The following is a 143211-nucleotide window of genomic DNA, read 5'->3' as shown; positions in this document are numbered from 1 at the left end:
AATTTTTCATAGACAACGGTCCGATGGGATATGCAAGAATGTGTTTCTACCGTTAAAATGATTTTGACGATGTATTATTTGTATAAGCTAATGATTGTAGGTTGATTAATTGCCATGATTATTATGGTTGGCCTATCATAAAGCCGCGGACGATATTTGTTATCGATATCCAATACGCAATGAAAGATATTGCTATGTCGTGCTTGGGCGCCTCTGACTTTGGAAGAGGTGTTTGCTGTCAAATATTGAATATTTGAATATTAGGCCAGTAATTCCCAGAGGGGCCATACAAATCCCGTGAGAGAGGTTTGCTCAAATCTTGAGTCAACATCAGTTCCACCTTTCCACAAGAAAATTATCTTGGGAGATTGTCAGTAACTCCCAAGAGAAATGCCCCTTTGCACATCTTTCTCGTTACCCCCTTTCGTTACATGGCCATCCTATACAAACATGAACTGAACATATGACCTAGCTTTTCAGCTAAAAAAGGGTTAAAGCACTTGATCATAATTGTAGGTGATTTTGACACTGGACATGAATCTGCACTTTTAAAATGTTTTTTTTTTCTTCTCGTAAAAAGGACATCTTTTGAGCAATTCATATTTTGTTACCTGAATCAATTTTTATTCATCCAGTAATATCATATCAAACAGATCTGACGCAGTAAAGTTTGGAAACACAATTCGGGACTACAATCATTCGATTACAAGTGTTTCAGTTTTTATAAAGTGTACAAACAGTGATGTAGCAAATTTCAAATAGTATAATAAGGTCTGTGGATAGAACAACATATGTCAGAGGCTCGGGGCGTATTACCCTTATTTCTCTCTTGGCACCGGGCTTTTTTTTCTTACAAATATTCAGATTATAATTGGATAAAGGTGGACTCTAATCAATTATGCGACATCCTTGGGCAAATCTTGAAAGTGTGTTTCCAATCACATATTGGCACAATTTGAAAGGGACTTTATCGCCGTTTTCTCTTCTCTTCTTTCTCAAGCACTTTCCTTAATTCTCTTTCTCCCTCTTCGCTCTTGCCTCATTCATTTGATTTTACAGTTCCCATCCCTATTTTATATCATTAATCTAGAGTCTTCTTATCTAGACCACCTCCTGTCATAATTTTGAACTACTCACTTTTCTTTCCTCCCAGTTCTCATTATCTCCCTTCATTCCTTCACCTTGGGCCTTCCTCTTGACCACGTATATATTTTACAGTCTTATCTAACGGTTTAACCCAGCCATTTCAGCAAAGGCATTTACACCCCTTACCCCGTCCCCCCTCCCGAGCAAAGAAATAAAAATTGTTATAAAATATTAAATTTATACCATGTTAATAAAATCCTCCTATGAATACTATCTCGGACAGGTGCATAAAGAAACCTTGCCCTCATTAAGCCCTTATTAATCCTTAATTTCATAATCAAAATAATTTCTGCTGAATCATAAATGAACGGCCCAGTCATTTATATTTCAAGAGGGAAATTGATCGCGGCTCGCGCGGCCATTCAATGACGTAATCACGTCACGTGATCAACAGGCCAACTTCGACTTTTTCGGAGATAGTTGCTTATCTTGCCATCAAAATTCAATGTGATTGAAAGCTACATAAACTGATGATTCCCAACTAAAATGTCTCTGAAAACCAAAATATAAACTCATTTCTCCTGGAAGCTTATAATAGTTAGTGTTTTCAGTACAAGTTAGATTGAAAAGGTGCCCATGTAAGGCACATCGGTTCCTGCATATGGACACACTATTGGCTTTAAAATTGGGGCAAACAAATTTTATGATCTTTCCAAAGTTTCTTGACCTACCTTCCATAATCTATAACTGAACTGCTGGATTAAAACATCCTTTCATACTGGAGCAGGATATTCGACGGGATGATATACGATAATCCGATTCATATTACCGCTATATCTTCAATCCGTCTCGTAAGTGAGTTAATACCTTTTGACATGAACCCTACCGTGAACTAGTTCCTGACCCGAGGAGATAGTGAGGTGGAACAGTCCATCTTAAACCAAACTGGAGTTAAAACCGTTGGAAGATGGTTGAAACAGGGTGTGAACATAATTGAAAATAAATTCATATTTAAGATGACCAGCCACTTGGTAATTCCATTTCGAATATTTATCATTTGGTCTAATCTAATCTTAGCCCAATTAACTTTTCATTTACTCTACGTGTATTTCAAGTGCATGGACTTTGCCCATTCCGTTGATTACCAACTTGGTGTAACAAACGTTGCATGTCTGATAAAACAAGAAGACGAAATTGGCAAGCTAAGAAAACAATGGTGGCAAAAACAGTTGGATCATTTAGTAAGAAGTTATAATCAACCCAAATGATTGGACCAAATTGGAATTTGACCACCCAATAATAGACCAAACGGGTAAACCAAACTTTCAACAACAACGGCGGCGACAAATGCACAAAGAAAAAACGAAGGCTTCTGTGTAACAAAATGTAGGGATGCAAGGAAGGGAAAGGGATGTTCTGAAGGGAATTTTTATGGCAGCATGATGGTCATCGTATTTGTGGGAATAAGGAATATCTTTTTAAGAAATTTGAAAGTCTTTGGACTCTGCAGTGATCAAAACCATATTATGGTAATGGAACTATCCTTATCTTAGCTTAGGTAAAGTCCCCCGTTCCATCTTGAATCGGTTATATCAGGGAGTCGTTACACAAACTTTAAGTTTAAACGCGGCTTCGGAGTATTAAAGTGCGACTTGATTATTTGGCCAAATAAGTTTGATTGTAAAGAGTTGCGATCAAATGCGAGTTTGGTGCATCTGGCCTATAGTCCAAGCCCCTTTCGGAAAGCACAAGAGGGTTTCTGATAGGCAAGACAACTTTAAGAAATGAGCTCCAGGTTTAATCTGATATCTCTCTCCTGGGCCATCTCGAATATACCCAGTCGATGACAAACATGTTATTAAGAAGATAACTCCAGACGCGAAGCGGCTCGCATCACTGAGGAGGAAGTGGCGAGAGAGAGAGAGAGTCAGAGAGAGATACAGAGAAAGACGGACTGAGGGAGACGGTGGGGGGGGGGGGGCTGAAATAAAGACAAAAGTTGATGATGTAAGTTTGTCCACTGAATCAGTTGGACAAGTTCATGGTTCACATATCTTGTATTTTTGGTTCTCATGCGACCCATTATTGAAAAGTCAATCCATAGGAGTTGTCATGTGAATGCCCCCCAAACGCTGATGCTGTATTTCATTACACATCGTTTCAATGCCCCTCCCTCCAAGAGAAAAGTTGATTTGCATTAAGTGAAAAAAAGGAATTCGTGTTTTCCTCACCTGTTAACAACATATTTTTTTGTATTAATCATTACACAGTGCTATCTACGGTAGATGTAGAAATGTCTTGGAAAAAAAAAACAATATAGGCCTACTTTCATGATTATGAGTGAGGGAATTGTATCTGATATTCCTTTGCAGCTCAAAACAGTGTAGGAAAAAAATCAGACCAGATCCATTACATACGGCTGTTGGACCAGCCCTGGTCTTGAGTCTAAACTCCAACACAGACAAATACATCAGACGACATAAGCAGCTAATTTCATAAATCGTGACGTCACTGAGAACTCTCTCATCCCCAGGAATTCCATTGCGAGGACTCAGGATCCCGGCTATGCATGTACGGCAATTAGATCTATATTTATATCCATGGATAAACATCGTGGCATAACTTAATGTACATTGACGACGTGTGAGAGACGGAAAGAACGATTGAGGCCTTTGGGATCTTTCACTTTGAGAAATCATAATCGTTGTGATAATACGAGTCTCTGGATGTTTTAATACAGCTCCTAAAACCAAACTGGTCATGAAGAAAGAAAAATTATACTAACCTTTGTACACGAATTTATTAATATAGGCAATAATCTACCAAAAGATGTAAAAAGCAATTTATATCATTCGCTGCATTGGTTTATATGACTGATGTCACTTGACATAGCGTCAATGATATTCACAAGTAGGCCTAAATGCAAAATAAGCTCTTGAATTATGTTATGTTTGGTTGAAACCCAGATGAGTGATTCATATTGTTTTAAAAAAGGAAATCATTATCAGTCAACCCTCCCTGAATGCGACGGACAATAAAAGGGGAAAAATCAGAAAGTCACTGCCCCTACTCGCAATCCTGACCCCTACTCATCAAACTTGGAGAGAAATGACAAGTCACTTCATATGAGCTAGTCTTTTAATCCAGAAATCCGCGTGCAAGGACGACATAAAGATAATATTACACCAAACATTATCAAGATGAGACCGCGATGCGACGCGAGATAAGCTTCCGTTTGAAATTTGGAAAGAAATCATTGTCTAGGTCTTAATCCACCATCTCGTATTTCGAGACACAAAAGTACATTATTTTTCTTAATATTTACTTCAACATGTTCTGTTCAAAATGGGATTTAATTCACAGAAGTAGGGGTATTACATAACTAATTTAACAGACAAAACAATGAATTAGAAATTATAAATCTGTATTGTAAAAAAGATTATCAATGTAAGTCTGGGCCCCGTGTTACAAAGAGTTACGATTGATCCAATAAATCACAACTATGGGAAGCCAGCAACGTCAACATCTAAAATACACGTTTCTTCAAAATATTTTCTAGTTATGAGATATGTTTTCTTGACAATTCAGTATGCTTTTCTTTGTTTTTCAAAGGACATTGTGCAAATTTCCCAAAGAAAAAATTATGACACTGATGGATTTCCATACAGTTACGATTGATTGGATCAATCGTAACTCTTTGTAAGACGGGGCCCTGTTGTTTTCTTCGTCATTTTGCCTTTTTTTTTCATCGCATGATACATAGTATACCATGTATACGATGGGGTATTTAAAATTTAAATGCCCGAGGTCTTTGAAACACGGGTCGTGTGGTCCAGGGATTAGAGCATTGGACTCATAATCGCAAGGTTATGAGTTCGAATCCCAATTCTGTCATTGTCTCAACTTTGATAAAAAGGCCCGAGAGTAATATCTGTCGTCTATAAGGCCAGTCACTTGACCAATTAACCTAGACGTAAAATGTTTCCTAGGCATAAACCAGCTTGGCTTTTACCAGTAAATTGCTGTCCTGCCGCTTTCCTACGGGAGTTACCATAAAGTGAAACTGAAAGTGAAAATATGGAGAGAAAAATGACCTCTTGAAACTTAAGAAAAAAGAGTTCTTCAATCCTCGATTGTTTTATTACATCAAAATAGATATAAATTTCAAATATAAATATATAAACAGTGCCATGGTTTTTAACTCTGACGAATAAATTAAGGAACCGAATACAATAATCAAATATAAATATTAACTACACTACAAAGTCATATATGGGAAATAATTATAATCAAGATCTTACATAAACCAAATATTTGACAACAAAATGAGTCAGCGAGTTTGTATCTTACATCAATCAAAATTTAATTTACTTGTTTTCACAAATAGACACATTTCTCTAAAAGGATTTCACACTCACAAATTAGAAGGCGCATCAAGCCTGAATTCAATTTTATCGCATTTACTCCCGAATTCAGATTCCTGTATATGTTGGATATTAATCAGCTTTTACGGAGGCTACAGTAAATATAATCCGGATAAATATATAGATGGTGTTCCTAAAATCTTGATGCCCCGCGGGGGTTCTCTCTCTACCACATTTGTTAATCGTAATATCTCTTAAAAATTTGAACATATGGCACTCTGCGATAACTTGTAAAATAGAGGCTTTCGCCGAATCTGTTTATTTCACTGTGAGTCATTCATACACAGTTTGGTGCGTCCGCTTTATTTGGCGGGTTAATTTTTCGCTCAAAAATTGGAACACATTTCTCGCTAACACTTCTCACCAGACGTGATACACTAGTGTCATAATTTCTTTCCTGAACGACAATATGAAGGGAAAATTCGATTCAAGTATCATTTTCTAAAAGGATATACGATAAATGAGTAGTTGGTGTTTTTTTTTAAACATGACGTGACGAATTTCACATAAAGAAATCATCCATATCCCCAAGTCGAGACAAATTAGGCTAATGTTCGGAAATTAATCGTGAAATGTGTTTGAAATGGTGTCAAACTCCAGAATGTACCACTGACTCAATTCAAGAACACATTACTCAACATCAAGAAAGAAGGATGTAGAAATTAACCATTATTTTCTCACTTCTTATCCAGGGATTATTTGAGTGAGCTCTATGAACTCTATGATGTATTATGTTCCATTTTGAAGCAGGTGCATTAATCATGTTGAAAATGTTAAAAGTAGAGATTCCCTGGATGTATCTCTTGTAAACCAGGGAGTCACTAACTGACAAAACGAGATATTTAAGCTTTGTCGCCACTAACTACAAAATTGGTCTAAAATCGACATTAATCTATATATATAATATTATATATGTAAACGAGTTTCTAGTTTTGTGTATGGAACTGCCATAACCATCACCTGTGACAGCAAGTAAAGAAATAGTCCACATGGAATGGAGAAAGTTTACTGCTAAGTTAGGTTTTATAATTTAGTATTTGATGATTGGGATTAACAAGTGTTCTAAGAGCATTGAACATGTCTGGGTATCAAGACCAAATCCTAATTGCAAACAAAATAAATGTGATAAATGAGATCAGGACGCGTCGAGTCTCACTCGTAGCAGCTTAAAGAGCTTTCACACCTTTACATTTACTCGGCGTATATCGACCTAAGTATGTCTGGCAAGCCGTTTTATCATCTAATTATATTCCTTATTATCAAGTATGTAATTCTTGAAAGAATTGCCATTAGTTAACAGAATAAAATGGTTTATATATGTATCTATCAAGAAATTAACTTTTTATCAAGAATTTGATTTCTTGATGTCAAGAAATGGGGTTGAAATGGAAAAACGGCTCGCCCGATGATTCCAAAAGGAAAAGAAAATCGGCAAAAAATAGTAATTTACTCTATAACAGCACACATGACCACTAACGACATACATGGCTAAACCTGAGTAGAAATGCTCTCTATAGACATAATAGATAATGAAACTTGATAGTGACTCCTCTCGATGGCTCTGGTCTAGTAGCCAGCCTTCAAGGGATTAACTAGCTATGCTCCCGCCCTATTGTCTTAAGCCTTTAATTGGGAGAGCGTACCTCATCCATCATCAGTTACCGTGACAACCACGACACCGTGACAATCTGGGATGCGATCACTGAATCGAGATGGACAACGGAGCAAGAAGAGCGGTATCTTCCTTGCAAGCTAGGGATGGCCTTCGGAATCTTCACATCCTGGGCCATTGTAAAACAGAGCTGAGCTCCCGATGGTGGGATAGATTACGGAACGATTGGTTGTATTGACAATAATGTGCAATCAATCTTAATGTAAATCGTAGATATCATTCGTAAGATAAATCGATGAACGTGGCATGCAGGCCACCAGGGCACTGTAAGATAGACCCCATTCCTAAACACTTCAACTCTTATTTGATTATATAACAGACATGGAGTATGTTTTTTAAGACGCCACGAAGGAGACGGGGGGGGGGGGGGTCAAGGGGTCCCCCAAATTTTTTTCATGAATCCAGCATACATGGCATATTTACCTTGTTACTTTATTCACATGGTCAAAGGTGGTGATGAGGTGACGGCAATTGCTAGGGTATTTGGTTACTCAGGTCCACACGGCCAGCCGCGCTTCTCTTGATTTATGCATCAATATTCTCGATGACAACTGGGCGACCAACCCCCCTAAACAAAGAAGATCATCTTCCTCAAGATAGAGACGATCCTCTTGAATGGGATAGGGGTGTCATCCCGATGTCTGTCTGGGACGATGGAGGATGAACAGATGTTGTTTGTATACACTAATTCCGGCGCGCTATCTCCCTCTTCAACGATGTGATGATTAGGTGACGGAATGGGAGTCGGTATGGTAAATGGGCTAGCTATTGCTGAACGAAGATCCAGACTGTCTAGTCCGACCAGGAAGACATGGTCAGATAACCTCCATAATTATTGACCAACTCGTTCAGTGTACCAGCCATGATAAATTAATGTACGGTCAATAATCAATATTTCATTAATGTGAAGTTAGTTTGTTTAACAAACCCAAACCAGACACAGGCAGAAAGTGTTTCTTGCAAGAGTAATCATGGTAATGTAGGTTTCCTGGTGTCATCATGGTCATAGAAATGGAAACGGTTAGGGTTAAACTAAACGATATTTGTGTTAGTTTCGATTGTATATAACCCATCTTTTTCAATTTGTCAATTAAAAACAAAAGTACAGAATGTTTTGTATTTTTTTCTCCGCCCATCTCCGGAGCATCTTCTGTATCTATAAAATTCATAATTAGTATAGCGTATAACTGATTGTACTCCTTCATCAAAATAAAAGAAATTGGTAAAACTGACTATTCAATCATTTCATTTTGGTAATTGTAAAGTAATCAATCTTCAAATTGTATTAAAACCTGTCACAGACAATTATTCACATGTTTGCAGCGGTATTTAGAAAGAAATTTCAAACTCTTAAGTATTTTTGAAACGGGTCAATTATTTCAAACAGAGCGTTCCCCTAAACTAATATCATCTAATAGCGATTAGATAAGTAAGAAAAAACTGAATCAAAGCGTTTGTTATTCGTTGCAATGGTGATATTGAAGCACGGCATGACGCGTGACTTTGGAAAATAAACGGCGGTACCCATTTTCAGTCGGAATTGTTTTTTGGTGGAGTAAGGAGAGAAACAGAAGTGACCCCGTTGCATTGTTGAGATCATATTATTTTGCTAAACCAATCAAATCCTTTACGAGTTTGATCGATGCATGTATGTGATACCCGTGTGAGATGACATCTGATACAGAATGCGAAATGTTCGGGAAACAAACAGAGTATTCGGATTTGGGTGGATGATGCAGGTATGAACATTTTTGTGCCTTTTATGAGGGGTTGAATGGGGGTAAGGAGGGGGGGGGGGCTTAGATAAACTTCAATCCTTTAAACAAAACTCATGTCTTTCTGTTTGGTCTTTTTCTATTCTTCTCATTGCATTTGTCAATAATTATTGTTTCTGAATAATATTTATTGTGGAAAATTTTAGATCTAGACCTACTGCATGGTGAAAACATGGTCCAGTGTTGCCATACAAAAGATAAATACTGATGACTTTTTTTTTTACTCGAAACAACCAGCTTTCATTTTATTCTAAATAGCAGATAAGCAGAGGAGAACAGACAACCTGTATACAACTAGAAAGGAGGCAGCCGAATCAACAACATTAATTCTGACCATGGACGGCGCCCTCTACGCCGCATCCCGTGGGAATCCAGTCATCTTCGCCGAGACCTAAAAATACAAGCGGTATGATAAGAATGTCGGTATATGACAAGGGCTAGGCGATAATAGAGATGACTTGTCACTGTTTATAAGTAAACCCAACGGCTAGTTGAAGTTTCGTTCACTCATTTGTCAGCTGTCATCGGGTGAATGATGTCGTTAGCAGGCGTGTCCAGAGAAGTATCGAACATGACGTTGATAATCAAAAGGATCGTCGGCCCGCCAACTGCGTTTAAGTGCATCAATATGATCTTATATGAGATGCGAAAATTTGGATATTTAGATCATTGGTCAGTCAGGGTTTGCATTAAAGGTATACCATAAGAGGTTTTAAAATACCCCAAACGAATAATGTAGGTATATACATGTATATGGCTTAGAATAAAAGCTTATTGCACATGTTGACTATAAGTGGCTACTAATGACGAAAGAAACCAAACAATCGGTCTGGCAAATTTGTGAACATTTTCCGGTTTGACTTTGCTTTTTCTAGTATAGCCATTCTTGTATGCTATACTGAAAAACTATTTCACTCTTAAATTCGATAGGAACTATTTAGAGGCATTTGTAAAACAAATGATTTTAAGTATATTCCCTGGAGGAACACAAAAGGATGTCCTTTTCATTCTCCAAAGAAGACGACAGAAAAATACGAACACACACATCTCAAACAATGTGTCATGTACATTGCTGCCAAAACAAGATTAACACCCACCATTGCAAATAATTCGATTTCATTTCCGTTTGTATAACGAGATTTACACCCTATGAATACAGCAAAAGCATTACAATTCCTCTGTACAATTCTCATTCCTATTTCTTCAATCTTGTTGAAACAGTGACGCGCGTGGGCTCGACTATTTACCCGTTGGTCACTCGTACAATTATTATTATGTTGATGGACTCTTGTCAGTCTCCTTTTTCACCATTTAAGCAAACTTTATATCAGGGATTCTGTGATGGCACGTCACGATTTGCAAGCTCTAAAGACAAATAAGGTTCCTAATAAAATCATAAAACATTTTATTTATTTTTGTCCCCATGAGGCCAGTCAAAATCGTATTTATTACGTTAATTTATGCCGAGATATCTAAATATAGCATGATCAACCTGTCAATCTATTTCGTCATGTAAAATAAATTTCGTCTTGTAATTTGCTCCCGGGTTTTCTTCAGAACTAAAAAAATACCATGAATACCATAGGCGAAATTATCACGAAACAATCGAAATATTGAGTAGCTGATGTGTTTTCTAAATTTCGTCAGACGTATCTAATAGGAGTTGTACTCGTATCTTAATTGTTACAACTGAGACTATAGTCTTTTGGATGTCTTACGTTAGCGGCATCAATATTAATCAGTTGAAGTACTCTAAACCAAGATGATTAAGGTCATAAGGTCAAGTGACTACATCCTGATCTGAAAGGCGTATCGATATCTTGTTAATGAAAGAATGGCTAATAAGGTATCAGTTTCTATCATATAATCGTTTTTAGACAACAGGCGACACGAACATTATGACGAGTTTCCATCCTTTATTCAGAGCGTGCTTGTCAAATCTGAAATAATTTTTCATTACTCAAATTAAACCACGTGACTTCATTTCACGATTGTTGCTTGACTGTTTGAATCGACGATTATCATGATCATCCCAAATAATTGTGTCAATTTGTTATGAAATAATGGCGTTGTGAAACTCAACTTCATGACCAAATGTTAATATTTTCGTGAATTGAAACTAATAACTACGCACATTCGTTCAGAAATCTAACACAAAATGTCTAACAGATTTCTCCTCATATAATAAACGACGAAGCAATTGAAAGTAACAGCTTCGCCATAACATGAATTATGCAACGCCTAAAACAGAATCTTTCGAGCATCTCATTAAGTCAAATCTGATTATCATCTCAGTAAAGATCATCATCCCATTTATCCAATGCTTCTGTCATGCCTTTCGTTTCTGTCAAATAATCATACCTAGTGCACAGGACTTGAAGGCATAAACAATTTAAGAACGTATTATCGATTTACTCCGTATTTTGAAGTAAGTACAGCAAAGAGATATTTTTCTGCTGTCTTTAATACAGCACATTGGTGACAGAGGAAAAGGGTGTCTGGACAATATAATTTCAGGACCACCCTACCCTGCTTAATATTACCAACATCGCGATTAAAAGCAAATATAGTGCTACTAGTAGAAGCATGACTCAATTCCCTAGATGTTATACACTTCTTCCTCTTTTGAGAGATAGAAATCAAAGACTGCATTAAATTTTCCTGCAAAAGACAGCCATCTTTCGTAATGGAAATATTTACGATCAAAAGAAATCATATCGACCTGTCTCGAATTCTTTTCATTTTTCACCATAATGAATCTTCTGAGAGCCAAAAAATGCACGAAAAAGTGGGAGATTCCGTCTTGAATTTAAACCCCTCAACCCCCCCCTCCCCCAACAACACATCTGCAACCCCAACCATCTCACAGAAAATATGCCGAAAATCTTTATCCCTCACGACACAGACTGCTGAAAATACAGGAGTCGAATGCGGGGCTTATGAAGGCTTTCATGCACGGTTAAAATGCGCTCTCAACATGCTCAACGGATTATTTTCATGTACCCAGGCATGAGAAAAGCTGCATGAAAAGTGAGCATGAAAAATGTGTGAAAGTCAACATTACAAGGGGTGGCAGTTGTTGGGAGTTGGATGTTTAGTTTGGCGGGAGGGCAAGGGGTGCATTTCAGAGGGGAGGCAACTGTGATGACATGATCCTCTGATCTCAGAATACATTAAACAATCATTTTGTCAATTAGGCTGTCCGTATAAGGACGGTTACTACTGGAGGTTTTTCTTGAAAGCGAAGGCATGTGTGGAGTTACCCCGCCCAAATCATTCTAAATCGCAATTAGAAATATGGGGTTCTCCGATTTTGTAGCTTTGTTCCTCCCCCCCCCCCCCCCGACCCTCTCGAGTTAAAGCTTGGTCCATAAAACATCACCTAAGCCTAACACGTACATGACGTACGTCTAGTGCCTAACATCCATATAAACTTCACGGTAAACGGTCCGCTGTGGTGCCCGGCAGCTCGAAACATTTCAAACTGACGGGATCCGAAAGATTTAGGGAGTTAGAACATTCTGATCTTCCAAACACAACATTCCTTTCCCCCAATACACCATTGAAAAATCGGTGCATATAAGGATGACGAGACAGTTCTACTTATATTTGGCACGCGAGTTGCTCGAAGAAAACATGGCAAAGACCATCCCGCTAAAGCCAATAATTTCCTGTTTATACCCTTGGGTATAGACAAGTTGAAAACATCTTCCCTGCTGACTCTACCCTATTTCTATCCGTCAAAAATACTTGATTTTTTTTCAAATTGTTATTGCCGTTTGAATTAACAGATCCATGAGAATTATGGGGGTAGATTTAAGACGACAAAGATAACAAAATGATTGTTGTTTAAAATCAATCACTGAGGAAATGGTACAATAATATCGCTCTGTCTTTCATATCACAATTGGAAAACGTTATGAAATACGGGGAGAGAAAGAAAACAAACTTCACGCGAGTATGAGTGTGTGCGTTGTGCGAGAGTATGAGTGCGTGTGCGCGAAGGAGTGAACATTTGTGTAATGTGTAAGTGCGCGCGTGCACGTTGTAGAGAAGGGAGAGGGCGAGTGACATCGGGTATGACGGAAGTATATTTCTTCACTATTTCTTCTTACTTTCTTTTAGGTATTTATTCACCCTTTATTTATTTCCCCTAAGTCTTCAGTAATATCTTTAATATTATGATTACCAAGCCCAACTTAGGGATGAACTACTGAACTTCCTCCTTTAATATCTTATGCGCGAGATAACTCGGGCTAGTGTCTATGGAAATAGACTGAAATCAAATCGTGATCACCGAGTTGATTGTCCTATTGGAAAGCACATGAAAAGGACATTAAACTCTCATGGGTTTTGAGAAATAAAACGAAAGCCTAAATTTTTTTTTTGCCCGTCTACTTGGCTACTTTCACTCATCACTAAGTTCGTCACATCCTCACGATGGTTATATTAAAGAGTGTAGCCCCAATCATCAACTTTCCTCGCTAATACAGTGTTTGTCCTCACACAATCGACCCAGGAATCTTTTTTTGTTTTTCCTTTATCTCTCTAGGAAGATGGCAGCTCCCCAAGAGACCTGAATCGGTACTGTGAAGCCCAGATCTCATTGGCTATGAGTCATGTAGAATACCCCCAACAGAACGGCCCTGTCACGGCATGGGTGCAAACGGAACACCAATCAGGCCAAGGAAAGGCCTCTGAAACAACGTTATGTCGCGTTGTATCATGGCTTCACGCCTCACGCAGCGCGCGCACCCGTCCCGTAATTACGGCCCGCCGCGCACGAACGCACATCTGTAATTTGGACCCAAATTACACCTAAATCAAGCGGCAATGATGTGAATTTCGATGGTAAATCATTCTAATGAGTGGGAATTGGGGGAAGGACTGTAGTCAAACAAAGGCCATCACCAAAACCATCGGACTCCCGCTGAATTTAGTCGATTATCGAATGGTCCCTCGTGCATGCTATTATCACATCCTTTCCGTCTATTCTCAAAATCTATTACACACGTTATTAAGGTTAACCGAGGTCGTCATAAATGAAACTCAATGCATTTAAGTATAACATGGTCGTTCGTAGAAGCAGATTTGTGCATGGATCTATCCACGTGATTTTACAGAGGTTTTCATACGACCTCCTGAATCTAAAGGGCATGTAGGCCTACTAATTGATCAATCCCCTTACCACAAACGTGATCTCCCGTCCCCATTCCCAAAATGGTATTAGAGAACCATATTTTGGCCATACAGCCTCGATAGAACCCTTTAACATGTTTTTCCAATTACTATGTCTACATCTACTACTGATAGCGATTAATCTTAAACGAGCTATTATCAAAGGGAATATTAACAAACTTCGATCAGAGTTTTTTTTTCAGATATACTGTAAAAATGTCACGAATGTGAATGAATTATACGAACAATCCACTGTACTTGAACACTGATAGACATATAACACAAAACAAAGTTTAATGCAAATTCGCCACAAACAATGTATGCACAATATATAAAGACGATTGCTCGCTTTGAAGTCACAGTTTAACTTCATCCTGTCTGCTGAGACCGAACCTTGAAAATGCCATGAAAACATAGACACATCACTCCATCAAACGGCGCCGTGGTCGACTGAAAGTGACGCTTAAAGGAAATTATCCTTCCACGAGGGAACGTAATGAAGAGTAAGGGATGTGGTAATAACATATTAATCTCAAAAGAACATTAAACCAAAAAGGTTGTATCAGAATCAAAATCAATAGTAGATTCATTCTTTATTTAATCCAGCAGAATTAGAAATGAAGCACAGATGTAAAATGTTGTTATACTTCCATGGATTTTTTTTTTCTAAACTGCAATGAACCGTTTTGTTTAGCATGTTTGTAGTGAACAGAAGTAAGGTTGAAATCGATCACTTTGAAAAAAAGAACAGAACCTCGCCCTAATTTCTTTTAAAGTATTTATTGACAATCAACTACAGTCCATGAGTTCAGCATACATTTAGAATTCAGCCCTGATCTAGCAGCTGGGTAATAAAGAGACAATTTTGGAAAAGAAAGCAAAAAAAAATAATAAATTCAATTTTGTTATATAACCCAACAATTAAGCACATCCAATAGAAGTTCTTTGGTAACCATGGTAACCAAGACCTACACTTACATGCGGTGATGCGAACCTAGTTAGTAATGAAAATATTATAGCTTGACATTTAAAGGAAGACATCAAAGCTTTTGAAAGAAGAAATGATAGTCTCACCCCATTCCCCTTCTATGTCCCTCCAGAACGTGAAATCTGAACGAGACAACTCCATTCGAGCACTAATAAACGGTTCTTCCACAATGTCAAGAGAGAAATATTGAAGCATTCATGTCTTCAGTTGCGATGCATTTAACTCTTATTAGCATCATTATAATCAAGACAGGACTCAAGTTCCGAACCGAGATGATAATGAAGGGGGCGACTCGGTTTAAAAGGGTAAAACGAAAACACGAATCCGTCGACGGCATGGTACCTCTCAAGAACATCAAAATCGTGTCTTTAATACTATCACCACCAGACTCTTAATTGTTACATCATTGCTATGTCCTGAGACATTTACAATGAAGAGAGTGGGGGTGCAAAACCGTTTATTGAAACATTTTATCAATATAATGTTAATAAAGTTAACAAATTGATAATTCAAACCATAACAAGATTAAAATAATGATAATTAAAATTCCTTCTTGATGTTGGGGAATACAACAGATATGAATATGAATTGTGTATAATTCGTCTTTGCAAGCATTCTGACAATGCTGACGCCTTAAGAGCTATTATACTTTCAATATAAAAGTTGGCAGGCATATCATATTTGAAAGGTATACTACTACTTGATATTTCATTTCTTCTAAATTTCATCTTTCCTCCGGCCATCTTGTCTGGGAGGGAATTGACAACAGATTGTATTTTAACCCTTCAACGCCTTTATCCTAGTCTCCATGGGCCAATGTGATATTGGTTGGGTTTCTCGCTAACACCCTTCTACCATCATTCACACTGCCAATTACTTGTAGGTGATACGTTAAGACAAAAATCGACCCTTGGTATCAAAACCACTAGAAATGTGTCCAAGGAAGGGGCTGTGCACACCAAAACATGTCGTTGAATGACTTTGTTGATCAAGTGGGAACGCACGACTGCACGACCAAATCAATAGTAGGTTACTGTGTTCATCGATGAGTGCGTTCTCATAGACAAATAACTGTTCCCTCAAGTGTCGCTTGTAAACCAAAGTTCCAGTGTCCAAAACAGGGAAAAATTACGTATAATGGCGCTGCACATTGCACTGAATAAAAATATTTATTGTAAACATGGTCAATGTGAATGGCCCTACGTTTCACCAATGCAAACCCGAGTGTGAAGCAAAACACCCAAACGTCTGATGAGTACTGTCCCCGGAAAGGCCACTATAACAGTGTTTCGCGTTAAACACTAACTAAGCTATGAATCCAATTATACCAATCCACATTATGCACGGAGATGCATGGATACATGCCTCCGAGCAAGAACGGTAACTCATGAGAAATCTGGCCGCATTACCATGCATGATATATCCGCTTATATCCCCAGGCGCTTAGGGAAAAGCACAGATGGATAATGTTTCCTTCATTCCCACTGGTCTCTATTAATATCTACTGTAGATCTGGATCTGCATACCTGATCCCTCAAACGCTTTCAAAGGATTATTCATCACAACATAATGTAAATAATACCCATATTGATTACATAATGGTTTTCATGTATCGGTGTGTTGGCTGAGTTGGCATAGAGCGTCCATCTCACAACCGGGGGGTCGGGAGTTCAAACCCCGGGCGCGTCAGACCAAAAGACGTTAAGAGATGGGAGTTGGTGCTACCCTGTTTGGGGTTCAACGATTACAGGGACAGAACCTCTTCGATCTGGTGCTGCCGGGCCAACGATCAATTGGGCAAAGCAAATTTTCGGAGTATTTCATGTCTATTTCGAACAATGGAAATATGGGTTGGATGTTTAGAAATTAATATAAAAGCATGTATAGTATAACTAGTCAGGATATTCAAGACTCATTTGTCTTAAGTTATGTTGCCGCCTTTGTAGAAAGTACCTCTGAGAAATGCTGGTTGTGCTTCCTAAAGATTGAACGAACAGGACTATGCCACCAATGCAGGTTGTTGTTTCCAATCTTATCTGATTTTCCCCCGTATAGATCATCATCGTTCACTATTATTACTTTGCTTCTCGCCAGCTAACAGGGAAGCATAAATCTCCTTGAAGTGCACGAGATTCCAATTTCGCGATATTACATTCTGAGCAACATTAACCTGTAATAAACACCAAGCGAAATGTCAATTGGTGCATTAATGTCACGACAAAATAAAGACAGATTCAATTCAAAGGCAATATGTCGGTTGCTCCTCTCGATCAGGGTCTTGTTTCATGGAACATGTTAAAATGTCAAACTTATATCTTGGTCACATTTGTTCTACGGCGGCCGTACGGCGAGTCGAAAACAGCCGTTTTATTCATATTTGTTCAAACCACCTATATGTAGCTGGTACAAAAAAAATGTTAAAACGGCTGTTTTTGACTCGCCGTACGGCCGCCGTAGAACAAATGTGACCAAGGTATTAATGATAATTATTGAAAGCTACTAAAATAGCTGCTTCTGATTGGCTGATAGAGAAGTTGCAAAAGAAATTTGGAATTTGGAATACCACGTTTTCATTAAACATAGCCCATGATTGAGAGAAGAGCAAACAAGCTCGGTGGACATTTACTCAAATTTGTTGTGACCATGGTGTTTGTTGTAAATAACAAGTAAAAGTGGTTGTTACGCAATGCTATGAAAATTCTGGGCACTAAGAAGCCATAAGATAACCCGGTAAAAATTAATTTCCTACTTCCTTTAGCGGCTATTCTTACCTTATGTAACATCAAGAACATTCATAAGTTCCATGTATTATGTAAAATATACAGCATATACCATGTATACTCTTCTTTCTGGGCATACATAAGTTGACAAGTGAAGAGTCATGATTGTATCGGAGTGCCTCTATGCCACTTCTCATATTCTATATCCGGACAACCACCCATCTCGTGGATTTACATAACGAGTTGCTCCCCGGAGGCTAGATGGCACTCGATGAAGATTAATAAATGAAAGGCAAAAGTACGCCACGAGTCATCCAGCTCTTGAGCCCCATCCGGTCTCACGGCAATGTTCTTTTATCATGTTTTATACGGTACGATGGAGAGGAAGGAATGGGGGGGGGGTGAGATCCTCACTATTCGTAAAGTTCTCTTGACCGTGGAGAAATCAAGGTAATATTCATTCCCCATGTAACAGAATAAAGATCATGGTTAAGTCGGATTTTGTCAGTCATCATTGTTTGGACCTTCAGATAGCAGTGTTTAATCCATCCTTTCTTTGAAGAGGAAAAGAACAATTAAATGTCTCCAGAATCACCCTGACATTCAAATTAAATGTATTAGGTGAAACATCGACTTCATGGACAACGAAACCTGACCAAAATAGACATGTCTGGTAGACATCAATGTGCCCAGAATAGAATATATCAAACTGACTTTTAATAGCCTATATAGACGACGTCGACATTGGGTTACTTTTCCGTCTGCGATATGTCATTTGCGTCCATCCTGAAACTGTCTGCTTGCGGAAAAGCAGACAGACATTAAATCACATTCTTTTGCGATTGGCTTTACCGCCTTTCGGCTCCATAAACAATCATGAAAATTTACTTTTCTTTTTTACACAACTCAACGTGAGTGCAAATATTATTTTGCAGACGGAAGGGTCTGTTCATAATTCATTATTTTTAAAGTGAGCAACCATGAATGAAACCATTGAAGGTTGCAAGTTGACAATGTCCTTTGGCGCTGATAATTCATGTTCGTCGTGCCCGTTGCTTTTTAACCGAAGTTGTTTTCGGGGAGAGCAGTGGCAATGAGCTGCAAATAGGACATGGTCGATAACTCTAAATGGGCTGTGGAGGAGAGTCATGGTAAATAAGGTATGTTATCGTCTCCGAGTCGCACACTATGTTGTCGTCTTACCTGTACATTGCAAACATACCAGGTTATTAATTAGGGGCTCAGAGATTGACCTCGGTTGGTCTTTGGTAGACAAAGGGGGTTCGAAAACCTCATTAAGGTTAGGCATAGGTGTCCAATTAGTCGCTAGAGACAGGTGTGGTCGATAAGGTGGATATGATCATAATGGAGACGTACATTGATAAGAGGTGGAGCAAGAGGTGTAGAGAAGTAGAGAGATATTAATGAAAGAACGACATAAAGAGACCAATTTGGCAACACAAGCAAATAGTGTGCGTGTATAAGGAGGGGAATTGCCTTTTGTTAAAGAAACTAAAATGATGTAGAGATAGGATAAAAGGAAGACTGAGATGTCAAAATACACACGCAAAGAAATGATTTTTTAAGGATTTGGATAGATACCAATCACCTTAGTACAGATCATGCAGTGGGAAAGTGTCATATATCTGTTTTAACATCATTGTTTTATGGTTATATATAACGATCAAAGTCTGGAGGGTACACTTGTTTTGTAGTTACTGCTTTAAGATGTTGAACGGTCAAGAGCAACCATACCATTGAACGTAACTTAAGACTACCTATTATGTAGCCATGTCTACCCAAAAACATGTAAATGCCATTCATTAATATGATTGGTATCAGTTTCATATTGCTTTGAGAATGTCAACGATGACATCTGGTAATTATGAATGGCTAAATTTAGAGTCAACCAGTAATGGTCTCAACTGAAACCGTGTAATAAAATTTATAATGACGTGCGATATTTAGTCCCATATTATTCTCATCTGCTCATTTGGGTACAGTTCAATGGTGGATAAACAGATAAAGGGAATAATATCTGAATATGCAAACTGGTGTGAATTTCTCTCATTTGGTGGCATCAGCTCGTAGAAAAGAAGCCAGCGTATCTTACTCCATGAACTTTCGACTTCATCATCATCTCCTCTGCCGTTTCCCCTAAAAATAAACCGTAACTAAATGCATCTGTGCTGGAGGGAACAAAACATCTCATATTTGTCAAATCTCTGCAACTCAAAAGAAATCTATCAATATGGTGAGACAAGCGTTTGGGTCGTAAGTCTTGCCCTTTGGCTAAGAGCATCATCGGGTGGGGTCGGGAGTTGGGGGTTAGGTACACTTTACGTTCAGCCAGGTTCAAGGGTGGATACTGTGGAATGGTATTGAGTTGAGAGTAGGCCGTCCGGGTATTGTGCTTTATGGCTCGTAATCCGAAGCACGCGATCGCTCGGAGCTCTTTAAGACGAGAATTAAAGGGGTAGGACCAATTCTGAATTGAGTAAAAAAATAATTGGCCTAGGCATTTAACCTTTCCTATATTTTTGAACCTACGATATTGACGCAGATCACTGGCTAAAATGATTTCTCCTAACATATTACAGCGGGTATGGATGGAAATAGGCATGATACAATACTTTGCAATAGGAGTTATCGATTGTACGTGTGTGTGTGTGTGTGTGAGGGTGTGTATGTGTGTGAAAGAGAGAGGGTGGAATGAAGAATAGGCGTAGATGGAGAGGGGCCGGGTGGAAAGGAAGGAGAGGAGAGGAGAGAGAGAGGGGGATTGAGAAGAGATATGATTTGAGATCAAAGTTGGGATTCATCTATATAAAATCACGAACAAAGGCCTATGTACCAATGCACCTGCTAACCTTCACTCAAATAGGATTATTACGCCATCTTGTAAATGGTCTACCATTTCTCACATTTCATTTTCATATAAGGAATCTCGTCATATCCTTCGACTTTTCGAACACAATCAATTATTCACCAATAACTTTTGAGCCAATGGATAAGAGAAATAAACCTAAGATGTCGTCAGGTTTTCTAAAAATATACATTTTCGTAGAAGGATCATTGGTTTCAATGATGATAAGGCATTAATGTATAAAGTGCAACGATGTCGTCATAGTTCATTCACGAAACATTCTCCCCCCCCCTCTCTCTCTCCCCTGTTACTCCACACTATAAAACAAAGGAATATGCGTATGTTTGAAATATGGCATACTCGACCTCAGCCATCATTGTCAAGAGCTTCACAGAGTTCTAGATTCGGATATGACTAGTTTATGACACCCTGGTGCTGAAACGATGACATGAATAAGACTATTTAAATGTCATGGCCCTTTGGATATTATAAACAAAAACATTGCCCCGATTCCACGATTGAATCATCGGTAAAGATTGTCAGGGTGTACGTTGGGATTGGAGAACACGGAAACGACTGTATATAGAAGCAGAGGGAATCAAAATCAGTTCTTGTTTATAATTCATTCATTTAAGATTAATGACTGAAAACCATATCAAATTGCCCAGTAATAATTTAGCATCCTTTTTACATGAAATATTCATTCATTCATTCATTTCAGATACAATCGCAGACTAGACAATCTGGTAATATTCTACCCTTTTTACACAGGATTTTCTTAGCCCCGGACTATCGCTAACCCCGTACTATCCTTAACCCCGTACTATTTTTTTTTCCTTTTCACACATGCCAAATTGTTATTGCTAACCCCGGATAAGGAATGCTTGCTTTTCACACACGAAACTCGCTAACCCCGGACTAGTGGTAGCTCATTCACTCGTACCTTTTTACGCACGCTAAAATTTCCTTAACCCCGTACTATAGGTGGGGCTAAATTGCCATTTAGCCCCACCTATATTACGGGGTTAAGCTTAGCCCACTTTCGTTTTACACTAGCGATCTTAACCCCGTACTATCGCTCTTAGCACCGCAATTGCTGGGATAACCCTGCTTTTTTGCAGGGCCAAATAATCCCGTACTAAAGGTGGGGTTAGCCCACTTTGCAAAAATGCTGTGTAAAAGAAAGTGGGCTAAGCTTAACCCCGTACTATAGGTGGGGCTAAATGGCAATTTAGCCCCACCTATAGTACGGGGTTAAGGAAATTTCAGCGTGTGTAAAAAGGGTATATTTTGTTCTCGCAAGATCCAGCGAAAGGAGGGAGATGGTACAGGGAAGTAAAATAATAGCTTTGGAAAATGGGGGTTCTTGGATCGTAGGCTTGCGTTTTTATTATCATGATCATAATATTTTTAAAGAAAAACAACATAAAGGAAGAATACAATCGTTTATAAAAAAAAAAAACAAATTTTAATTTGCACTTTATAATAAATTGAATTGTATTTTACTCATTATCAATCCTCACAGGGATGCAGAAAAGTAGATTATAAATCATCTACGAAACTTTCTCATCTCTCTCTTTTCCTCTCTCTCTCATTCTCTATCACTAGCCCAACCGATATTGTATGAGGGGCAACTTTGAAATGATAATTTAAGAAATTATTATCAATAAGATAAGTCACTTAATCCATAAATATAAATGGATTATAATATTTAGGTCGAATTTGTATTGTTCCTGATTAATATTGACCTAATTTGAAAATGGAATCGGACTATATGGACATATGGATATGGGTCTGAAAGATGGCAAAACAGTAGATGAATGTAATTTGTGTTAACAAAACATCTCAGGAAATCTTGATCAAATGTCACATTGAAACAAATCGCCAATTTCCGTCTTCGTCGAATCCTCAAAGACAAAAGTACAACTCTAATAACCACAATAGGATGACGTCCACTTTGAGTTTTCACTTTTACGCTACCGTACATCGCTTAATGACCAAGACAAAGCTAGCACCGTTAATGAATCTTCGTCCCATTTCAGGATGCATGTCAACAAGATCAAAACATGTGTTTTAGTACACAGCCAAGGGGCGATGAAGAACGATGCTACTAAGTAAATGAAGACATGTTACTATCTCATCCCAGGGACTAATGGATTTAAAGACCCTCTGACTCACCATCAGAGGGTTCATTTCTTGTCATGTTGGTCTATAATTATCAGAAAGGGTTTCCCCTTCTGTTATTCTATTTACCGACGGGACGGGGTAAAATTTATTCTGGTTAGCAGAAGCGAAGAAGACACATGGTCCGGGCATTAATTGGGAGAGCGGGCCACTGTTTCCATCGGTTGTCTCTGAGATTATGATGACAAGCGGGCAATATAACCCATGAAATTGACATCTTGGAAAAAATGCATGCAAATGATGTCATTTGTCATAAATAGCGGGTAATATTGGGACGATATTTCCCCGCCAATTTTGGATGTTCCTTCCGGAGTTGGTGAGACAAAGGAGGTTTATCCAGAGACAAATGATTTTGATGACTGATCAACATTTTAAAGCTGAAATCAAGTTTAGTTGCAGTACGCAAATAATATCCACATCCGCTGACTGAAAAAAACATAGAGAATGCTGTACCACGTTGAAAATACAGTGAGATGAATATTTGCTAATATATATATATATATATATATATACATATATTGGATAAAGGCCCGCCTAAATTCAGGCTTATTTTGCACTATATTTTGCCAAATGTTGACCAATTTTTCTGTCAAAACCATTAGATTGGCCAGCATTTTAAAAATATTCCTCTATATACATCTGGATGACCATGTGATTTGTCTCCCTCATGTTATTTGTGATCATTAAGAAAAAACAAGAAACTACCTTTTAATGGACTGCTTCGATCAGTACAGATATGTTACAGGCAACTAATACGTTTTGGATTTGGGTTAACTATAGGCTGCTGAAAAATGAATGAAGATAAAACATTTAGAGGACCTACACTCTCCAAGGGATTTGATAAATATTAACACATTTTAGGCCTACATAAACTTGGTTTCGGACCTTGTTGCCTATCCTCTGGCAAATTGGCAACACCTTGTAGTCCCTTTAAGTCTATTTTATGTATGGTGTCAAACAATAGTCCCTTTCAAGCTTACATCACCTGGCTATGCAATTGAACCCCGTGTTAATGACACAAGCAGGCCAAGACCCTCACCCTGGCGCCTTATTAGGAGTGTGAATGGAGAAACCAGTCTGTGGGGGTGAAAAGCACCAAGATCATTACCGTTTGACCAGCCCTAAGCTCGACCGCATGTCCTGCATGTGAGCATTGTATGGATATCAATACCCATTACTGTAACATTATGTTTGTGCCAAGATGTGGATATATATTGCCAGCTGCACCATTATTGTCTTAATATTTCAATAACTTAATCAAACATCATCGATTCTCTAGAATTTTCTCATGAATAAATTGTGTCCCATTAACAAACCGACTCACTATCCATTACCTGATCACCAAATTAACACAGTATCAATCCGCGGCATGCATAACCCACTATAGTCCTATTCTTCAATATGAACGAATTAAATTTTTAAGCACATCAGTAGTTTAGACGACTCCAAAATATTGATGTAAGCAATACATCTATCTATATGATTATAGCTTCATTATCTATACATACTTTGAACCCTGCATGTAGGCATATCTTCGGTGCTTTTTAACACTACACGTGATTAGGGTAGGTAATATTTCATCATCGTCAATATACAGACAAGACGTACTATGAATGATACATGCAGGTACCATTAGCGTTCATTCAGAAAGCGTTACGGTCTCATAAACGATAATCTTTCATAATATGCTGGTATGTTCCAGATCGTCTAGTGACTAAGTATACTCATTGTATTCTGGTGTATATGACAAGAAGATGAAATATATATTTCCTAATAATAGACCGACATACGATATTTGAACCAGTAAAAAAAAATGCATAAATAGCTCACGTGATATTTAATAGTGCCATCCATAATATCACTGTAAGCATGGCAGGTGTCCCATCCCCCCACCCTTTGAGGTGAGGGATCAAAAGAAAGAGTGATATTATATTATTTTATTTTTGCTTGTTAACGATAGAACAATCATCTGTAACCCCCCCCCCCCCCGTTATGAGAAACTGGGTGAACCCCTGCTTATATACCCCTTCCTCTCACCATGAACCCCAAATGACCATAAGGGGTACTCCTGTAACTGAATTACCCGAACATGACTCTTGCTTTTTATCCCACAACTTCAACCATACACTCCCGTTCATTGCCGCTCATTAAGGCTTCTAATGTAATTTAAAGTTGTAATCAGCGCATTGAGCTTTGCGCAGACTGCACACAGAAACCGGTGATTTTGTCCTCATAAGGTTACACGATCGATAAATAAGGTGCACCACTTGAAATACGATATCTTCAGCAGCATGAATTGAGTCATCGTGGTTAAACATGACCAAGAAAATAGGCCTAGACTCAATGCACCGATATGACAGACAAATATGGCTACTGCCCATTTCCGCCGATTATACAACAAAGAGAAACACGAAATTTAATGTCAGTCATCAAAATATACAGAAATGACGCAGTTCCGAGAAAATGGACGCTTATAAAGTGAAACTGTATTTAAAAAAATGTACGGATGCAGAGCTGCAGACTCCATATTATCTAATAATATTGATCAAAAATACCATTACGGTATGGAGGTGATTGCGTTTTTGAATAGGTTAATGTATATAACAACAAAATCAAACCTTATAAAAAAATCTCGGAGATAGTTCTTCGAAAACTGAAGATATCACCTCCCAGCATGCAGAGGCCATCCTACCATGACTAAAGGAGGGGGACTGCCCGCTCCTTATGACTTTTCAAAACAGTGAGGGAAAGAAAGAAAGAAAAAAAACCTCTCAGAGTATGGAGAAGAGATGGCTCAGTCAAAATAAGCATTCAATATCCATATCTTTTCCCCTTTTTTTACATACCGTATTATGCCCGCTAACCCAAATCTAAGAAATCGTCCCTGTAAAAAAAGTAATATGCCAATATACAATGCACACATAAAAAGCCAATATCCCACTGACATTTTATTTTGCATTTATATTGGCTTAATACTACTGTTTCACCGATTCCAACATGTAGATGAACATGAACGAGACTCTAAACAGAAATTGAAAAGCTTTTCCATTCTCCCGTTGCCATAGTGACCCAATTTACCTATCTATTCACCATGGAATGCAGAAACAGAATGGTTCGATGAGCAGAGTAGACAGAAATAGAAATGGGATTGGGAGAAGCTTTTAAGGATTGAACGTGAGCATTAAGTTATGAAGATGACTTCTGCATTCTACCTGTTATATGTTCAGAATAAAAGAGAATACAAAACTGTTGTCCATGCGAATGTGTATCGAAGATGGAGAGAGAGAAAGAAAGAAAGAAAGAAAGATAAAACAGAAATCTGAATATATATTCAAAAGAATACAAGATGGTAAAAGGGAAAGAAATAACAGGGTAATACAATCAAGAATTCGAATGTGCTGTTAGAGAGAGCGAGAGTGTGGGATGGAGGTAAGGGGTGGGGGTAAAGAAGGGAATCAGAGAAAGCGCTCGAACTGATATGAGCGTGTATTATGGGGGGGGGGGGTATGCGACGGCAATATGGAAGGAGGTTGAAGGTTACCGTTTGTGCCTCTAGGAATATAACGTGATGAGTGATAGTCTGGCCCATCCAAAGTTAGACGAACATGAGGAACCTGGCGAGTAATGGCTGGAGAATTCCTCCACATTCTCCTCCAGTGAACAACATCCCATCTTTCCTCCAGGCCAACCCATCTCACACGCGTCTGCATCGCATCAAACCACGCTTAACATAATCAGTCTGACATTTATGTTCCTTTTGGTATTCCTTTCTAGCCACTTGGGTTTCATGCATCGCCTGTATGATCTTAGGGGTACACCTTTACCTGGGCGGATTTACCTGTGTGTCAGTATAAAGGCTTACACGAAGATGCATGTATTGATATCGCAATGGTGAAGGTATAAGAAGGACACGCCCACCCCTTGTGATGAAGTGTCATGTAACTTAAAAACATAATAGTGAAGAGAGAGAGGGGGTGGGAGAGATATTGAAGAGAGGGTAAGAGAGGAATACAGAAAAATGCAAGTATAGATACGTAAAAACCTGAGAGATATATGAAGGTTTACTCACGTTTAGATAATACAAGAATAATGCATTACATGTTACGTAATAACAAATGAGACCCGCGTAAAGTTTACCAAATGTTATGCGAAATACTAACCGTGAAACATGATTTTATAAATATTCAACCCACCCAGTAAACGAGCATGGTCCCTTTTAAAATTATAGGAGTAAGGGAAATAATGTCACATCAACGGAAAATTATAAGTTACTCTACATTAACAGCAACGTAACTGTATATTTCTGAGATGCATTCGTCTTTTAGAAATAAATCCGTGACTTGATTTTACCAAGCAGCAAGGACCCATAATAAGCACATGATGCATTAAAAGTACATTTTATATTTATACTATTACACACTTCATGTTCATGTTGAAAAGATGAATCCAGTCAAATAACATCTGACTGTCATCTTAGGAAGATGTAAACATGTTATTAGAGAGTGAACAGAGTCCTGTTATTCCTTGACCCTTAATGACTCGTATCATGCGGTATGTTATAAACTAGTTTCGAGAAGGACGTTAATGAGCCCCATTATACGCGACCCCATGTCGAGAAAAATAGTCATTAAGTTTGATGATAGGTCTCGATTCCTGGTAGTTTGTATGCACAGTGAGCCTGTTTCATGAAACTCGTTTATTAATGGAAATAATAAGCTCCCGATTCTGCTATAAACTACTGAATGGAACGACGGGATTGGTCAAGAGCAAGCTATCGTAGAATTTCAGCAAGTTTATAATATTTAGGAGAGTCCTCGTCGGGAGACTATTTGCCCTTTCATTCATTTCTTCAATTCATTTAGATATAGTTAAATCGATGAATAGATTGATAGAAAGGCGGAAAGATAGGTAGGTGGGTCGTAAATAAATATATATAGAGATAGATAGATAGATAGATAGATAGATAGATAGATAGATAGATAGATAGATAAAAATTTAGTCATATGTATTATTAGCAAATACAACAGTTTGCCCCGTTGTACCCCAACGAACTCGTTCACACCTTCGCTGTAAATCGATAATCATTGCATTCTTCACATGCTGAATTTATACTTGTCAGTTCAAATCGATTGCATCCACCTTTAATGTAAGAACACACTCCAATCACCACGCACGAACTCTACATCTACCTACGACGTAGTTACGTATTGTGACGTCACTTTGAACGAACTGGCCGGGTTTTTATGCATGTTTAACTCTATGAAACACCAAGTCTGGCTGAGCTGGCCTCCCACGTCATGTCGTGACATTTCCATAGCCGCAGCTCACGGCAGGTGAGTCATACCAAAGACCCAAGGGGTGCTCCTCCATCTGTAATTTCATTCCTATCAATAATAATATTGCAAGGGCAAGTTCGAAAACTAAAATCCCCAATAAGGCATTTTCTACTGAATTTTAGTGACAAATCATACTATAGGGGGTATCATCAACTTATATTAGGCATAATCTAATTACAAACTGATTATGATTAGGATAAAAATTCAATATAACGTTAAAGCAGTGCTTTCGTTGGGGTTCATGTGTGAACGATAAGAAAAAAGTTTCGCTATTGATGTATTTTTCTACTGCCCCTTAAATATGGAATAAGGCCTGTAAATATAATAACGTAATACAAAGTAGGCATATTTGGGTTTCATTTAGTTCTGATGACATGAACCGGTGGCATGAACAGCTATTTCCATTTTGGTCAAAATAACAAGTAAGACCCTTAACTAAATGACACTGGTACTATTCCAATCATATAAGACATTAACAAATAAAATGTAACGCACGTATGTACTTTGCGATATATATTCACTATTATGACCATATTTAAGTGTAATGGCATGTCAAAGGAGCTATACGCTTTGATTTAAGCGATCAATAACCCGCCACAAATGCAGGTGTAAAATAAAATTGATCGATCGTCTGGCTTGTTTCAAGGTAAAAGCTATCGGATAGCACGCACGTTCATCCATTACAGCATATTACATGATGAAGTATATACTTTTCTACTAATAGAACTGATGTCCATATACCTCTTGTGCAAATGGTCTGCTGAAAATTACACTAACAAAATGAGCTGCCATATTGAAACGGCTATAGACTTAAAGAGCGAGTTATACGTAAACAATGCATATCAGGGGAAACACGCAAATGGAAAATTTAAAAGCTGATCGTATGCAACATGCAGCAATAATGTTGAGATATTGTCTCTTTTTTTTTTGGGAGGGGGGTGGGTGTTCATAATTATTAACCATGCAGTGGGGAAAACAGTATTGTTGTTTGTGATGTTGATGGTATGCGCTAAATGCTGCAGAGATAAAATTATGTCTAGCTGTAATGGGCTTAAGTCCTTACAAACGTAAAAAGGAACTTCCATGTTTCGGAACTGTAACTTTTATTTAAGTCTAAGGCAGTATTTCCAGGAATCATACACCCCTGAAAAATGTTCTCAATATGACTCGTAAAGTCTAATAAAAGCTTGCAAAATACTGCTGCAGGAGACTATCTGCAAGGATGCAATATAATCATTTTTTCTCCTCGAAAATATTGATTAACACAAAGCAAAGTAAAAAGAAAAACATGTCTCCTCACACATTCAGAAAAAGTTTAGCAAAAACAGCAACGGTGAGTGACGAGTTTGGGGTGACGAGGATTTTATATATAACCGTTACGTCATGATAGTATTTTGGCTCCCACTCCTACCTGAAATAGCAAGCAAGTCAACGCGAGCATGGCTTGATCAGTGCTTGGATGACGAGTACAAGTTGAGGTCAAGTTGGCAATAGAATAGATGGCAAATTGATGACTCCCGTGGCTATTACAGAAAGTACCCAACAAAAAATGCTTTCACACGAGACATTAATGCTTGTATGGTGATGTCTAGATGTGATATTTTGCATTTCTGTCGTTCATTCACAATATTAATTCACTTTTTAAAAGCCGCCCCTTGTCACTGTAAAAACTAAGTTCCATGATAAAACGATCGTTACAACGTAACGTACTTCGTAACTCGAGATAATTTTCGATAAAGATTAGCAAAACAATATAGGAAGGGAATTTCCCATTGGTCAATAAACACTTATCCCCAGCACATTATTAAGTGCAGCTCATTTTATTCTACGCTCTTATTTCGAATTGGTGGTTTTGTCTTCGGTGTTTACTTTGACATTAAGAAAGGTCATCAAGATGAATCACACTGAACAATAGTTCAGGTTCAGTGTTATTCGCATGCGTACAGACTATTCTAGAATTATATTTACATATATAGAAAGAAATCACTGATAACGAGATGATCGCATGAAAAAATACCGAGTGTTGAGTAAAAAAAAAACGGTCTGACACTAAATCCAGGGGTTACGCTATAAATAGTCATAAAGTTATACGACACACCATTATCATAGCAATACTTTACGCGCATGTGAACCTGATATGATTTATAGCATGATACTTTGTGATTAATGGCACATTATATTTGGATGTTACAAATAACTGAAAGCAGTGGGCGTTTCGACTATAAACGGAGGTGACAATGGGATAAGCTTTTATGATACCATGTGAAAAAAGGAAATTATAAACTAATTGGGAAGATAATGGGTAGGGGGCTTTACAGTTTAACCTGATTATAGTTATAGTATTAAAGTTTGACTAAATTGTAGAGATTTGGCAAAACAGTTCCTCTCGTGGAATACGACATCGTGGTATACCCAGAGAATTATCAGGGAGTACAAAATCCATGAATTACAAACCCCTACCGATGATCTGCAACCAATTATGCCCCTGATTAGCTCTAAACATGAACTTTGTGAATATTTATCTACACGTGGGGGGGGGGTTAAAAGGATTGATAACTAGCATGCAAATACCGAGGATCAATAAACAGGAGCTAGTCTAATACGTACCGACCCAATTTCGATAACTATTGCAATTTCATTTGGTCTTGATCCGAGCCTTTATCTCTCCTATAAGGTATTGAAAGAAAATGATGTTCACTTCCAAATAAGCGTTATGTCCAAAAATCAAGCTCAAGTCCTGTGATAAGATGCAAATTTTTAATTGATTCGCGTTCAACTTTTCTTGCAAACCAATGTTTGATCTGCAATAATTGAACATAGGTTTCTTATTACAGCCCACTTGCGTTAATGTTGCGTCAGATCATGGCCCATGGTCAGATCATGGACCTACCACAAGCATGACAAGACAGAGAGAAATTATTAAGATATACTGTGAGGTTTATCAGTCTTACAAAGGACACATAAAGTTAAACCAATGAGGTCTTGAAGCTACAACTATATTGTACAGGTGATCTAGCTGAGCCGAACAAACATCATGAATGTCATGAATACAGTCCAAATACCTATAATGTTCCTGATTAGAAGCAGATTGGTAACTACTTACACGCAATGTATCAGCCAATAAAGCTCCTTGACATTGCAAACAAAGTTCATGATTGAAGAGGAATTTAGACAAGGTAATATCGACGAAAGAATGTCAAGGACTTAATGGCCCAGGCACTGAAGAATATACCAAATAACCCGAAAAGAGGCTATTGAAATATAGAGAGTCATCTTGGCCATCGCGATTGCGAGGCTGTCATATCAAACATGGACACTGAGGTTTACCATAATTATGGCGTATCAAAATATAACTCCATTATGTTGCCATGAAAAAGACAAGACATTTCATGAACTTATGGGTTTAAACTTCATGGTCGTAATGAAAAGGAGCATGAATACTGTAGTATTCGAGACTTGAAAAATGAATATAAGTTAAAAGTCAATGACAAGTCGACCCTTGATATACTTGTAAATAATAATGGCTGCTAAAATACGCGCAGAATGATGTGCGTGGAATACAACATAGATTGGCATAAGTTTCTGCGTTTCCTCTCATATTTCAGAGAAAATTATAAGTTATCACTATGAATTCGGGGGTGGAAAACCTAATAACATTATGTTAACCACCCCCATTAATAAGACAATACCGCGCAAATTCCTTCACCGAACACGAAACCTTTCAACGTGTTATTGTCGAGTTTCCTTCATTGCCCATGCATATCCCCACACTACCGTTGCTATGGGTAACGAGTATGTTTTCGTTAAATTCTTCTTACTTTCAAGGTAGGTTTGCTCAAACGTATTTTCTTTTGTCACCGTTATGTACACATTAAATTTTTGCGGTATATGTTATGTTATATACGGTCACACGGATGAAACCGACTCCAGACCGATCAGATCTATTATGTTATTACCAATGACATACCATCGATCGGTTTGGAGTCGGTTTCGTTGGTGTGACTGTAACAACGAACATGGTTGAATAAAGACAAAGTTGCATCGTACGTTTGAAAAATAATGTGACGAAAAAGTCTTTTAAAAGTTCATTGGTATATCTTGATCCATGAAAAAACCACAGGAATAAAAACACATTTTCATTAAGGATCTCTATGAGGGCGTAACATTTTTAGCACTGCAATGCAATTTTTACTTTTTAATTCAGGAATAGAATTTGAGGTTTATTTCTGAAATCGGGCAAAGCACGCAGTACTGAAAGCACGTCTATATCGGAGTATTGGGGGGATCATGTCATGTACACGCAATTTCGTCAAAAATATTTAAATATGTATTAGCAGGAGTATAAAGCTGCCAAATCATTCTTCCCTTTCCTCCACAAATGAGTGACTCTGCACTGAGAACATCTGGGGTCCGTTGCAGAAAGAGTTGCGTTTAAACGCAAGCCAAAAAATCAATTGCAAGTCCCAAATGCGCGCTGTTGATTGGTTGAAAATCAAGTTGCGTATGATAGTTAGAGTTGCGATTGATTGCAACTCTTTCTGCAACGGGCCCCTGATTCATAATGCCCAAGCATGTGCATCAAATTACAAATAATATGCTCAAATTGATTTGACCGTGCTGCGAAAGTTCTGACAAAAGGATAATAAGTTAAATACGCATGGGTTGGATGGACACATAAGAAAAGTAAGCTGTAATCTGTATCACCCATCGCAACATCAACAAAGTTGCTTGAAAACATCTTGAATGTTGACTCCCTTTATCCTTCTGACTGGGCGTATACCACTTTCCTGGGAATACACAAGGCGTTTTCGGAACTGACGCGGCAATGTCTTGATCAGAGTCAAGGTAGAGGACATCTCGAATGACCGTAGCATCACAAGAGAAAGAGGGGAAGTGGAAAGTGAAAAGACAAAATAAGGAAGCAATTAGAAGAGGGTGAAAAGGAATTAGGGAAAGGATTACAAAGGAATAGCCATAATATCAACTGCTCTTTCGGTCTCACAAACAATAGTCTCTTCTGCGTCTACACGATGATCTTACAGTATATAGACGTTGCTCCTAGCGGATGAGGAAGCGCCAAATAAAATTCACTTGAGGAGACTTTGCTTTGTTTCAATAGTTATGTCTGACACATCTTCCCGTATGCAACTTTCACCTTGAGTCTATATCCGTGGTGTATGCCAACGATCCAAAGAAAAGATATTTTACTCTCTTAAAAGATTGAGTAATAACTCCCTCATGTCGAGGAACGAGGAATAGAGAGTATGGATGCTTGCTTGGAAGAATACTGTGACATGTGAGATATATACATGATGTATATATAAAAACAAATGTTAATGTCTTACGGAATATTATAGTTTTTCTTCACAAAATATGTGTATGATGATGATTGTTCTTCATATCAAAGGGGATGTTTTATCAACTGAAACCAATATCAAAATGTGTTTTAAAAGATTTATGACCCCCCCCCATCGGTTTTAAATTCATGAAAGTCGAATGAAATGTACACGTGCGTATCTTCAGACTTACACTCATCGCACATTAATGATCAGTTATGGTATGTTTGTAGAATTTTGTTTTGGACAGGTTGCATTATGATCAGCCACGATAAGTTCCAGAAAGATCGTGAACTCATTTCACTGCATAGTGATCGAATGACATTCAGAGAATAAACCAGTGATTTAGAGGAATAGCGGACAACGGAATTACATATTAGGAAAACAAGGAAGATGAAAAGGATATGGTTTAATGTGACAGTGACTCAAAGTCAATGGCATTTACTTATAGTTGTTTTATCAGCTTGTATATTCATTATTTAATCATGAGTTGTTTTGTTTTGCTGCTGAAATATCACTTAATTGGAACGAGAATGGAAGAATGCAAGATACCACGACAAGAAAATCATTCATCATTTTGAATATACTGAGATGGTATAACGTTTAACCTTGCCCAAGAGTGGATACAGGTGACAAAATATTTTTGAACAATACTTATCATTTTCCTTTTTCTGTAACTTTATATTATGAACCCCCTCAATCCCAAATTGCAAAGGTTTTCTTTCCACAATCTATTCTATGGCAAAGCAAATGACAGACGAAAGATGTAAGAGACAACGAAAAAGTAGACTCTTGAACATATTCCATCTCTTATGTCGTATTATGCAAGATATCGAGGGGGTAAAATGGAGGTGCCTATATTGTTATTTATCTGTGGCGCCTCAGGGAGCGATCGGAGCAAAAGGCACCCAAGCGAATTCTTCTTCTTCACTACCCATCACCTTACTCTTATTTCTTCTCTTAACCATCTACCATGTCGGCGTGAAAAATTCACGACATGCATGAAAGTTTCAACCCGCCGATGGATGCATAATTAACACTACATATTCCCCCCCATTCAGCAATATCAAGCATGGAGATAGCAAGAGAGTGCATTAGCTCAAAATAGCAAAACTGAACATCAGTTCCAAGCTCTCGTTCGCACATCTCCGTGCATAATCTATGAACGGAAGGGGCCACAGGCGGGGGGTCCCGGATTAGCAAATGGCGTTTTTCTCGCATTGTACGCCGGTTATTGGATTTCCGAGTCCTGATTTGAGGTTTTCCGCCCGTTCGCTGTAACGATTGGCAGGTTTAATGAATTATATCGTTTTCATGTAATAGTACACAACGCTCAACTTAACTACGACCATCCTGTTTGTTTAGAGGCCATATAAATTTAAAGATCGCTTCATTCATACTGTTTATGTCGAGAAATTCTTTATTCCAAAGTAACGTTGAACAAACAAAAAGAAACCCAGATATATTCAACGATAAAAGATAATTTTGATCGCCATTAATTTTGTATTTTAGAAAAAAATGCATAATTACAGATCAATAACCTAACATTCATCTGCTTACCAATTTAAAGGTCACGTGGCTTGTCAAATCAGTACTCTATGGCCAATTTCGGTTATATTTACATTAACACTAATACGGTCTTACAATGAAAACATTTTCCGACTTTTTTACAGAAGGATTATAAAGGAAAAAGTCATACAACTCTCAGTAACTATAGAATGCTCTCTCACCTAAATTCCCAGGCAATTAGCGTAATGCATCGAATTCCAATGTCATTAACACTTATCAACAATCTCACATTTCATCACAGGCTGATAATTCAATTACGACGAGTTTCCCACTCTCTAAAAGTGAGCAATACACAATATACCATGTATACTGAAATATACACCAGAGGGAAGTAACGGAAATATCAATTATAATCATACGCTATTATTGTCTATGCATAGCCTATATGACGGGAATGATTGAAATGAACGTTATAGGATGTTCGTTCTCATAATGTTGTAGGCAATTATGCTAATGCATCAATTCAATAACAGGTGTATATAGTCATGACACTGACAGTGAAAGAGAGGCTATTCAACGTATATACTTTTACTTGGCTGCTTGATGTAGCCTTTCCATAATCATAATTTGTAACCGAGATATTGTGCATAACTTTTGACCAGTAATACTCCGAATTTCAATAATATTTTACAAGCTTAAATCGTAAGTAAACTGAAGTTTCGTGTTCAATACTGGACAGACAGTAGCCATTGAATTGTTGAAGCTGTTTGTGAGCAGAAAACGAAACTGCACATTGTTTATAAGCCAGATACTTTCGATTGCGTTGCTATGGTCACCTCATTTGTTATGTGCCAAGTGGAACTTCGAAAGAATTTGTTTGAAGCTATCCATAATTATGTTTATTACTATGTACACACGGCCATTTTTTATTATCCCCCCCCCCACCGGAGTATCAGTAGCGTTGGGGCTGTCCCCTGCCCGCACCCCCCTCCCCCCAAAAAAAAAATATATAGAAAAATATGATTCTTTCTAACATAAATTTCAATTTGAATGATTTTTCATCAAATATCGAGGATTTTTTATTTTTTACATTTTTACATGGAAGAACTCTCTCTTTGCTCTCTCGCAGCAATAATACCTTGGTCACATTATTTTGATCTACGGCGGCCGTACGGCGAGTCGAAAACAGCCGTTTCATTAATTTTAATTCAAACCACCTATATGTAGTTGGTACACAAAATGTTAAAACGGCTGTTTTCGACTCGCCGTACGGCCGCCGTAGAACAAATGTGACCAAGGTATAAGTAGTGAATCGTATCCAAAACTTAGCCGTTTCAATGTTTGGCCTCATTGCACCATTGTATATTATAGGCCTACTTAATTTTCACATGAAAAAAAAAAAATATGGAATTCCCAGGGCTGTCACTGGAACAAAAGATTAAATACACTTGTAATGTGAGCTCATAAAAACTTCTTGTTGCTAAGCAAAACTTTGAACAAGGAAATGATAAATAAAAATGCATTCTTTCATTCAAGTTTCTCTTGATCTTTTCCCGTGTGTACAAAGGTCAACGATGTAAGAAAACGTATATGGTGTATAGGCCTATACAATCGTAGCCATGTTTGCTCCTATCATATTCCTTGCACGTACTTCGACTCCAAAACCGAAACTTTGATGCATATAATTTTATCGCATCCCCCTTTTATGATAACGGAGTCATTTGTGTCTTGCTTTTACAATCAAGGTAATTTATTATCAAATTATAATAGATCTCGACCTAGGATTGTGAATATTGTGAAAAGGAAACCGGAGTAGACTTAAATCATCGACACAGATAAACACTGGTGGGAACGCTAACGAGGGGGGGGGGGAGGTCGTATTCCTATTCCATGCAATTCTGAGGGGGTAAAACATAAAACATTGCGTATGAGATGAAATTCTCAAACAGTCGTGGAAATATTCAGAAAATCTGCTCATATTTTACAATATCCCTTTCATAAAAAAAAATAAGTGCCCCCAAAGCGCCCCATCATACGCCAATGGTCATTCTGTTGTGTTGTGATCATTATTATACACAAATTCTACACTCAGCGGATCTCGACCGTGAGGGATTAACCTATAAGAACTATCATTTAAACCTGACCGATTTCTAACTTTCAAAATAACAATCGTCGATTCATATATCATCCCTATATCCTTCCGGACGGGATAATAAACATGCCCTTGTCGTGACCCGACGTGACCTTTGACCCCCAACTTGACCTACCTCGCATATCCCTATATTCTGTGTTTCTGAGGCGTGGGAATAACTATAGCGATCCAATGTGGTTATCCGAGGATACATCATCATTCATAAACTCAATGTATCTAGCAGCCTTCGAACAACCCATTGAACAAAAGAGAGGATATGAAATAGGAAACATTTATCGGGCACTGTGAGCCTCGATCTGACACGACAGTGATTAAACACAATGAGTTTTTATGATAAATTTGGAATAATGGATTGATAATGCATGGGGATCAAGTACACCGCCGGCAAGAATAAAGAAATGAGATAGGAAATTGTCTTTGAGGCCTATGTGTTACTTTCGGACTTTTGATAACCTCAAATAGCCATGGTGGCCTTTAATTAGTTCAAATAGATATAGTTAAAATGAACGAGGATCTATTCTCGTATTGTGTGAGATATTTGGAAGATGTTCTAGTTCATATCCTATTTTGTAATGGAAAATAGCTAATGCATGGGTGTAGGACTGTTTCGTACATGTACTACAAGCTATATGCAACTAATAAATCCTCTTTTAAAGACATATTTGAGTAACCCTGTTATGCAGAAAATTAGCTTTGTTCTTTTTTTTTTTGTCTCTCTCTTGGCGGAAGACAATGGCTGTGAGTGTGAAGCATCTTGAAGCAATAGAAACATACGAACAGAGGGAAGTAACCACTCAACACTGACATCCGGGAATTTCTTATCTAAACATGCGATCTCTTTAACCACGATGCTAACACTGTGTGGATGAGCACCAAGTAATTAAAGCATTGCGTCCGACGCTCACCCATCCCGTTAACTTTTATTTCATGCAAAAGAAAAAACAGTGACACCGGATGTCACCATTCCTATTTGATAAATCAGCACCAGAAAGATCATCAGTAAGTATTGCCAAAGTGAAGCGTTTACGTAAATTGAATATCAGAATCAATACATGAAAAATCATGTTTTGTTCTCATAAAATAAGGCAAAGATCGATGACGTCACTCCCAGGTTCCTAACATCCCCGGTGTTGATACGGTACACAGAGGTGTATTTAACATCCAGATTGCTTTCAAGCACTTCAGAGGCCGGTTCCCCGCCCACTAAACCAACCTCGCGCAGGACAGTGAAAAGACCTCTAGACGACACATGAGTGTGAAAAGACAACAGAGGTTTTCCCTTTTTCTTATTTTCTCTCATTTGTCAGGGAGAATCGTCTGCAAATAAGTACATAACCGGTGGCACTGATGTACTTTAATAGGTTAATAGGAGGTTCAAGTCAACTCATAATTCGTAAAGATCTTCTTTTTCTGAAAGTTCATTAATAATACTCAATGACCTTTACAGAAATGACATATCCTGACCTTATTTTTTGTTTTTTATGTCCCTCATGACACCGTATTGGGCCCGTTATAGCACTGTGAAATGAGTGTCAGTATGAATGCACGCAGGTGGTCAGAGCAAGGGTGCGTGTGTGGGGGTGTGCGTGGAAGAGAAAGGTGCAAGAGAGTGGGTGACGAAGCCTGTGTCATTAAAGCCCTTCTTGCTCTCAATTTTCATTCTCATTGCATCTTGTTCACTCTAAGAGATCTATGTATCAAAATCATTAAAATGGAGCAGGTTAATGGGTCATTTCTGATTTTATTGGCATGGTTCGGAAACCAATAATTTATAGAAAAACGTTTAACAAAAAGTTTGTCCTTTACTTAATCGATAGAACATGAAGGTTTCCAGCTTTGAGTTGATCACGCTAACGGGTACCAACCTGTTTGTCTCGATTTCGATCGGTGTGTCGACGATGTCGAGTAAATAGCTGTCAAGAAAATGGGGGGAGGGGGTGTGGTGTACAGCACCAGCACATCAAAACAATAAAATATTTTAAATGTATTTTTTAAGAAATACCATGAATTCGACTCGATCAACCATATCCCTTCTCGCAATCAAGCGATTCGACTAATTCTCTCCACTTGAACGCTCAATAATGGAAGAAATGTGAAAACTTTGCACCATGAGAACAAAACAAAAAATCTGATATGCACAAAGGCATTCATCTTCCTCAACCAACCTGTCAATGCGAAGGTCAGGCCCGGATACTCGAAGATTTGCAATCATTATTAAACAACGATTGTAATTGGCAATTCTTAGGTTTTCCGGATCAATCATGATCAATTAACTATACTTGGCCCTGAACATCTTCCGACCATTAGATGGTAAAGTATCCAGTCTCCGTTTCTTAAAAATTGTTATCAGTGACAAAATGCCATTTACATTACAAATTCTCTCTTAACCAATCAAACTGCGCCATTTTAGTAGCTTTTTACAACTTCTATATCAAACAAGCTGGCCTTAGTTTTTTTTCGGAAGTTGAATCATGATCAGACCTTGGCAGGAAGACTTCCAGCAAGGACCATGAATCAAATCCCATCCTTCACTGAGGATTTCTGACATAGCATCCGACAAGTCAATGAAATTCAGGTGAAGACATCATACGATGTCCTTTCGGGTAATGAAAGTTGAAAATTTTCAGCAGATGGGCTTATTGTATGACGGGGTTGAAGATTAGAGGATTAATTCAGATTGACTTTGGATGACCACTTCATGAGGCCATCGACATGCAAAAGCTGTTCGTAACGGAATGAATTTACGTAAGATTTTAAATGTAGCAAGCGAAATGTGACACCCAATTATCATCTTTATCGTCAATAAACAATTAAACCCGTGGTTTTTTTTTTAGCGATTAGTTTTTATACAACTCATGTTTATGAAGAACAATTTTTAATGCATTCATTGAATTGAATTATTTTTTTTTTTCGACTTACTGTCATACCTTCAGCACTTCCATAGTCGTTCATAAAGTAGTTGGTAACTTCTACGCAGTAACGAATAAAAGTAAAATATGCTCATAAATGGTCTCGATCGCACGACTGAAACAGTTATAATTGATAATTGATCCAAAGTTAACGTGCGTTGTTACATGTATATATTGACTGAAAATGAAAGTGTTCCAATGCTTGTGAAGTTTGCAAACATCAAGTTATTTTATAGATCCGTTCATACAAATATATATAGGCTACATTATATAGGCTCTCGAATTTTGCAACTATTTGGAAATTACAAATTATTCTGGATAAAATATTGAGAACTTTTGTGTCCATATCTTATCTCATGAAACAAACGTGACTCAAAATGTGACTTATAATACAATAAAATCCGTTAAGCAGGTTTTGTGTATATAATTCACATTAACCGTTACTGCTAGTTTTTTTGTGCGGGAACATGTTGAATATGCAATATCAGTACGAGTTTTAACATGGCAATACCGGCACAGATATTCTGCAGTCTTAATATCCTGTTAGTTTAACCAAAACCTCTAACAACATAATTACTGGTCATGGTTAAGAATTAAATATATGAAAACTAAAAACGTGCATGCGGTCAAACTTCAGAGCGCCGACAGTGATTATAGTGCGATCATGGTGATATAAGGCAGGGAAATCTAATGAATATATTACTTTGGGAACTTGAAACTAAAACGGAATACAAACTAAAAAATCAAACGAATCTGGAAATACTCAAACGTTCTGCTTGATAAGCGTGTAACGAAAATCAAAACATTAGGCCAAGTAAAAAAAGAAAGTAGTTGATCGTCCTCGCGCGCGTCTATTTTGGCCGCCGCATGAAAATTTTTACTATTTACTATTTTCAAAAATTGGCTTTAAAAAAAAAAAAAAAAAAAAAAAAAAAAAAAAAAATATGATGTTTCTCCTCCGTGCCTGCTTTCCTTTTTGACTGCAGCATCAATTTTCTTGATATCTACTATTTTTATGGCTGCTGGATAGCGAAAAAATTTCACAAGATTGGCGAGTGATTTGCTCTCATGTGCTCTGGGATCTCTCTCGCAACTTAAAAAAACAATTGCTAAGTCCGATATCGCCGTAACTGCAAGAAGGAAAAAAATTCTGATTTGGTTTTTTATTGGAATTTTGAAGATACCATCATAAATTAGCGAGAAAATGAAGTTTGCAAACTCGGAAAAGATCACGGATTTCTTCATTTTTAGTGCGTGCTTTGGAAATATGGCGCAGATAAATCAATTTTAATGATGTAATTTGTATTTTAGCGGGGTATTTTGGTGAGTGATAGCGCCAGTACTTCGATGTGTGTTACTGTGAATGAGCTGTGCTTGTGACTCTGTTGGGTGAATGCATGTGTGCTGGGATGATGTGATTGACTGTGCTGGCGCGACATGTGAATTTGTGAAATGAATTGAATTTTCTGGCAAGTTTTCTTACGTCAGCAGGCAATGCATTGAATATTCAAAAAATAATTTCAAGTGGGTTATTCATTATCAATATTGAAAATCATTAATGGGATTCCAGTAAGTGCCAATTCTGTTCAAATTTGATAAACTTCATTCTTCCTCGAGGTATTCAATTTGATGGACAATTGTAAAAAAATTAGTAAATAGATCTAACACTAACAGTTACAAATATTGAAATAATAAACATTATGTGAACAATTAACAATTAATTCAATAATCATTTAACATTTGATATCAATTAAAAAAAATGAATAAAAATTAAACAGTATTAAACATTATGTAAACGAATATACAAGCAGCTGGAAACTGTGATGCGAAACCATGCCCAGAGCTAAAAAAGAGATTGGCTCTGGAAAACTGAACATGGCTCCATGGTAATAAAAATGACCCCCCCCCCCCCCGCCAATGCATGTTTTACCCTTACATACATGTATATATTAATATAGAATAATGTTTAAATCATTCACTTGACATGAACATTTTGTTTTACAACAAGTACCGGTATACATCAGTAATACTTCAATAGATTTTTATCGCATAATACATTTTCCATATAGATTTCCAATCAATTGTATACATGTATATATATTACGCATATATATATATATATATATATTTCTACTCATTTATTATTAATATTGAGCATGCATCGATCACATAATTCGAGCTTGACATGGCCTGACAATCATTTGAATAAAAAATAGCAAAAAAAATAGTAAATAGTAAGGACCTCCCTCATCACTGATGTAAAAAAACGGGCCGAGAAAATGCCTCCTTGTTTTTAAAAAAAATAGCAAGATAGCAAATAGTAAGGACCTCCCTCATCACTGCTCTCAGAAAACCCGGATGATCAACTACTATCTTTTTTTACTTGGCCTTATCGATAATCAAAATAAAATCAAAATAAATGATTATCGAAATTCCACCATCCTAAAGTATGAACAGAAACTTTGCTTATTTAGACTCGATAACTATTGATTGGCCATTACTTTTATTTAAAATATTTCTCATATGGGCAAGGGCAGACTGCCCTCTCATTCGAGTGCCAAACCACTACTCAGAGCTACCCCTCCCTTGCCCTGCCAATTGCCAGGTCAATTGCCAGGTACCCCAATGATATCCTATATACACAGCTACAAACTCCTTCAGATCAAGGAATATCTAGAACAAGAACTTCTAAGGTTGGTTTTTACAAATTCGATCTGTTTCACAGGAGCTCTCCTCCGTCTCAATCAGCTGGTAACCAGATTGTCTGTACTCTTGTCAGTCACTATTGGAAATGAACTTCTGACCTGACTTAAACAGACTGACATTGTTTTCTCTCGAGAAATGACTTTTCCATTCGTAATTTCTGCCTTTGCTGTATACCTCCGCCCTCTCTTTCCGGATGTATATACATTATGGACAATTATTATATTCAGCGATTGTTAGGAGAAAAACATGTTGGTATACTTTTTCTGCACTGTTTTTCATAAGACCGCAAGCGTATCTATATATTTATAACAGAGATAAACAATGATAATAGTCCTGGAGCTTATACAAAATCGATCAAGTTTTTTTATTAGCCACGCAAAAAAGAATCCTCACAGAAATAGGCATTTCGAATGAAACACGTTGAATAAGCAAGTTAAAAACCCAATCAACATACACGCTCTATATACATCACACCATGCACTTCATAGGAAAATGAACTACTGCACTTTTCCAATGCCATCGTCTATTCAGTGGCCAACCAAAAGTATCATCAATACTGTTTCTATTGTAAGACCACAGAAACCAAACATAATATTCTTAGAAACAGTTTCACACTTTACGAACTGGTAGAAAGATGTTATCAAGAATTCAAGTGTCCTCAATCCATAAACTGCATGTAGGTCTTTGGAAGCCAGAGCCACGACGATAGGCTTGAAATCTATAGGCAAATTATTCTCTTGATATACTTGACTGGTTGTGTGTATGAATATTTTCCCCTTTTACCTCGGCCTATTGCCATTTTTGCAGCTTATAAATAATGTCCACATCTTTGTATGTACTTCTTTGAATTGGTTCCCACGACTGGTACTTGCTATGGAATTCACGAGGCTATTGATATGGAAAATATAGAAACATTTTCAATCGCACTAGTCATGTCATGTAGGCCTATAATGTAAAGATAACAAGATAACTTCATAATAACTATCAATTTCTCCACCGTCCATAAAGTTGTTCAGCTCAAGATTATCGTATGTAACATTCGATTTGTCCCACCGTGACGATTCTGCATGTCAAAGGCCTATATACATGATATACATCCACACGCGGCAAGCGCAACTAAAATTATTTTTAAAGCACATTTTGAAAGCCACTCGAAATTCTCGAATTATAACAATTTTTCGATGTAACAAATAAGTTTTCTGATTCCTTCTTGCTGGATTAAAAGCGACTTTGCTTCTTCGATTCATTTCTGGGAGGGGCAGTTTAGTGACCATGACTGGACCGCAATTTCAAGCAGGTGAAATATTACAGCATCAGATCAGGTGATGGCCAATTGGCTATTGGCTCAGGTATATACAGGAAATGAACCTAGCCAAGATATATACCTGATATCTACTTTCCTGTTTCCGAGAGCTCTCATACATCCCTGCTATACACCAGCTTGATAAAAGCCTGGTTAGACCATGGAGCTACTAATGAAGTTATACCCCATGACATGACTGATTGACCAGGGAGCTATAGATCTCAACGGTAAATTATAACATTATAGACCGTGTTTATATATATATTTCGTATATGAGCACGGATTGCACTTAAAACATATATGTGAGACATGGTGTTTAAATTAATAAAGAAATATCGAATAGCGCCTATACAAAAAACCTATCAGCACCATATTTGTTGATAGAAACTAAGGGTATGGGTACTTTATATCCATCTTCCAGTGAAAATTTTCTGAGAAATCAGATAAATCGGTTGAAATCCCCATTAATCAATCTGGGATAAATTGAAAATTAGTCATTTTCAGACTAATATATTCAATTCTGAAGGGGTCTCCGAGACTTGGCAGTTCAAGAATTATTGTAAACAACTGCCTCAAGCTGTAAATCAGGAATTCACGAAAGGTTAATATTCTACACCATGTCATGGTAAGTATAGCCTATAGATGATTTGGTATATAGAAACCGATAGGTAGAAAGTTTCTACTATAGAAACACTTCACAAACAATAACATAAACACAATGAAATTGGAGTGCATACAAGCAATGCAATGGAGTATCAATTTATTACAAAGTGTCTTATTTGCCCTTTCATAATAGTGGTTTCCAATTGGAATTCGAGTGCATGTATTTGTCAAGGTTTAGAGGAACTGCTAACGGTTTAGTAACTGCATGGGACTACGAGGACATGCTATTACGACTTTTCAATGGACCGGTCAATATAATGGTCAGGGTGGACCCCATTTAAATCAAACCACAACAACCCCCAACCTCCCCCATTAAAGCTAAAATACCCACACTCCCTAAAACCCCCTTTCAATTGCTGTTGTGTTCAAAACAATACACTGTTTCACCCTATTGCGCAATAACAATCATCAAGCATTTCTTCGTTTTCCTTCTACTAATAAATCAATACAAGGAATAGCTGGTACGCAGATGACCTCTCTCTAAATGAAACAAACTTAAATCAATTATATTTACACACCGTTACGATACACTACACACCTCCTTAAACTTTAATCATACAATATATTACCCGCCCACGTGCCTGTATGCCGGTTCCCCAAACACCTTGAATCCTAACACAATACCAAAACAATAGGTGTTTGTCATGAAAATATTTTATTTGTCTGAACTTGAAGTTTATGGTGCTGGATAACAAAAAAGAACAAATTTTGTTATAATGCAATGCATGTGCAAATTCATGAACGAAGGAAATATGGTCATTAAATCCATCATGCAATTACAGTGAAGAAAAATAGAAAAGGGCAGCGGTGTATTCTTTTTTCTTTTTGCAAAGTGTTGCATATTTTATCACGCTTTTTTATCGCAACTTTTGATTGAATTATATAGGCCTTTTATTAGCCACAAATGGAAATATTTCCACCTCCAGTCAAAATCGTGAATCACGTATATGTAATGATCATGCGCTTCAATAAAACAAGAAAAGAATGGATTCGGTGGTTCCGCCACGATGGAAAATTAATTAATTTTCAATGACATGATTTAGGTTAATTGAAATTTAAAGTCGCTTGCGTTACTTTCGGGTTACAGCGATGACGGTTGGTTAACCATGGTAAACCCACAGACATTCTTTACATCATGTAATATTCATTATAATAAACCGGATGATACATGATCAAAACTCCTACAAAATTCCAAGTAACTAATCAAGCGATGGAAGCGCAATACACACTGTCTGACCAGACAAGGGTCCCTCACCGTACACACCAATTGAAGATCTCTTCATCAGCTTACGAGGAGTGAATAAACAACTGAAAGAACTTAACACCAACAAAGCCAGTGGTCCAGATGAAATACCTGCTAGAATGTTAAGAGACTATGCAGATGAGATTAGCCCAGTCCTTACTCATCTCTTCCAACAATCCTATGATGAGGGAATTCTTCCAAGTGATTGGCTAAGAGCTCAAGTGGCCAGCATCTACAAGTCTGGCGACAAGAGTAACCCAGCCAATTATAGACCGGTGTCACTCACATGCATCTGCTGCAAGATCCTAGAGCACATTGTATTGAGCCACATGTCAAAATACTTGGAAAAGAATAACATCATCAACCCAAACCAACATGGATTTAGGAAGGGACTGTCATGCGAAACGCAACTTGTTGAGGCCATCAATGACTGGGCATACAACATCGACCAGCAATGTCAGACAGACGCCTTCTTTCTCGACTTTAGTAAGGCCTTTGATAAGGTATCACACAGGAAGCTGCTCTACAAATTGGAGTATTATGGCATTACTGGTCAAATGCATGGATGGATCCAAGCTTTTCTATCAGGCAGATCTCAGTCAGTTCATGTTGATGGAACATCCTCACCACTAGCCAGTGTACTCTCAGGCGTGCCGCAAGGCTCAGTACTCGGGCCTGTGTTATTCCTGCTGTACATCAATGACATCTGTGAATGCATCTCATCACCAATCAGACTCTTTGCTGATGACTGTGTGCTGTATCGCAAGGTCAAGACAAGAGCTGACCACGCAATTCTCCAGCGAGATCTTTCAACATTATCAGATTGGGCAAAACTGTGGGATATGTCCTTCAATGTCAAGAAGTGTGCCCACATGTGTATCTCATTGAAACGACAACCCTTGGCTTGCAACTTTACCATCAGTGACCAACCTGTTCCAACGGCAACCTCCTGTAAATACCTCGGTGTGACCATCACAGACAACCTGAGTTGGAACTCCCATGCACAGAAGATATCCTCCAAAGCTGCTCGTACTCTTGGAATCATACGTCGAGCATTGGGTAAATGTGACCTGAAAGTGAGAGACATTGCGTACAAGCAACTTGTCAGACCTCAACTTGAGTATGCTTCATGTGCATGGAATCCTCACATACAGAAAGATGTAAACATTATTGAGAACATTCAGCGTCAGGGTGCTCGGTTTGTCCTTCATGACTACAGCAGAGAATCCAGTGTAACATCGATGTTGTCAACTCTTCACTGGGATACTCTCCAACACAGACGCCTTCTTAGCCAATGTGAGATGTTCTACAAAATTCATCACAATTATGTTTACATCAACATGCCACATCAGATTAAGTTAAGCAGCAGTTCTCGTCCACAACGTTCACAACACACTGGACATCAGCTCAAGTACACCCAGCCTTTTTGTAGAGTGAACTGCTACATGTACAGTATGTTCCCAAGAACCATCCGTATTTGGAATACTCTCCCAAACGCTGCTGTAACTTCGACCTCTATAGCTGGCTTCCGGGGAGCAACATTGCCTATCATTCAGCAAATGTTGCCTCCCCCTCCCCTTAAGATGCTGTAAGAGGGACACACACGCACCACCCGCACACTGCACCTAGCACACTGTATATAGTGCACCAAGAATACCACCACAGGATCACCACATCACCTGAAGCACTGGCAGCACCTGACACAGCACAACCCTCTCCAGGACAGCGTGTACGCTTTTGGGAGAGTACTTCTTCAAGATTCAAGATTCTGCATGCCAATCACACTATTAGCCGAATTAGGATTAAGTACACGTATTAATTTTTCCAACATAATTATTATAGACCTAATAATAGCATCGCAACACCCATTCATTGAAGAAAAAAAAGTGATTTCATTTAGTATCTAGCCTAAAACTATGTCTAAAAATCAACATTATTTATAAACATTAAAGAGAAATGCCAGTAGTTGCAGTAAACACTGATTTTATGAGAAAGTCCGTAAAACCAGGCTTAATTGTCAGTATATCATCGAGGATCTAGATCTGGTACAGTTACATAAACTGACCTTTGTGAAATCTTGAAATCTACGCTGAAAAATGTTCACACTGAAGATCACCAACACAGATAGGCACACGTGGGACAGTGTATTATTATTGCTGAAATAAAGACCCGACGGAAGTGACCGAATCCGCGCTTATTTTGCTTATTTCTCAGCAATTACACAATTTCTTCCAGAATCCTTTGGCACATATTTTTTATTCACACAAACAGACACTTGGGTGGTCATTATATTAGATTCTGCAAAAAGTCATTTTGAGATCGTTACCAAAACTGGAATTTATCTTTAACTACAATTATGACAATGGAGAGCAATGTATTAGGAATGCATACAAAAATAGACTAAAAAATCCGCAAAAAAAACCCCGCAATGACTACAATGTTAATCTGATATAAGATTTCTCCTAAAATACACAAAAATATGTAAATGTGATATCATGGGCTTAATATTGTATTCATAAGTAGGGGGAAGGGGTCACACTATTAAAAAAATGATACATACCGTGCTATTAAATTGGGTATAATGTTCGAAATGTAAAATGAAAGTTACAAGTAACTAAATTTATTTATATGTTTTATTAATCGCATGCTACACCCCTTTATAATTATGAGTATTTTATTATTGTTTTGTTATTAACATATATTGTAAATCAACCATTGGAATTGGGACAGGAGGCTTCATGCCACAGTAATTAAATTAACTTTTTCTGTCCCTGGCGTTCCACTGGTTGATATTTCTTATTTTGTATTGTATACATTGAAATGTATTTTTGAACATTATTTGCCGAATAAATAATAATAAATAATAAATAAATAAAAGTATAAATATATTTCAGAGACATAGTAATGAAAATATGTGAAATGGTGACTAAAATTTGTCACATTAACTGTGAGAACCTCTCCATTTGACATGCTTGGTTACTATGGCAGATAACATGACTTTGACAATTGTATCAGAAATAGATCATTATCTAATGACGTTGCACAATCAGATATGGAATATGATAGGAAAATATGGAATGCAAACAAACTGTATTAGTAGACGTGCGGTTTCCCCACGAGCCTGTGGTGTCATTCAGGTTAAACAAACCAATATCAACAACTATTTTGAGTAGTTATTGAGATATGATTTTATGTCAGCATAATTGATCAGTAAATATATTATATGAGGACAACATTTATTGGCCATTGTTATCCTATTCATGATCGTATAAAACAAAATAAATGTGTATCAGTACCATGCATTCAATGTTACAAATACAAGTGGACGGTGGAACGGAGGATTCGGTACAGGTATAAAGTCAAGGTGCTTAGAATAACCCAAGTGAGTGTTTAATGATATAAAAGGGACGGGACGCACCCTACAAATCCTGAAAAATTGAATACAGCATTAAATAACAAAATGTGTTACAGCAACTGACAGAGTGTTAGCCATGTCAACACCCTAAAATCAACAACATGAACAATGCTGTAATATGCTTGAAATGGATTTACATCGATAGTGTTGTTTTAACATTACGGGTTGGCGGTGCATAAATACATATTCATGACTGTCTATTATGACTGTCAAACATTTTCTTTTCGTTGCATTTTTACGGATAAAGAAGACAGACGTTGCTTGGTTTTGTCATCAAGTAATCGGTAGGACGGAGACTCCTTGAGATATAAAACGCCTGAGAAAGGAATAGAGAACTAGAAATCGGATTATCTCAAAGAGACATCCATTGTGGGGACTGTGGGTGAAACAGATATAAGAAAATTCTAATCCGAAGCGACAATTGTCATTTCATGTCTCTCGAGTGTCGTCACAAAGGCTAAACTTTTAAGAAGCTTCATGTCTTGAGGAACGCAGTAAGCGTATAAGGACCAACTTGGGGAAATCAGGAAGTAAACAGAAATTTGCATCACAAACTCCTCCAGAATTATGTATAATACCATCTCAAGACCATTTTCTTTGATTTTGTTGAGCATATTTCAATACCTTGTTTTCTTTTGGAATATTACTCTTATACTCGGATCTTTTCTCATTAGTGCATACATGTGACAAATAATGAGAGATAAATTTTGTATCCGATTCCTTGATTCATATTTTCATAAGTCATATTCAATATTTTGAGCAATATTCCATGTGCCCCTGTGAGATAATTTGGCCAATAAATTTCGCCGTTCGGAGCAAAAGTCAAGTACACCTGGAAGACGTATTCAATTCCCACTACGACCCCCAGATCGTTAACAATGACCCCCTGAGGTAAACGGTTTTCTCCCATTTCAGCCCAAAACCATAATTTTATTTCAATTGACAGATCGTGTACAACAATAATTGCTTTTGTTTTAAAGAAAAATGAATAAAAGTGTAGAAACCCGATCCCATTTCAAGTGCTTTACAATGATAAATAACAATGATCTGATGATAACAATAATACAACAAGTAGACATACTACGTTTCGAAAACGTCAAGTTAGAATAAAAAGTCTTTTGGGTGAGACTAAAAACTCCGCACAGACGAGGACGCACATCAGCATGAATTTTCAAATTGGTTTCGACGTTTAATTTGATATTCCATCAAATGCGTGATTTACTGTGAAAATACACATAATTATTTTATTCTTGCTTTTTATATTACAGCATAATCACTTATAATATTCAAGTTCTGCTTTGGTAACCTTTTTTCTTGGTCATAGCTTGATAATCATTGGTTGTTTGTGACAGTAATGTCATATCATGATTCCATCAAGCATTTGGTCCACAGTCTCGCCAACAGCGAGTCAGAGCCTCATTCATAATAGGAAATGATATATAAATGTATTTTGAGAGACATCCAAATATACCTGCGGATTCATGCGAGGGGGGCGGAACAACAAACGACAAAGAAACTAGTGGGGTGAATGTTTAAAATAATAATTCCATGGCAAACGACATTATTAGCGAGTTCATTTCTACATGGACCTAATAGGTCCATGATTTCTACGACGTTACCAAGGTGATGACGCCGGTGATGGATGATGATGTACTGGATTACAAATGACTGATATCAATTCGATATTTCAAAGTGATACCCGGGCCAAAAGGTTGGGGACACATTCTTATGACCTCATGGAGATGTGAACGACCTTGTATGCCATGTACTGCGTCGTTATGTAGTGCAGGTAAGACTTTTCTACAAAACTTTTGTTACCCTAAGGTCTCCCCCCTTCGTCCCTCTACTCCGTCTATAGAACTTATTTTCCTTTTGTTATTTTGTAAGACATGGAATACAATCTTTTCCAATAATATCAAAGAAAATGGTGGTGTAAGTGCCTCATATCCTATCACAATCGGTCAAACCAAAGGCCTTTATAGTCAAACAGGTGTAGGAGTAGTTCTTGAAGGAAATTAGAAACACAGAATCTAATTATTACAAATATAGAACTTTTTCATCGGGTATAACGTGGTTTTAAGTGTTAATCCTTTAAGGAGTGAAGCAACCACCTTTTACCTCTCAGAAGTCACACCTGTCAATGTTCAGCAACATGGCTACAATGGCAGACTACGGGAAAGAACTCATTATTTGAAGCCATTGAGGCGACATGGTTTCCACTTTCCAATCTAAAATAGACATACATCTATAGGCCTATACCATAAAAAGCACCAGGATTAGGCATTGGACATGAAGCAATTAATCATTCACGTTGTTGGGGGTTCTATAGCGGTTCGTCATAACACCTGGGATTAACTACTTCAGGTGTCAAGGAACGGGATAACCCAAGGAGCTGCCAGATCTAAGGTTGATCTGTCGCCTGTTGCCTTCCCGTGTTCTATCCCAATATCCGCTACTCAACGTCACACAAACGGCATAACCAGACCACCCAGTTAAGAACATACATTTGATTATCGAAAATAGATTTCATCGACATGGTTCTACTGTTTATTTCGATCTCCCTCCCGTGTAACCTCTCCCTCGCCCTCGGCAAAGAACAGTATATTTTGATCAAATATTGGCTAACTCTGTCCGATGACCAGGGTGGGGATGTTACTCACAAGGGCGATGGCGACATCCGCAGGCCAAACTCCTGCAGAAATCCTGGACTTATCTCTCTCTTCAGCTACTGCTTGAGAAACGAGACGGACTTGACCGTGTCCATTCTAAAGCACATTCACGGATGGCTGAAATCAAGAAGTGGCTATCCCGAATCTCGAGATGTCATCGCCCTCCTTATTCCACACTCCTAAAGGCTATATCAGTTACGAAGATTTGTCATTCAGAGGGGATAGCCTATAAAGTGACCTTTTGGTCATCAACTTGAAAGACAGGATTGGAATATAATGACCGATGCTGGCCAGAGCACACAGTGAATGCTGATATTATTGCGTTGTCACCCCACTGTCAGAGTCCTTGTATACTTTTCCTTAAATATTTAGTCGAAATATAAGAAGTCATTGAGATTAAAATGATAAACTGATAAATTGTACTTCCTCCGCGACCATCGTAAACTACTTGCATTTGCGTATATTTTATTTAAAAAAAACAGATTAAATTTTTAGGAAAATGTAATTATGATTAAAAGGGATAAACGAATTGGCCAAAATCAGACTATCGACCATTTAATTACAGAGCGGCACACTGCAAAAGTATTTCAACCTTGCAAGGATGGAATTATTGTGTTCAAATAAGGTTACATTGATTAATGGACTTGAATTTTATTTACCTGCATCAATTAATGGATTTTGGTCTTCATGAAAGAACAGTGTTTGCATGGCTCAGTATTGGCAATAAAACTTTCCATGCAAACTTTTGTATACAACAGCCAATAATTTAGAAAAAAAATCATACTATGAAATGGAACAGGAAAACATCTTTAGATGCAATAAATTTCCCATTCATGTGGACCTCAAGTTCAACTTCAACCTGCAGCGAACAAAACAAAGGAATCACACTGAACAAGGGGCGATCAAAACAACCTGCTAATCGAATTAGACTTTTCCTCAAAACCACGGTAAAGAAAATCAGATAATTAAGTCAGCACGCGTCCTGGATAACAACAGTCTTTAACGGAAAGGAGTTGGCTGAAGTTCAGGTCAAGCCCTATTTCTCTGAGTACTTGTTAGTTGCTATAGAAGATATAGATCAACAAAACGAAAAAAAAATGAGCCAGTTTCTCAAAGTTCATTATCCTTCATAAATAAATTTTTCTTTTAAGCTATACACAAGGAAACCTCGTACAAATTCTGTAATACATTATGCATCAAGTGGAGATACCCTTTTTCAGTAATTATTTCAAGATAAAGAGCTCTATTGTAATGTTCTCCGTTTCACTGAAAGTTTCACTTTCTTCTACATTGTCTGCTTTATTTGATAAATATTCCTCATCATAAGTTGATTCTTTCAGCACAGAATCCTTCCAATATTTCCCGGAAGGAAAAAAATCGAAACCTTCGCCATACGCCGGTCTTAGGATATTTCAAGAACTTATTTCAAAACCACAATTTTAAGTCAATCCTTGTTTACAGCAATATTGATAATTATTTCTTCTCTGACAGGATTAACATTTCATCTTATCCTTGGTTTGTCGTGCGAATCTCACGCACCGGAATTTCTATTTGTTTTATTCTCAGATGAACTTTCGCAGTTTTCCCCTCAGAACCCTAGACAGTTTTCCGACCATAACATGTACGCATGCGTATAAAATATATGATGAAATTACAACCGTTTAAAACGGGAAATAATAACAGTATAAAAATATTTGCTAGAAATAAACTCTGATATCCAGGAGAAACTGTCAAATTTGAATCTAATCGACATGAACTTTTCTAATCAGATCATGTAGACTTGGGCAACTTGAACAAGCGTGAGAATGTTCTCTGCTGGTCAATTGAAAATCAATCAATTAATGAGATTCAGTTCTGCAAATATTATGTATTCTGTCTTCTCGTCAATAAAAATGGCAAATTCCATGCGTTGTCATAGAGACATATCATTATAAAGGGACAGGAGTATTCTGTTTCAGTTCGGAATTATATCCTATATCCTGAGGGTGAAAACATGTTTTAACTAGGCCATTGCCATCTGAGAAGGGCTCTTTTTTTCACAAGCATCTATGGTTGGATGGCATCAGTCCCGCTGGGAGCAGAACATACCGAGAATTTTAAAACATGAAGGTGGGGGATAAGAGTTCAGCTGAGGTCAGGGTGTTGGATGTCATCGTCGAGTGTTTGGCAGAAAATCAAATGTTTGGAGTGTGAAACTGAAAGAAAGCCTCTTCCACAGTATTCCCTCTTAAGATGCTCTACTGCAACCCATCATTGAAAAGAAAATAGATATGTTTTGATTAATATGACTGCGATGAGCAAACATGATTTGTCTTCGATTACCACAAGCCTACTCAGTAACAAATTAATATCGATATATTCAACCACACTTACAAAAGTGACTTCCTGTTTTTATTGGGCCGAAAAGTGCATGGATTCAAAAGACAGCATTCTTGTCTTTTTAACAATATTTTCCACTTATGCTTACTATTATGATGTGAACCACGCGAATGAAAGATCTTGTCTCCCACAGAGTGTGCTACAAATAAAATAGCACACATCCATCAACTGATGACGGTTTGCTTGTATTGTTGCACAATGTACAATCCAATGGCTTTATATTAAATCGAGAGAATGAATACGGATTATACTTCAGAATTAGGTCATTTGGTTATCTGAGATTACATTTCTGAGACCAAAATATTAAAATATTAATTTAAAGAAGAAGCTGCTGAATCATTTTGCTTTCTACTAAAGTTACTCAGGCTATTCATATTATTTGATACAAAATTTATTTAGGAGATAAGTAGTGGGTTTGCGTTTGCAACAAAACTATAGGCCCTTTCTGTATGGATAATATGGATTCTGTTAGGTGCTTTTCACCAAACCACACTTTACGCATACCCTCATCTATCTGATGGCTGTTCCTATAAATTCACCGAGTGCAAGGATAAGTGGAAAGTAGTGGAAACCATAAATTAATTACGAGTTATGTATTCAATGTGTCTCTGTCTTCCATCAAGATAAAAACACACCACAAGCGATAAACCTATTCCATGAATGATTCAAAGAAAGATAAAAATAGGAAGTTTGAATGAACTCTACTCACCAGTTCGTCCAAGGTCTTGAGTACTTCATCGTTGAGCATGATCTGTTTTGGTGGATCCCCTCCATCTTCCTGTTGGATATGATGTTTCGACAAACGCCTTGTCCTAGGTCTCACCTTTGGGACTTTTGATCCTCTCCTCTGGGGTGATGGTTCGGGTGACGAGGAACATTCCATGGGACGTCCTTCGGAATCAGCCTCGGACTCTGGTTCGGCATCGGTCGTAGTTTCCGAGCTTGGTGATGCTGGTTCTGTAGATGTAAAGGAGTCCGGTTCCGATGGCGTGCCGGCTTCGAGCTCCCTGTCGATCTCCTGTTCGAGTTGTACGAGCATCGGGACGGGCATGCCGATGGGACCACCTCGACGAGCGACCTCAAGGAGACAGAGGATAAAACTCTTGTCATTCTTCCTCAAGACAAGATCATCCGATTCAAACAAGAGAACCTCATTAATCCTCAGGGAATGCCGACACCAATGGATGAAATTACTGATGTTGTCCCTGGCAAGGAACGTTCCCGCTTTGGCGTCGATTTTATATCGTAAATCGTCATGTTTGACGAAGATTCCCTGGACGAACTCGACGTCGTCCTCGTCAGGAAAGTTTCTCAATCGATAGGCAATTGCCTCACGGCGGACTTTGTTGGCATGCTGGCAAAGAAGAGCACCATTTTCCAATCTGTCAAAGAAAGACTCTGGTAGGATCTCCAGATCGTACATGTTACTGAGCCACTCGGCAAGGTCCTCTCGCATCGCGTAGAGGTATTCATCTTTGGTTCTGAAAGGCTTCAGGGATGCACCTTCCCAGGTTGAGTTGTACCTGTCATCGTAAGGATTCTCGTACCGGGCACGCTCGTCGTGCAATGTCTGTAAACCGTCCATGGCTACCATCGAGAATTCGGGCTTTTATCATCGATCACCAAAGAAAAAAATAACCAAAATATCATTTTCATTATCCTATAGCCGCAACTGAAAACAATGCCCAAACATGATGCGCGGTATAGAACTGCAGCAGATGCTGATTATTCGATGTTGTTGCCTTTTGTGTGAGAAAGTTGGATCCTGCATTCACGGTTTCGGTCTTACTCACACTCTGCCTGCTGAACACATCACCACATATCTCCAAGAAGGTCGAGAAAATTCAGAAATGATAACACCAGACGTGACAAAGTTTGCTCTGCTAAAGTCCAAAGAACACAATTATGACCATGAACGTCAGCCTAGGACTCCAGTAGCCGTCTCATCAATTTAGAAACTGGTCGTATGTATTTAACCTTGTTCAGCCCTCGGTCGACATATATACACGTGTTGGCAAAACACCATTTATATTCCCATCGATCCACAAGCAAAGACGGTTCAATCAATAATTCCCAGTTGGTACGACGAAATTCACGAACAGCGAAAAAGATTACGAAAAATCTTAACTGAAAAAAACAAAACCACGTCCAAGTTTATAACTTCGTTGTTAATTTGGCCCGAACGTGCTGTCATGTGAAGCAAAATATAACATGAGTGCTGATCACTTGCTGGTTTGAAGAATTACTGCCGATGATTTACTTCCAGTTTTTTTTTCGTTCTGAATGATTTCAGAAACACACAAAAGATCCAAAACACAAAAGAGAGCTGCCCACAAATATGCAAGATTTATTACCATTTGTGAGTGGCTAAAGATGACAAGGTTTTGTAGGTAACACGCTAGAGTGATCACTTGTTTGCGTTCGAGTGGGCACCCTTCCAGAAGGACTTACAAAGAAACACTGTCAATAAAAGCAGCGCCGGTTGCGTGCGCCGCTGTAATTGAAAAAAAAAAGAAGAGAAAAGCTGAACAAGAGATTATCAGCTTCAAAAGGACTTAAACTTTCAATTAAAGCTACCAATACGATTACAGTGGTTGTCCTATTGGTCAAAAGAAATCCAGCTTTGAGTCACGACTGTATACTCCGAGTCTCGATGCTTGAATGACTGCGAGAGAATGTGAGGTTGAACTTGGGACTCCTCTGTCGTCATGGGGAGGCATGGCTATGGGCGGAGCTTAAAGACGCCGGGTTGGTTGCCAAGACAATGCCCTACTTTTCTTCTTCTTTTCTTAACTCTGGGAATTTGTCAGGTGATTCCTTCGGTGGATAGGGGAGTTGCTTCTGGGAGGTAAGAAAAACCAAACGAAAAATGAGATAGGACGAGATATTCTGACAAATAATGAGCAATGAAAGAAAATACCCACATACCAAAACAGTCGCTTAAAATGAAATTTGATAGGCGTAAGGACTAATGTGAAAATATAGCCAAACATTTCATATATCAATTTCTGAGAGAACAAAATCTAAATAAATTGGGTTTTATGCACATTATATTGTCGCGTTTTAATTAACATTCAATAAAAAAATAATATTGATATACCCGATTACCCAGTGTATTTAATATAAGAAACATCACATACTATAAAGCCTGGTTCACCTTACCGAACCTGCAGAAAAAGCCTACACGAAATTAAGCAAATCCATTGATCGGGTGTGACAATATAGTTAAATCTGCTTTTTATCATGCATACATCTCTAAATGAATCTAATGGAATACAGTTATTGTTTTCGGTCCTATTTGGTACACGATGTTTGATTTAAAAAAAACTATCTATTTAATTCAGATCTAAACTGAAGACTATAATTATGCAAGGGATTATTTTCGAATAACAACAGATTTCACTAAATTTTGAACCATGTGACTCATAAGCGTACTGGTAAATTAATGCAAATTGAAAACACATTTTTATAGGAGTGTCATCCATAGGTAAGCCTATATCACAAGCGGAATTATCGATTTCAATTAGACTTTTTGATTCATTAAATTTTGTCCCCAGTTTTCGTGCACCTCAATGGGAAACATCTGTAGAATTTTGAAAATTACTGAATAACTGCATTGTTCGTTTGCTATTTAACATGATTTTAATTGCGTTGATATTTTCCATAATCATGTTTATAATATTCTCCAGAATTTCTCATCTTGATCTACTCAGGGAATTGTTAATGACACTTACAATTCCCTGATTAATGGATTCAGGCCTTAGTTAAATCCTTATCTACTTTCGAAAATATTCATAAAAGATGCATTGGAGAAAGTTTCCCAGGTAAGTATTTTTTCCTTCAAATTTAAAGGAAAAGAACTGTTCGAGGAGACTTTTGTTTCTCCTCGAGGTAGGGCTACACTAGTCTGCAGGCACAGACCCTGATTGAAACTTTGATCAATAAGTGTGTCTCCACGCAAAGACTAGCACATACAAAACTTGCTGTTTCAATCCTGAGCGAGATGGCCTTCAGTGCACAAGGCATGAGTAGGCTGCAATTCAGACCCTTTACTCGAGTGAAGGGTTTGCACAACAGACTAGGGATACACTGACTTAAAGGTTGGGTGCTTTGGCGCCATGGAACCCCCCCCCCAAAAAAAAAAAAAAAAATAATAATAATAATAATAAAATAAAATTAAATTAAAAAAAGGGAGAAAAAGAAAGAAAAGGAAAGGAGAATCGGTGAAATGATACACTCTGGATATTACAAATACCCTTTTTACACACGCTAAAATGTCCTTAACCCCGTACTATAGGTGGGGCTAAATTGCCATTTAGCCCCACCTATAGTACGGGGTTAAGCTTAGCCCACTTTCTTTTTACACAGCATTTTTGCAAAGTGGGCTAACCCCACCTTTAGTACGGGATTATTTGGCCCTGCAAAAAAGCAGGGTTATCCCAGCAATTGCGGTGCTAAGAGCGATAGTACGGGGTTAAGATCGCTAGTTTAAAACGAAAGTGGGCTAAGCTTAACCCCGTACTATAGGTGGGGCTAAATGGTGGGGCTAAATGGCAATTTAGCCCCACCTATAGTACGGGGTTAAGGAAATTTTAGCGTGTGTAAAAAGGTACGAGTGAAGTACTTGTACTACGAATGATCGACAAAAACCACTAGTCCGGGGTTAGCGAGTTTCGTGTGTGAAAAGCAAGCATTCCTTATCCGGGGTTAGCGATAACAATTTGGCATGTGTGAAAAGGAAAAAAAATAGTACGGGGTTAAGGATAGTACGGGGTTAGCGATAGTCCGGGGTTAAGAAAATCCTGTGTAAAAAGGGTAAAAGATTTTTTTTTGGAGGGGTGCCCCATACGCTATGTCTGACCCCTTACGCTACTGTATATATACCCAAAGTGACCTTATCGGCTGAGAAAACTTTATCTAGTAATTGACACTGATGCATTTTATTAAACCCTTAATTGCAGATGACCATTCGTATATTGATGAGCAAAATAATACAAGTTGACCATTGACCGATATATTGATAGATTGGCGTTATTAAAACTCTATAATAAAGAAAGGGCAGCATCTCATGCAGGCAGTCTATAAAATTATTGAGGGAGAGACAGTGAATGCCATTGGCCAATTGTGGAGAAGTGATGAGGGAAAAGAGGGAAAGAAGAAGAAGAGAAAATATGAACAAAACAAGAACGACAACACGAAGAAGAGTAACAAGAAAAAGGGGAATAAGATAGAAGGATGAAGATGAAGAAGAAGAAAAAGGAGGAGAAATGAGGAGGGGGACAAGAAACGGGAAAAGGAGGGAGAGGGAGCAAGTGATTATAGGAGAGGGGGAAGAGACAAACAAAAGTCAAAAGAAAGTCTAAATAAACAAGTAAAATATACAAAGACAGGGAAGGAAAGAAAGAGAAGGAGGTTCTAGACGTGAGAGACTTTCAGACCCCCATTGGTGAGCAATCCCTCATTTGAATTTGGAAGTCACCTCGAAAATTAATTGGAATCAATTAGAGGCAACACAGCTATTCGAGACGGTCGGCGGGATATACATGCCTTACAGCTTATTGTACAAATAATGTTTTCATTTCCAGCTGGGATAGTGCCAAAATATTACAATTTATACCAATGCTTGCCAGTTGCGTCATAATTATTCTTGATATCTGCATGAAAATTAAAAGCCTTAGGTGGTCAAGATCTACATGCTGTGTGCCTTAATGAAATGATTCACTTGTTCCTGTATGTTACAATAAAATTAATTCATGTTTTATTATCAATCTGAATAGGACAATCAAGTCTAGCCATAATTATGTAACTACTTTTTAACTGTACAATAGAGTTAGACATACCCAGCTTATTAGGTAATGAAAAAATGTGAGAACAAAATATGATCCGATATCAGAAGTGGTAGGTCTAGGTCCATGATCAAACAATACTAAACAAGTTATAGCTCTAAATTTCACATAAAAAAGCTAAATAAAGCATGCGAGGAAAGGATTCATTTAAAACTGGAGCAGGCAAACACAATCAGATTATGTTGGCTTTATAATATCCGACAAATTCGGTGGTTTCTAATTTGATGTTGACAAGCAACAACATTTTACACCATCAACCTTTGTACAAAAAAAGAAGGCTCACCCTTGAAATTGCCATCTTCTTACCCTTTAAATCGTAATTCCATTGAGAACGAGTCACATACACAGGTATTTCCTTGTACGAAGCTTGGGCGTGCGACCCCGGGGTCACGCCGGCCGGTTATCCTGTCAGCGACTGTCTACATGCAACCAAGGTTCCCAGAGTATGATCTACAATCCAAGTTTATTCCCATGTTGGATGTGTGTTTCTCCAGTATGATGTCGTTCAGGCCTACCAGTGATTGCAAATTGTAGGAAAGTGAAGATAACCATCCCGGTCCAACCAGTTCAAATCGGACCTTTAGGGACACTCCCCAAAGCGGCAAAAAACGAGTTTTTACCATACGGTATATGAATGATCTTACACATACGTAATTCCCTATGTCCGAACAGGCTACTGTGATATTCTGCTGAGTGCTGACCACTAAATGTAGCAGACAACATACACAACGACCCAGCCCAAAGAACGAGTTTCACTTGAATCGTGTTCAAACAACACACCTATGAGGGCGCTGTACAATTTACAATGCTGCTGACATTGGATTGATTTATCTCTCGAGGAAGAAATCAATCGATCGATTCATGATCTGTCTATTCTAAGCCAATATATTTATTTAATTTCATACTTGTTTAGTTCAAAATGCATGTACCACTGAAGTTCGAAGTGTCGTTTTGGCCGAAAATGTTGCATGCATGTAAGTAGGGCTCTTTTTTCCATAGTAAAAGAAAATATATTTCTGGAACAATTATGACAGAAATAGGCCTATCATAAACACATGACTTTATTTTGCTCGAGGTCGGCCTACTTTTAAGTTTCTAAAGAAAAGAGAAGAGAATTCCATTCAAGTGGCACATTCCCATATACATGTAACCTTGTATTTAAAGGACCATGGGGCATGAATGTTCACTGATATCCGTTATAGAGATAGTGAAATCATTGCAGCTGATTGGTTAAAATGAAACACGCACCGATGTTGAAAGATAAGTACATGTGAAGAGCTTGTGACTTGCAAAAATAAGGCACAGACAAATTTCATTCAAATAAAATTTGTTTAATTCTACAAAAGATATAATTGACCTATGCCCAATGATCAACCAAGTTTCATGGCCGTACGCAGATTTTTTTTCATAGGGGGGCAGGACGCATACAAAATTTTGAATAAACTCAAAAGCAAGGGTCGAGGAGCGAAGCAACCGTGCTTGTAATTGGGGCGTTTTTGCATTTTCTAATGTAAAAGTGAAATTGAAGGATTTCATGCGCCCTTTTGGTGAATTTTGTGAAATTTTCAGTAAAAAAGTTATGTTTTCAAAATATCTTGGGGGGGGGGCATGAGCATGATAATCGTCAGGCTTATTTAGACTTACAAGCCTACACTGCAAAAAAAAACTCTGGTGTTGATTTAACACCAACCCGGAATCTATATATGTCCACACCAGAGAAGTATTAATAAACAGCATCGGTTTGATTCCAAACTGGTGTTGTTTCAATACTTCTCTGGTTTGGACATATTCCGGGCTGGTGTTAAATCAACACCAGAGTTTTTGCAGTGGACTTATTATGTATAGTATTAGTTGGCCTATATTGAATCCACTATTTCTGGGTCTTTTTCTTAAATTTTCTGCTTCCTGTTCTTGCTTGTTCCTAATAATTCTCTCTTTATTTCCTTTCGTTGTTTCCTTCATCTTTCTCTATTTAGCTTTCTCTCTCTTTTTTCCGACTCCTGCGGGGGTGCTTCGTTTGTTATTTTCCGTAGGCAGTACCCCAGGAATTCTGGTAGGCGTTACGAAGTGGACCAAACGACCTTCATTTTTTATTGATTTTTTTTTTGTGCTTGTCAAATTTATTGGGAACCAAATGACCTTCATTTTATAGTGATATACCCCATTTTTTTTCCATGTCAAAATTTCTTTCTTTCTTCCTTTTATAACATTTGCTTTACCTCTGTGGTTTGTAATCAACAAGTGAAAATTACGTTACTTATTTCGTTTGAAATATCCATGTTAAACTATTCTTTTATTGTATTGTACTATATTTCGGACCGTTTTGTGATTATATTTTGTAATAAAAAGTTTTCATTTGAAAAGTAAAAAAGTATTTTTTTTAATTTCTTTAGGATTTGGCACTTCTACGTTCACTAGTTACATGTATGTTCCAATACCTATACTTTCTTACGGAAATGCAGGGCCGTAGCCAGAAGCATTTTGTTGGGGGGGTGTCCCAGCTAAATTTGCCAACTAAATTTGGCGTGATCGCACCAACGTGAGCACAGGGGAGTCTGATGGGGGATGTGCCCCCCCCCCCCCTACAATAATCACATGCCAAAAGATTTTGAATTTTTAGAATTAAATTAGTGGCATTTGGTGAATACTTTAAGGTAAATTATACAAAGATATACAAGATATTTGCACTGTAAAAATAAACATTTTGGATCAAAATAGAAAGGCTAGTGTGCCGTAGTTGCTAACTTGCAGTATAATTATATACCCTATGCATTAATAATATCAAAATCAAAGATTTTTTAATTTTTAATTGACCTTCTGTGCAAGACACTCAACTAAAATTTCAAGAGTGCTACTGCTAACAGTGGCGTACCGTGGGTCGCGGCATGGGGGGGGGGGGCAGCAAACATTTTGAGTCATTAAGTGGGCGCGCGAAGCGCGCTCAATTGCCAGGTATACTGACCTAATAGAGACACTTTAAGGACTATGCAATTAAACGGATATGTATCTTAGTGATCAAATAATGCGAGCGCGAAGCGCGAGCTGAAAATGTTTGATATTCAGTCCTAAAAAGGGACATTATAAGCAAAGTTTTGTAATTATGATATGTACCTGTCTCACAAAACAAACAATGCGAGCGCGAAGCGCGAGCGGATTTTTTTGTATAACTTGACCCTAAAAAGGGACATTTTAAGGACTATATTTAGGAATTCATGAAGTGCGTACGTATCTCATCATAGTCATCTAATGCGAGCGCCAAGCGCTTGCTGATTTTGTTATAATTACAACTAAGCACTTGAAGCACTTTTTGTGGTCATTGTAATCATGAACATGATACGTATTTTACTAATGAAATATTGCGGCCCAGAAGCGCGAGTTGACAATTTTTGAAATTTAGACATGAAGAGGGGCATTCTATGGCTTGTTTGTAGGAATTTACTATTTCACTAATCAAGTGATGCGAGCGCGAAGCGCGAGCTGAAAATTTGTTATAATTAGATCAGAAAAAGGGACATTTTAAGGACTGTCTTTAGGAATTTGTGCACCGCAAAAAAAAACGCCGGTGTTGATTTAACACCAGCCCGGTACCTATATCGGTCCACACCAATGCAAACGTAAACACAGACTGGAAATGTTTTATATTTAGGCCTTAAAAGGGGGCAGTCACTTCAAGTATATATTCATGAAAAAAGCATATATCACTACACAAAACAATAATAACTTGTGTTTTTTGCCAACTGCAAACTTGTAGACAAGTCTACAAGTTGTACACTTGTCTTCATGAATTTGCCAACTGCAGAGTTCTGTTCTTTTCAGTTCTGAAACGGGGCAGTACTTGTACATCACTTTGTCTTGCCTCTAATTTTACAAAACTAATGTGTTTGTTAAATCGTCAATAATTGTGGTATAATTTGCAAACTCACAAGCTTGTTTATATTAGGGGAGGACCGGGGGCTTACTTTGTGCGTTATTATAACTCCGTCTGTTTTGTCCTTTGTATTTTGTTGACTAGTAGGTCTCTAAGCCTGGCTACATGGACTTGGATTTGCCAACTGGTTGTCTTTACTCCATAAGTCGTAACCTTCTTCGAAGTTGATACCTCTATTTTTCTTTCCTTTTTTTTTGTCTTTCTTTCTTTCTTTCTTTCTTTCTTTCTTTCTTTCTTTCTTTCTTTCTTTCTTTCTTTCTTTCTTTCTTTCTTTCTTTCTTTCTTTCTTTCTCTCTCCCCTTCTCTCCTTTCTTTTTTTTCTTCCTTTCTTTTCCTCTTTCTTTTTCTCCCCTATCCTCCATTTTGCCAACTGGTACATGATTTTGCCGACTGCCATGAATGTTGGGGGGGTGTCACACCCCCCCATACCCCCCCTCTAGCTACGGCCCTGCGGAAATGGTGAATGAATGAATCACGTTCGGTTTTATAATTGCATGGCTAAGTATGATATTTGGCTTCAGGGGCCGCGGAACGGTTTTCAAAGTGGGGGGCTGAGCCACAAGTGGAGGGGCTGACCATGCAAAAACTCACAATCGTATGGTCATTTTTACATTTTTGTACACGGTTTTGGAAAAAAGTGGGGGGGGGGGCTGAAGCCCCCCAGCCCCCCCCCCCCCGCTTCTGCGGCCCCTGGGCTTTACCTCTTAACTTCGTTACACTTGAAAATTGTGTTACTGCATTACTTCCCTTTAAATGTCCCCCTGTTCATGTCAAACTTTGATTGTATGCTTAACTTTGTGATTATATTTTTTAAAATAAAGTTTTCATTTGTAAAAAGTATTTCTTTCTTTTAAATCTTTCTTGTTTTCCAAAGCAAATTGAGACATACATGCTGAAGTTATCCAGGGGTCATATAACGTTTCCACTAGTACAGTACTGCTCGCTCGGATCCCAAGTCGCTTAATTTCTCTCACCCCCCTCTCACCAGCCAGGTCCGCACCAGTCCCGTGTCGGCAGCCCCCGAATTTTTTGGGCATGCATGTGCATTACAGTTCGTACAAACCGTTCAAGTAGTAAAAAAAAAGCCCCCAATCATCTGTTTATTTCTCTTTGTTGTGCAATATGATCCAGTCTCCAGATCAAAAGACCTGAACGGGTACGCGGGTTCTCGATCTCGATCTTTATGCCGTAGATCGCGGTTCTCATTGCATTTGCATACCGTAAGGGCACTAGTATTCAACCCGTTTGGAGAGTTTCCTCAAATATATAGAAATATAGAATTTACCTGAATTTCAGACCCGTCTTATTTCCAAGAGCAAATGCTGGTTATTCTTTTTCCGTTATTTTTTTCTTCAACCAGTTGACTGTTTGCGCGGGCGATCGAATTATACGGCGACGGATTTTGGTACTAGTATTCAACCCGTCGGCACTAGTATTCAACCTAGCGATGAAAGATGGCCCTGTCTCTCAATCTGCCCTTGTCCCATCCGACTATGGACTAGACCATTTGAGATGAGACCAAACAGGGAATTAATCAAAGCCAGAGACTTACATAGATCTAGATCTAATTTAGCATTCTAAACCCTTTTGAGATTTGCTATCAATCCTCACTAGGTTGAATACTAGTACCATTCAGTGCAAAAGGCCATCGCCGCATAATTCGATCCTCCGCGCATACAGTCGACAGATTGACAAAGAAAATATCGACAACAGATTACCCTGGAAATAACAAAGGTATGAAATTAAGATAAATTCCCTATTTCTAAATATTTTGGGGAATATGTCAAAATCTTTGAATTATGCCGGGTTGAATACTAGTACCCATACGGTACGTATACCGCAGATTTTATTTTGCGCACTGAACAACTATGGCGTCGAACAGTGACGGGGTAAGTCACACGTGTCCAAGAATATATTTAGCATATTTAATGTAGATTTACACTTTTTGTTGTTTTGATTAATGTTTTTGTACTTTGTCTGATTCTCTCTATCAGGTAGCTACCTTGCTGAAAAGGTTTGCGTCTCGGGTTCTGTGTACCAAGAGAGAAGAACGATGTCAAATTTTGTCGGAAGTTCGGGACGGAGTGTCTACGGGAGGTACGTGTGATGAAATTTGCTTCGGTCCCAGGCATTCATTTAGGTGTTGGTAGATAACAGACGGTATACGTTCTGTCTAAATATATTGTTACTGACCCTGTTTTAGGACCTTGTTTATTTATGTTGACCAAAAACAATATTCAGTTATGGCAAAGAGAGGGACGGTGGTAAGTTATAAATCAAACAAAAGACCAAGTGAGCTGAATTGAGGTTAACTTGAAATAGGGAAATGAAACCCAAAACTGGTAAAATTATCACTCTAGGCGACACCTAGCCTGGAGGCGTCTGGGGAGTGAAAGACTTATACTGTACGTATGGTCACTCCCCTAACGCCTGGCACTGTCCCCTATACTATCCTACACACCGAGGGAAAATGCAACTATAGAAATGCGCCAAACTGCTAGTTATGTTTAGATTCTAGCTTTAAAACTTATGTACATGGGTAAAAATATTGGTTGGCAACGTTTGGCAAAAAATAAGTGTTGATGGATTTGAAATGACGAATAAATTAATATGAATAAGAAAAGTAGAAGAGAGTTCACTTACACTTGTTGACATCGCCATCTTTGATCCTTTGTAATTGCAACCTAGTTACGTGACGCGTATAGAGGGCGGCAAAATCATGAGCGGTGCTAGATTAAAAAGTGCTAAAATGTCCCGCTTCAACCACTGAACTAGAAATACGTGGAAGCCGTGTACACCCAAGCAAAACATCGCTGGCGAACTCGATAAGTCTCATGACCGCCGCCATTTTGCTAGGTCAATTGTTCGAGAACGCGCCGCGCCGTAGAAGGCAAAATGCAATATGTTTTCTCTATGTATTTCTAGTTCAGTGGTTGAAGCGGGACATTTTAGCACTTTTTAATCTAGCACCGCTCATGATTTTGCCGCCCTCTATACGCGTCACGTAACTAGGTTGCAATTACAAAGGATCAAAGATGGCGATGTCAACAAGTGTAAGTGAACTCTCTTCTACTTTTCTTATTCATATTAATTTATTCGTCATTTCAAATCCATCAACACTTATTTTTTGCCAAACGTTGCCAACCAATATTTTTACCCATGTACATAAGTTTTAAAGCTAGAATCTAAACATAACTAGCAGTTTGGCGCATTTCTATAGTTGCATTTTCCCTCGGTGTGTAGGATAGTATAGGGGACAGTGCCAGGCGTTAGGGGAGTGACCATACGTACAGTATAAGTCTTTCACTCCCCAGACGCCTCCAGGCTAGCGACACCCCAATACTTACCCGTGCTAATAAACTGGGACTCCACTCACGCGCGTTTGGGCCTCCCTAGCTTAGAACTAAGCACTAATATCACCTTAAAAACTAAATCTACAAGGTATGTATAATCTATTTATAACTTTAATAATGTTTAATCGGTACTCACCGGTTCTTTTGTTGCATTTTCAGACCATTTCTCACAATTCTTCGTAAATATTTGCGGCAAATTTTGTCGCCATAGACAGCTTAGCGTCCATCTTTATTGATAAATGGAGCGCCCTTTACGATAGTTGTTAATGCCGCGGATAAATCGTTCGGCATTTTGGCCTGTGTTCAAGGCGTTCTTTCTGTTTTATTTTTTATATTGAAGATTGTGCATTTGTTGAATAGCGCCGTCTACGTCAGGTATGAGATCGAGTGTATAAATACACTCTTCCAAAATAATTATGATTCCGACCTGGCGCTGTTTAACTTCAATCTCTTTCACCTAAATTAGCGATGAATGCTAGCATTATAAAATATATATTATTAACGTCTGACGAAAAGAATAACCAACCGATCAGCTGACGAGAACGCGAATCACGTGATCTTCATATCAGCTTCGATCGCGAGTCAGAAGAGAAGAGCAGCTGCCCAGAAAATCAGGAAAAAGCCGTGAAAATGTAAGTTCCCCTTCATTTCTTTCATTTTTTGTTGTTGCTAACGATGCATTTACACTATAAAATTATAATTTAAATAAGAGAAAGGAATAGAGCTTGTACTTGTGATATAATTGCCTAAATATCCTGTTCTCAGAGATTTCTAACCAAAAATACTACTGATGTCGCCTATGAGGTCCATACATGTAATGTTGGACCTCATTGGTACTAGGAGTGAAAATGATCATGGCCATGGCATGGGAGTGGGAATGCAAAAAAATAATGTTGAAAAAGCTTACAGAAATTTTGAATCACCAACACTTTTGAGCTTACACATGTATTTAGAGCAAATTTTGTTGAATTTGGGACTTGCAAGTGAAATAATAATAAACCAGCTGACAATGACATCCAGCGGGATCGGGATTCAACATGTTCAAAGCTAGGTCATTATTTTTCACCATCCATAGGTGACAGGGTATACCGTAATTTTCAGAGGGGAAAATAAAAAATTCTTCCATAGGCCTACATGTAATTAAGGCTTGTCAATAGCAGTGGAACAGGGCAACTAGAAATTGACCTTGGACCACCATTATTGAAAAATGTGAAGTTTTGGTTGCCCAATCAGGCAATGAAAAGTTTTTTTAAGGTACAATTCCAGTCACAATTCTTTGACTCACTATTTATACCCGTTAAAACTAGAGAACAATAGATTCATTGGAATGAATCTATTCTCTGGTTTTGATGGATAATAGTAAAAGAATTTTGACTGGTAGTGTACATCCATTTTCCCCTATTTTTGCACTCATTTTTACCAACTTTCTGTGGTTCAATTTTTATGCCAATATGTTTTTTTTTTATCTACACACAGACGTAAAACACTCTGGTAACTCAGCATACACAGTAAACTACATTAACTCTGGCTGATCCTATGGTATTGATTAGATATATGATATGTTTCACTTGTATATATTTTATGTTTGAAAATAATTATAAAAGAGAAAGTACAATACTGAACAAAGCATAAATTGTGTTTTGAAACAAGTATGAACCTAGAACTGTACTATTCTGTAAATACTAAGTCTTTCCATTTTTTTTCCTTTCTCCTTTCATGCAGCTGTGCCAGAAGGTGCTGTGAAAGGGATATGCCGCATTATAATTCAGACAATCCCAGTATATGAAGACCGGGCATCAAGAAAGGCGGTCCTTTCAGTTATTGCTGTTTTGGGTGAGAAACACAGAGATGCCAGCATAAAGTCACTGACAGATATCATCAGCTCATTTTCAATGGGACTAAAGAGCGTCTCATGTGGGTAGGTGGCTATATTTTCATTTCAATCCATCATATGATTTTTTTCATTTCAATAGAAGCATAGATTAAAAAGATCAGGGCTGTATCCATAAAAGTTGCAATTAAAATAAGTTCCAATGCAATCCTTTGATGGTTCTAAGAATGAATTATCATGGTACTTGCCATGGATAGCGAAGATATCATTATAGTACTTCTGAAGTTTTGATGCAATATGCCCTGGATAGCGAAGATATCATTATAGTACTTCTGAAGTTTTGATGCAATGTGCCCTGGATAGCGAAGATATCATTATAGTACTTCTGAAGTTTTGATGCAATGTGCCCTGGATAGCGAAGATATCATTATAGTACTTCTGAAGTTTTGATGCAATGTGCCCTGGATAGCGAAGATATCATTATAGTACTTCTGAAGTTTTGATGCAATGTGCCCTGGATAGCGAAGATATCATTATAGTACTTCTGAAGTTTTGATGCAATGTGCCCTGGATAGCGAAGATATCATTATAGTACTTCTGAAGTTTTGATGCAATGTGCCCTGGATAGCGAAGATATCATTATAGTACTTCTGAAGTTTTGATGCAATGTGCCCTGGATAGCGAAGATATCATTATAGTACTTCTGAAGTTTTGATGCAATATGCCCTGGATAGCGAAGATATCATTATAGTACTTCTGAAGTTTTGATGCAATATGCCCTGGATAGCGAAGATATCATTATAGTACTTCTGAAGTTTTGATGCAATGTGCCCTGGATAGCGAAGATATCATTATAGTACTTCTGAAGTTTTGATGCAATGTGCCCTGGATAGCGAAGATATCATTATAGTACTTCTGAAGTTTTGATGCAATGTGCCCTGGATAGCGAAGATATCATTATAGTACTTCTGAAGTTTTGATGCAATGTGCCCTGGATAGCGAAGATATCATTATAGTACTTCTGAAGTTTTGATGCAATGTGCCCTGGATAGCGAAGATATCATTATAGTACTTCTGAAGTTTTGATGCAATGTGCCCTGGATAGCGAAGATATCATTATAGTACTTCTGAAGTTTTGATGCAATATGCCCTGGATAGCGAAGATATCATTATAGTACTTCTGAAGTTTTGATGCAATGTGCCCTGGATAGCGAAGATATCATTATAGTACTTCTGAAGTTTTGATGCAATATGCCCTGGATAGCGAAGATATCATTATAGTACTTCTGAAGTTTTGATGCAATGTGCCCTGGATAGCGAAGATATCATTATAGTACTTCTGAAGTTTTGATGCAATGTGCCCTGGATAGCGAAGATATCATTATAGTACTTCTGAAGTTTTGATGCAATGTGCCCTGGATAGCGAAGATATCATTATAGTACTTCTGAAGTTTTGATGCAATGTGCCCTGGATAGCGAAGATATCATTATAGTACTTCTGAAGTTTTGATGCAATGTGCCCTGGATAGCGAAGATATCATTATAGTACTTCTGAAGTTTTGATGCAATGTGCCCTGGATAGCGAAGATATCATTATAGTACTTCTGAAGTTTTGATGCAATGTGCCCTGGATAGCGAAGATATCATTATAGTACTTCTGAAGTTTTGATGCAATGTGCCCTGGATAGCGAAGATATCATTATAGTACTTCTGAAGTTTTGATGCAATGTGCCCTGATTAATTAAAAAATCGTTGTTTATTAAAGGGATCGTTTAACTTTGTGAGCAGCTGATTTAAAAATTCTCAAACTGAGTTGAAACCTGCGTATGAGTGCCTGTATTTGTCCTCTAAAACCCTGAAACAGGCCACAATATAGGATGAAAAACTCTAATTTAGATACAAATAGCACTTTATTAGCCTGATTTTGAGAACCGCCTAGTAGACGGGTTCAGCTTATGACCAGTTTTCTCCAATTCAAAAAGTCCGTTGGCTATTTTGACTGCCTTCTGTTGTGTGTATCTCCTATACACACACTATTCGCTGCACTGTACATTCAGTGTATACCTTGTACACACTGTATGTAGGTCATGCTGTGTTCATCTAGAATTAATGTGTTGTGGTGCACAGATTCCCTGTATACACGTAGTCATTGAAACCAACTCCCAATTATTTCAAACTTTGGTTTACATCTCCAAGGTTTTAAAATTGATCCTGTAAATATAATACTTTGAAACTTTTGGGATGGTATTTTTACACTATAAGCCTAATGTTTAGCCCATTTTCAGGAACCAAAAGGAGAATTTTTTAAATCAGAACAAAGTGAAATGATCACTTTAATATTGCCTCATGAATATGGGAACTTGGTTGTATGATTGTCTTACTGAAAAAGACACCATACTTTGTTTTATTCAAAGGAGAGGAACAGGGGCTCATCCTTACGTGATGCTATGTTGGACATGTACACTGTTCAGGCAAGCCTTCACATCTAGCCAACAACGATCTGGTAATGAGTGGAAACAGTTGGTAAGTAACTTGATGGTGAATTTTGTTAAATATTTTTAAAAAGTCTTTGGGAGGTGCAATATCTCCTTAGGTTTAGCATCTATCTTAATGCCACCCCCCCCCCCTTGGGAGTATTCGGGTTGAAAATTCAACTTTTCCATTCAAGTCTGTAAGTTTATCCTATTCCATCGTTTCCTTCAAATAACTCTTGTTTAATTGAACCCTGAAACTAATTTATTGCGGCTTTCTTTAACTCCTATGAAGGCAACGCCCCTAACACTTATTTTTGCTGATCTTCATTTATTTTCTCAATTTTGGATGGGACAATATTTTTTGTTTTCTTTAGGTAGATGCCCAAGGAAATTTGGTGTCAGCTATCCTAGCCTGTTCAAGAAAGTCTATCCATGCTTGTGGGTATGCCAAGCTGAAGAGTACATGGAAAGAAGTAAGTCTCGCACCTCCACATTGGTACAGTACAATCTGCATAAGAAGAATCATTGCTCAAGATGAAGCATTTTATTTTTTGTTCAGAACAGAATATATGAAATGTGTATTTGCATCTTCTGAGTAGAATTGTATTAAAGTTGGAAAGATGTCTGTGATCCCAAGAGATATGATTTATTTAAAATGATTTATTATGGTATTCAAAGTTATAGTCTGTAACAGTGTAAGTGTACTATCTTAGATGATGATTGTTGATACTATTGCTAGCCAGATGTGACACACATTCATGACAGGAAATATTTAGTTATCACCATTTTTTTTTTTTTTTTGGGGGGGGGGTAATTCTTTGAGCTACTGAAAACTGTTTAGAATGAAGATTACAACATTCTTGACCAACTAAATGTTTTGGGAAAGAAGAAAGTGGGTGTTTTGAAGTCCTTTCCATACTGTATAGGAAAAAACATTTAATGTTAAAAATGTCCACTGCAAAGTATTGTTCTTCAGATGGGCTAAAAGTCAAACTAATCACAAGAAAAAAAGAAGCTGAAAACTTTTAGTCCCATAGATGTATTTTCTGTGCAGGAAAAAGGGGGTAATTTCTTGTTCATATTGGTGATTGTAAAGTCTTTCATTTAGGTTGATTATATCAATCTTTTCCGATATCATGACCAGAAATTATCTTTTATTGAAGTAATGAAGTCCGGTCTAAAATTGTAGTTTAACTATGGATAGCCAATTGTTACATAAATCTCTAACAGTAGAGGTTCATAGTGTCGGCTCATTTAACTCCCGAACCATTCTTAACTGTCTGAGAGGGATACAAGATAATTGTCTTTACCATCAAAGAATTAAGTAAAGAGCACAGTAAACATAAACATACCATGTGAACAAATTTTGACATGTTTTGCTTCCCATAATTTTAGTACAGAGTTAGACAATGGTCTACTTAAGTTAAACCCGAGTTCAGAATATGGGCCACTGTGTTCAGCTAAACCCTTTGAAATATTTGATGATGGGTATATAATTGGTTAGTTACAAATTGGAATTTCACTTGATTTTGATCTCTCTGCAACAGGTTGAAGGTCTATGGGAGAGTTCATTGGACACAGCAATGCAGCTAGAAGGATCAAGCCACGCCCTCTGTCTGATTGGATGGTTGCTAAGATACGCTACAGAGACAAAGAACACTGAGACCATAGCCAATAAGAAGAAGGCTCTCTTAGATTCTTACATCAAGAAGATCTTGGGTGGAAAGGCCAAACCGTCAGAACACAGCCTGGTATGATCAAAATCAAATTATCATGAAATGTCAGGGTTTAATCTGATATAAAGGGGGCATTTCACAAATAATTCACTTTGACTAAAGTCATGCCTAAGTGCCAACGCGCACATGATATTAACTTATGATCTCATTGATGTTGCGCTTTTGCTTGAGCATGAACTAACCAAGTGTTTCCTTGTATACAGACCAGACTTGAGTCTTTGTAAACACCCTACCCCCATATTACAATCTCTAAGCAAACCCTAATCTAAAAGAATTAATATAGTGCGTCCCAGAAAAATTAATCGAAGAATCTTATGTTTTATTTTCCATCACATAGCCAAATGATTTATGATATTTTATTTCTATCAATTTAAATTTTTCATTTCTATTTTGATGCCTAAAATGGTGTGAAAATTTAGACCTAGATGAGCAAGGCGAAGGATCAGGAATTTAATGTCAAAATTGAGTTGTACATAATAATTGGTCATGATCCCTTGCAAATGAAAAGGATGGCTCGTTAGTATCTGTCTTGTCTTTCCGTTAATGCCCACAATCATTATATTGATTATTATGGCATATGAAGGTCAAGATTGACTTGACCTGAATTTCGCTAGGACCGGCAGGTGCAATACACCAGGTGAACACCCTACTCTTTGACAAATAATGTATTGGTTTTAACATGCATAGGTTGTGACTTTCCTATACACGGGACCAACATTTGCGTCCTTTCTGATGGACGGAGTGTTTTTCCAACTGCATTCACACCTGCACTGAATACAGTGGTGAGGCACGCTAACACACAACGCTATAGCATCATATTTTTTTTGTTAGATGCATTTCGGCATGAGCGGGACTCGAACCCCTCACGTTGAGATCTACGATCTTTTCCGAAACATGCGCTCTAACCGACTGAGCTACGTTGCCTCACTATTTCATGTATTGTATTTCTTTGTTGGTATTCTTATTGTTTCAGGATGTTAGTAAGTGGTTGTTACAGCACCTCACCCATCCTGAGTTTGAAGGTCACATCTTACCAGCCATAAACAAAGGAATGCTGAGATGCCCAGAAAATGTTGTTCAAGGTAAGGTATGAAACGATTCATCAACAAAACCTGTAAATGATGAAGAGCAATACAAGCATTTGCATTTCATTAAGTGAAGTAAAATGAAACAATTAGGGTCAGCCGTAGAAGGTTGATATTGTTTGAAATTATCCTGGTTTGAAATGAAGTAGATACAATGAAATATAATGTGTGAATGCATAATATGTTATTTATGCCTGCCAGCTTTCCTTTTATTTACTGTGTTGTCGAGGTTATAAAAAAAAAGAGGGGGCAATTTTCACCTGCAGAAGTTTTACCTATGTTTTCTTCTTTTTATTAATATATATGTTTACTAGCTGCTCTAACAAATATTGCGACCATAAGAATTTACAGCTTTATATGTTTCTTGGATTTCAAAATATGCAGTTATATGGTTATTCTAGTGTGCAGTCTTTGGGACGAAATTCAGATATATTTGTTCATTGCTTCTAGTACCATTCACTGTCATGGCACATAATTATTAATAGTTATGTATACATTTCATATAGATCTAACATACTATCATTATTCCCCTGCCCACACTAGGTGGTCAAAAATGCATTTTGTTTTTCAGCTGTCCATCCATTCGTCCTGTTTTTACTGGTACATTTTCTTTAATTTTCAGCTGTGAGCTACACCATCGCTGGAGTGTCTTTGGACCTGAGTCAATACGTCACAGAGTTAGGCAAAAACATTGCAAGTAAGTCAACAATTCTAATCACAAGGGAAATGTCACATAAATTATAACTGTGGTAAAACATGGATGTGCAAGTGGCTTCTCTTGATGATTAGGCCTATGTATTCTCCTCTATTTATTGCTCTGTGAGGATTAGTTAAGGAGATTAATGCAAGATATTTTTGATTATGTTAGACAGCACCATAGCTTCTTAAAGGAGAATGAAACCCTTGAAACCAGCTGAATCCATATCAAAGAGAAAAATCAAAGAAACATATTGTTGAAAGTTTGAGGAAGATTGAATGAATAATAAGAAAGTTATGAGCATTTGAATATTGAGATCACTAATGCCATGTAGATCCTCCCATTGGCAATGCGACCAAGATCTGTGATGTCACACACGTACAACTCCCTCATTACTTTAGTACTTATTTCACTTATATTCTCACTTTTATAGAGTCTATCACAAGGTGAGGTGTTCTCTTTATGAGAGGACAAGTACAGAGGTTTCACAACATTATATCATTGATGAATCGTTTGTCATATGATTAGAATGAGCAAAAAGAGATGTTTTGGGGTATATTTTCAGTGTCCAAAAGGGGAGAGTTGTTCATCTGTGACATCATAGATCTTGGTCGCATTGCCAATAGGAGGATCTCCATAGCATTAGTGATCTCGACATTCAAATGCTCATAACTCTTCTATTTCTAGTCCTATTTTACTCAAACTTTTGTTGATCTTATTCTTTGATTTTTTCTGCTTTCACAAAAGCTAACTTGCTTCAAGAGTTTCATTCTCTTTTAAAGATTCATTGGAGGGAAAAATGAAAGGAACAGGGGACAGTTTCATGACGATTGCAAGCACTGACAAGTTGTCATTATTCGACAGTTACCATAGTAACAATCAGAAACCTGTGCTTCTCAGCATTCAAATGAGAAACATCAACTGGGAAGAGAATATCGAATGAATAGATCCTTGGATATATATTGTACTTCTCTGATATGTTTTTCATTCTAGCTAATGATTACATTTCAACAAGCTTATCACTAAAACATTTTTAGTGCACCTTGTCAGTGTTAATTTTCAGTTGATTTGAGGTATATTGTTGTAGGCTGTTAAAATAAATTGAGGGAAAAATACATAACATATATACATATGATTTAAGTATATCTCTTTCATATTAAAAAAAACAACAAATGTCATACTGTGAAAGTACTAAATTATCCTTCATTTACATTCCTTATACCCAATAAACACTGAGATTGTAAATGTATGGTACTACACACATTTTTTTTATTTGAAAAATGAACACCATTTTTACAAGAATAAACAAAATACTGAATATTTTCTTAATTTTTTATGTTCCATAACCAAGTATTTTCTTTCTCAAACTCTGACATTTCCTATATTTTGTTATTATCTTGACAGCTCAACTCCATGCGAAAGATGAAACCCTTCGCCAAGAAGCAGTATCAGCAGGCAAGAATCTTGCATTGCAGTGTAGTGATCCCAGTGCCATTGAAAGTCTTGCTAAACACTTCTTTACTGTATTAGGAGGTATGCCCTGTATTATACAAATGATGCATGGGTTAGAGTGGGTCAGTAGGAACTGTGTGCACAAGGTAACTTTGGCATGGTTTAACCCACGAGGCGCAGCCGAGTGGGTTTAGACCATAATGCCAAAGTTACCGCGTGCACACAGTTCCACTGACCCACGAAAGAAACCCATGCATCATCTGTTTTATAGAATGGAAAAAAATTATTGAATAAACCACAAAAATTAATGATTTACCGGATGCATGATAATTTCATGCGTCCGGTAAATTCAATTTACTGGACGCATGAAAATATTTACTGGACGCATGATTTTTTTTACTGGACGCATGATTTTTTTTACTGGACGCATGATTTATTACCGGATGCATGAAAATACCAAAATGTAATGCAGACCCTTTGATAACCCTGGACAACATAAATATGTATGCCTAAATTGATAATATGTTGGCACAAAGGCATTATTATACCCAAAATGCCAGATACAGCTTTGCATTGACTAGTCTAGATCTATGAGTACCGGTATGAGGCAGCCTCGGACCTCCAAATCCAATAGCTGTGTGTGGTATGCCCGGGCCGCGCCGGGGGCCAGTGCCTACGGCTGCCTGGGCCTGCAGTGGAGATTTGGCTGTGCACAGCCAGCGCCAGCCCAGCTGAAACGTTAGATCGTATGTCTGGACTTTTCAACTAACGAGTTTGCAGGCAGTTTTAATCCCTATGACAATTACGGTACCGTATTTATACTTACAGATCATTTTGCATCCTTTATTTGATTCATTCTGCCTTGATCGAAAATTCAAAATTTTGACGTAAACAAGCGTAACAGTACATGCGCGATGACATCACAATGACCTTTTCGGACGATAGCTTGTTTACAGTGGATATCGTTATGATTATCGGGATATCGTTCATGCAGCCCAGTAAAAATTCTTGCATTGCTCTCAACCAATCAGATTGCAGGGATTTTCCCATCCATTCTATAAATTCTTTATAATCAACTTGCAACCAGTCATGGGTTTGCTATGTGCTTTTAAGGGCAGTTGCATCATAGTTTTGTTAAAACCCAGCTCAAAATCAGTTTCACAATCGAATTTTCATTAGTCAATAGTGAAGATATCTTTTTATGAAGTTAGATTTCACTTCATAGTTTTATGCCATGGGCCAAGGACAAATAACCATAGTGAAAATGTATGATCTAGTTGTTGCTCATTAATCTAATGATATCATGAGGGCAGTGCATCACTAAGTGCATCAGTCATTTCCATTTGATATGGGCAACGGGCTGGGTTGTGGTGAAAATCTCCTCTTTCCACTCTGAAATGTTGTCTGTCCATCTCTTCTTCCGTCTCACCAATCCCCTTTCCCCTCATCCCTGCAATTTATATCAACTTTAAATTGTATCCCTGTTGAAATGTTTTTGATCATAAATGCCACATCACATTTTGGCTGTAATGTAAGGGTTAAATACGAACTTGAATATATCTTCCCTCAGGATCTGAAGGCAAGCTGACGGTGGTAGCAGAGAGAATTGGGGTTCTGTCAGCGATAGGGGGTCTGAGTGTGAACGGGGTCAGGGGAATGAATTCCGTTCAGGGCCTGGTCTCATCCATCATGACACTCTTCATACCTTACCTGCAACAAGAGGGTAGGATATTTGCTTGTTCACTTTTCCAGCTTTTTGTGTTTGTAATTTGAATAGCTTGGTTCAATTTGTTTAGAGAATGAGTGGGCAGTTGTGCTAGTTGAAATATCTACTAGAAATGAGCACCATATATACATTTAATATACAAGAGTGATTAACAAAAAGTCTTATTTATGTTGTGGTTATATAAAAGGTGAGTTTGATCTGTATTCTGCAGGCACAGACCCTGATTGAAAGTTTAATCAACAAGTGGGTCATGAGACAAGTTAAGAGCAAAGTCATCTTGTTGTTTCACTCTTCTACTATACACAGGTACCAGTCAGGGCCTTGAGACTGAATTCAAACCTTATTTCTCAAACGACTGCTTGCTCAGCAATCGAGATGTCTGTATGGAATGAGGGTTGTGTGCTACTCTCACTAAAGTGTATGTTACTGGTTAAATGGGCTACCCTGACGATTCTTTTGAGCCATGTTGCCTCATCAGTTATTTGTTCTTTTCAACAGCCCATGAAGGAGTGATGGTACATGGCTTGGCCGTGCTATCCAGGTGGTGCTCCATGTCCTCTACAGAACTGCCTGCCAAGCTGATCCAGTGGTTCCAGAAGGCCATGACTCAGAAGCAGTCAACGGCCGCTACCAGGAATGGATGCATCGGGGTCATGCTGAAGTCCCTCAAGGGTATGTTGAGGAAGATGGTAGTTATGATGATGATGATGATGGTAGTGGTGGTGTTGGTGGTGGTGATTATGTTGATGATGATGGTGGTGGTGGTGGTGGTGGTGGTGGTGGTGATGATGATGATGATGATGATGATGATGGTGATGATGACAATCTTTATAACGAAGGTAATTATGATGGTGAGGATTATGATTTTTTATTATGGTGATGATGATGATTATGATCAAGATGGTGGTGATAATAAAAGCTGTGAACATCAACTTGAATAAACAAATAAATTCATTGTAGATGTTGCACAGTTCTCTGTGAGTAAGCTTGCATTGTGTGATAGAAAGATTGCATACCTTATTTTTCCTCATGACAGGTGACACCTTGATTCATGGATTGGAGATCATCCCTCAACTGAAATCATCAGTAGAGAAAGCTCAACAACAACCCAACCAAGTTGCTATGGTAACAGAAGGTCTATCAGCGGCTTGCCTACTGGTCAGATTGTCTACATCTGATGTACAAGCAGGTAATCTACTACTGCTGCTACTACTTCTATTTCTGCTGCTGCTATTACTACAACTATCATCACTACTACAACATTAATGATGATGGCAACTACACATACAGTATAATACACATACTTTTTGGCAAAAAGAGAAATAATAACTAAGATATAAAATGACAAATATGTTCAGTGGAGTCCCTTGGACACATTTTACAATCGATCAGGTATTGAATAGAAAGTTTTCTTATTTACTACTATTTGAAGTTACACAGAGTCATAACATATTGTCTTAAAATAAATCATAATTTCATCTGCATGAAAGGATCACAATCTACATGAGCTATTGCAGAGTGTTATCGAGGTCTGCTCTGTATGAGTACTTGTCATAGTTGCATGTTTGAGTTGTGTTGATTTTGGAAATGACATCTTCTAAATGTTACCTATAACTTTGAAAATGTCACTTCTGGTATCCAAATATTTTGTTACAGAAAATAAAGTGAGCTTCCTTTGGCCTGTTATTCTTGATGAGAAGAAACAGCTGTTTACATCAGAGAAGTTCCTTTCAGTTGCAGCAGAAGATGGTAAGTGTATCCCAGTTGCGTGATGGTCACATTTTGTATGAAAGCTGTTGGAAAACAGAGTGTTATTCTGTGGTGTTTTAAACAACTTTAATACTTAGCCAACAGGTAATTAACATTCTGTCAAATAATACAATAGATGTGTATAATTTTGTAGATTTATATTTTTCTAGATTAAGGTTCTTTTCTTTTTTATATTCATATCTAAAATAAGCACTTGAGAGAAATTTCATACTTTGTCATGAAGAGAATGTGATGAAAACTTATGAACATTTTGACAACACTATGATCTTTTTAAAAGCATACCTGCTAAGTTTTGATAGTTTCATATTAATATTCTTAATTTTGATAAAAGGGGCCTTTATCTTCATGGATTTTCTAAATTCAAGCGAGTTCATATTTAAAAAAGATCATTATTTTTTTCTTTTACTCGTGGATTTTTTAGATGGTAGGTGTATAGCAATAAGAACAATTCTATACAATACATCTGTCATAAAACACTGGTATATAAGTGTAATTTACTTTATTCAAGTTCCTGTTAATAGAATGATTGATATGCACAAGTTAACCATTGTATTATGTGTATTTTTTGGCAGCTCTCCTGACCCTAGTTGAGATGACTGAACTGCTGCTGACTGATCATGCACAGTTGTTCAAGACAGGAGGAGAAAGGTATGTTTCCTCAAGTGAATCCACGTTTCCAGGCAAAGATTCATCTGCTTTTATCCCCAAACTGGCACCATGGGTGCTTGTCTTTGTTGGTAATCTTTATTGTACTCCTTGCTCATGATTCACAAATATAGGTGTACATAAATGTCATATATATTCTAGGTTCTCTGATGGTATGACAATTGGCCTTAACCTGTTGGATGCTGGATGATTCTGCTATAGCACATGTTTTCCATAGACTCCAGCCTGGAAACATGAAGCCTCAGTCTCCAACGGGTTAATTTTAAAGACTTTATTGGTAGTAATGTTGAAAAAAAATCAGCATTGCAGCCAACTAGGTAAAGTACAAATGATCTGCAATAATAGTGTGCAGTATATAAAAACAGTGTATTCAACATAGTAGAGCAAACGTGAATCATGATGGCAGATAAAGACAGTGCAGTGTTATGAATCGCAGAGAGAAAGAAAAAAGAATAATCATAGAAGAAGAAGAAAGGAAGGAAGGAAGAAAGAAAATCAGAAAGAGAAACATATAAAAAAATGTTTCCTTCCTGATGATGTAGAAGCTAAAACTATCAGCATGATAGCATTGTTTGCTGCAGCTTTTTGAGTTGGACTTTTAAGATCACCTATATCCTCATACCCAACTTTCATACTGTAATTTCAGGCTATACCACAGAGCTCTGGTGACATGTCTTATCCATTCCAAATGGCGGGTGAGGAAAGCTGCCAAACAGACAATCAGAAAACTTCTCTCCACTCCCTCTTTAGCCATCAAACTTTCTCTCAAACTCCTTCAGGAATTCAGACCACTGCTTGCTGCACAAAAGGTAAGATTCTATGTGAAATCACTGTTAAACTTTTTTCAAAGATTGAGATGATATTAGGTTAGTGATGTTCAATTTTCTGTTTTGTGAAAAAGCAAAAAAACTATAAAATTAATTTCCATTATGCAGATAAGAAAATAGAAAAAAGGTGTCTTGTAGAATACATTAACAATAAATATGTACCTAAGTTTCAGATGTTTGATCTTGCATATTTTATTTCTGATTATGATAAATAAACAACTGTTTTCTCTGTTTAAAATCATAAATTCTCAATCAGATTTGATGTTTCCATTTCCAACTCAGTAGAACAAATTAGCTGATAGTACCTTTATTAAAATCATTTCTTGAACTCCCACTTGTTTTCAGTGAATTTGAAGATTACTTAAAGGACAAGTCCACCCCAACAAAAAGTTGATTTGAAAAAAGGAGAAAAATCCAACAAGCAAAACGCTGAAAATTTCATCAGAATAGGTTGTAAAATAAGAAAGTTATGACATTTTAAAGTTTCGCTTAATTTCACAAAACAGTTATATGCACATTCTGGTCGGTGTGCAAATTGGCAGACTGATGACGTCACCCACTCACTATTTCTTTTGTATTTTATTATATGAAATATGAAATATTCTAATTTTCTCCTCCTTGTCAAGTGAAACAAAGTTTATTTTCTCTCTGAACATGTGCAATTACCATTATTTTAACAGTTTATGGTTAAGTTAAGTTGGTCCTTATTGTCAAACCTGTAAAATTTGAGATATTGTATTATTCAAACAATAAAAAACAAAAGAAATAGTGAGTGATGGACATCATCGACTCTCTCATTTGCATATCGCTGAGTTGCGCATTGAACTGTTTTGTGAAAAATAAGTGAAACTTTAAAATGTCATAACTTTCTTATTTTACATCCGATTTCGATGAAATTTGCAGCGTTATGTTTGTTTGATTTTTCTCTATCGATTCAAATCAACAATTTTCTGGGGTGGACTTGACCTTTAAATATAATCTGTTCCTGTATTTTTATCCTTTTATTCAGCCATTAGAAAGCTATTCAGAGAGTGCCACAGCTGATGATACAGGGAGGATGAGACCAGAGGTGTTAGTCTCCTGTGTCCAGTCTCTTGTACCGGATACCAAAGAGGAAGATGAGATTGCTTCATCAGAGATGATAGATCTAGCTGTCAACTCGCTTCTTATTGATGCACATCATCCAATCATAGGTAAGTCAAAGGTCGGACCTCATTTACATGACTGCATTGGAGTCAAGGGCAGGTCTAGGATTTCAGAATGGTTCGGGAGGGGGTGGAATGGCACATATTTTTTCTACTCCCCACTAAAAATAGTAATAAAGATAAATGAATAAATCAAATGAACTAGACCTGTACTTGATTGGGGCCCTTTAACCATTTGTATGAACAAAGTGACCGGCAGTAGCTTCCAGTGAATGACAAAAGATGTTGCTTTATCCATCAGCTGACTCAATGATATTCTGATTATTGTGGATATTAATCATTAGTCAGCTTGAAAAATATCACTTTGTACTTTACAGGAGATCTGGACAAACAAACTGAATGTTAGCTAAAGAAAATTTGCCTCGTAAAATAAATGGGAATTACTTTGATATTGCTTGTTCTAACCAACAGTTAACCAAAAGTAAGGTTGATCGATAATTTAACCATATTTTTATCTTAATTGCATGAAATGTTTTAATTGTTAACATCTTTTCAAATTAAAGTCAAACTTTTTGTATTTTCCAGCTGCAGCTAAGCCTTCCCTATGGGGTGATCTCGTCTCTGGTCTCATTCCTGATCTATCTGCATTCATATCAGAATGCCAAGGGGATATCTTGTCTCTTTTAATGGAAAAGGAGAAAGCTTCTGAGGTAAGGCATCATAAAGCATGTATACTGCAATTTATATATTTGATCGTGATTCAAATTAGTAAGTATGGATGATAATGATAATGTCCATTTATATAGCGCAGTTTCTATATGCATATACTCTACTGCGCTTGATACTTGGTATCGTGGGCAGTATTACCCCAGCTGTAGCAGAGCTGCCGTATAGGCGCTTATGTATTCAAGGAATAAATCCTACCAGGTACCTAATCACCTTACCTGCGTCGAGTGCAGCACAATGTGAGTAAATTTCTTGCTGAAGGAAAACACGCCATGACTGGGATTCAAACCCACATCCCTCTGATTGAAAGACAAGAGTTGTAACCACTTGACCGTGACTCCCCCACAAATAATGGCACATGTATGAATACATGTAAATAATTGGTGACATTTTTTATTTCCTTATTCCTGTTAATTGACTCAATATTAGTGGTGTATGGTGAAAGACTTGTCAGTTCTATATTACTCTGTTTTGACAAAGAGAATCTGTGCTAACAATGAGTTATCTTAATAAATTCTTCTTTTTCCCCCAGGCCGCCCAGAATGCCATGAAGAGTTTAGCCTTCATTGCTCCACAACACATACTACCTCCTTTCATCAATCAATTCATCAGCTGTCTTGGCAACCCAGGATTTGTGGGTATCACGTTGGAGGAGTTTGCCATGTATCGGACACCAGAGGGTGTCCTCTACGATCAGTCAGTGATTGAAAAGTAAGCCTATAGAAAGTTTAATATACTATTATGCCTAATACTTCGCAAAATCCTTCCAAAGGGAATTTGAAATAAAAATTTGATGAAAATGGGCCATTTTCAAAGTCTTTGTTTTCTCAAAACAACAAAATATGGTCACAATTGCTGATAAGTGATTTGTACAATTCCAACTTTTCCCACAGAAAACACAAGTTTGGTAATATAAATTTTCAAGTGATGAAAATATTTTACATGCGAGGAGGGGTGTGATCGGAATCTGATATCGTAAAAAAAAAAAAGATCTCGGCAAAAATTTTGCATCCTTACTTTTTGGAGGTAAGTTGCAGTGCTCTTCTCACCATCTATTGATAAAATGTTTTTAAACGTAGGAATGCTGAGAAGCTTGACAAAGGTTCCATGAAACGAGAGAACAAGGCATACTCCTACAAGGAACAGCTAATGGAGATTGAACTCAGAGAGGTAAGTAACATCAAAACCTTTGGAAAATATTCCAAGATGAACACACGTTTTGATCATGAGATTGTATTGTTCAAGAAATTGTCTCAAAGTGATTTTGAACTTATACACCTTTACAAATAAGTGTTTGCTTAGAGCGGAAGTTCATTCCGGTCAAAAGTTGATTTATATATATAAGCATTAATAAAAGCAAAAAACAAAAACACAAATATTTTTTTTAGTAAAGACTTGATTGAAATTAGGCACAGAATAACAGTTATAAATTTTAAAGATGATTTTGTGACATCATAGACGAGAAGCGTCTCCATAAATCGTGTGGTATACTATAAAAAGTCATGACAGTCTTATTCTTTGACTTTCACCAATATTTTTCCAAAAAATTTCTGCTTTTACTAAAACCACCTATCAGTGTGAACTTCCCCTTTAAATGGCAGTAGAATTATCTTAATAAAACAATTTGAACTTTGAAGCTTCCAAAATGAAACTTTTTAGATGTATAGACAAACAAATCATACAGTTTAGTGCTGAAGCTTCCAAAATGAAAACAAATTATACAGTTTAGTGCTGAAGCATGAAATTGATTGTGCTTTGCTAATTTTGGTTTGTCATAATAGGAGATTGAGAGAGAGCGAGCCAAGAAGGGTATCAAGACAGAAGTTAAACTGACCAAAAAGCAGGAAGAGGCCAAGAAACTTCAGCTAGCCAAGGAGAGGGATATCAGGAAGAAACTACAGGAGGTATGATAGCATTATAATTAATACTTGAATTCATTTTAACTTGTAAATCTTGTTTCAACTATTGGGTAAATTAATATATATATGTTCAATAAGTTTTAATTGTCATGCAGGGAGAGGGATTTTTTTTTTTTACGGATTTCCATTTCAGGTAGACTGATCATAATTTTTTTTTGTATACATACAGACATTGATTTCGCATTCACATTATGATGTTGATTCAAAGGCAAATGATATGTAATTTGAATGATGTTACAGCTTTTGGCTTCAGATATGTTGCATTAATGGCTTTTCATGTTTACATGTTACATGGGAATTGTCACGAGCCTGAAAGATCTGGTAACCCATGAAACATCATAGTACAATCTTTGTTAAGATTTGAAAGAAAGTTTGAATTGAGCAAGTTTCTTCATTGGTGTTCCCATAAAAAAATAATCCTTTGTTTTTTGTACATCTGTCCCCCATTTTCTCCATTATTACTTTATGTCATGAAGTGCTGACACCACGATAATTTGAAAGCATTGCAACTTCTCATATGAACTAGAAAACGAAGACAAATTATTTCAGGAAAGTTTCACACATCATAGGTAGATAGATGTACATACTTATATGGAATTGCCTTTTGAAGAAAGGGACCGACTAAAAATGTAAGATACTTTGAAGCATGATGCCACAATGGGGTTTGTATAATCTTTCACTATCTCTTTATTTTAGCTGAATGACGAGATTGAGCCTGCAGCCAAGCTCCTAGTGGCTGCCATCAAAGGCAACCCTTATGGCCTGAGGAAACACATTCCTACTCTCATCAATAACCTCTTCACGCTCTCAGATTCACCCATCGCTTCCCAGTACCTGGCTGAGGTCTACCTAGCCCTTGCTGATTGTGCCTTTGAGGCTGACCAGAGAACTCTAGGTGAGGGCCAATTTTGTTTTTCTTTTTCTCAGGGGAGTGTTTCACAAAACTTTAAGGGTCATATAAAGTCGCACTTAAATTCCCAGTTGTGCGTGGCGTAATAAGATGCATCAGCCTATTGGTCAGACCGTGCTCAGGAGATGCATGCTTCTGTATATAAATCAGTGAGATTGGATATTAAATGTAGTGTGTCCATTGTCATTTTCATCTAAGCATAACCCAAGTCACACCTCAATCTTTGTGAAACACCACCCAGATGTATGCCATTAACCTTTTGTGAGTTAATCTTGAAAAGTTACACGGTTGCTCAATAAGATATACAATGTATTTAACTTGAATGCCAGTTGTGGAACAATTTTTGATACATTTGAACAGAGTACATTTAAATGACCACCCAAAGGTTTGTATGTATATAAATAAAGAATTTGCCAAATGATTCTGACTATAGTCTTCTTTGAAGCAATAATTATATATGGTCTCACGTGTGTGTGTTATGTGTATTGTTGGTGTTCAGTGTCCTTGCTTTTCAGCGTAGATTTCATGATTTCATGAAGTTAGATTGACATAAATGTAATGAATTTAGATATATGATATTGGTAACAATCAACCTTGACTTTCTAAAGTTGCTTGCTGCAACTACTGGAGTTTTGCTTTAATTAATTTGAAATGAATTTGGTGAGTAATATTAGACAGATATTGCCATTTCTTACTTCCATTCTTATTTTTGATCAAGATTTGCCATACATAGCACGTTTCTCAAGTAATATAAACCAGTAACATTGTCATGGAAACATAAGCCAGTAGAACATTGAATATTGGCAGAATACTTGTGATCAAGGAATCCAGTCTATTCTGAGTCTGTAATAGAAGCTCTATGCTTTTCAACCTTTATCTATCAGGTGACATAGTCTCATACTGCACTCTACGCCTGAGCAAGCCAGCTTGCTCCATCCCAGACAACTGGTGTCAGATGAAGCTCTCATCCATGGTGACCGTCACCGTACAGAAACTCCACGGCGGGAGGGACGACATCGAGCAGGACAGAGATGACGATGACGACTACCTCCCAATGAGCTCCGCCACTGTGTTCCCGGCACCCTCGTTTGCATATTTCTTCCGCCTACTCCACCAGGTTCTGTATGATGGTGGAACGGTCGTGAAGAAGGATGAAAAGATTGTCGAGAAGGCGCTGTCTATTCTCTCATCTCATTGCAATCTGAAGAGTGATATGGACGATGAAAGCGATGAAATCGATGAGGTACGAGGATGATTAAGCTAACAGATAAACCTTTACCTATTGATAATGCTGATGAACATATTAAATATACAGATGTGTATCATTTCTTACTAGGGATTCAGTGGGTACCTAGTGATCTGACTGCTCAATGTAAGAATCTTCCCAGTGAGTGAAGATCAGGGATTTTTTTCCAGGACTTATTTTATTAGCTCATGAGCTAAAATTTTCTACATTGTATATCAGTTTACATTGGAACTTATGGGAATTTCAGGGGCTTTTTTTAAAGTTTTCTAGTGCCTATTGGCGCATTTCAGAAGCATTTTGGAAATGAATTGTCTTCTTTTCCCTAGTTTAGAGTGTACATTGTGCTAGCAACAATCCAACGACTGGGGTAAAAATAATTGGAACAAACATAATGAACCTTTCCTCACCTCTTCCATTACCAGAGAGGACCAGACCTTCTACCACGCCACAAGATGCTATCACTCCTCTTCCGTCTGATTGGTATCGGAGGGGTTCAACAGCAGAGGGTTGCTTCTGATGCGGTGGTGGAGCTATGCCGTAGTGCCAGTGGAGATATGGGATGTACCGTGGCCGAGACCGATGAGATTGATGTCATTCTGCAAGCCATGACTAGCCCTGTGCTGGAGGTCAGAGTAGCTACTCTCAAGGTGAGCTCTCCCTCTTAAGGGGCCTGTGACACTAAACTTAATGATTGATCCTATATGTTGTTTGTACTGATGAGATTGATGTCATTCTGCGAGCCATGACTAGCCCTGTGCAGGAAGTCAGGGTAGCTGCTTTAAAAGTATGTTCATCCTTTCCTGGTGCTGGAAAATACAATATTTTCAGTGGGGCAATTTTTTTAAAGCTAGACAAAATGAGAGGGGCTCTATCATTCCTGAAGTGGTGGCAGCCCCTTCCCCACAACCGTCCCTCTTGATCTGTTCCTGTGTCTATCCATCTTTTTGAAAAATCACAAAATTAAATTGCGAAATCAAACCCTCATCAAGAAAAAAGCCACACCTTGGTGAAAAAAAATTACAAAACATCTAATGTATACTGTTGCTAAAATATTAAGATTAACATTGTTCCTTTGCTATCCTTTGGACTCTTTTCCTGTCTTTGAAAGGGCCTTCGAGAGCTACTGCTGATCCTCCCACCTCAGGATTCTGAAGAACCTCAGGGGATGAGAATTGCTCAGAGGATCTGGTGTGCTAGGAAAGATTTTGAGATCGAAGTACAGACGTTAGCAGACGAGTAAGAGAATATAATTTGTACATTATTGTAATGACTATTAGAGGCTTATGATGAAGAATGGGAATATTCTCTAGAATATTGAATGCTGCAATAAAATTTAGTTGAGCATGCATATACAGGTAAATTATTAAGTGCAATTTTTTCTGCACACATGGTAGACGAGGGTTGGGATGCCTCACTCTCAATGCTGTTTTATTTTTCTAAATAATGCAAGAAAAATACGCAATACTCATATCGTTGTTATTTTATGATACTAAGTAGAGTGAAATTCTTGCTTACCTCACTTCCTTTGTTGAATCTGTAGAGTTTGGACAGATGGTAACTTCACCGGTTCTCCAGAGCTGTGTACAATGCTTCTTGACGATATCATCCACGATGTCGCTGTCATCAGACAGAGCAGTGCTGCCGCTCTCTCCGCCATCTTGGCCCAGAATCCCGAGGAACTGGACAAGGTCATGGATGTCCTCTTCAAGAAATATCAAGAAAAACTTGTGGCAAGTAGAATCATTATTATTTCCATTGTCATTATTGTTATAAATATATACTTAGTACTCTTTGAGATACGCCTGTGTAGATTCTGATCCCTTCTAGAAATAATCTCATCTGTAGCTGTTTATCAAGGTGAATTTAGATGACCTAATGTCCTAATCCAATTCACCATAGAGGGGAAGAGTTCACATAAAATTGAGTTCATGTAGCACTGGTGCTTCCCCAGATACTTTTTAAAAATGTATTTCTTATGATCAGATTAAACAAATATTCACAGCTTTGAAATGAAATTCATGTGTTTCCTGACTTCTTTATCAAATACAGGTGAATCTGCCTCAGTCAGATCTCTTGGGACCAAAGAAATTTGTTTGATTTTAGGTGAAATTCGAATTGGGAGATGTAAATGTCAAAGAAACTGCTCCTATTTGAGTGATTACTTTTGACCTATAGAAAGTTTGACCTTTGCAGACATAACTGTATTTATCATATTTACTCCCTATTCCGTAGATCCCTCCCCCAGTCTTGGACACCCTTGGCAGGGTCATCGCTGAGTCTCCACCGGACCAGTATGAGGCACGCTGCGGCATTGCCATGGCCCTATCTGAGATCGCCCCTCACCTGCTGATGCGTCATGTCCCAGAGCTGTTCAGGTTCCTGGTGCCCAAGGGTCTAGGAGATCGTAATGCTGAGGTCCAGAAGGAGATGCTCAATGCTGGCATGGCGGCCATCATTCAACAAGGAAAGGTAAGAATTTTGAAGGCTTGTTGGGAAGGTCTGAATAATCTATAAGCTGTTATTTTGGGGAAGGGTTTATATGAGGGGTCATAAGGTCAAAGTTTGAAAAGTCATGAAATTGTATGTCGTAAAAATGGCTTGTTCTTGTAACACATTTAAATTTAATATGACAATTTAGGTTCAAACCTGGCTCCAGTACATTGACTGATACAGATCAGCACAGGTATGGTGTATGTTTGTCAATTTTGCACCCCAAGTGAATGAAATCCACAGTGATATGCCTAATCTTTTTTATGTCATTGCAGCCAAACGTTGGGACACTTCTTCCTGTCTTTGAGAAGTTCATGGATGAAGCACCAGACTCGTCATCTTATGACACTGTCCGACAGAGCGTCATAATTCTCATGGGATCTCTGGCCCGCCATCTTGAGAAAGATGACCCCAAGGTCAAACCCATCGTCGGAAAACTGATTGAAGCGCTGAGCACACCCTCACAGCCGGTATGTTAAAAGGTTGAATGATTTATTGATCAAGTTATCCTTGAGATGAATGATAAGACGCCAGAGTCTTTCTTTCATTTATTGTATTACCCCTGCATTGTTCTGTGAACCCAAGTTCCACAGAAAACCAATATGGAGAAGTGTTTTTTTATCTCTGATGTATAGTGTTTTTTTTCATATCCAACATCTTGTACTTTTATTTTTGTAAACTACATTACTAATTGACATGAATTACATTGTATCGGTTGGAGGACAATTAATCTTGCATGCTTGAGAATTTTCAGGTCACCTGTTTATGGTACCTTAATTCTGAGAGCAATTTCACATATCTTATGTTTTGTTTATCAAACCCGAGTGCTAAGGGATTATTTTGGTTATTATTAATTGTTTATGTTATGAAGAATAGTTATAGTGTTTGCAGATGTCTCAACTTGTATATTATCTGAGGATTTATATAAAATTCTGAACAGGTCCAAGAAGCAGTAGCCAACTGTCTTCCACCTTTAGTCCCAGCTATTAAGACCGATGCACCAGGAATCGTCCAGGAACTCTTGCGTCTTCTGCTGGAATCTGAGAACTACGGCGAGAGGAAGGGTGCAGCGTATGGCCTGGCTGGCATGGTGAAGGGACTGGGTATCTTGTCTCTCAAGCAGCTTGAGATCATGTCAACGTTGCAGAGTGCCATCCAGGATAAGAAGAACTTCAGGAAGAGAGAAGGTAGAAGATATAGGGCTTGTTGTTTTCATGGAGTGGTGTGTGATCTTAAATCAGGGACAGGTCATGTATGTGGAGAGTGGATTGTAAGTTGCTGACACTTGGTAGATCACTGAGAAACACTGGAAAGAGCTACATGTATGATATATTGTGCCCTTAAATAAGGTAACTTGCTCTTTAATGGACTAGAGATCTGGGCGTTTCATAATGCTCTTTGTCAATTATGTATGACTTTAAACATGACTGCAACATGTTCTTAGGTGCCAAATCAGCTACAAAATTATTAAAACAAAGATATTTAACAAAGGAATAATTTACCTCAATAAAGGGTCACCAGCTCTGTGTAAAGTCATGCATAATCTTTATGAAATTGCTCCAAGCAATGTTTGAATGTGTTTATCATTCCAAAGAAACTGTTCTATATGATGAGGAATTTCTCATTATTATTGTATTATTTCTCATTATTATTTAATAAAAACTCTGTATTATTTGTTCAATGTACATGTATGAATGTAAGCGTGAAATGATTAAATTTGGGACCATTTCCTTGGATCAATGCCTGATGTTTCACCAGTCAATCCCTATTGAATCGGCATACATTTCTTTCTTTGTATCCAATTGTGTACAGGAGCCTTATTTGCCTTTGAGATGTTATGTAGCATGCTTGGTCGTCTCTTTGAACCTTATGTTGTTCATGTTATCCCTCATCTACTGCTCTGCTTTGGGGATGGTAACCCGTATGTCAGGGAAGTAAGTATCACTCCTTGAACCCCATGTGAATGTCAAAGTTGAAATTTGTGGCTATTGTTCATATTGATATCATAACGACTGTACAGCCTGCTTTAATTTTTAGCAAAGTCAGCTTTTACTCTGAACTAAAGGCTTGCAATTGATCAAACATTTTATTTTAGTGTTATTAAAGTTATTTTGAACCTCAACTGAAATCATTCTATGTACAGTCCGACCTCTCTTATCCGGCCTCCCCTTATCCGGATCTCTCTATTATCAGGACGCACACTTGCCAAAATTTATTTATTAATTTTTTTTTTCAATTCAATCTAGTACTTGAGGAAATGAGATTGCAATCTAAACTCAATCCTATACGCAAACTCACTTTGATTGCATATATATTTTCCAATATAGTCTACCTAAAACAACATTATTTTTCATGAAAATATCTCACCCAAATCACCGAAAGAACATAGGCAGGATAATTTTCCAGGAAATCAGGGCGCAGTGCAAACATTTCATCACGTTCTCTGTTTGTTTCCCGGGGAAAACAACACATGTCTCGCTAGCTAACGCTAGGCCTCAATACGGACAGCGCCATCTATCATGTTTGAGCCTACAGTCAGTATAACAATGGCTGACATTGCGAAGCTGCGATAGCCGCCGCGATGACCGAATTGTAAAACTTAGTTTCATCGAGTCATTCATTCTCTTTCTTTCGAGGTATGCTCGATTTATACCTCAATCATTTGAGCAGGTAAATTATCCAACAGTTTTGGCCATCGTTCGATTTCATTTCCGTAAAAATACCGCCTATAATTTGCACTGACACTGCAGTGAATACTGTCTGTACGCCCACTACAATAGATAACGTGTAGCTACCGCCGTTGCGGGGATCAAGGCAGCAGCTGCGTGTATTTAATATTGGGTCTCCCAGATCCGGATAAATCCCTTATCCGGATTGGTGCTGGTCCCAACGTGTCCGCATAAGAGAGGTCGTACTGTATATTAATTTTGAGCAATTATGCGAAATACCATTTCTTCTCAAACTTAGTAGTAGATAAATTGTCAGGGCTGTGGTGGCCTTTGTCCATCCATCACTCAACTTGGCATTATTCTGCCTGCCAGACTTGATCATATGTTCCATTCAAGAATTGTCACATTGAGACTAGAGTAACTGGGCACCTTTTTGTAGGCTTCAATGATATTATGTATTCGATGTTGAATCATGATTTGTAGAATTTGACGTTAACTAGTAAATGAAACCATGATGAGAAGAGAAATGATTTGAGATGAATGGCCACGAGTTGAGATGGGAAGAATGTGAATTTATGACAAAAAGCATGGGATCTGGAAGTTGATGGCAAAAAAAGGAAGACCAAAGATTTTGTGGAATGATGCAGTGAAAAAAGTGAAGCAGTTTTGTGGAGGATGCTCAAGGCAGAACAAAGTGGAAGGAGAGAGTGCCATCATGGGGCGCCAGACAGTAACTCTTCCAAAAGGGAAATTGATGACCGATATAAAATAATGATGTTGAACTAAGACCAAGTGAAATTGCTCTGCTTTGATTGGACTTCACCATTCTTGGTTTCAGGCTACCGATGATACATCCAGAGCAGTGATGAGCAAACTGAGCGGGCATGGGGTTAAACTAGTCCTACCATCACTCCTTGCAGCATTAGAAGAAGATTCCTGGAGAACTAAAGCAGGTGAGTCAGAGCGTCTAGAAAGTCTCCTGATGATTTTAGGCTAACTCCTGGGTGATTTTGGGATAAATTCTTGATGATTCTAGGAAAACTCCTTGGCGATTCCTGGATGATTCTAATATGACTCCCTTGTGATTCTAGGATAACTCCCTTGTGATTATAGGATAACTCCCTGGTGATTGTAGGATAACTTTCTGGTGATTGTAGGATAACTTGTTCTAGGAATACTTAAGGTAATTTTAGGATAAATCCCAATCGATTCTATTATTTTTTTTGTAGGATCCGTTGAGCTCCTTGGTAACATGGCATTCTGTGCTCCGAAGCAACTCTCATCGTGTCTACCAAGCATTGTCCCCAAGCTTACTGAGGTCTTGACAGACTCACATGCTAAGGTCCAGAAGACTGGCGCCCAGGCTCTCAAACAGATAGGCAGCGTCATTCGCAATCCTGAGATTCAGGGTAAGTTGTCATTTTAAAGTGATCCAATTACTTTGTGAAATGCATGACCATTAATGCATTTTGTTATGAATGAGATGATTCACATTAGAGCATTAAGTGATCACCAGTTGTCATGTAGCATTTACTATTGTCTGTTTGTAACACAGCCATTGTACCAAACCTTCTTGAGGCACTGTCCGACCCATCCCGTCAAACAGCCAGCAGTCTCAAGACTCTCCTGGACACCAAGTTTGTTCACTTCATCGATGCACCCTCGCTTGCTCTCATCATGCCAGTAGTTCAAAGGTCATTCCAGGACAGGTCAACAGAGACCAAGAAGATGGCATGCCAGATCATTGGGAATATGTACTCCCTGACTGACCAAAAGGTGGGTTATTATCAAGTTATTTCTCATTAGTACCTCTTAGCATGAGATATGTTACGTATTTAGGTGTGGTTGTGGTGGACAGTGTCTATATGATATTGATAGGACTAATTACCCTCAGTAAGACCATATTACACTTGCTTGGGTAGTGTGATCTCGGCTTGGTCAGTGTTTCTGATGAACCCCTGACATATGTCCAATTCATACAATGATTATTTCAAATCAAGCACTCTGACAAGTAAAGGTGGGATATGGCAAGATGTTCTTATAAATTGGTATAGTTGTCTGAAGGGAGAAGTAAGAAGAGGAAAACGCAAATTATATCCCATCCGGTTTTGTATTTGGAGTAGCTTGCAAAAGATGTATGTATATTGCTGCTAAAATGCCTTATTGAGATATTGTTAAAATATTTGGATCTCTACCTACTGGGAAGCACTTGAATTTAAAAGTAAAGTTGTTACCCTGTTAACACCCATCATAATTCTGCATTAGGTCATGTATAATAACACATTACTTGAAGCTCACTTGTTTAAGAAAGACCATCTCTACAATGATATTGCTCATATTTTTTACTTTGCAGGACCTTGCTCCATACCTTCCCTCAGTGATGCCCGGGTTGAAGTCTTCTCTGCTAGATCCAGTACCCGAAGTGAGGAGGGTTTCGGCCAGAGCCCTGGGGGCCATGGTCAAAGGGATGGGTGAAAGTAGCTTTGATGATCTGCTGCCTTGGTTGATGGAGAAGCTCACCTCGGAGCAGAACTCTGTGGATCGATCGGGGGCAGCACAGGGTAAGAACTGAAGGAAGGGAAAATATTGGTTGGGAGGAGCAAGAGGGACTTTGAGGTGGAGCGGGGAGAAGTAATAATTGGGAAGGAGAAAGCAAGAACTAGGGGCCCTCGGCAGAAACATGGTAAAATGCAACTGAAAATATCAGATGCCAGTTCTGATTGGTAAAAATACAGTTTTTGACAATAATTTGATGAGTTGCATTTGAATGATACTTTTTTTTTTCCTGCAACAAAAATGAAGTAAGTGGAAGGTGGATGGGACAGAGAAGAGAAGAGGAGGGACAGATAGAGTACCTGGTTGTCTATAGCTATGCAGTTTACAAAATGCTTCTAAGTCAAAGCTGTATACATGAATATGACAAGCCAGTTTCCCCTTTTTTACAATCCAATTTTAGGTCTTAGTGAAGTAATAGCAGGAATGGGCCTCCAGAAACTAGAGAAGTTCATGCCTGACCTTGTCAAGACTGCAGAAGCTCCTGACATAGCATCACACATCAGGGATGGTTACATCATGATGTTCATCTATCTTCCAGGAACGTTCGGAGACAAGTTTGCTCCCTTCGTTGGACCCATCATCTCACCCCTTCTCATGGTGAGTGTGAAGTCTTGGTCATTACACAAAGTTGTGTGATATACTACACTTTACTTACCAATATCATTTGATCAAATTGCTATTTTTTGCCCTGACTGAAATAGCAACCAGTAAATACTCCTTGACCGAAAGCTTACTGAAACAGTACATTTGATATGCTATAATAGCAGTTTTATACAATGTTTATGATTGTGTGAGTGCCATTTGATGTGAGTGTTTATTTTCAAACGAGTCCTCAGAGTTTTCTTACAATTATGATATGCAACCGTTTTCTCCATTTGATAATATTGAGATTGGAAGGTACGTGTAGGATTTATTCCATTCCATTGTCCATTCAGTGCATCCTCCTTCCTTAACCCAACCCTCCTACTCTCCTCCTCCATTTGCTTTTTCCAAGTCTTCTTTGAACATCCCCTATTTGAACCACCTATGAAATATTGTTTTAGAGATTTAATGTTGATGGAATTACTTTTTTCTCCTCCACGATACAGGCCTTGGCTGATGAAAGCGAGTATGTCCGAGAAACTGCCCTCCGTGCCGGTCAGCGCATCATCCACCTCTACGCCGAGACGGCCGTCAACGTCTTCCTCCCAGAGCTGGAGAAAGGTCTGTTTGATGATAACTGGAGGATAAGATACAGTTCCGTCCAGCTTCTTGGTGATCTGCTCTACCGCATCTCCGGCGTCACTGGCAAGATGACGACTGTTGGTGATGAAGATGATAACTTTGGCACGGAACATTCCACGAAGGTGAGCATCCATGCTTCCCAAAATTTACATTATAATGATCTTGATCTAGAAGTAACATACAAGAAGTAAATTATAATACTAATACATTTTGAACTAGTGGAAGATAGAGTAGTACTTCCGGATTTGAAAGTGTGACTGCATTGTCTGGTTCTTTTCTTCTATCAGGCTATCATCAACATCCTTGGAGCGGAGAGGAGGAATCGTGTCCTGGCTGGTCTCTACATGGGACGATCGGACACCGCCCTCATGGTCCGCCAAGCAGCTCTTCATGTCTGGAAGGTGGTGGTTGTCAACACTCCAAGAACCCTCAAAGACATCCTTTCGACCCTCTTCACCCTTCTTCTAGGATGTCTGGCCAGCACCAGCTATGACAAGAGACAGGTCAGTAATGTTCTTCTGGTCCTTACTGTACAACTCCCGCAGATATAAATCTCATGGGCAAAATCCTTTAGCGCTTTGAGGAGAACTCCTTGAAGGGCAAGTCTCCCAGTAGTGAACCTCGCCGAAATGACAACACCTTGACAACTGGAGATGTCCCTGGGGTCCGAGACCCTCTTTTTGTGTAGTCATCGTATTGTCCTCTCAGGGTATTGATAAACATGCTTTCGTGAAATTTGTTGATTGAAATTTAAATGTCAAATTATACATTCAATTCTCAAAACAAATGAAGAATTCCCTATTTTTACATTGAAATGACATTTTGCGACAGTTTTGTGCATTTGACTAAGCCTAATATTCAGATGTGATATATCTTCTTTGACAGGTTGCTGCACGAACATTGGGTGATCTCGTCCGCAAGCTAGGTGACCGTGTCTTGCCGGAGATGATCCCAGTCTTAGAGAAGGGCCTGGACTCGGCGCAGAGTGACCAGAGACAAGGTGTCTGTATCGGTTTGAGTGAAATCATCAGCTCTACAAGCAGAGAACAGGTTTGTCAGTTGCTTCATCTTAGAGGGGGTGTTGCAAGAAACTTTTGTGCAATAAATTGTAAATCTGTAATTTATAGATCAATTTGAACTAAAGCACATCAGGGTCTCAGAGCAAAAAGGTTTGCTGTGGATTGCCGAAATGAAAAAAAACAATCTGATTGGGTCCTGGACAGTGTTTTAAATGAAATATACATACAACAATGATCTTGATTGGCAATTGATTGCAATTAATTGTGTGACAGAACCCAATTTAGACATGCTTTAGTAAGAAAATCAGGGAGTAGCGTAATAAGTAAATGTCTTTCTTGCTTCTGACTCACATCCACTTTATCTCTTTATATGTTATTGTGTAGTTCTGTGTTATTCAAAATATCTTTAAATTGATTATATATGTACCGGTATTTAATGTATAATAATGGTGTTTTTATTTGTTGTGTGTTTAAGAGATGTGAAACGAATAAATTTGAATCTTTTTTAACAAAATCTTTTCCTTCACTTTTCTAATAGGTTCTGACGTATGTTGAGAGTCTGGTAACCACAGTGAAGAGAGCGTTGTGTGATCCGTTGCTTCAAGTCAGAGAGGCTGCTGCAAGGACATTTGACAGTCTTCATAGTTCTATTGGTAAAAAAAATATATTGTTCAGTATATTATATGATCTGGAAAAAAATCTTACAACTTCATTCCAAAAGAATGATGCATTTTCAGTGGAGACTTTTTATAGCCTTCATAGTTTTATTGGTAACAAAAGATATATTGTTCATAATGTATGAATTGGAATACATCTTATGAAATTTCACTGCTAAATTAAGAAGCATTTCGCAGGCAAAGTTATATGGTTGTGAATATATTTGACGAGCTAACAACAGGGTCGAAAATACTTTTGAAAAGGGTAGAGTGTGTCCCCTGCCGGAAACTTCCACCATCTCAAAAAGTTGTTATAATGTTTCAGAATAACAATATTTAACCTTATATTAGGCATTTTTTCCAAGAGTCTGTGCTACGTCTTTACCAGGATCTCACTCAGCATCTTTCACTGCAGCTTTTACTACATTCCCTATAATGAAATGGGGAGATAAGTGAGGAAAATACGCTGAGCAGGATTACTGCAGAGAATTTTGTATAGGTGATGAAAATGAAAAATGACGAAAATCCATAATTTATTGTTCGAAATAGACATGAAATGAAATACTCCGAAAATTTGCTTTGCCCAATTGATCGTGGGCCCGGCAGTCGCTGTGCAGCGCCAGATCGACGAGGTTCTATCCCTTTAATCTTTAAACGCCAAACAGGGTAACAGCCACTCCCATCTTTTAACGTCTTTTGGTCTGATGCGGCCAGGGTTTGAACTCCCGATTGTGAGACGGACGCTCTACCAACTGAGCCAACACACCAGTCCTCACAGTGCGTGCATAAAAACCAAATTGGGTACTTTGCTGCATATCATCTTTTGTATTACACTGAACTCACACAACCACATTATTTTCACACCCACTAAACACAAAAGAATCATACCTGTTATTTTCTCATCAGAAAATCTACCCAGATTATAAAATACCAGATGTATTTGTCAATGTGAAAGCAAATTACTTTTAGTATCCCTGAAAGAATATACCTGCAAATAAGTTAGTACTTTTAAAAATGATGAACAAGTTTGCAGGGATTTTCCAAGGTCGCAGGTATTGCAGTCTGAAAGCAAATTCTGAAAACTTTTATCCCATCCCAGTGAGTATATTGGGAGCAAGGCACGTCATAGTGTACTTGGGGGTGGTAGGGAGCTGAGTTAGTGAACTGTAGGCTTGTCTGCTACTCAGAACTCACTGCACATGCTCGTAGCTTCAAGACTCAACCAAAAATTTCAGATTGAGGTGGGCATTGCATTATTAAAATAATTTTCATGTATTTTGATGCCTGAACCAATTGGCCTGAAAGCACCTATTGATCGCTTTAACTTTAAGGAGTAAGATTATCCAGTTGTTATTTTTTTAAATTTGACATGTTTGCTTACCATTGAATACTTTCTTTCGTAGGTCACAAGGCTCTGGAAGAGATATTGCCAGAGCTTCTCTCAAAACTGACCGATGAGGAGAAAAGGGAATTTGCTCTGGATGGCCTCAAGCAGGTTATGGCAGTCAAGAATAGAGTTGTCCTACCATTCCTTATACCAAAAGTAAGTTAAAGGTGTCTGTTAAAAGTTTGTTTGGTTGGTTATTGATTTATTTAAATTGGACAGCTAAGGTTCTTCTTAGAATTCAGAGCTACTTTGGTCTTTTTCTGTGTGCAGTAATCCAGCTCTGTCTTTTATTCTGATTTCCCTATTTATGGCTATGGTGCAATAGGAAGATAACTGAAAAAAAGCAGAAGATGCAAGTTCTGCTTGAGGACAACAAAAATGTGCCTTTTATAAGGTACCTAATATACATTTCTAACTGATGGAAATCTTGTATTGACTTGCTCAATTGCATTCATTGAAAAAAAAGGATTGTTCTGAGAAAGAGAGAAAAAAAAAATTATGTAGCAGTCAAGAAGTAGTCCTGGTGGGTGTTTCATAAAGCTGTTCGTAAGATACAAATGACTATACGCACAACTGGTGATCCTTTCTTGTGCTATGTGATATCCCTATGTAATTGAGTTATAACCTAAGAACATGCTCCAGTCTTGCGTAAAGTCGTTCGTAACTTTACAAACAGCTTTATGAAACACCCACCAGGTGGGGGTTTCATAAAGCTGTTTGTAAAGTTACGAACAACTTTATGAACGACTGGAACATGATCTTATACATGAGTCAGCTACATAGGGATATATCATATAGCACAAGAAAGGGTCACCAGTCGTGCGTTAAGTCATTCTTAACTTACGAACAGCTTTATGAAACGGGCCCCTGCTCTGATAACCTGTTAAAGAGGTATCAGAAACAGTGTTCTTACATCTAAAAGTGAAGAGGTGTGGTGTGTGTTCTTGTAAAAAAAATATATATAATATATTTTTTTAATTGATCCATGGCAGTTGATCCAGCCTCCAGTCAACACCGGTGTCCTGGCCATCCTATCCGAGGTGGCAGGAGACTCACTTACCAAGCACTTAGCCAAGATCCTCAACGCTCTTATGTCGGCTGTGGAGGATTGCATAGGAACAGACAGAGAACAAGAGGTATAAGAGATGTAATTGGAGCATTGCACTCTGAATATAAAGCTAAGTGTTTAAGTTCAATCCGATTTCTGGCTTGCACCCATCAAATAAGACTCTATACTTTATCTGAAAGATAAGTCAGAAAATATCTTGGAACCAACTTTGTGATTATAACTTTGCCAACAATGATACCTACCATTAAATGTATGGTTTGGATTGGGTATTGAGCTCCATTTATTGCAGAAATTATATTAGTAGTAAGGTTTTATGTAGCAGGGTATTGGAATATAGTCATTTTGAGATTTTGACTCAGTTCTATGCCAACACCAAACACAGTACTTGAAATCCCCCAACATCTAGTTATCCCATTGCCTTCCGGAACAGGGTGGCCACTCAACAAACCCTACAGGTATTACAGTCTTGAAAATCGAGTGTACGATTAATTGCTAACCTTTGTTTATTTAATGGGATCCTGTTTATAGTATTGTGTATTTCGATTCATTGATGCATTTGTATTTATCCAGGCTCTGAAGCACTGCCAGACCGTGGTCCTCTCGGTGCAGGACCATCAAGGTCAACAGACCATCATAGATGAACTCCTCCAGAAGCTCAAGGGAGACAACGCAGGACTGCGGCTGGCTTCGTCCACCCTGCTTCAGGTCTACTGCAGCAAGACCAGCTGCAGCTACGCAGATTATGTACCTCAACTACAGAGGGCGCTCATCCAGTCGTTCAACGATCCTGAAACCAGGGTGTTGGAGATGAGCTGGGAGGCCCTCAATGCTGTAACAAAGGTAAGTAATGAAATATTTACTTTTGAGGAACTCTCACTTCCTAGTTAAGACATTGACATAATTCTAGGTATACATAGTTGTACTGGTATACAATTCAATAGGACCTGTGAAACAGAAGCTGGAGCTACAACCGGGGTAATATATAGTGTTTCTTTTAATAGGCAGCTAAATAAACAATGCTTAATAAATGCTATATGTTATTATTACTACATTATTTTAACTGCATTCTTAATTTTTTTAGAGCTTGAGTGCAGCAGAGCAGATGGGTCATATTGGATCTGTACGTCTTGCTGTGCGGTATGCTGCAGAGGATTGCAAACATGATGAACTACCTGGCTTCTGCCTTCCAAAGAAGGTAAGTATAATTCACTACTTAAATAAAACGACAATTTCATTAAAAAATTATTGTGCTGAATACCCCCCCCCCTCCCTACCTCCCCCCCCAAAAAAAAAGTACAGGTAAATAGACAAAAGACTTCTGTTTAATTGCATGATGCATCAAAATCTGATGACAAATCGTTTTGTGCAATATCATGCTGTATTGCATAGTCTAATTAATTATTATCATTTAAGATAAGAATAGTTTTATTGGATTTTTTTTTTTGATAGGATACCAGAAAAACTCCACCTATTAGGACCAGTGCTTTACTCATCTTTGATTTGTACAGTTTGTACTCGTGGAATATTTGTAGTATCCTATTCTGAGCCATCCAATATAATACAAGTACCAATCATACATACATGACTTTATTTACAGGGTATCACACCGGTCCTTCCATACTTCCGAGAAGGCATCCTGTCAGGGTCACCGGAGGTCAAGGAGCAAGCAGCCCTGGGGTTAGGTGAGGTCATTCAACGGACCAGCATCACTGCCCTCAAACCTCAGGTAGTAGCCATCACTGGACCTCTGATCCGTGTCCTGGGTGACCGCTTCGCTTGGAACGTCAAGGTGGCCATTCTACAGACCTTAGGGCTGCTCATCGCTAAAGTGAGTACAAAGAGATTCTTGGAGGGAGGGGGTATATGTACAATCACCTGTTCAATCAAATTTAGGAGAACTTCCTCTGGCTTCAAAACTCTCACCAGTTTGAACTAAATAAACTCTCATATATACGAGTGCGCTGCAAGACTTTTACATTTTGCTCATGCATATAGAAACGAGTAAGTAGTACTCAAGTTTAGCCTTAAATTAAATAGCCAACTACTGTGTGTGATATGAAACAACATGTAGCTGCAACAGGGATTGTATTTTGAGTGTGTTATTAATACATGTTTATGATTTATTGGCTATCAGTAATTTGAAACTAACAAGTTTTCAGAATACTAGCCTATGTGTTTTTTTTTCTGTTAGCAATATCAATATTAGGGCCAAGAAACAAACATACAAAATGTGATTAGTCTAAACTGCTCTTTGTTCTATTCAACCAGTCAAAGGACATTAGTTAAGTCTTGTTGATATGGAGAAAATAATGATAAAATTCATGCTCTTTCAGGATATCTGCGACTAAAAACTGAACATTTCATATCTCTGCTGGGGACAATCGCAACACATGAAATGAAATTTGGATGCTGTTTCTTATTATTTTATTGAAGCATTAAATACTTATTTTCAAGTGCAATTTTTTAGTTGCTTCTTTTTTACAACATATCAAAGACACGGGTGACTCATGGGACCTTACCACTCAGGGACCCCCGTCATAAAACGTGGTATAACAAATATGAAATAACAGTATAAAGCTACTCAAATCCTTCAATCTAATTGACTGATTGTAAGTATGCTATAGAAATTTTGCATTTGTTACTATAAAAGGTCTTTATGAAATTGGTACCAAATTTGTTGAAGTTTAATAAATGTTCATCTTGATTGCATCTTGATTACAGGTTGGTGTGCTACTGAAAGCTTTCCTGCCACAGCTTCAAACCACGTTCATCAGAGGCTTGACCGATGCTAACAGGGCGGTCAGGTTAGAAGCAGCTGCAGCCCTCGGGAAGCTGGTGGTCATTCATGCCAAGGTGGACCCTCTCTTCACAGAGCTCCATAATGGCATCAAGAACACTGACAATGATACAGGTGTTAGGTAAAGTGTTCAACTCACTTGTTAACTCATGTTTTAAAACACTTAAATTGATACTGGTGTTAGGTGAAGTGTTCAACTTATTTTTTAATTTTTTTAGTACACTGACAATGATAAAGGTTTTAGATAAAGTGTTCAACTCACTTGTTATCTCTTGTTTGTAACACTGAAGGTGATGAAGGTGTTTATTAGTCAAATATTTCATAGCTAAACTCTAAGGTGCTTCAGAACACTGAAAATGATACATTAAATCTATCAGCTTTCCAAAATCAGGAAGGAAGATTTCAATGTCTTTTATTTTCATTCATTTATTTATGCACGAAGCCTACCTCAGCCAACAGACTGTTCTTCCGCATGGCCGCGTGTCTACAGATTCCTGAGGTTTGATTGTGTTGAAGTTTCATGTAGTCCTATGAATATGTAATTATGTTTCCTATCACCTTGTTCTCTATCTTTATACAGGGAGACAATGCTCCAAGCTTTGAGAATGGCAATAACGGGTGCTGGGACCAAGATTGGTGATGCTAACAAGAAAGCTCTCCTAACAACTCTAATCAGTAACCTTTCATCAACAGAGGTTAGCATTTCGTTGGAGAAAAGTTCCAATTATAGAGAAAAATATTATTTAAAAAAGCAAATTTATGATTTTTAGAATGTTCACAAAGATTGGATAGATGTTATAGAATTCAGCGGACAATTATTGTGAATGTAGAGGTGATAACAACCGTTTCAATTCCTTGTTTTTATTATTTTTTTTTTGTAATTCTTTTTCTCATTCTGGTAATGTAGTTATTCATAAAAAAAATGTTGTTTTCCCAAAAGTGTATTCATACATCTTCTAAAGAAAAATTTATTTTCAGTCCTCAAAATACTTCAATGATGTATTTAAAATTATGAAAGCAAGATCATTACTTGCATTCCTAAAAAACATGAAAAGAACTTGAAATTACCCAATGCTAGTGCAAGACTTTACCTTTACTTGTTTCTATTCTTTGTGTGATCTTACAGAATAACATTAGGATATCTTCAGCAGGGTGTCTAGGGGCATTGTGTAAATTCTTTAGTGATGAAGATCTGGAAGACATCCTCAACAGTAGACTACTCGGTAAGTTTGTAGAAATATCCCATTCATAATCATAACCTCATTTCTGAATATGCTCATGGCAGAAATCTGTACTTGTTTTATATCAAGCAATGATCTGTGATCAAGTGATATAACTTAACGCTTTTTATGAGCACCATCTTTGTGAGATATTCTTTCACAGGTCTGGGGCTCGTTGCAGAAAGAGTTGCGATTAAACGCAACTCAAAAAATCTTGCGCAACTTGATTTTCAGCCAATAAAGCATCTGTATTTGCGCTTGCTTCACTTGCGCTTGATATTTTGACTTCTGTTTAAACGCAACTCTTTCTGCAACAGGCCCCTGATCTGTGAATTCACTTAAGAAAAAGAGTTTAAAATGTTTTTGTTTTTTGTTATTCACATCAACATCTTGCCCTTGATAAACTGTCTTCATTAGTTACAAGTGATCACATAATGTATGTATTTTCTTCTTCTTTGACAGTTCTTTTCTCATTTATTTTTCTTTCTGCACCTCTGAAAAGTTTACTTCATTAATGGTTCATTACAAAGCTGTATTTCTCATAATAAAGCATGACTATATGCACATTTTTTTTCTGAATGGGCAACAACAATGAAATTTTCCAAAAATTTGTAATTGAGGACGCAAAGCAATTTAGCTTTTACACAAAGGCATTTTGGCATTGCGAAGTTGAAAAATAATGCTCCGGTAGACAATTAAAAAAAAATTTGGTCTGATCAAGGACCAAAAATATTGGTCTAATGAAGGAAGTTTTAAAAATTAATAAGGGCAAATGCCACCCCCTCCCCTCTTCTCTGTACAGCCATGATGGGATAAGCATATAACATTCTGAGCTAACATCTATACATGTATGTCTTTTCAAGTAACTCTTAATTTTACCAAGTGTTTATGCACCAATAAAGAGTGTGCCTCGTTGTTTTCTTTAATAGTAAATGAACCGAATCAGAACTGGATGCTGCATCATAGTTGCGCCCTCACTCTGTCAGTCATGCTCAGAGACTCACCAGAGAGAGTAACGGGTGATGGTAGATCGGCAAAGGTTCTTGAGGTCATGATCAAGAATTCATTGAATGACAGGGTAAGATTCCAATTTTTAGACCAGGAAAAAAATTGTATTGTGAATACTGAATTTTGGATTAGTGATTTCTACAGTGGTTCATACATGTATATAGGTTTTAGAGTCTGTATGTGTGAACTTTGTGTAAGAGTTTCATTCGGCTTGGGAAAATGGCTGATGTGTCATCAAGCTTTTTGTCAGTTATTCATGATTCAGTATGATTGATGGCCCATTCTTGTGCTAAATGAGATGCCCCAAATTTTCTGTTGTTATACATTATATGGAAGGGTATTTTTTTAATGTGATAAAATTGTGAAAAATGTTTATTTTGTGATTCTGATACCTGTTAACAATAAGAATGTAAATCTACAAAGATTTGATCTCAACTTCAGTTAATAGGAATCAAAGTTATTAATAATCTGATTTACACCCAAGAAAGGGTCAACAACCATGCGTCACCAACCATATGTTAGAAGTTGTGCATAACCTACACAGAGCATTTTGAAACACCCATCTGTATATGTACATGTATATCACAGGCATCAGTTTGTGGCAAGGCTAGGGCCAGCAAGGGAAAATGTGGGTAAAATCGCATCGCTTTCACTTTCTCCCGCAGATACCTGTGTGTGTGGCTGGTGTTCGAGGTATGGGCTTCTATCTAAAACACTGCGTTGCAACTGGTGGACAGGTCCCGCAGTCCCTCATCTCTGCTATGGTCAAGGTAAGTCTAGGTTGAGCTTACGAGCTCTGGGCTGGGTGGGGGTGTTTGGGAAGTCATACAAGAAACTATGCATCATTAGATTTCTTTAACTAAGCTGAAGTCATTCAGCCTCTTATCATCAAGGCCATTTTTGCCAGCACTTGATATATGTAATTACATGTCTTGGATAAAATGAATAAGCAGACAAACTGATGTAGATGTAATAAATTAAGAAAACAAAGTTTGGCTAATGGTTGAATAAACTGAGTTGGTAAAGACCGAACAAGAGTGTACTAAATATCATTTATCTGATCTACGTACAAATATCTTCTGTGCACAATCAATAAAATCAATTAAATTACCTTGTGAGCCTTTCGCCTACTACATTGCTTTAGGCTCCTTCAGACTGCTCTAATTGACTGGTAGATGAGGTTGCAGTACCAGTAGATTAACAGTCCAAGATCCAGCAACTGCTACTACTGGTAAATTCAAATTTCCTCAGACTGTCAATTTGCTAGGGCTACAAACTTTTCTTCAGTTGATCTCTACAGTTGTGTGGTAGATGAAATTCTAACAAGGTTATAACCTGATTTTATTGATTATTCAAAGGAGAATTCATTTAAATTTGAAGATTAAACTTTACATTCACTTGTTTAACAGTTTTTCAAACTAACGTGGGATTGCATAATTAGAAATTCTATCTCTAATATCAAACCAAATAAATCAACTCTTGCAAGGAACTCATGCCTCACTCTCTCCTGTATTCGTACAGTGTTTCAACCACTCATCCAACGACGTCAAAATGGCCATCGCTCAGATGATCTGCCATGTTGCCTTGACAACAGAATCACCTCTGGACATGTCAATTGTACGAGGGATACTGGTAGTCTTGGTCAGCAATACGAAAGACAAGAACACGGCTGTACAGGCCGACAGCGAATGGGCGTTGGTTGCGCTTCTCAGGCTAAAACATGGAGATGAATTTTTACAGGTGAGAAAAAAAAAGAAAGGACCCTTTCTTCTTTGCTCAAATCTAATCTCCAACTTACTGTAATAAATGCACATTATGTTAATCACAGAGTGGTCAGTCAGTTAATTATTATATTCCACTTGAATGCCATTGATGAACAATTCCATCAAGTACGTACGTCCTGCCGCCTGTGTATGTGGGACTTGCCTGAAATGAATTGTCTGTGTTTTCTAGTTCATGTGAAAAGTTGAAATGTTCTCGCATTATGGCTTGAGCCTTCCCAAGATTAAAATAAAAATGTATGAAAAAAAAAAGGATTCAGACATACAAATAAGTTGCTTATTTTCTTGCAATTGCCATGTTTTCATCGACAGAGGGGCACTTTTTGAAAGTTTTCGGCACAAACTTAATGGCCAGTGCTGATAATTTCAGTGAAATCCTTGGTTTTGATTGGCTAAGAAACACTGGCCTCTGACTGTTTCTATAGAAACTGTCGAAGGAAGATAACTTGATGACTTTTATTAAATGGTCCCCTGATTTGGATTTTATATGGCATCCCTGGAAAATATATGTTACAGTATTCTAAGAATTGTTGATATATAAAGCAAAATAACATCCCAGAATGACTATTTAGGAATTCCTAAAAGTACTTAATAAATAATTCTAACAAGCTTCTGCAGTGTGTTGATATTCAATTATGAACGATTCACTATTACAGGATAAGAAGAAAAAGATAATGTCCACATGTCAAACTTATATTTGTCTGTATTTCTTTTCTTTATGTAACAGGAAGTGATGAAAACCCTTGACTCGGTCCCAGCTTCCAACCTCAATGATTGCCTCAAGAGATTACGGAAAGTTGCGGCACAGAACTTCCCAAAAATAGATATCGATGAAACTGTCTTGCGCTGATATTTTCCAAGATGGTAGTCTTACATTTTATCAGGACGCTATCTAAGTTTCTTTTTTAATTCTTCATTTCAAAGGACTGAATTGACAGTGGAGCACTGCTGTTCATGGCCAATATCACTATGATAGCCTTGTGATGATAGTTTCATGACTGGTGAACATGTACTAGATAGACTGTGCTATACTTTCATATATTTCCCGTCCAGCTGCTATTCATCACTCAGAAATGGAATAGACTCAATGAGAAATATACGACAGCATAGCTTGTTACGGGATAATAACACACCCACTTCAGAGCATTCAGATTGTTCCGATGCTGTTCCGAAGTAATGTTTGAAAGTTGTTTTTCATCTGGACATTGCCCACAAAGAGAAGGCTCGGTAGAGTGCCCCCAATCATTGTAAAATTTGACTTTTGTGCTGTAAAAGGGAAAATTACACCAAATTGTGTTCAGGGGCCATTGCATCAATCGATCCTGGCATGATTGATAAAAAGAGCATATGCCGATAAAATTCATTTGAATTAAAATTTGAAAACTACAGACTTGAAATGAGGTGACTGTTTTTTACAAACCGGTCTGAAGAATTTTCTGAATGTTTACAAGTCACTGATATACATCATCAGCATTTAAAGATTGTGTATTACAACATATCACAGGGTCTGATTATGAACAGCCCAGCTTCTGGGAAATTGATGATATTTGGACAAAGGTTTTCTTCTTCTTACCATTTGTATCAATTTATCTTGTTCACCAGCTTTGTCTCATAAAAATACATCAAGAGTTGTATGGTGCAATTGTCAATGAGAATATTTGTGTTATATTTTTATGTGTTTCGTTTCAACCAGGATCAATCATGGGTTGTCATGTTTAGCACAATATTTTTGGGAAATATTCTTCATTTTCATGTACAAATATCAAAATTTTATGGGAAATGTTTCAAAATAGAATTGAAATATTGCATAAGTTGGACACATCTGAAAGTAATGAATAATGTGCTCGAAATTAATTTAGTCTTTTGTCTTTTAATCATGATGTTTCTTGTTTTTGCCCTCAAAGCATTAACATTGTTGGTTAATGAAAATAATCTTATTCTTCGTGCATGTTAATGAGATCTATTTGCAAAGTATTTTGAGACACCAACATTTGTGTAAAAGCAAATGTGATTTCAAATATGTTCCACTGACTCTGTTTTGTTTCAAGTTGGATAAAATGTGATGACAGGAAATCAATGATATACATTTAGATCTGTATTTGATTTGGGCTTAGAACATAAACAAAAATATAGCCTTTTACATATTTGATGTAAATTTCCGTTGCTGAAAACAAGAGACCCTTTGAAAGACAACATTGGTCAATTTAATAGGACACATTTTACAAGAAACAGTTTGGATGGAAGACATTGGTCTACAGCCTTTATCTAGGTATTTATTGATACCTGTAGATTATTTTGGGGTGTTAAAGCTCCGATATGTGGTAATTGTTGTGGATTACAATTTAATGGAATAGTACCTTAGGGGTTCCCCCCCCCCCCCATGACATCCATTTATCTAGTAGCTCTGACAAAGTCACTGGCTAGTCACATGTGCATTTTACATGAATATTTCAGAGATAAAGAGTATTAAAATATTGCACAGCTTAAAAGTTTTACTTTCGCACACAAAATAAACTTTATAAAGTATATTGACACGTGAGGAAATACATGAATATTGTATGGCAACTGCACATAATTACTATGTTACAAGATTATCTAACCATGTTTAATGTATACATTGCCTGCGTTTATTATAAGTGGAATTTTCTCAGAGTATATATGTATTTTAATGTGAGAAGGCTTCTTCCCATTTTCGTTTGTATCTCATTGGCTCACTGATGTCATGTGATTAAAATCACAGTGGATATTACACTTCAAGATGTTTTTGTATGAACTTTGCTAGCCACTGCCTATACTGTTTAAGGGGAATCCAACCTTGTGTGAAAGACAGGATAAGGAGATAGCAGAATGTTGAAAGTTCCAAACAGATAAGACAAGTAATTAAGAAAGTTATTGCTATGCACATAATGAGATTACTAAGACTTGGATTGGAATCCTCTTTATTCAATAGATAAAGTCCATAGAAGTATTACTATTTGCGATAGTTGGTCTTTAAGGGTGGTGGTGGTTCCCCGAACTGAAAAAAAATCACAAGAGATGTTTTTCAAAAGAATTTAAATAAAATGTACTACGTAGCCTTTCATCCCCCTCTACCCCCCTGCCCTGAATTATAAAAAATGACTGGGAAAGTCAATTGAACTATGAAATACGAGCCTTTTATCAACTACTTGTGAAAGAATTTAAAAAAGAACATGGGACACATGCATGTGTATATATATATTCATTGTATTGTTAAAAAAACACGCATTTCTTCCATATGCTCTTTATTTTTCTTCTTTTACATCCTCATTTGATTTTTCTCACTTACGAACTCAAAGGGAGGGGGGATGTTAAGGGGCATATTTTCATTAGCGAGCATGTTCCATAAGTTCTGGGACACGGGAACTACTATGAGCTAAACAAAGCGTGAAATAGAATGAGTTTATTTCAGTTTTCAACAAGATACAATATAAATTGTATTTGTGTATATGTTTCTTGAATGTGCATGGATCTTGGAATTTTAACTGAGACTGATAAACAGAGCGAAAGGAAGAGGGGAGTATATATAACCGAAAGAGAGAAATTGAGAGAGGGCAGATCTATACCAAACCAAGAAAATAAAAATTAATGCAGACACAGAGAAGACGGATCAATACAAAGTATGTGATTAAGGGGGGCAAGAGCAAGAGGAAATTTCTTTTGACTAATTATCTCGCTTAGAACATGTAGCTCGTAGCCAATATAGCGAAGGCTTCACTCTGACGATTAAAGAAATGTACATACCACATCCATACAAGATCTAATTTGATACTGCAGACAAAAGATAATTAAATCATGAAGTAAGTACCTCCCAGGGTCTGACGTCACAGACAATGAATTATCGACAATGTACAAACCCATGCCATTGAATACATTTTGGTTGTATAATGTCGTGCGCGTGCGATTTGGCTATAAATTATTCAAATACCAATTAGTCTAATAGCCGATGACCTATAATTTTCCTTTTCAAAAGATTTCTGCTGAACATACCTCCACGATCGGAATGACTAAGGTACTTTGAAAAAAATGTGTCTTTATAAAAATATGAAAGTTTTTTTTTTACATTTTCAGAATTCTTATTCGGGATTTGGATGAACAACGCATCTTTTAATCTGTCAGTAAATATGAATAAACTGCAATGTATGGAATCCAGCTTGTATAGTAGTCTATATTAATCGGTGTTATGCCTTGCAATCCTTCAGTTTGTTAAAGAATGCAAAAAAAAATGAATATGGGAGTAAACTAGTTTAGGTCCATATATCACTTTCGCTAGCTGTTGACCCCTCTTCAACCCCTCTCTTCTTAAAAGTGTAATACTCGGACCTTAATATTATTGATGATAATGATGACCAAAGCCAATTACAATCGGTAGATTCTTTCAGTTACTTTTTATGAACCTCCTTGTACATCATTTGTGTGAGGTGGTTCCGTCGACAGAGAGTATATTATTTCATATAAGGTACATCAAAACATAAGTTAAATTGACAATGCAAACCGCAAGGTAGTTCCATTTTAACCCTAGTTTAGTGTTACCATTTAAGATAAGGCCTCGGGTGCTTCTTATTAACCCCCCCCCCCCCCCCCCATTTGTTGATCTTTGCAAGGGCGCCATCGAACACCTTACGACTGGTCAGCAACCCGATGTTAGAATAAATCGCAGTAAAATTTGATGCGAATATTGAGACGTGGAACATCTTTATGCTTAAAGTTCCAAATCATCATACGAATATCTATGATGTTCAAATATATGTCTAGGTTTATGACTATGCTACCATCTTTATTAGAATAAAAAGCGAATTGAATATCTAGTCGTAATGACGTCATAGGAATTGTACTATTGGCTACGATTTGAAACCAATTTGGTCTTTACTCCAAAATAAAGGCTTAATTGCAATCATCAAAGATTGTTAGATTTAGTATTCGTACAGGTAATTAAAACCTTTAAAAATACGATTTATTAATATTTTCAGAAAATAAGCAAAATGCGATTTGTTCAAAAAATCGGAACGTGGACTAGTCGTAAGGTTTGCGGATGCCTTAATGAGACTGACAAGCATGAATCTTTGAACGTTACCAGGTTGTTTCCAAGGTTACATTATCTCAACTGCTCATCTCAGAACTCCATTCCGAACAATTCCTTCCAAACAATAAGCGAACACGAACCATTCAGTACACGACTTGGCAATGCTTTATGGGGGATTTTTAATCAAGGGATCGCTCATATTGTGACTTATCGATTTCCCTTCGATTATCCAGAACAATGAATGATCTATGCAACGGGATGCTGTATGAAATATAGATATTGAATTATGAGCAGCTTTAAAACGATATAATGTAGTATATCGAAATCTTACGGGTAATTATAGTAATTACGCAGTCACTGGTGACTGTTTCTTTCCCTGCTGCGTGCTTTCATTTTGGAATAACACCGTCGATAAAATGACATCGCAGTCGCAGAAGTGCGTTTATTAATCGAGAACGGAATACACAATTTGGCGTTATGGATGAAGGGAGTATTGACAATTCCAAAGAAGGACACATGAATATATCGACAAGAAGTGATAAAAAACGTGAGTAGATCTATCATTTTTAACATTTTTTTCTTAATGTCATTGAAAAACAGTTGTATAGTTTCAAGTTGTCTCCTATTGCACAGAGGGGCTACGTTGATATGCAAAGTCAGGTTATTGCGCTTTTGATATATATGTAGATGTATGAAATATAGAATGCCTTAAAATCATCATGCATAGATTGTTAAAAAGAAAAATAAATAAAGACACATTTGAAATAAATAAAAGATGGAATGTTATTGTTTCCCCCTTAAAAAAGCTCGATCATGACATTAGCCAGTGTATCGGAGGCAAATCAGATATTAATCATGTTTTTAAAGGATGACCAGTTTCTATAAACTAGGATTCTCATTAACAATTTCCACTCCAATTTTTCAACAACAAAAAAAGTATATAATTGTTGATACCAATGATGAACATAGAATCAGTAATCAAATATATTTTCATATTCATGATCATCCCATCAAATGTGTTTTTGTTAAACGTGACTGTTTGGTTATTGACACTGGCGTAAATCCCGGGGGGGATGGGGGGGATATATCCCCCCCACTTTTCGAGGAGGGGGGGATGGCCTGTACAATCATCCCCCCCACTTTTTACGAAAGAAATTTAAAAAAAATCACAAGAGATAATTGTTTTATTGGTGAAAATTCTTCCTAAAATACCGCTTAACAAATAAAACAATATTATTGAATCATAAAATGCAAATAAAGAGCCAGTTCACCATTTCCAAACGAAATACTTATGTCCTTATTATAACATTGAAGAGAAACCCCCGTTTCTTCCAATTCATCAATGTCTTTGGGAAGGGATTAAGATGGAATGTCAAAAAATTTTGAATGTAATCTCTAATAAAACCATTAAACCATCATGGGGTAAAAAGATAATAATATTGGAGGGGTATTTGCCATATGGACATACAGTGGCGTAACTACGGGGGGGGGGGCATGGGAGGCACATGCTCCCCCCATCGGCTGACAAAAAAACCCCGGGGAAATGGGGAAAAAGATAAAAGAGGGAGAAAGGAAAAGAAACGTAGTGGGAAAGAAGAAAGTATTATTCATTATAATGTTATATTATATTATAATTATGTTATGTTACATTACATAAGAAACATTTTTATCATAACTTTATTAAACATAATTTGCCCAGGGCCTACGTCTTCATTATTCCTGGTGCTCGCATTGTCTGTTCAACGAGATATATAATCCTGTTGTACTAAAACATCCCGTTTTTCAAGTCAATATAAACCAAATATATTTCCTAGCACTTGAGTTATCATTGTTTTATGTAGTGACATAGGCCTATGCTTCTTTTACATGACTCAAAAAGTGATTGCCCCATGTTAAGGTCTTCGTATATATAAAAACATTTCCTGTCCGTGATTACGTTCGCATTAGTGGATTGGTGAGATATGTCTGCTCTTCATGAATTCCTAAAATCAGTCCTTAAAATGTCCCTTTTTCTGATCTGAATATCAAAAATTTTCAGCTCGCGCTTCGCACTCGCCTCATTTGGTTAATGAAATACGTATGGTCCAAGTTAATTCCTACAAAGAAACCTTAGAATGCCCCACTTCAGGTCTGAATTATCTAACTTATCTAAATTTTCTGCTCGCGCTTCACGCTCGCAATATTTGATTAGTGAGATGCGTATGATAATCATGATTGCAATGACTACAAAAAGTGTTTCATGTGTTCAGATGTAATTCTACTAAAATCAGCAAGCGCTTGGCACTCGCATTAGATGACTATGGTGAGATATGCATACTCTTAATGGATTCCTAAAATATATTCCCTAAAATCTCGCTGTTTGGGGTCAAAATATACGAAAATTTCAGCTCGCGCTTCGCGCTCGCATTGTTAAGCGAGACAGGTAACTATCATGATTACGCAAATTTGATTGTAATGTCCCTTTTTAGGTGTGAATATTAAAAAAAATCAGCTCGCGCTTCGCGCTCGCATAATTTGATCAGTGAGATACATATCCGTTCAATGACATTGTCCTTAAAATGTCTCTATTAGGTCAGAATAACTAGCAACTGAGCGCGATTCGCGCGCTCACTCAGTGATTCAAAGATTTTGCTGGTGCCCCCACAATGCCGTGACCCACGGTACGCCACTGTGGACATATCAATTACAATTCCTTGCATATATAAAAACATGATTGCAAAAAAAATGCCAAAATATTTCAGTCATCCCCCCCACCCCTCAACACGGATTTACGCCAGTGGTTATTGACATCCATTGAAGATTGTTTCAAATATATGCATATCGACCATTTCCATATTCCATACATCGTTATTGTATATACATGTAGAAAACTAAGCGTCGACCGACTAGTGTACAAGTGTTGTCATACACCGAATGCCTTTATCTTAATTACCCTCATGGTCACCTGGCCATTGTGTGAAGCTGCCCCTCTGTCCAAAGCTAATCAATGATAAACGATAAATTAATATGATCAATAATATCAGAATTGCCTGACAACTATATATACAGGGAAGATGAGAGTTGAAAACGTATAGGGTAATGTACGTAGACCCATATAAACTATACCGGTACGTTTGTGATGAATAATATGTTGGCAATTCCAAACTAGGTTACCATCTTCTTCTTCTTCTTCTTCTTCTTCTTCTTCGTAGTAGTAGTAGTAGTAGTAGTAGTAGTAGTAGTAATAGTAGTAGTAGTAGTAGTAGTAGTAGTAGTAGTAGTAGTAGTAGTAATAGTAGTAGTAGTAGTATAGTAGTAATAGTAGTAGTAGTAGTAGTAGTAGAAGTAGTAGTATAGTAGTAGTAGTAATAGTAGTAGTAGTAGTAGTAGTAATAGTAGTAGTAGTAGTAGTAGTAGTAGTAGTAGTAGTAGTAGTAGTAGTAGTAGTAGTAGTAGTAGTAGTAGTAGTAGTAGTATAGTAGTAGTAGTAGAAGTAGAAGTAGTAGTAGTAGTAGTAGTAGTAGTAGTAGTAGTAGTAGTAGTAGTAGTAGTAGTAGTAGTAGTAGTAATAGTAGTAGTAGTAGTAGTAGTAGTAGAAGTAGTAGTATAGTAGTAGTAGTAGTAGTAGTAGTAGTAGTAGTAATAGTAGTAGTAGTAGTAGTAGTAGTAGTAGTAGTAGTAGTAGTAGTAGTAGTAGTAGTAGTAGTAGTAGTAGTAGTAGTAGTAGTAGTAGTAGTAGTAGTAGTCTTCGTATTTGTAATTCCAGTGTTTCTTATGAATAATGTCGTTAAAGAGTTATAGATGAAATTAATAAGACTATTATGATAACTAAAAATGCATCTACGTTGGGGTATCTGAGGAGCTGTATTTTCAGATTCGACTGGAACTAATACTCTACAGGGCCATGAATTAAAAGAAGTACCTATATGTATATATGATAATGAAGAACGGATGACTTTTCAATTGCACGCAATCAGTTTCACAATAATATTCAGTCCCGATATTCGGTATAAACAATAGCGATGTAAATACTAAAATAGCGTGAATTAGACAGGAACCCAACCAATTTATTTGTGTATTTTTCAAAGATGAATATGCCTACTGAGTATTTTTATTGTCAATTCTCAACGTTTTTTTCCAAAAAATAAATGACTCTCGTGAGCTTAATGAGATTGGTTTAGAAAATTGGACTATAAAAGCGACCCAGTTATCTGGTAACAGTTCCGGTGATACGATATTTCTCCAACCGTATATGAATTCATTCATCTAAATATGTGCATGCAGCGTGACAAACCTAATTCTGGATTTAATTTAATGGATTGATATTTGTATACTTGGTCCTTATAATTGAAACACACAATTTCCTGTCCACTTTCAGTAATCAATTATCCATTGACAAATTGATGTAGTAATAGATCGTTGCGATGGAGTGTTCCCCTAATGAATAGGCTACTCATAAATTGGTTAGTATTATTGACTTTCTTTGCCATATATACGCGTTGCTATGCAAATCACAAAGAAGACTGTGTCTAATTGTAAATGGCATGCGGACATCATGGGAATCACATCTACACTCACTGGCGGATCCAGGGGGGGGGGGGGTACAGCCGACCCGTGCACCCCCCCCCCTCCCCCCGTTGAGAGGTAGTTTAAATTTGTGATGCAAAAATGCCGTTAAAACAGGAGTGCGCCCCCCTTTCGAAAGTGAAGACCTTTTTTTTTTTGCTTGTCAATTTTTTTCGTGGACGAAATCACCTTAATTTTTTTAATTTTTGGTTGAAAACTCTATTTTTTTTTTTTTGGGGGGGGGGGGCTTATCAAATTTTTCCTGGGAAAAATGTACCCCCCCCCCCCTTTCGAAAAATCCTGGATCCACCCATGCACCTTTAATTATGAGTGTCTTCATACAGCTAATGGATTTCTATTACGCAATACTTAAAGCCTTAGGATTACATGTATATATCTTTTTGTTATTATTTTTTATAAAGGTGCTGAAAATGACTTGCTTCGTTTGGGCTGTTTCATAAAATATTTTCCAAGAGTATTTGTTTGTTTGTAAGGCGCTGTGATACAGCTAATGTGAAGACTATAAAAGAGCATTATATATAAATACCAATATTGTATTGTATTGTTATAAAAATCATCAAACATCAAGAATTATTTGATTTTTTTTTCTCGTAGGACTACTGTTGAATGATTAATATAAGAGTGAATATTTTGTTTGTTTATATTTTTCAGGATTCCTAAAGGAATTAGCAGATGAGGTAAGTTCGTTTAGTAGCCTCCTTTCGTTTCTTACTAAAAAGATAATAAAAAGATACTGACTAAGAATATTAGAAATGGCCAACGCAGTATGAAAGCGTTATTTGATGAAATTACAAATGAAAGTGCAAAACTAACGTAGTATATGAACCAACTGGAAATAAGGATTTCATACAACGAAAATATAATATATTTTCGTTGTATAAAATCCATTGTTATGTTTTGGTGACTTGGCATATAAATCATTCTATTGTTCCCTTTTCAATTCAGGTCATATTAATATGTCAACATAATTTGTATGTTTTATGCCAATTATCAACACTGTAGCATTAATGGGTGTTCGGGATGACTGGACCTCTAAATAAATCACAAATATTATATATTGGGTGAAAGTCTTGGTCTTTCATGCAATTTTATCAACAAGATTGTTCAATATTTTAATTAATACACGGAACGGCAGGGGTGGGGGACACGTACGTCGATCCCTCCTTCGTACATTGATTTCGAATCATGATAATTGGATACGTATATTACACAACGGTTGTTCTTGACATTAGATCTTGAGAGAGGCTACGACCTGGCATGTAAGAAATAGAAATGTTTCATACTGGATTCCATATATTCAAAGCAGATATTTACGAGGATGGCCGGGGAGTTTTCAGGTCGAAAAAAAAAATCAGCTTGCATTCCTGAACTGGTGATATATATATTCTATTTATGGATAACTGCGAACTGTCTTTAACTGTCTTTTTGCAGGCCATTTATTTCAGCTCGCGCTTCGCGCTCGCGGGTATTTTTATACTCAGGCCATATGAAATACATTATCTTGTTTTTAAGAATGAAAATTTAATTAGGACTAACCCCTATTACAAAAGAAAAAAAACATTTGGGCAGCCGCGACGGATAAACTTTGAATGAAAATATTTTTGCCCCTCCCCATATTTATCATAGCTAGAACTGTCCCTTGGTATGAAGGGAAAAAATGTGACTAAGGAGAATGAGGATCTCTCGCATGACAGGTCTCCGGACGTCGGTAATCGGTACCGATATTTGTCGGTAATCAGGGCTCCCACCCCCCACTGGAAAAGTCCTAGCGACGCCCCTGCCCCCATATACGGCACAATAGAAAATATCTTCATCAAATTATGTTTTGTTTGTCCATGTTTTTTGTCTGATGAAAATAATTACATACCCTTAATCAAATGTAAAGGTTTTATGAACTAGCTAAAACTGAGAAAGGATTCGAATTAGAAAATATGAGTATGAGTCTACGGTATTGACTGAAAATATAATTAACTCTCATCCACTTGAGAAAGAAACATAACAATTATGATGATCAAGGTAAAGAGATTGCCTTCATAAATCAATATGATTGTTCTTTATGTCAACCGAACGTGCTTTGAAGGATAACTCACTAAAGTTTGTTCTTTCCTGATCATCAGCCATTGTTATTCCATGTCAAACACTATTTTTTCAACACAGTAGCCAGGTGAAGCCATGCAATGTCTATAATCATTGGTGAAGCTCCCAGGGTGGTTATAGGGGACGGTGGGTCACCCTTTATTGACAAAAATTAAATGTGAGGTGATGATGGGAAATGAAAGAGAGCAATGTTTGTTTGTTTGTTTTTTCTTTTAAAAACGTATCGTTACACCTTTTGGTTTTTTTTGCAGCTGTATACGAGAATTTTACTCCATATTCACATGTCTTACTTCAAAGGCCGTACGCAGATTTAAATAGAATGAAAAAAAAAATATCCGTCAAATGTTCGAAATAAGGTAGTATAATAAAGTGATGGGCAAAGAGATCGAGGTGGATTTTTCTCATTTATGGTTGAAAGGGAAGAACTTGGTACAAACTAGTACCTATTTTTTTTTTACATAGAAAGGTATATTTAAACATTTATGGGGTGCCACTTCCCCTTACCCCCAATGCGTATGGCTATGAATCCATAAAAAACACACACATATAGACGCCAAACCTTGCCCTATTATTGAATGAATCCGAGTTTACCTAGATCTACTACGATTGGTGATCACTTCAACCCACCTCTTTGATGACGTCACGCAGACTTCAAGCACTGATTTTTGAACTGCCAAACAATATAACAATAGCAGCATCCCATCCAGAGGGGCGCACAATCGACCCCATGGGGTACAGTTTGTCATTTCTTACACCCATACAGGTGCAATATTTGTTACCCCGGACGAAGAGAGGGTGTGATATTGTACCCCTCTTGATGCCAAATCAGTGCCAAGTGAATGAACTTGATTGGAAAAGCAATTGAACCAGTTTTTCTGTTATGCAGTTTGGACTGTTATGAAACTGTACGACGTGCATTTGAAGGTGTTTTTTTAAAGCTCAATAATAAAAGTGGTCCTATAATAGCATTCCAATATTTAAACAAAGTCAAAATAGTAAAAATGTATGGCAAATCCGTCGTGAAAAATTTAAAAAGCAGAAAAAGGCCAGATAAATTTGCGAAATTTTGGTTTACGGTCAATTAGGCCCAACTTAACATATTTCCATGATGTCACTTGCAAACGGCATGTCGCGTACAGTAAATTGATTCATTTGATTAGATTCACTTATTTGATTATGATAAATGTATATATATTTTTTCAACGGTACTTATGACATGTATGATTGTGTCTGAATTATATATTCAATGCACAGATAAAAGCTAATAGATACTTTCTGACAAAATGTCAGTTTATATAACTATAATATGTTGGCCTATGTCTATGGTGGTGTACAATATAAATGGCGTCATTAAATTAACTTGAATATCTTATAAACTTTTATTCGTTGTTAAATGCTCACTGATAGGCTTCCATTAATATATTTCTATTCTTCTTTGGAACAATTCCAAACAGTACACTGCAAAAACTCCGTTGTTGATTTAACACCAGCCCGGAATCTTTATATGTCCACACCAGACAAGTGTTAAACAACACCAGTTTCGTTTTGGTCTAACACCAGAAAGGTGTTTATACAACACCAATTAGTATTAAAACAGCATCGGTTTGATTCCAAACTGGTGTTGTTTCAATACTTCTCTGGTGTGGACATATATAAATTCCGGGCTGGTGTTAAATCAACACCAGAGTTTTTGCAGTGTAATCTCTAGCAAACTAATCAAATCATTTTTTAGGATATCATGGTTCTAATTTATACCAAATTATTATATTGTTATAATGCTTTGATTTAGATGTTATAATGGAAATCAAATTATTATCGATCAATATTAATCTAGTAATCTCCCATTAATCAAACAGTCGGCTCGAACAATAAAAATTCGCATTGTAAATCAACCGACCAAGCAAGCATTCTGTCCATCAATCAATAAATTAATTGATACAGGCTACCTTCGAAATCATATGCTATATATGAACATGAAATTGGGCCCATTATATCTCTTACATGCCTTTACACATATACGATCTTGAAACATTCTCATAATTTACTATTTGAACTTCAATGTTGTATATACATCCGATGTTGAAACGATTTCCAAATACATAATCATCTCTAATATACCATTCTTAGTTGACCTATAACATTTCTAGAAGGGGGAGCATACGGACGTAGATTCATCGATTAAATAATTCCGAACCTCTGATCTGTATTTTGATAAGAGGTGAAGAGTGTATGATGAAATTATTTGCCTCCATAAACATTGCCACATGAGGTACGGAGGAAGGGATGCGGAAAAATAAGGGAAATGGAGAGGAAGACTTGGGAGGAAAAGGGGGAGGGGTGATGGGAGCTAAGGACAGAGGCATAATGAGGCAAAATCATACTTGATTTTAGATACGTTGCGTTTAAGGTGAGAAAATTGAGCGAGTAAAGCGAGCAAACCCTAAAATCAATAAGTTTGATATCAATGATTTCTTTTGTAACAAGTCTAAAGTTGAAATGCTTAAATGGCCAAATTTTATAGGATATTCAATGGAAATTATGATGCTGAAATGCTCTTAACGTACAAATCCCAATTAAATGATTTTGTCGGGGAGGGGGTAAAACGCCCTACGGAAAGATGCGAGTGATTAGGTTGTGAAACTATCGAAAAGGGATGGGTTATTAACTTGTATCTCCTTGACATCGAATAAAGCAACCATTTCCCAATATTTATCGTCATTTTTATTTCTTTTAGACAGGGGTGGGGACCAGTACCACTAGCGTACCAAATGCAGGGGACGTGTCCCTGCCCCCCCCCCCCTTGACGAGTCACAACTGATACAGGGGACCTTTTTTGTCAATTTTTTCTGGTAAGAAATCCTTTATTTGCGGTTGAAGACCTTTTTTTTTTTCGCGGACAAACTTTCCTCCAAAAATTCGCCCCCCTTCTGGAAAATCCTAGGTACGCCAGTGACCAGTACTCATGCACGGGGAAAATGTACGGGGATGTGATCCTTATATTTTTCGAAAAGACCAATTAAACATGGATTACATTTGGTGCTGGAAATTTCCCTAAATATTAAACACAAATGGTGTTTTTGTGTACTTAAACAAAATTTGATTATGTCATCCTCTTTTCTACAATACATAGTTCTCTCAGGTAGAGCCCTATTAAACAACACTTTTTTCTGTTATGAAATGATCTTTGGATATATGGGAATTGGAATACGGAGGAATTGTCATTTTTCACGGTCGACCTTGATATGGAATATTGTGATAATCATCACGTTAATGATTATATAAACAGGTCGAGACTCCAGGCAACATCTTTACGCTCTCGAAAGAAGAGAAGACAGCGAGGCTCTTCCATCTGAGGTACAGCACCAGAGAAGATGTTTATTATCGCTATGGTCGAAAGGAACCTGCCCTCAAGGGGTGGAAAGAGGGCGCTTTCACTGTCGTCAATATGCAGCGATACCACGCCAACAAGGGGCCTCAAGTCGGAGAGTGGGTAAGAGTGAGAAGAGTGACGTGCTAGATTTAGTTCTCTGGGAGGGGCGGTGGCAAGGGCATGGGGAAGGGCTTGATATTTTCTTTCCGATCAGGGATTCATAGATAAAGATATGAAATCTGAGATTTCAGGGGGAAAAGGGGGGTGATGTGGATAAACTTTAACAGAAGAATTTAAAAAGGACATGAAGAGTTTACTCTCTTGACCAGGCAGTGTTGTCCCGCTGGTGGGGGTGGGGCGATTGCCCCCCCTTTTCTGAACAACTTTCATTCATTATGACATCAGTGCAAGAGAAGTTATCCATATCACCAACTCTTTAGTATAATCAAGTTTTATCAATTTTCTCGCCAGACCTATTTGACAAGGAGACCCAGGCACTCCAGTGGATCTATCAGCTGGTTATTGGATCTGACCCAATCTGGCCTAGTGGTAGACCAGGTCTATGCTCTTACCTACAGTCGGACCCTCTCTGGTGGAAACATCAACTATGATATGAGACGTCCGGATTGTCTACCAAGCAAGAAGCATAATAACGGTATTCTTCATTATACTTTCCCCCTCTATGCATGTCCGTCCTCCATCTGCCCAAGTGCACCCTCAACATGAAAATTCCCTGGGGAAAAGGCAGAACCATGATTTCATTATGAGGAGGGGAAGCAAGGATATATGAAAAAAAAGGCTTCACATCTCCTTCTCCCAGGGGTGACAGGACCTATCACCCCTATCAATAGGAATTATGGTTATAATTTCTGATTTAATATTCTTGAGAGAAATAGAGGACAATTATAGATTTTTTCAGATTGAAGAAATGTCTCAGGATGATGACTCTGTCTCATATACATATATTCACTTTTTAAAGCCAAGCTGATTTTTAAATAATGTAACTGCACACTGTGGAGGAAACCACATGAAGTCACAAACATCCGAATTGAGGAATGTTCAACATTTTTTTAAAAGGACACGGAATAAAAGGCAAGTCTAGACAAATATAATATAAAGAGGAAACCTTACAAAATCTTTGAAGCGCGGAGTATAATTTTTTTTCTTGTCTATAGAAAGTCATATAAATGGTCTGATCTTTGCTGCATACTTGGATGGTGGCTTACACAAACGTGAGAGGGCGCAAACCCAACTTTTCTTCCAAGATTGTCTTGAAGATCCAGATGGCTTCCCATTTGATCTCCTCATTACACTGAAGGTAAATCAGGAAAATATTGGTTTTCTTTTTAATTTGTCAAGGAAATACTTTACTATATATGTTTTTACAAGATAGTCACATAATAACTTCAAATAGCATTTTTTCTGTAACAAGGCGTGTTCAAGGCTTTTGTGAAGAGAAGGAAATCATTACCACAATGGCGTCAAGTAAGTGGTGCACTAGTACTATTCTACAAGTAATTTTTAAACAAATATACTAATGTAATTTCATATACATTATAATCGTAAATCTCTTGTCCTTGACGGTACTTGGCATTTCGAAAGTACTTCACTTGGTTTTCACTAGGTTTTGTTTTACGTCAGATCTGACAAAAATTATAAAAAAATCTTCTTCATTGTAAAGACTGTCTCAAAGCATTTATTTGCCACTACTAAGGACTTGAACTCGGTTTTAAAGCAAATATTGAGAGATGCTTTGTGCGACATTCAAACATATGATAAGCACTGTGCTACTTGTGTTTCTACCTCAAAAGCCATCAGATCAACAAGAACTTAAAACAAACAAGCCATCCAGGAATCAAGGATCCCTACAGCCACTGTTCTTTCCTCCAAGACCTCGTAACGTGCCTTCTAAACCAACAAGTTGTACGTGTGGCCGCAGGACTCACAGAGAACATCAGATCTGCGCTTCCATTGCAGACTTTAGGGACACAGCAGGATGTTATGAACAGGACGAAAGGGATATCATCGCTTCGGAAAAGCTAGAAAAGAGTAGGACGAAGATAACGCCAGAGAGTGTAGACTCCTGCTCTATGACCAAAGACAGTGGATCTGTGTTGCCTACAGAAGCAGATAAGACAATCCTTGAAGCTATATCTGCAAATCCACCTAAGGGTAATGGGGGAATCGCTTTTGATCAGAGCAATAGAGGCAGCCAATCAAAAAGAACAGTGAGTTTACAAAATTTAGAAACGTCAAAGCGTCACGACGAGGCAATATCAAGAAAGACCTCTGGGACATCCACAGCTTGGGAACACCCTGTCATTGACCAAGAAAACCTGGTGAGTTCAAGTATTCCTCAATCAATGTCATAGAATTAAAATAGCTATCAGGTCTTCAGAGGATTTCATGAAGCTCTTTGACTTTTCTAACTTGACTTGACATTACCAGGCTGGAATATATTTTGCTATATCGAGATGAGGGCAACAAAACTTTTACATTATTTCAAACGATTTAAGTCAAAAAACAGCACTGCCCTCAAATATGTAGTAAAAATAGTAGCTGTATATTTTAATTTTCAATTTGATCAAATGCAGTTACAGTAAACTTGCAATCAATGGTAACCACCATGTAAATGGGGTACTAGTAAAAAAACAAGATATTAGAAAATTGACCTCAAATATTGCACAATCTTTTTCCATATAGCATTGCAGAAATATGAAAAAGAAAATATCCCATGTGATGTAAAATATCTGGGAAACATATCTATCACAGTTCACAAATACTATGCTCAAATACCCAACATATATATATAATTGGAATTCTTGAATGCATGAAGATCTATTACCTCAATCATATATATCAGATGATGATGATGGTGATGAATGCCGCTTTCTCGTTTTTCTACTAGGATATCGGAATAACAGTGAGGATAAAGTTGCAGGAGGAAAATTTCCAGTCAGCAGAAAAGCAGAGATTAAAACCAATATCATTCCACTCACCAATACCTGAACCTCATTCAATCTTTATACCAAGATGAAATCTTGCAATACTATTAATGAGATATAAAATCTAATGGTAGTTATCTGAATCTTTTCCTGAATACCCATGATAAATTTGATTTCTTTCTTTCTTTCTCAGGTTGGGAGAAGACAGAAGTCCAGATGTGTCATTTTATGACAAATGGGCCTACAAACTCGCACAGGAAGACTGGTCAGATCATCAAAGACTCATTTGCCATGGATCACTCAAAACATTCTCCACTCCTTGGGGGATATGTAGGGACATAATGATATAATAACTATCAGCTTATCAGTAATGATGAAAGACATTGAAATTTTGAGTAGACAATGGATGACAATCTGAAAGCTGGCAAGATGTTCCTAAACCCGTGCTTACTCTGGACCATCACGTCATCATATACTAACCTTTCATGAATACAGCTGTCCTACAAAAGATGAATTCAACTACAAGTAAATCTGTCCCAGTGAAGTCCTTTGGAACCATAGATATCTGGGCCCCATCTTACAAAGAGTTATGATTGATCCAATCAATCTAAACTATATTGAAATCCATCAGTTCTACAGAAAATTAGCACAATGTTCTTTGTAAACAAAGAGAACGGTGAATTTTCAAGAAAACATTGAATGCATGAATATACATCAATATTTTGAATAAACATACATAATAGATGTTGACGTTGCTGGCCGTCCATAGTTGTGATTGATTGGATCAATCGCAACTCTTTGTAAGACGGGGCCCAGTTCTCCTCTCAGGAAAAATTTTAACTAAACGATGTGAATAACACGTTTGCATATTCTGATCTGAATTTTTTTTTTTGAATTGTGTGTGTGTATGACTCGTAAAAGTTCCATTCCAGGAGGGTTTACCGACTACTGTATCTTTAAATAAAGGGGGCAGTATTCAAGATGGTCAAGTTATGCAATCACACTGCCGACCCTTCACAGAGCATTTGGGTTCATATGCTGAACCATATGTGGATTTAAGAGGTGGGAACTGTTAATTAAGGTAAAAACAATTCACAATTGTGACTGACAATTGTTTCTCGATTTAGGAGTTTGCACAGTGAAATTCCTCCAGTATGCATTCCTCCAATATGCAAAATTTGCTGAGACTATACTTTTCATCTAGTATTGTTACAGAAATGATCTAGCTTGATTAGACTTTTACATGAATTTCTAAATGAAACCCGGCCAATTTTTAGCAGGTATTCCAGGTTTACCTCATGAGTGCTTCAATTTGTGGTGATAGTGTTGAGTGCCAATTCAGCTTGTAAATCACCTTTTCATTTTGGTAAATACTCTATAAGCACCTGTCACTTTTCCTCTCCATTATGATATCATATAAGCTTGTGTGTCCTGAAACTATCATGGTGCGGATGGTATTAGATAAAAACATATTTTAGTGGATGTATTTTTTACAATTTTCCAAGAACATTCATTCTTTTTATTGGGTGCCCAAAGAAAATAAGAATATTGGACACATATATATATCCACTTATCAAGAATGGATGGCATAGAAATTTTAGGATATGATCCTTGCATGTTACTTTCTAATATAAAATGACCAACTTTGAAAGTTCAAAGGGACCTTTTGTATAAAAAAAAATGATGATACAGAGAGAGGGTGCTAGATAAGAAATTCAAAATTCATACTTTCACAAAGAATCAATGGCTGAAAATATAGTCACCAACTCCTACACTTATTGTGAGATTCTTATTCTAGATGATAGAGTATAATCATGCCATTGACCCTTTACCAAGAAAGCTTTAGATGGGCTTTCATAGTGACATCTAGCTGTCATGACTAGAGCCTGCCGGGCCTGGAGACTACAGAGTGGTCAGTCTGGTCATACAATTGATAGACAGAGCATTTTTGGCTGGTGAGCACTTCCCTGACAGAGCAGTGTCCATCTGTTATAATCCAATCATTCTCACTGGCTCTAGGAATCATTGCACAAAAATTACTAATATGGGAACCAACCGTCCAATAATGACTACCATATGAGTCTAAAGTCAATCAGAATCAAGTATTTAAAGTTCCTATTGGATGGTGACATTTCCATAAATGTAACTCTCATACAAAGAGGTCCAGGGGAGCATTTCGTGAAAGGACTTTATGGATGTTTTATCAGACAGTTAACATAGGAACCGTTCTTCTCAGCCAATCAAAATCAAGTAAAGTTGTCAGATCCGACAACTTGTCAGACTAAAATGTTGATGAAATGCTCCCCTGATCACTACAATCTCTCTTACCACCGTTCAAATAATGTGTTCTCATGACATGCTAATTTGTCAAGTAGATTAAACCCGATTTTAATAGATTAAAGACTTGTCCATACAAGGCAAGAGGATGATTCCATGGTATAGTACATGTACCTCACAAATATGATGGGCGATTTCAAGTTCAGTGTTGGGAGTTTGTGTTAAAAGCTTGAGTCATGCTGCCTACCACACACAAAGTATCCATTGTGGGTATATAATACAAATAATGCATAGGTTTAAGTGTGTTATATGTGGTGATGCAGTGTACGAGAGGGTTTTAACAGTGGTGCAAGAAATCAGCCAGTAACATCACAAACTTAAACATGTGCAGAATCTGTTTTATAAAGCAGCTTGATGTCAAAGGTTGGGTAAAAAAAAAGGAATATCATGATAGTGGGTAGCAAAAAGGTGGATTGTACATGTATGCCTTATGTGATCATACTATAAAATCCCTGCCTCTTATAACCCTCAGCATATAAAACCATGCATATAATTTCCACGCTATCAGTATCTACACGTACAAAATTATTTTTGCAATTTTAGAGTGCATGGTACACTTCTTTTGCTTCTCATTGGTGCAAGCTAGCACAAAGGTAAAGAGTAAACACTTGACGCATTGAATCACAATTCCTTAAATAGGCCAAGTGTGCTATTTTCATATTCATCTAAAATCTTTTAACTGTTTTTTAATAAATAATCATATCAATCACATCATTGATTACACAACACCTGGGACCCGTAACACAAAGGTTAGTGATTAATCGCTAAATGAAATGGCCCATCAAGATCATTGTTGCATGCGCATTTTGCTCAGTATACTGACGAGGAACCAATCAACCTTTGTGTTACGGGGCCCAGGTGATGTCAGAACAAACACCACCCTCCTATCAAGTTCAGTGCAAAGAATCAGACAAAAACCAACACCAGCTGTATACATTGAAGTTGAACTTAAAATCACCCAGTGTAATCTGTTATTACTTGCATGCCCAGGGCCCTGTCTTACAAAGACTTGTGATTGATCAGATCAATTTTATCTATAAAAATCCTTCATTGTCATAATTTTCATGCATGAAATTTATGCAATATCCCTTTAAAAAAGCAGAACCCACTGACCTGTCATGATACGGATATATACAATGAACATCATATAAAAAAGAACACTTTAATTAAATGGACATATACCTTCTAGAGGTTGGAGTTGCCGGTTTTCTATAGGTGTGATTGATAGAATAAATGGCAGCTCTTTGTGAGAAAGGGCCCAGACACTACATAAGAGGAGATACATGTAAAGGAAACATTGTTTCCACTTACAATGTCTTATGACAATGACTTCTGCATAAAACTTTCATAAAATAAACATTAACTAATATATTAGTTAATGTTTATCATGATTCGATGACAAACATTTCCAGGAGCTACGTTCGCACAAATGCACTTAAAAATGGAGATCAGTATGCTGTATCAAACATAGAGCTTATTTACCTTTTATGAAATAAAAAATGAAGTTTCCAACTGCAAAAGAGTTTGGTGTATTGATTTACTATTGAATTCATATCAAATTTTCATGGCAAAAATAGTTGAAAACAAAATGACCTGTACTTGTGTGAATGTATGTAATTAAAGACATGTTTGGAAGCAGCACACATATCACTGATTACACTTTACTTAGTAATTGCCTTGCGTTTTTTATAAGGTTTGTCTTTATGATGTTAGCAAAAAACATCATACATGTACATCTTTTATCTATCAAAAAATGGTATAATACTAGCTCACATACAGGATGCTACAAACTGGAGAAGGAACTTCAGAGTAATCAAAATCTCATGATAATTTGGTGTTCATCATAAAAGAGTGATTCACTGGAACAGAGGAGCTGCAGTGTCTTCCCCAAAATGTTTTCTAGATTCAGGCCACACTGTGTAGTACGATGCATCCGGTAAAAGGACTTCAGTCATAGTACATTATCAAGGTTGGCCGTGGTTGTGTAAAAGAATGAGATAAGAGACAAACTATAAAAAGTCCAAGGTAGGTTTGATTGAATCATTTCTTGACAAACCCTTGTAGTTGGTCAAGGAAGCAGATGTACTGCCGATGTTCCACGGCACTGGCTAGGTCTGAGAGCTTCTCGCAGAAATCATTTGTGATGCCCCTCTCGGCCAAGAAATTCTTTAGATGATCATAGAGCTCCTGGCGAGAAGAACAAAATAACAGAGAGAATAAGGAAAATAATAATAATGTAACTTTTAAGAGTCAAATCCATTATGCAGTGTGCGCAAGTGAGTGAAGGACTAAAATCAAAGGTTTTTTAAAGGATTCAACAGTAATACAATTTTTTTTATGTCTTAAGGGAAGGCTATTCCAAAAAGCGGAGCATGTACGAGCAAAGGGAATTGCAACAGAAACCAATGTTGAGGAGTGAAGATGCCTTTTGGTTATTCAATAATAGATTAACACTGAATGCAATTAAAGGCAACAAGTGTATTTTTATCAACGTTTGGAAGAAACCTAACTAAAGTTAATATTGGTATTTTCAAACTGATGATTAAAGTTAAGCGGGAATGGGGAAAAAACCCTTCCGATACTGACATTTAATTTAACCAGGCTAGAATTCAACATTTCACTTCTTTACATGCATGGAATGCCCATTTATTATCCATGTTTCCTTGAAAGTATTTTTTTATTTTGTTGGAAACTACCAAGGAAATGAGGAATATTCATTCTTGACTCTTGAAAGATTGATTTCTGGAAATTAATTTTATGTTATATGACTAACAATACATATCTTGGTAAATGCAGGACTTAAAACGGTAGGACAGGAACAGATTTTGTTGAGGCCAACAAGTATGGAAAATCCAAAAATGATTAAAACAGAATCAGTGATTTTGAAATCATGCTTTTAGGGTCTTTATCTTGATTTGAAATAAAGAAAGATTGTATCGGCTTAAAAATGAAGTTGTAAGGCATTATGGGCAAAGCAAGAGTTCACCGAGTTCCCTAAAGACCAGTGTCAAGTTGCTAATCACATCTCAGTGCAATTGCATTGGAGACCAGCGTACACATTGCAACAGCTCTGCAATGTGCTGCATCTCCATGGCACATCCTTGTTTATGCGTTGCTGCAGCAACACAGCAAACTGGTAGTGACATCATTGTCAAGGACATATCTGATTGGCCCAAATTATCAAGATTGCAGAAGAATCACAGGAGATTTTATACATCAAATGTCTGAGATTTGGTCTGATTATTCTGCAACAAACCCGATCACCGTTGCAATGCGTACCAGGTTGGTGCACACTCTGCGATTTTATTGCAATAGGATCGTGTTGCATAGTGTGCGCTGGGCTTAAGACTCCATCTTAAAGCTGGTATGACTTTTTCCCCCCAAGTCGAAAAGATGAACCCTTAAGCAAAAATAAGTTCAAAATCAATGATTAAATGGAATCTGTCTTACATCCAGGCCCCCAAAATATTACCAACATCCTCACTTACCCCATTGATGACCTCTGACCCTACACGGTATGCACTCTCAAGGTTGTCTGTCAAAACTCCCTCTTTGGCAAACAGGACCTCATCAATGAGGAAGAGTTCATCATCACCATTGGCTTCTTGATCGACCCCCTGATCATCAAGGACATCGTCCCTCTGAAAAGCACAGCTTATTCTCAGGCTGTTTGGGCCTCCCTTGCTGACCTCAACGTTGAAGTCTGGATATGATCTCATCTACAAGTACATGATGGGAAGGGAAGATGTAAATATGGGCCCTGACTAACTATTCACTATTGCTTCGCAATGCCACGAGGCAACAGCTAGTGTTGTAACCCATACCAGTTGCAGTACGGGTTAACCTGCTGGTGTGCCCCTGATAATGAGTTGCGAGCAGAACCGAGTTCATTCTCCAACTCGCAGACCAGCGTAGATGAAAAGGGAGAAGATTAGATGAACAGGGCACGTTTAAAAAAAATGAAAGAAGGTAAAATAAATTAAATCAGGATATGTGTTTTTTAAGTGGCAGATTACTTTAAAGATGCTGATATTACCAAAGAAAAAATTATGGCCTATGTTTGTCTAGTGAATATTGTATAGGGCACTGAGACAGTTTGGGAAATACCGCCTCCAAGTACTACCCACGTACCGTGCGTGTGGAGACCCGCCACTTAAGTTATTAGCTGATTTTCATTATTTTTATTGTTAATTTGAGGAGATGGTCTTTGCAGCACACGTGCACCAGCATATAACTTGTAACTAGTAATAATCACCGCTGCAAACGTTGATTCTTAAATTAGCACCGAGAGTTATTACGCAATGCTTTCGAGATCGGCACAGACCTACTTTGTGTTACAATGTCACCCCCAGGTCCCAGAACTCCAGAATGAAAGTGGATTAAATCAGCAATTTCGGTAGTAAATTCACCCTGAATTAATTGGAATATTTCCTGATTTGAGTGTGGGGATAACACTTGAGTTAAGGTGAACACATTTGATTGAGTGAGTGCACACGGCAGACCTAGATTACATGATTCAAACATCATGTTCAAACCCAATGGGTCAATGGGTCCCGGCTGCAAATCATTGGATTACACCGGACGGTACGGTCAAGTTTTCACTTGCAGGTTACAGCACTAGCAACAGCAGCCAAACATTCATTCATCTAAGTCCATTTGCAAAATGAGTAATTCCAATTGAAATACTATAAAATGAATATCAAATGACAGCACATCATCTCATCTCTTAAAACAAATAAGAAATAAGTCATGATCATTGAAGCATTGTACGCTTCATATCAATGATCACAGCGTGATCTGAAAACATGCATTATCTCATTCATGCATGGCTGATCACGATTTGCAACTAGGTGCAAAAAAAAGGCTATACTTTTCTTTTATGTGGTTATTACGATATACAATTCCTTAGATTTTTATGATAGCCAGGTTCTGGATATTGTAAAGTAAAAGCCAGTAAAACCATGATTCAAACCTGCCCCCTCCCCCCCCCCCCTGTCTTACAAAGAATTAGGTTGATCTGATCAACCTAAAGTATATGGAAATCCATTAATGTCATAATTTTTCTTTAGGAAATTTGCACAATGTCATTTGACAACAAAGAGAAGCATACTGAATTGTCAAGAAAACAATGAGTGTATGAATATACAATTTAGAAAATATTTTGACAGACATGTATTTTAGATGACGTTGCTGGCTTTCCATACATGTAGTTGTGGTTGATTGGATCAACCTAACTCTTTGTAAGATGGGACCCACAACATGTGATCTGGTGTATATGGAGGAAGTGGGAGATATGCATGTAGATATCAACATGGAACCAACTTGTGATAAATTCAAATCAATCTAATCTATGGTAGCCAGCCACATAACGCTCGGATATACTCAAATCCATTTGGATGTAGGGGAAAGTTGCATACATGGATAAGATGGATCCAATCTAATCAACATTATAACCTATTCAAGTACACCACGAAAAGCTATGGCAAGCCAAAAGCACCATACTTACTTCTGGAGCAACGTCTTGACCCTGCTCATCTCCTTCTTCCATCTCTACTGAATGGTTGATGTTCAACCGAACTGTTATCCTGTAAGTTCAATATCCAAAACAAGCGGATATCAGGTCAAATCAGATTCAGTGTGGATGTGCAGCATGCACTTTCATTTTCACATTACCATTTCCGGATTGCCCCCATTGTTTTAGTCAAAATACACATCTGGGAATAATGAAAATGTACAATGGTTAAATATTTCAAATCTTATTATGCAGGCCTGTAAACAGATCCGCTAATAGCTGAATTGGGTATTATTTGATTCATTCAATCCATTTACATAATTGGCAAAACACTTGTCTGTGTGTCTGTACAATAACTACTGTCATTACAAGTTGGACACCATGCTCATACATAGGTTTTAAACAATCATCATAAACAAGTAATCTTGCTTTGTTCTCAGCCCTATGAACAAATATTTTGTCCTGTTTTCCCAACTCTAAATAATTTCTTAATACTTTAAAATAGATAGATAGGATGAAATACTGTATACCCTTCCATGCACCACAAGCACTTGGCTGTTGAAAAGTATATACCCTTTTTTCCTGATGTTGAAAATTTTGATACCGTTTTCACTGTATGCATTTACGCTGCCCGATCATGGAAAAAATGACCCGTTCACATGCTTTATTGTCCATCTTGTAAGTGTCCGTGGCCCCTTCTGTATGCCTCATCTCCCAACCATCTTACCTCTCTCCTTCTATATTCCTGGTGAGTGTGATTTCTGCATCATCAACAGTGACTTCAAAACCTGGAATCTTTGGAACGTCCGTTAGACTGCCTTGTTCGACCTCAATCTCTTCTTTCAAGAATTTCACTAAATCACTATCAGCTGTAAAAGGGGAAAAACAATTTGAACAAATGATGACGATGGTGTGATATAATCATTTGAAAGTACAGAGGGGTAACAAAAGTTTCAAAATTACACATACATTTAGACGTTTTTGTAATTAGAACATTGTCCTGATTGATCTTGCCCATCTAAAAGTCATCAAGTTGATTGATTAAAAAAAGAATTAAAAAAATTACACACTGAAAATTTCATAAAAATCAGATGTAAAACAGTGATGTCATTTTCAAGATTTGCTAAATTTCACAAATAGTTGTTATCCCTCAGTCTGGGACAGTGGGACTTGGATAGGGCTATGTGTCTTGAACTCGCCCCATTTGTATTACATGACTCAAATCTAATGATAGTGCACCTATCGGTTATAAAATGGTCATAAATTTAAAAATATTTATCCTATGATCCTATCCATACAAAAGTTGTTTCTTATTGTTCTTTGCTAACGTTACATATCCTCGATATGCATCTGCAGCGTTGTGTGGCGTTGGCGAAGAACAATATTCAATAAGAAACAAGATGGCAGTGTGAACAACGTGCAAGTTTTCCCAGTTTTTTCATATTTTTCGTTTTTTTTAATGAGTTCTTGTTTAAAAATGAAATCAATATGGTAGAAATGTCGGAAATGACGTTGTATCCCATTTACATGATTTAGGGCTAGATCTTTTAGAAGGAAAGTAGAAAATCTGTTGGTTTTTTTTGGAACACGCACATGAATGGGACGCAATCCCTGGCTCCGTGGAGGGTAAGCATACGTTAGTAAATGATTTTTACTCTCTAGGAGCCTCCTGGCTAAGACCAAGCAGGGTCTCACAGAAAATACGCTCAAAATTACATTTCCAGTTCCGCTGAACTTGATCCGTTGGCTCCACTCACCAAATACAGAGACCGAAGTTCTAGCGCGATCTGTACAGCTACAGGGGACTCAATGGCCATATGTTTATGTACTTAAGTTCGGATAAAACAAGGAAGTGAAGTTGCGCGACATCCGAAGTAAGTCACTGTTTTTTCCCCTTTTAAGTTTATTTTCCCCCGTTTTGGTGCATTTCAGGCCAAAACGGAATAATAATCTCTATTTTGGTACAATTCTTTTTCAATATGAAATAAAGACAAAAATCGATAAGCCCCGTCGGGGGGATTTTGCACTGTAAGTCCCCTAATGGTGGCTGCACGATAGCGAGCCGTCTGTGTACGAAAAACTAAATCTAACTCTAAGAAAATAAAAAATGTTTAAAAACTCCTCGAAACAGACGGCTGCCGGCTGCCAGCTTATTCGACTAAGTCTAAGGCAGGGGATTCCTGCTATGAATCATTGCACATCAACACAATTTCTACACTAGATCTATATAATTACCTTCAGTATGCAGGCAAGCGCCTTTACAGCCGCAGGAACAGGTTTTACTTGGCCAAGAAACCCGTGTTGCTCCAGTACCACCTACCAGCGGTCCTAACGTGTCGTCCCCGCGGTTCCCCGTTGAGTTTCGCCGGCTGCCGCTGGTGCACAAATTCCACATCGATCGTGACAAGGTACGCGGTGTTTGACATTCTTGTGATGATTTCAGCAAATATCTGGAGGATAATTTGAAACTACTGAACTGTCTTCCATTGCAAACAGCCCTGCTGACAGCGTTAAGTACTAATTTTGAGGAAGAAAAGGCCATTTCGGGCAGTTTTTCTAACACTACACTATTCTCACGTTCCGCGACGTCGAAAACACATGTGAGTTTTCTCTGTGCGCTGAGCCCCTAGCTAGCTAATTGAAAGTTCCCCGGCCACGATTATGCATGCCCCTGATAGCAAATTATCACTTTAGCGGAGCGGCGAAATAATATCTTTATAATTATGGAGTGCCAAGTGCCCACTTCCTAGTTCTGCTCAATTCTCTATTTCATATCCAAGTTCAAGTTCAATTTATTCAAAAACCAGACATATTATGAGTACAAATCAATGATCAGATGGTACAAAAGAATACATGATACAATATGAACGGTTTTCTAGGACCCCGAAGAAGCACAGCTTGTGAGTGGGGCCCTATACCTCTAAATAAGATGTAGATCTAAATGTATAAAATGACAAAGGAGAATACATAATAAACAGATATATCGACTACAAATATGTACAAAATGTACATTAAACAAGTGTCAGCATAAACACAAACACACTCACACACACACACACACGCAAACACACATGACTAGGGTGGCCAACTACGAGATACATGTAAAACATAATAGACTCTATGGAAGAAAAAACTTTCTAATTTAACTAAGATAATAGATTGTCAAAGAGGTATTTTTTACATTGCACTTTAAACCGATAAAGAGTTGTACAGTTCCTAATATCAGAAGGTAACCTGGACACTCCTTGATACAATATCCATTCAAACATACATTTTCCGAACCTAGAAATGTTCTTTCCGATGAAGTTTTTTTCTTGATCCGTGTTCCTATGGGGATCCTAGGACAATTTGCATAAATCCAAGATGGCTGCCACATGTCCGGGCACATGTCATCTTTGGCAAGGCGTTAATCCACACTTTGCCACTCTCGACCCAGGTGCTAAATGGGTACCCGGCAGGATGTGAAAGTTATTGTATGTTTGAATTTGCCAGCGCCATAATGAGGCTGCGATGAATGCAAGGAATGCTCTCCAGGGAGTGGAAATTGTGCACTTTTCATGCGGGATTGAAACAGCGGCGTAACAGGGGTCGGTGGCCAGGGGGGGGGGGGGGGGCAAGAGCCAAAAATGTCCCAGTCATATCATGGAACAGGCAATGGCGTCATAAGGCAAAAATTTTGAGGGGGCGATATGGCGTATCGGGTAAAAATCCAATTTTGAGATAGATTTTGACATAATGTTAAAAAGATGATATCACATTTCACCCTCCTCTCTTTCCTTTTTTCTCTCTTTTTTTGTACGCCACGGTGAACAGGATTTTTGTTATGATTGTGAGCATCAGGGCGAAGCTCTATATGCTCGAGGGGGCTGAGTATGGCGCTTCTGGCAAGAAGTAGCTTGATATAGGTCCCGAGCGAGCGAAGCGAGCGAGATTAAAAAAAATCACCTTTTTCATGAGAATCAGCTAACATGAAGATAGATTTTAACGTGATATTCAGAAAAATATAATACACTTTCCTTTCTTGCCTCATTTTTTTGTTTGGTTGTAGAACTTTTGGGGGCCATGGCCCAAACTCATCCATATAACAGTGCTTTATGGGTGGGGTCCAGGGCATGCAGAGCCCCGGAACCTCTTGATATCAAAGCCTTACAGATGGCCACTTATTTTAATCAAATTGCGTGTATATTTATAAAGCTTTAACACAACACAAATTCAATGCAGTTGTGTATCGTTATCATCCAAATATTGTGAGGGGCACACCATAACAAATGTGGGAAAATTTATAAAAAGTCGCCAGCGAGAGAAGCGAGCCAGAAAAAAATGGCCTGTTAAAATATAAATTCTAATTATGTGATATATTTTTACATCATTATAGCAAATATCGTGTCATATATTTTTTTTCATTCATCTCATTTCGCTGCCTCCTTTATTTTCTTTTATTTCCCCTTGGCTGTGGAACCACCCCCCCCCCCTCCCCGGTACGCCAGTGCTTCAACGTAAAGCTTAATACAGGAAGGGTTCATATAGGGGCCCGTTATAGAACCCATTAAAGGTTACAGATGAAGAGCCCCCACTGCACGGGGTCTTGACTCTTGGACAGAGCCTTTGGAGATTTAGCAAGTTTATGATAGACTTTCATATACGACATTATGCTATATACCATCCATTTTTCTTCCCGCTCGTTATCTCAATCCTCAGCAGCCCGGTAGTGTACGTTATCTTGTCCCTATTCTTTATTTTCCAATTTAAATTTTGGCTAATTCCATTCTGCCTTTATTTCCCGCTTTTGTTTGCCTTTTTGTCATATTTAATTTATTTCCCTGTCTTACTTATCATGCTAATGTATTTGTATATCGGGCCGAATTGTATTTTCTCACTTGTTCTTTTTTCCTTCCTTTTCCCGTTATCTTTCCGTTTTCCCTTTTTTATGTCTTTTCTGATTTTTCTTTTCCCTTTTCCTTTCCCCTTTCCCTTTTTTCTTACCTTTCCCTTTCTCCCCCCCCTTTTTTTTTCCCGGTTTTTTTTTCCCGGTGAGCTCCGCCAGGGGGGGCAGCTTGCCCCCCCCCCTGCCCCCCCCCCCCACTGGATTGAAATGAATACAATGACCGGGGTAATAATATGCTGTAACGCGCTTTGAGCCATTCTGGGAGAAGCGCTATATAAAAATTGGCTATTATTATCATTATTACGTTTTTTTAGTCTTTCTCCCTATTTGTTTTCCTTTCCCCCGTTTTTTTTTTGCCCATGCCCCAGTGCCCAGCCCCGGAATGATTCGCCACTGGCTGCAATTATACCCTCGCACATTCATGGTTTAAAGATACAACGTCATAAGGAAATTGTATGTATATAGTTATAATACATATCTTTGATTAAGTTTCAAATGACCTTCCTCGTTCGATAACATCCATATTCCAGAAGAATCACCAGCTGCATTCATACTCTATTCACCAGTCTTTCGTGTTTCATTTGCATAGATTGAGAACCATATATTTAGGAAAAGACCCTTTCTTATTTATATACTGGTCCTATTTATTGCAATTATTTTTTTTTGCAGGTGTTTCTGCATTTATTGAAAATATATGAAACACAGTAATCATGGTGAATATAAAGAAATACAAAAATAAATGAAAGAATTACAAATTGTGACGATTACATAATAGAATAATAATTTACATAGATATACATAATTTACAAAGATATTTGGGTAGAACACTTCAATGATTTAACATCTGTCTAATGTTTATACTTTCAAACATCATTTGAAATTAAAGCTCGCTATTCAATACAAATAAACAATTAATTTTGCTGGTATGCTCCAATAAATTATTGAGTATACCATCATAGACGTTTCTTGATATCAGGTTATTCATAATGAATAGGAATAGTGAAATACATTGCTTTAAACAGACGTGTGGAGCGGTATGAGCTGCAATTTGTAAATAGTATTTGTGAAGTGTTGAAAATCTGTACCGGATGGGATAAATGCCATTATATATTCCCCTATCAGATAATGCTCACAATGATATTTATTCTGGCGTATAACTCATTTATCACCCCCCCCCTCTCTCTCTCTCTCTTCCCTCCCTTCTCTTTCAAATATATATTCTCAAAACTTCTAAAACACAACACCTCGGGAAAAAAACATCTGGCCATCATTATTGACACCTCCAAGTATATATTCACCAAAATTACATGAAAAAACAAGTTTAGTTTGATAACACCTTTGCCCTTCTCCCTGGGAAGACACCTCATTCATGTCATTATAATATAGACTTTTTTCCCTGCCACACAAAACAAAGCGATAGATAGAAAAACGCACTGGATTCAATGTAATGGAGAGGATTCGTCGATATGAATAGTCCCAAAGTATCGATCCTCTTTTCATTCTACTGTGATTGTTTCGAGTGGTGTTGTATTATAGATTTGTATAATTGTACTCAATTAATTAGCCATGTGTACCTTTTCATTGTACCAGACAATGCTTTATAAAGTGTTGCCTGTCTATATATTATGCTCGCAATCTAGACAAATTCTTTTTGTAAATAATAGTGATAATAATAATAATCATCATCATCAGCAGCAGCAGCAGCAACAGCACCATCATCATCATTATCATCATCAGCAGCAGCAGCAGCAACAGCATCATCATCATCATCATTATCACCATCATCATCATCATCATCAACACCATCATCATCATCACCATCATCATCCTCATTATCATCATCATCACCATCACCATCATCGTCATCATCATCATCATCACCATCATCCTCATTATCATCATCATCATCATTATCATCATCATCATTATCATCATCATCATCATCATCATTCAGGCAGGGTAGCAACTTCAGCCCTCTTTCTCATGAACTGTTTTCCCATCGGGCCCTTATTACCCTTCTCCATTCTAATACACCTAGAGCCTGTCAAGAAAGCAGATCCGCAGAAGATCCATTTTTTTTGTATGACTCGGCCGTGGATCAAACCCATAACTTTCCGTTCATGAGGACGGTGCTCTATATACAACTGAGCCACCATGTCCAATGGACCGGATACTCATTATCCAGAGCAACAGATGCACTCCACCAACAAATATTGTTTTTTTAGACCAAACAATAAGTTTTGATATTATGTAACTGCTCTGTTGTGGTTCGAGAGCAATTTGCCAGATAGAAAGCATGATAAAATATGTAGGCCTACAGCAATATTACTTAAAATTTATTTATTCAAATTATTAAGAATAATAGTAATTATTATTATTATTGAAATTTATCACATTTAAATATATAAATCAATACGAGCATATTATCACAGCCCGAAATCTACTAAATTATCATCTAACAAACTGAAAGCTGGACGAACATGTGAAATGGACTAAACATACATTAAAAAATATCGTGTATTTACATGAAATGAACAAAAAATGTTACAAAAGAAATTTTTTTCGATTTTTTATGAAGCCTAATATTATCCAAGATATAAAGGTTCCTTGAAATTCCTAACAATATTTGACGAAAATTCACTGCAAATTTTGCTGTACATTTTCAAAAACTTAAATAATATTCTTGCTCACATTTATTTCAAAGGTTTAATGGTTATCTTATGAGGTAACACGGTCCAAATCAATTGAATTCACTCCTATAATATGTTACGCCTAACGCTGTAATTATTTTATTTCATAAATGCTGAAAGCAATTTTTTTTGTCACGTTATGAAATGATATTGTACAAACTCATTCTCTATTCCTTTAATAATTCAGGAACGAAAATTCCATTAATTTGATTCTTTTTCAGGATGAGTGTCGTGTTAGAGGTTGTTCCGTGTACGAGTTCAGTAGATATACAATATCTGCTGTAGTCGTTCCATGTACTCTTCATTTCCTTTAGGGATAGTTGGGCCATAAAATACAAGTAATCTTTATCATTTATGAAACCTCTTCGTTCAGGATGAAGTAAAGGGAAGAGTGTAATCATATCTACCATGTGAATGCCTCGTGCCTTCAAAAGAAATCCACTGTAAACATCATCAGTTGGTGTCCTAGGCAGCAATCCTTTTGAAGCATCGTAAAGTCCTCGTACAACATCTTGCGATAGCACGTATCCGGGACCACTCGGATACGTTGGGTAGGTATCTTCCGGATACATCTCCTTCGGGACGTAGTATTTGCTTCTCACGTTTCGTATTGGCTTACTGGCGATTATAGGATCACCCAAGCAAAGGTTTGAACGATACTCCAATGGCAAAGCCCTTAAGTCTTGGACAAGGGTTGATATGTCCATGACGACATCATCATCCGCCGACATCAAGAACTCATTGTTGTTGCAGAAGGTGGCCGCCCACTTGAAAGCCATGATTAACTTGATGGTGAGGTTGTAGTAATTGTCGGCGAAGTCCGCCTGTAGGATATCTCCGTGTAGGTCAGCTTCCCGCCTGATACCTTCGCGGTAGGTGTCGTTCGTAGTAGTTCCCAGGATAAAGAACATCCTGGCTGATATGTTATTCATCTCGATACACCTGACATATGTTTCTCTGATGATTGCCCTGTGTGATGCGTGAGAAGCCGCTGACTTGATCAAGATCAGAAGTGTAAAATTACCATTTCCTACCTTGCACTTTTCCACAGGGTTTATCAAAAAGTCATAAACACCATGGGCTATTGGTGTCCAATTATACTTCTCCATCCATCCTCGTGCAGGTGGTTTGACATTAGATCGAGCCGTTTCTTTTCCATCTGGTCCATCGTATCTCAAAATTTCCCCCACTTTTCTTGATTGGTGTTTTTCGGGTGATCGACTCAAGGCAGTAAAGTAGGCGACCAAAGGGAATATTAACGCCAGGACGCAACATAGTTGAACAGCCTTCTTTATCGTCAGTTGCCTCCACATACTGATGTTACGAGTCCAGTTGTTAAAAGAAATTAATTTATGGAGAATTAGTTTATGTGTAGTTGTCAACAATTTAACGGGCTTCCCTACTCACCAGGTGGTTGCGTGCTATATAAGTAGACATTTAAAGAAAATTTGTAAACCAATGCATCGCTAGAAAAATACTAGACAACCACAAAGGTGATAGTCATTTACTATGCTGCAAAAAGTACTACTCAACACAAATCGAGATCAATCCATTCACAAGTTATATGATACCTCTTCTGAATGATGAACGCATGGTAGGCCAACAGGAAATTCCAAAATGGAAAATCATACTTTTCTGATCTATTGCCGAATGAACGCTCGAGCTCATGAAGTTGTAATCGATTTTTTTTGTTACCAATCAGTGTATTTTTTTGTACATCTGCTCATATATCAGCAGACGGCGAGCGTATATGAATAGCTATATTAAAATGAATTCGCGGTTAGTGTGTGTGGGGTGTGGGTATGCCAAGATGTGAATAGAGTGGATGTGTGTGTGTGTGGGTAGGAATGTGTATGTTTTTAATGGGATAAGCCCGTCTAAGATTAGTTTATGTATTTGTATTATTTCTTTACAATTATATCTGATTGAATTGTATTGTCCCTTCTGAGCACAATGTTCCACAGTATATTCACAGTGTGTATTTTAATACGTGAATACTCTGAAATTTTTTTCTTTATCAAATCATCCTTATAGTAGACCGG

At 37.6% G+C, this 143211-nt stretch overlaps 5 protein-coding genes across 7 annotated transcripts; 2 read left to right on the top strand and 3 right to left on the bottom strand.

Annotated features, from left to right (window-relative positions):
- Positions 1–53356: 53356 nt before the first annotated feature.
- Positions 53357–61067, bottom strand: LOC129254569 (GAS2-like protein pickled eggs). Of its 3 annotated transcripts, none has more exons than XM_064113146.1 (2): positions 60643–61067; positions 53357–57354 (listed from the first exon to the last, which is right to left on the bottom strand). In XM_064113146.1, the coding sequence occupies exon 2, from the start codon at positions 56105–56107 to the stop codon at positions 55163–55165; it is 945 nt and encodes a 314-aa protein (XP_063969216.1). In that variant the 5' UTR covers positions 56108–57354; positions 60643–61067; the 3' UTR covers positions 53357–55162. The 3 variants fall into 3 exon arrangements, with proteins under 3 accessions (XP_063969216.1, XP_054749021.2, XP_054749022.2); XM_054893046.2 differs by having other exon boundaries at positions 60666–61067; XM_054893047.2 differs by having other exon boundaries at positions 53357–57351; positions 60666–61067.
- A 5037-nt stretch (positions 61068–66104) lies between these two features.
- LOC129254570 (stalled ribosome sensor GCN1-like) lies at positions 66105–110477 on the top strand. The gene is made up of 50 exons (XM_064113135.1): positions 66105–66176; positions 66282–66384; positions 69363–69558; positions 71886–71994; positions 72320–72418; positions 73493–73696; positions 74655–74763; positions 75389–75463; positions 76868–76996; positions 78486–78638; positions 79140–79313; positions 79678–79830; positions 80298–80390; positions 80984–81059; positions 81724–81886; positions 82914–83097; positions 83635–83759; positions 84308–84486; positions 84855–84945; positions 85557–85679; positions 86391–86589; positions 87489–87847; positions 88273–88497; positions 88959–89086; positions 89391–89580; positions 90083–90319; positions 90616–90810; positions 91281–91527; positions 92153–92274; positions 93848–93962; positions 94239–94418; positions 94565–94785; positions 95363–95570; positions 95966–96162; positions 96654–96911; positions 97077–97292; positions 97675–97839; positions 98347–98461; positions 99868–100007; positions 100844–100987; positions 101491–101760; positions 102002–102115; positions 102518–102748; positions 103642–103838; positions 104298–104412; positions 104844–104940; positions 105867–106015; positions 106611–106715; positions 107467–107685; positions 108454–110477. The coding sequence occupies exons 1-50, from the start codon at positions 66156–66158 to the stop codon at positions 108574–108576; spliced, it is 8040 nt and encodes a 2679-aa protein (XP_063969205.1). The 5' UTR covers positions 66105–66155; the 3' UTR covers positions 108577–110477.
- Positions 110478–112912: 2435 nt separating this feature from the next.
- On the top strand, positions 112913–127666 carry LOC129283041 (uncharacterized). Its single transcript, XM_064113124.1, has 7 exons — positions 112913–113314; positions 117985–118010; positions 122717–122920; positions 123272–123455; positions 123976–124118; positions 124612–125139; positions 125939–127666. Exons 1-7 carry the CDS (start codon positions 113245–113247, stop codon positions 125975–125977), a joined length of 1194 nt encoding a protein of 397 aa, XP_063969194.1. The 5' UTR covers positions 112913–113244; the 3' UTR covers positions 125978–127666.
- Positions 127667–128108: 442 nt separating this feature from the next.
- LOC129254571 (complement component 1 Q subcomponent-binding protein, mitochondrial-like) lies at positions 128109–136319 on the bottom strand. The gene is made up of 5 exons (XM_064113129.1): positions 135830–136319; positions 134322–134463; positions 133589–133667; positions 131571–131801; positions 128109–130269 (listed from the first exon to the last, which is right to left on the bottom strand). Exons 1-5 carry the CDS (start codon positions 136134–136136, stop codon positions 130123–130125), a joined length of 906 nt encoding a protein of 301 aa, XP_063969199.1. The 5' UTR covers positions 136137–136319; the 3' UTR covers positions 128109–130122.
- Positions 136320–140803: 4484 nt separating this feature from the next.
- LOC129283061 (beta-1,3-galactosyltransferase 1-like) lies at positions 140804–142730 on the bottom strand. Its single transcript, XM_064095799.1, has one exon. It carries the CDS (start codon positions 142480–142482, stop codon positions 141337–141339), a length of 1146 nt encoding a protein of 381 aa, XP_063951869.1. The 5' UTR covers positions 142483–142730; the 3' UTR covers positions 140804–141336.
- Positions 142731–143211: the final 481 nt, after the last annotated feature.

The sequence above is a fragment of the Lytechinus pictus genome, chromosome 2 (genome assembly GCF_037042905.1).
Source record: "Lytechinus pictus isolate F3 Inbred chromosome 2, Lp3.0, whole genome shotgun sequence".
NCBI lineage: Eukaryota > Metazoa > Echinodermata > Echinoidea > Temnopleuroida > Toxopneustidae > Lytechinus > Lytechinus pictus.
Note: the sequence above shows the minus strand (reverse complement) of the source record. Positions and strands in the feature narration are given on the sequence as shown.

Bases quoted from the DNA above. Each gene is read 5' to 3' on its own strand.
- LOC129254569 (XM_064113146.1), bottom strand. From the start codon at position 56,107: ATGGTAGCCATGGACGGTTTACAGACATTGCACGACGAGCGTGCCCGG.
- LOC129254570 (XM_064113135.1), top strand. From the start codon at position 66,156: ATGGCGTCGAACAGTGACGGG. The intron at 75,464-76,867 runs GTAAGTCAACAA...TTATCTTGACAG, and splicing joins GTTAGGCAAAAACATTGCAA to CTCAACTCCATGCGAAAGAT. The intron at 86,590-87,488 runs GTGAGGGCCAAT...TTTATCTATCAG, and splicing joins GGCTGACCAGAGAACTCTAG to GTGACATAGTCTCATACTGC.
- LOC129283041 (XM_064113124.1), top strand. From the start codon at position 113,245: ATGGATGAAGGGAGTATTGACAATTCCAAAGAAGGACACATGAATATA. The intron at 118,011-122,716 runs GTAAGTTCGTTT...TTATATAAACAG, and splicing joins TAAAGGAATTAGCAGATGAG to GTCGAGACTCCAGGCAACAT. The intron at 123,456-123,975 runs GTATTCTTCATT...TCTTGTCTATAG, and splicing joins AAGCAAGAAGCATAATAACG to AAAGTCATATAAATGGTCTG.
- LOC129254571 (XM_064113129.1), bottom strand. From the start codon at position 136,136: ATGGCCTTTTCTTCCTCAAAATTAGTACTTAACGCTGTCAGCAGGGCT. The intron at 133,668-134,321 runs GTAAGATGGTTG...TTGAACTTACAG, and splicing joins AGGAATATAGAAGGAGAGAG to GATAACAGTTCGGTTGAACA. The intron at 130,270-131,570 runs GTAAGTGAGGAT...TCTTCTCGCCAG, and splicing joins GGTCAGAGGTCATCAATGGG to GAGCTCTATGATCATCTAAA.
- LOC129283061 (XM_064095799.1), bottom strand. From the start codon at position 142,482: ATGTGGAGGCAACTGACGATAAAGAAGGCTGTTCAACTATGTTGCGTC.